This window comes from Rhipicephalus microplus, chromosome 8, assembly GCF_043290135.1.
Source record: "Rhipicephalus microplus isolate Deutch F79 chromosome 8, USDA_Rmic, whole genome shotgun sequence".
NCBI lineage: Eukaryota > Metazoa > Arthropoda > Arachnida > Ixodida > Ixodidae > Rhipicephalus > Rhipicephalus microplus.
In genome coordinates this window covers 18,579,802-18,702,086 of record NC_134707.1, presented here as the reverse complement: position 1 = coordinate 18,702,086, position 122,285 = coordinate 18,579,802, and the positions used below count along the sequence as shown (strand labels likewise).

The window sequence follows — 122,285 nt, the reverse complement described above, 5'->3', positions numbered from 1 at the left end:
TACGGAAACTTTTTTTGTCAATACACGTATTGTTTAGCTATTGCCTGATTAGACAAATAACAACCCTAGTGTGAACTCTGAAAACTACGTATATTTTTACAACTTTTTGCAAAAACTGACTAAACAATTAACAACATATGTGGCTAACCTGGATATATAGCTTTAGTTACACAAAAATAGCTTGATGTAGAAAGTAGTAATAACACAAATGCGAAACATTATTCATTAAAAATTATGCGCGTGCGGTGTAAAATAAAACACTTAAAGTTAAAAAAGTAGGCAGTACACAAAAGTTTTTTAAGCCAACACAAAAAAAAAAATAGGCGTGGTTCCTGACAGCTTACGACGCGTTGTGGACTGGGGTAATAAACACGTGGACATATGAATGTAGCACTTACCACTCAACATATGTTTTTTATGCCTGTCCAGCAGGGACAGAAATTGTGCAGCGCGTGTCGACGTAGTGTATCAACAACGGGGCACGCTTTTCTGTGACCGATTGGCTACAAATTGCAGGACAGTAATCTAGTCATTTTTCTTAGAATTGTGCCCGCAGTAGCGATGCAAAATAATGTCCTCATTACGCAAAATTGTTCGTCAATACAAATAACTTTTATCTACTGCCTAGTCAGGTTGGTAGCGCCTCTAGTGAAAATTTTACATACTACTAAGCTTTTTTTAACTTTTTGCAAAAGGTGATTATTTATAACCACCTTTCCTTCCTCCGTGATTATAACAGTATAGATGGCTAAAGCTGGATATATGATGAATATGAACGTTAAACAAAAAGACTTGATGCAGAGGGTAGCAACAAATAAGCGCAAAAAGTATCAAATAAAAAAGTACGCGTGTGCAGGTTAAATTTACACACTAAAAAATAGGCAGCGTACAAGTTTTTCAAAATTAATTTTGTCTGTAGTTTTAGTAGCAGCATAAAGGTCGCTACAAGAAACTGTTATGTAACAATAATTGACAACGTTAAGAAATTGCACGGTGTGTCTTTTACAATAAGCAGTTTATTGCGAACTCTTTAGCAAGACCTCGCTCATGCATTCGCATTTCATCGTCACAGACAGCACGTTTATTAAGATGGCCGCGCCCATAGCAGTTCAATGTGCTTACTAAAATGCCGCACGGACTGACCAGATCGTGCTGCGTTTTCAGCAAAAGCAGGCCGAGACCATGCTTTCGGACTTGCATTCGAAACAGCGGCAAGATATCGTACAGCGGCACCGTGCTGTTGCCCAAGACAGGCTTTCCCCAGCGAATCACGGGCGCGAAAAGGTCCGAGAATGACGAGAAGATCGCGAAAGTGAGTTTCGGTTCTAGCTACGACTCCGTTTAGCTGCGAACTGCCGTTGGTTTACAGCGAGCGCAATAAAAGTGGACCATATTTCGCGCGATGCGTTGTTCCGATCACGACGTCTTACGTGTCTTGTGCAAAAGAGATGCGTACTTACGGTTTCCAGTGAACAGTCATTTGGCATGTTTGTACTTCGTAAAACCACTTCGACCCCCGCTACGCATGTTTATAGGACACCGCGTTGAGTGCAGTAGAGCTCAAAGTAAACGACATAGCTTCAAACATGACATATAATAATCGATTGATGAATCTGGTTTGTGTCGTCGCATTTATGGCAATTGGAGTAAAAAGCATTCTGCTTTCCTGACGTATGGTTCAACAACATTTTGCGCGCTGTTGAGCCAAGACTCTTCACTGCTGCAACTAATTGCGAGCGTTATTCAAGAATAAACTTGTCAGCAGAACTGCATTCATAGTAGCGCACGAGCTGTGACGTCCAAAGCTCGATAATTGTTGCGATGATGCGCCAAGTTTTATTTTATCGGTGTCGTTTCAACTTTTTAAATCTGTATATAAATAAAGAAGGGGGGGGGGGGGGGCAAGAAAGTTGATCCTGCTAGCTTCCGGTGTCCTAGCTGCGCTGTTATTTTGCAAACTGAGCGACGGTTGTAGACGAAGTCGGTCATGCTTACTGGAATATTTGTGTCGTTGGTGTAGTCCCGAGAAATCGAGAGGGGGGGGGGGGGGGTGAAGGTTGAGCAGCCTGTTTCCCACAATTTTCAATTTGTAGGTATGCGCCTTTTCATCGACCGACGGCTCCGTGGTTGTGCTGTTGTAAATATACGTGAACTCCCAAAAATGCACTGTTGTGACAGAGACGTCAGCCTCAGTATTTTTATGTAACAGTCCAGTAAGGAGGTGTTCCATCAATCTGTCAACCTTTTCAATATAGAAGCTGAGCACTTCCTTTTTAGAAACTGTTTCATGAACTACTTAAAGCTGACGTCACTGCTTCGGCAGTGCATTTCTGAGGGGCCATGCATATTTGCTACAGTCTAGAGGGCATTATTTATGGCAGCACCCAGGGAGCGTTCGTTAAAAAACATGCACATGCAGATGGCGGAGGGGTGCACCCTACCACCCCACTTGAAATATAATACGCCCCTGATTTGTGGAGCAGTTGGCAAGCGGGATGCTTTGATGAAAACGTATTCACTACTGCTTCAAAGCAGCTTCAATATATATGCATCAAGGAAGCTTCAAAAAAGATGTCAGGGAGCGTAACACGGCCAATTTGAATCCTGGGGTTGCACTTCAAATTCGAGATCAGGTTAGACGAGGAAAAGGTGGGCAAGTAGTCGCTGCACTCATCGGAAACACAAGATTTTACGTGGCTCGAAGCAACATCGTTCTTGAATGTTATCATCTCGTAACATAGCCCCAGGTCATAAAAATGAGGATGGCGTTCGGGGAAGCAGTCCCTCATCATGTGACGGGTGAATGGTAATATCTAAGAGCCAAGCGCGCGAGAGTAGGGAAGAAAGGTGGTGGTGAGGGGCAGTCCTGACACGGGCTTCACTAAGAGGTACCACAAACCGAACAGTAACCTCAAACCCGTCGTAACCACAGATCGCACCATATTTCCAACAGTCAACATTCATATTGGTGTCGAAGAAGTGTGGTGGCATCAGGGAAGGTTGACTTTTGAAGTTATCTGCCTTGCATCATGTTTTGTGATGTCTTTTTTTTTTGTAACTTTCCTCCATATACAGCGCGTACACATCGAAACAAATCTACACTCACGGACGATTCAAATGTTAACAAGTTAAGGTTTACTAGAACGTGTTATTTCGTATTTGTTTTCACTGCCACACTTAATGTTGGCCTAATTTCGCCTCACACAATTACTGTGGGGCCCAAAAAGTCTTTTGCAACCATGTAATCACCGATGCGAGCTTCTACTCTCAAGTTGTAACTTGTGAAAGCTGTTATAGTGTATTCTGTCTTAGTCCTGTTTTGTTTTTTCATGACTATACTTTCCTTTCTTTACGCTTGCAGCATGCATGTTTTGAAGACCACTATGCATGGCAACGAGAAAACAATACGGGACCCGACTTCATCCTTCATGATGGGCCTCCGTACGCAAACGGAGACACGCATTTGGGTCATGCTGTCAACAAGGTGACTTCCGCTGGCGGTGCTCTTTCCTACCCTAACTGCCTGAGCATTGTTTAGATGAGATGACAACAACCTAAACCAAAGAACTTGGGAGACCGAGATTAAGGGTAGAGTGTTCCCCAAAAGCACAGTCACAAAAGGAGCTAAACTAAAAAAAGCTGAATGCAACATTACTGTCCGGATGCTTACATTGTTAGCTGGATAAAGTACGCATCCAAAAGAAGATAAAAACGTAGTCAATTCACATAGAAGTTCTGGGGCTTAATGAATTGGCAAACCTTTGCAAGGTGAGCTCTAGCAAGACGCACCAAAAGTGGTGGTCCTTGAACAAAGAAGAGTCAGTCTAGCAAAAATGATAAAATTAGTCGTCAAGATATAAGAACGTCTGTACACAACCAGATGTGTCCGAAATTTACACTCATTAGACCAAGATGTCGGATTATAAGCTCTTATTATTTCATTTTAGTTATATCTGTTTTATGGCAAGCCCTGCCCCTAAAATTCAAGCAAAGAAAATGAAAGTTTAGTCATTACATCTGGTTAGGTACCCAGGGAATTCACCGAGTGTGTAGACCTTCGTAAACGGCTTTGTTGTCACCGATGTGTCGGTGGAAAAATATGCTCACATATGTGAATTTCGGCAGATTCTGAAGGACATCACCATCAGGTATCGGTCCCTAAAAGGCGACCGCGTGCACTTTGTGCCGGGCTGGGACTGTCACGGCCTTCCGATTGAGACGAAAGCCCTGACCACAGCCGAGAGCCAAGGATCGCCAACCGATGTTCGGTCCAAAGGTAGCCAAACTCAATGACGTATTTTTTTGTTTCACTTGAAAGGGATGAACCAGTGCTTAAATTTAGGTGCACAGTAAGAAATTCCCGGTTGTCTAAATTAATTGAGAGTTGTACACAAGCGCATGCGTCATGATCCTACCATGGCTAGGTACGTAAAACTGTAGGCTTTAATGATTTAATGCTGTCGGATACATTTCCTGGCTGCACACGTTAATTAAAGGTGTTGTGTGGATTGGAAAGTGGTGTATCACCGAAAGAACATTTGTTGTTTGTCCTCACAGTGAGGATCATTAAACTTACTCCAACCAGTCAATCACAGTGAGGATGAAATATTTATAGAGGTGAAGTAAGGTATATAGATTACCATATAACTATAATCAAAACAAGATGTAATGAAACAAAACTGCAATCAAAACTACAATCAAACGAACCGAGCACTTCATCTTTTTTTCTTTCCTTTTCAGTAGTCCTAACAGCCACAGACAAGACTGCTTTTGTTGTCCATTACTGCTACTAGCCTGCTAATTTCAAATTTATATCTAAAGGTTTCTTTCTGGCATTCTTGTTAAACGAAAATGATGGGTAATTTAATTTTAGTGCCATATCAAACTCCTGCAGTCGAAACTGAAACGTATTGTACCTTAAAGTTGTGTCAGATAAATTCCGTCTCTGCCAAGACTGCTTTGTCTGGGTGTACGACTACTCCTTCATACAACTAAATAATCAAAACATAATTTCTTTCCAGTTGATCTTCGCGTCATTGTAAGTTTGAGACCGTATGAACAGAACTGGTCAGAATACACTTACTGCTAAAACTACATGCTCAATTGTTTTTTTCCCCCTTTCAACGAACTCGACGTGAACCACGAAAGCGCGCAGCTTTGCGGCAGCCACTATTCAGAAGCAGATGAACTCCTTCAGGCACTGGGGTGTCATGGCCGACTGGACGAAACCGTACAAGACGTACGACGTCAACTACGTCACCAAGCAGATTGAGGCCTTTTACGATCTCTATGAGAAGGCAAGTCCTTATGAAGTCAAGATTCTTCTGAGATGCCTTCCTGTCTTTGCTGATTGTAAGTGTTATCAGGATAAGTAGCTGACACATCGGAAGTAAAATATAGTAGACTCTTGAAAAATACAAATCTCGCAAATGGAATAGCTGCTTTCAGCAGCTTAATTAGAACAACTGCCTCTTGTATGGTTGGTTGAAGGCTTGTATTCTGCGCCCATATTCATCTCTCAGAAAACGGAGCACCCGTTAAACGGGTGGTCCCTTCAGGCTCCTTTTAATGGGTGTCTGTAGTTCTACTTCCAATGTTGGAATCAAAGTTCAGCATATGAATTTAATCTGGCATCAACAAGATGATAACAGTGGTGTTGATGTTTTTGCTGATTTTTCTTATGCCAGCAAAGAAACATTACAACCCGTCTTATATTACAATCAGGGCAATGTAAAGTGACAACTGCCTCCTTTTTTTAAAAAAAAATATTACAGGGCTATGTTTTTCGAGACTTCAAGCCTGTCTACTGGTCGCCATCTAACCGGTACGCTTCAGTTTATGTCTCACCGTTAGCTACCTAAAGTGCATTCTTTAAAAATTGCATATAGAAGTCTCTTCCTTAGTTTCAAAATTTTCAAACTAAGGAGGCTCACATATGACCCATCTAAAAATAAGCACCTATCAAATCATGTTACAGTGTGCAATAATTGCCCAAAATGTCGTGAAGATTGTCGCACTAAACAAAAGACATATAAACGTATAAATTTCTTTGTAATTACCCTTAGGTTAGGTATGGTTAAAAGCAAGTAGTGTCGCACTTAAAATTTTTTTTTTCGCTTGCAGAACTGCACTTGCAGAAGCCGAACTCGAGTACAATGCCAATCATGTCAGGTAAGAAATTTGTAAAGAATTCATCACATGTATTGCGACTTCCCTATTGCAGCTGTGTCAGTTCTGTCTTTCATAATTTTTTATTTTAATTTTTATTCCTTTCAGCAAGTCTGTATACATTGCCTTCCCAATAGCACAAGTTCCTGATGCCGTGCAAAGTGTCTTGTGTAAGTGGACGTTGCTTTTATTATCGACAGTCCTTGTCAATGAGCATGCATTCTCGTCTAGTTAGCTTAATATAGCAGTTAGTCAATTGGTGAAACAATCAGTTATTTAGCCGAAAATCAGCAGTGGTCTGTCCAATGTGGCTGCACTTTCCAATGATGCTGATTATGTACATTTTGATTGATTGGTTGATTGATTGGTTGCTTAATCAATTTTCTCTCATTTCGTTTCTGATGCAAGGTTTGCAAATGAGTGGATCAATAAGCGGACAACAGTTTCAGTCTATAGAAATAATTTTGTTTTTAATTTTAAGCCATTTACAGTGCAAAAAATCTAAGCAGGGCTTTTGACTAATTATACTCTCAGTAAATAATATTGTACCAGTGGAGCATGCAGACAGTAGTACCAAATTTCATTACAGTAGTTTTAGCAAATTGGTATTGAGCAGTAATTTCAGCTTTATGCTTTATGATATGTACTGTGCTTGTGCCTTTTCCTTACTTTTGAAAACTGTGCCCGTGATAAAAAACTGTGCTTTGGTGGATGCTAATAAAAGCATAGGAACCCATAAAATTATGCATTCGTCATCCTTCAGGTCAGAGTCATAGCTTTAAAGAAGTTATTAAAGTTGCCGTTTTGAATCAGCTGCACTTTAATCCGTGTGAATTTGTAGGTCTTGAGTGAAAGCAACGATGAGTTGGTTTCGAGGGCACTTATGTGACGCTGATATGTAAGTATCAAATTGAGAAGCATATGCTTAATTGCAGCAAATTATACTCTTGGAGCACAGCGCCAATGTTTTCTTAATGTTTACTTTGGCTTTTACAATCAAGGTACTGTACTAGCCATGTGATGTATTTGTTGTTAATTTTGAGTGATACAAATCACAGCGAAGGACACCAAATTGTCAGCGCTGATCTGGACAACCACACCCTGGACCTTGCCAGCAAACCAGGCCATCTGCTTCTCACCAAATCACCAGTGAGTGGGCTTGCCTTCTTCCTAGTGTCGATTCCTCAATGTAACCTTGTCAATCACCTGAATTTTTTTTTTCATAAAATCTAAGAAATTGTACTTATTAAAAACAGTCAAGTTTTACAGCAAACAATTGCCATGCATGACTATCTGTGCATGGCTCTATACATATGAATTCACATACGTGAATAGACTTTCGGCATTGGCATACATGGCTATAGGCATATGTGTTTAGGTATGTCAATACACTGTTGGAATAGACGTAAGTGACCATCCGCATACGTGAATAGGCTATTGGAATGTACGTATGTGTGCGACGCAGTTGCTTCGGAGATATTTTAAGAACTGCTTGATTGAGTGTGTGCATGCCCTAAGACGTGCGAGCCTGTGAATGACTGCGATGTCCGAAAACTCGCAGGTACAGCATCGTTCGAACAAGCACCACTCGAAGACACTTAGTTGTGGCTTCTGACTTGATCGCTCATCTTCATCAAAAGCTCAGAGAAGAACTGCAGGTCATTGCATCTTTCTCAGGTACTTACAGCCTTTTGCTGCGGCCATGCTAGGCTCTGTTTAAAGTGTGTAAAATTTTTTTTTGTGTGTATATGGATAATCTGAACCTCACAAATGCCATTCCTTAGAATGCCCATCTGGTAAGTAATGTCTGGCCCTGCTGTGCCTAAAATGACACATATTACTGTACACCTGTAGTGCCATCTGCACTACAGGTGTACAGTAATTTTTTAATTAGTTAAATTTAGCGGTTGGTCATCTCTTCATAAAACGCAAGAAGCAATGCTTATCGACAGACGTTGTTGGGCATCTTTTTCATGGGCACAAAATATGCATATGTACATATATGTAATGATGCATAAGTTCTATAAATTTTCACAAACCATGCTAGGAGGACTTCGATCGTAATTGGTGCAAGGTGTCTTTGAGAGCAATGTTTCTTTGAGGAGCAGTAAAATGCTGAAATGCCCTAATTTTTGTGGGAATCATAAGATTCAAGGATTTGCAAAATGTTCCGCGACATACCCCAATTAAATTGCACTTAAGATAAACACTTGTTAATGTGTTGTTCACACAGCACTTAAAAACTGTCGCACCTGCTGCCCAATTCGTTCCTTCCTACCCTGTCATTGTTGACTTGTTTACCTGTACTGCTATTGATCTCTAATTCAGCCTGTCTCGATCATTAGAAACCAAATTATAACTTTATGCTGGTTGCCCCCAGTTTACATTTAGCGCACTCTTAGGGCAATGCTATTGGCAGAGAGAGTGACGGAAGCTTAAATTTGAATAAACTCGTAGAGTATCTCGTGCACTCACCTAAGACGACTCGAAGCTAGAAACCATCTTTTTTTTTCTTCTTAGCCGATGTGTAAGGGAGCAAGAAACACAAGCCATCGTTCCACGTGCCACTCCCAAGTGCAGTCTTCATTTTCTTCTCTTGAGGTCGTGTGCTCTCTATTTTCATTTGCTGCCCAAACGAGGCTGCTACAACAACATCATGTAGCATCATGTCACGGGATGCCATGCCAGAATTTTGTGATGGCATAATAACGCCGCAATTTTTTGCAATCTGTGATGTCGTATGGTGATGTCGTCATGCGATGATTTTGAGGGCCGAAGCTCCTTAAGCTGTGGGTCCTGCGTCCTCGATGGAAGAAGAAAAGGAAGAGGAAGAAGAAGAAGAGGAAGAAGAAGAAGAGGAAAAAGAAGAAGAGGAAGAAGAAGAAGAGGAGGAGGAAGAAGAAGAAGAAAAGGAGGAGGAAGAAGAAGAAGAAAAGGAAGAAGAATAAGAAGAAAAAGGAGGAGGAGGAGGTAGCCACCTCTCGTTTAGTCCTAGGAATGTCTGCTGGATGGTAGTACTTGTATATGATGAATATATGATGAAAAGATGCGAGATGACAGTACTTGCAGTTTTCACTAGATGGACAGACAGACAGACGCAAAGATGGAATGACAAAATGATGCGAGATGGCGGTACCACTAGATGGGCGGATGGACAGACATACAGACAGATGGACATACGGGTAGATGGACCGACGGATAGACAGACGGACGCACAGACGGGACATACGGATGCAGGGACGGACACTTCGACAGACACACAGACGAATGCATGAATAGAAGTATGGATGGACGCATAGACAGACGGATGCTACACCCCACTAATCATCATTCACACTGTGGATATGCTGCGACATTTTTTTGCACCACTCATCCCTGACGCCATTAGACGTCAAATTTTTCAATTGAAGAGGTGTCTAAGGTGTTTGCCTCAGAAAAAGCAATCATCCCTTCCGGTGCTTAAAACGAAGCTGACACATGCAGAATATTTGAAGTAAAGATCTCTCTGCTTTTTTTTTTTTCAAAGTGTAAAATTGTTTATAGCGACACAATTTTCATAATTTATTCGCAGGAAGTGACATACTGTCCAACTCATCTTACACACATCCTCTGTATCCGGACAAAGAACTGAGGTTTCTGCCGGCAGGCTTCGTAACGATGGACAAGGGCACAGGATTGGTCCATTCGGCTCCCAGCCATGGCTTTGAGGACTACCAGAATGCTCTGAAGCATGGCATAGCTATGGAGGTATCCTCACCCATTTCCCTGACTGATGCGCTCTCCTTATTGGAAGATTATTTTCAAGGACGAGATGATGTTTTTCTAACCCTTTGAGATGCTATGTACACAACAGCGTACACCACTCGTTTTTGCTGTTCGCATCAAGTAGAGGCTGTGAAAGAGCAAGATATATTGTTCTTTAATAAATTTAACCTCCTGCATAATAAATTTGTCTTCATTTAACTTCATTTTTATAATAAATTTGTCTTCATTGAACTTCATTTTGCAGTGTACTGACACATATGATCACTTTTCTGAAGGTAGTACCACATTTCACAAGTCGCTTGCTGCTGGCAAGGTGAAAAAAAAATTTTTGTGCTCAAAATGGACAAGAATAAAATGAATTTGTGCTATATTCCTTGCCTGAAATTTTTGCCAAAAATAAGTATCTATGACTTTAGGGTAAAGAGATATTTAATTACAACCTAATTAGGATTAGTTACCATAACATTCATAAATTAAAGAATTATCTCATTGCTCTTGTTGCAATAGAATACTGAGTGCCTTGAAGTCACGTTGTAGTGATATGACACAGATGGCTTTTTGTGGGTGGCATCTGAAAAGAAACTAACATTCAGTAATTTGTCAGAATAACGACTGAATAATGATTTTCCAGTAGCACAATTTTCATCTGTAATTGAGACTTTGTATGTTAGTTTTTTTTCTTTCTTTCAACACACTCCAGGACTGTCTAGTAGACGAGGAGGGACGTTTTGCGTCGAGCTGCAGACCAGAGTTGCGCGGTCTCCCGGTGCTCACCGAGGGGTCCGACGCCGTCACAAAGCTGCTGGCCAATCACGTGGTCCGGACCGGCAGCTACACCCACAGCTATCCCTATGACTGGCGCAGCAAACAGCCCGTCATTGTCAGGTCCTCTCGACAGTGGTTCATCAACCTCGACGACAACATGAGGCAGCGAGCATTGGTAATAGACACGCTATGAGCTGTATTCTCCTTTGCATCACTTTGAATTAGGCCTAACGTCATTAAGCATTGTGGCTTTGTGATGTACATTTCAGCTCATGTGTCAAACAGTTGTAAAAGATATCATTCAAATTTATTGCAATATGCTATAAATATACTAAAGTCCTGTTTAATTTCACATTAAATATATGAAATGCTATGCCATGATGTATCCCTAAAATGCCCTTTTTTCCTATGTGGGAATAGTAACTTCGTTTTTGGCACTGTTTCTATGTGAATAATGTCATACCAACTCGTCCAAGCAACCATTTTAGCTAATAGTATCTTGCTCCATTATTGTTAGTATTCATGTCAAATGAAGTTAAACTGTTCGAATTGAATTATGTTGTTCAATACTAGAATAAAGAACAAAAGCAGAGCTTCTGAGGATATGGACGATAGGTGTAGCAAGGATTTCATCAACACCCTGTAATGACGAATTCGCTTGAGTACACTTCACCGCATCGTACACTATTGTAATGCGGTGAAGAATGCTAATCGCGTAGTACAGTAAGCGTCGTGCGGTGAAGCATGCCACCTGTGGTGTTCCTTATCGGGAAGGGGACCGCCACAGCGGCTTTCACAACGTTAAGGCCGCCCCAGTCTGATGTAGATGTTCTGAAAAAAAGGTGTCGGTGAAAAGTAAGTATACTTTTATGCATTCGGAGTGGCCTTGGAGAAATAAGTTGGCGAATTCCCGTGTTTCACTATATTAAAAAAAATAAACGTTTCCAGGCATTGAAAATTCACAGATTGGTGATATGTTCCACCTCAAGTTCATATTACAAAGCGTTATAAAGCTCGCTTCAAAATTGTTGCATCTGGGTTTGGCAGTACTCTATTTGCTAAAAGATTGTTTTGCCTATTTAATGACATTTTTTTTCTCATTGCAACAGAATTGCCTCAAAAAAGTACAGATTTTACCGGAATCCGCGCGCACCATGTTTGAGAACCAATTGGCACAGCGACCCCACTGGTGCATTTCCAGGCAACGGTTCTGGGGCGTACCGATACCGGTGGTCTTTGAGGACGAAAGGCCACTCACCTCAAGGTGACTGCATGTTTTTGTTCACTGGAAAGTGTTGGTTTCCTAAATCTGAAGCCGAGATTTTGATGACAGATGCCTGGTTGTTAGTGACCGTGGCACAAGTGAAAGACAGGAACTCTGACTGCAGTAAAAACTAAAGGGCTGAAAAATAAAAAACAACAGTAGAAAACTGCTAAATAAGAAACTGAAGATGTATTCTTTTGCCTGTGAGAACCAGATTAGATGACATCATAACCTTCAGCAGTGACAGCGACGAGTTGTAAAAAATGCCTGTAGATCTAAAAAACAAAATGTGAAAGAAGGGTTGACGATAAATATGCAGAAGACAAAGATAATACTAGGCGGTCCGGCAAAAGACTGAGGATTTGTAATAAATGACTATACCCTGGAATCAGTGGAAGAGTATGTACACTCGAACATCGACATAACAAACCCGGATGTAGCGAAATATTGGTTATAGCAAAGTAAATTAAGAACACACTTGCAATAAATGTAGTGTGGGGAATATACTTTTATGACGTATTTCTAGATACAACGAACTAATTTTGTGTTATAATGCGGCTTGAGTGTATATCTAAGTCAAATGCTAATAGGGAAGCCTACTTTTGTTAAGTAAATTCAGCAAAAAATAAGGCATGCATAAGGTAGGCATTTCCAACTGATGATCAGCGACTTGACACTGTTGCTATAGCAGAAAGTGTGTAACGACTGTATTTTTCTTGCTTGTGGCACGATGGTAGTGCCCTATATTGTATCACAATCTGTCGTATGATATATTGTAGCTCGTGCATTTTAAGTTGATAAGATGATACCTCTGTCATGGGAGTCATGTGAAATCCTGTACGGTTTCAGTGCAATAGCAGAGTATACACTATGGCACTATGGGCCTGCGTTTGTCTGATTTTAAGTCTCAAATTACAGAGAATTTGTCAGACACGTCTGCAAGCTTATGAATGCAAGAGGACCGGATATCTGGTGGACGGCCACAGACAAGGAGCTTCTGCCGGATGAAGTCCGCAAACAGGTCAGGAGCAGCTGAATTACTTCCTGTTTGTTGCTGTACTGTTTTGGTGAATTGAAACATGAACAGGGTGTTGAGAGAGGAACGCCGGAAAGAAAGTGTTCGATTGAGGCACGTGACAACGCATGTCAAGTCCATGGCAAAAGGAGAATCATGGCACAAAGTTTTGTTTTGTAGCCTTTCTTATGCCGATGTGCTGCGGTAGCAAACCTGAGTTATAAAACGTGGCCGATTATTCTTATCATCTTGCCAAGTGCATTCGCTCTTGTAAGATTTTTACTGGAACTCAGTTTAACTATGGGTGTTTTTTGTGTCAGCTTGGAGTCTGCAAAGAAGCTGCATTGACACGAGGCCAGGACATTATGGACATCTGGCTCGACAGTGGGCTCAGCTGGAAGATGGTTCTTCCAGGCAAGTTCAACAAACAAAAAATTATTCAACCTATTTCAACTGTTAAAACAATATGGAAGCGTTGATGCCTCGCTATAGTCTCTGTAGTGTCGAACCTCAAATGTGACCAATTCATATACAAAATCTCAAGGCATAACGATGCTGTGGTGCTATTGTTTCAGAACCCTTCCAAGCAGATGTCTACCTGGAAGGTTTCGACCAAGTCCGTGGCTGGTTCCAGTCTTCGCTGCTCACGAGTGTAGCTCTTACAGGAAAAGCACCTTATAGGTAATCATACCTGTGATAGTTTATAGACATTCCAACCTCGATATAGTGAACCCAGATATAACGAAACATTGGTTATAATGAAGTAAATGAAGAACAATCTTGCAATAGCTATAATGTTGAGAATATCCCTTTATAACAAATTTTTGTATATAACAAACTTATTTTCGTGTAAGGTACAAGTTTGTTACCATAAGGTATGAGTGTAAATGTGCAAGTTTCGTTAGTTTTGCTGATTTTTGTTCAGTATTATTTCAACACTGAAGCAAATGACTGCTATCTGAATGCTAGCTTAGTCGCTGAAAAAATGAACTTTGGCAGTTCTCTAGGTCATCTCGTGGAAAGCGTTTTCATCAGAAACACTGCTGCGCTATGACAGCAGATTAAGTTTGCCTGTTATGCTGAGTGATTTTCATTCTACTTTTTCTGAGTGCTGCTTTTTTTCCAAATGGTTCTCGGGGGACTTCCCAGAAAATTGTACATGCATGGCTTCACTCTGGATGCTGAGGGTCGCAAGATGTCCAAGTCCCTGGGGAACGTCGTCGACCCCGAGACGATAACGAAGGGTGGAAAGGTGAGAGTTTGCTGTGGACCTGGCTCATAGATAACTTGAACTGTGACCACCTTGTAATACTTTCAGGCCTCGATATAACGAAATATCAGTTATAGGGAAGTAAAAGAAAAATAGTCTTGCGATACATATAGTGTTAGACATAAACCTTTATAACGAATTTTTGGATATAACAAACTTATTTTTGTGTAAGATGCAATTTTGTTATAGGTATAGGCTGTTATAGGTTTGATAGGTAGAGGTTTGTGTGTAGCTTGAACACTTCTGGTTCAGTTGATACAGGATGAGCTATTTAGCAAATGCATTGGCGACATACACAAGCACAAACATCTATGAAAACCAGACGAGCAAAGCGACTGTGCTAGCAAAGCTCATCGGTGACGCTAAAGGGACACTGAACGAAGATTGGGAAAACTTACAGAACTTTGAAATTCGACCCAGAAAATGCCACTATTCCGATAAAGGAAGTTAATTTCCCGTACTTTTGTACAGCTGGTTGTATTTTTGATGGATTGTCAGCGTCCGGTGCATGCTCGGGAGTGCGAGCCGTGACTAGACGTCACACTTACCGAGGAGCATGCAGGGTGCACGTGTTCTTGTCCTCCTCTTCTTTTTCTTTGCCTCTCCTTTCATCCCACTCTTTCCCGTCCACAAAAGTTGTTGCTGTTCGTACCGGTTTTGGGAACCAAAGTGGGTGTTGAAAGGGTCGAGCGACGACTGGCATTGGCCACTTCCCTGTTTTGGGTGTGCGTGTGTGTGGGCGCCTGTTTCGGGCGTGTGTCGCTAAGCATCAACTTCTGTAGTTCACGGCGCGGCCGCTAGACGCAGCAGTTTGTGAAAAATGGACCCAATTCATTATTTTGCCGTAGTTTCTGCCTGGAACGAAGGTTGTCTCTATCAATTTCATGGCCCAATCTGTCAATTTGGCTGCAAATATTGGCGGCAAAAATTCTGTTCGGTATCCCTTTAATGACAACATTATGGAAGAGACAATGCTCAGAATTACATGGGCACCTTCTCTTCTAAACGGCTTAGTTTTTTGTGGCTGTGTAGCTAAGAAAGTTAAAATCTTAAAGTTGAATGAGTGCCCCAATGTAACTTTCTGCAAGACAAAAAGAAAAACAAATTATGCAATTACGACACTGTACATATACCAAGTCCTTTGCAAATGCAAGAAGTAGAACAGTAATAAATTAAAAATTGATTACCAGAATAATATTAAACTAATGTAAACTTTTTATGTAAATAAAGATTCAATTCGAATTCATTTTTGTGAATGTAGCGCACTAGCCAACCAAGCTTCAGTACATGTAGAGGTAATTATTTATGAAATCAACTGGATAGGTGAAATACTTATTGTTTTCCACTTACATTGAGGGCTGTCGTTTTCATTGCCCGTTTTCAGGATCTCAAAAAGGACCCTGCCTTTGGTGTTGACGTCCTTCGGTGGTGGGTTGCCGCTCACACGAGCAACCACGAAAACGTTCCCGTCGCCAAGCACGTCCTAGCAGAGTGCCAAGAAAACGTCGCCAAGGTATGAATCAAAACACCAGAAATTGTGCTACTTGTCTGGCACACCATGTTTTCACTTTCCTGCCCTTTCTTTTTTCTGCGACGAGAGGTAAAAAGACACCTTGAAATCATTGCGAAGCACTCTGTTACGGATGTCAAAGTGAAAGCGAACGCTTCCATTAAATGAAGCTTCGATAGTATTGTACATAAACCATGAAAAAAGGAAGATAGAAGCTTGCAATGAAAAGTTTTATAAAGAGGCGTTGTGTGCTCAAAATGTCAGCTGAAGCACACAACCCACGTTAACAGATTTTTTTCATTACTATAGCGCAGAGCACACAAGGGAAGTATGTCTGCTAGCTCTCTCTTATGCAGAAGTTTGATGAACAGCTTGCTTTTTGTCATTGCTTCATAGGGTTAGTACATTATCAGCCATTTAGAACAATTGAAGGTGCAAAAAGCTAATGGCGTTGCGAGTTACTTCAAGCGTCGCACACACAAAATAAAAGAATAACGCAAATGTTAACCATCAGGCGAAAAGTCACACTGTGGTGGAAAAGGAATGTATAAAATTGTCTGTGCCGCTTCAAAAGGAGGCAGTGGTGAAAATAGTTGTCTGGACATTCAGAAAATACAGTTCAACAACAGAACCAGCACAATGAAGTACTGGTTTTAACTAACCCAACAAAACTTGTTCTTGCCATTAAAATGGTGTCACAGGTATAAGCTTATCGGGATTTATTGATTATAACAATGCTATTTTCATGCCAGAAGGACACTATCATTACGAGATTCGTCTTTACAACAGCTTACGTGTGGCAATCGCAGAGCAAGATAGTTGAGGGAAAATGATGCATGTCCTACTGTATCATGTGCCGAGCATAAACGTTCGTCCACAGGTCAAACAGCACCTGTTCTTTCACTGAATGGCAGAGGTTGTAAAGCAGACTCCTCCGTAATTTTCAGACAGCACAGTTTTGCTCACGCCTGTGAGTTAAGAAATTCACCTTGTCGTTAAGACTTAGCATGCCATTAATGGCGGCAGCGCACGCCCAAGTCTACCCGTGATGATTCTGTATAAAGGAAGGTCTTCATGCATAGATTGTTATTTCTTGCAAAGTGTCTGTGCATTTCTCAGAACAACGAATTGGTTTCTGCTTTTACTAAGGCATTTGCATCTTCTTTTCTGCTATTTTATGAACTTCCAGTAACGTACTGTGGCCAGTACGCTTATGCTATGGTAGTGGACATTCACCCCCATTTACTTATGCATCTTTTCGCATCGACAGATAAGGGGCACTCTGAGGTTCTGCCTGGGTGCCCTATCCGACTTTGATCACACGCATCACGTCTTGGGGTACCGAGAAATGCTCCCGTTGGACCGGTTCGTGCTCCACCTCCTACACGGATTTCACGCTCGTGTAAGGCTTTGCATGCTTTGCTCGTTTTGCGACTTCCGTTTTCTCCCAGTTACGGCTACATAACGAAATTGAAATGCCTGAAACGATGTCTTGTTTGTGCCCTCTATGCTTGGTCTCTCGGGTGGTGCATTTGTCGCAACTTGTGAAATGCTGATCCGTAAGAAGCGAAGCATCAATATAGCGACTCCCTTATTTTGTATTAAATTAGTGTTTAATGACGTTTCCTGTCTCAGTCACTACCCGCTGTACTGTTCTCGAGCTGCACCCAAACTTGCGCGATGTTAATGTTGTTTTATGTTAAGTAAACTCCCACCACAAATGCTTCAATCTGTTTCTTCATCCAAGAAAATTCAACGATGATGTTGACATATTTAACTCCCATGTGGAAAGCATAGCACATAATACTGCCATTCTCATTTTATTTGTGTGTTAAATAGTACTATTTTACAATCCAAAGCGAAGACAGGTACATTTTATTCCGGTCAAGAGTGAACCATGGTGTCTATACGCGAGTGACCTTGCACGTTACTGCTCCAAAGAGAGCGCATGTAATTCACGGCACAAACTTTGCTGTGTCTTCTTTTGAAGGTCGCATCACTCTATGATGAAATGAGGTACCACCATGCCTGTTCCGCAGTGCTGAACTTTGTCGTGAACGAAACATCGTCTTTCTACTTCCAAGCTTTAAAGGACAGGTAAGCGTCACTTGACATTAAGAAAACGTCAAAATGGTCGAGTGGCGTGATGACCTTGGCCGTGCACGATCTTTTACCTCTCCACCGTGCATGAGAGACGCAACCGTAATTCCTACTCCGACTTTCTGTGGCTGCCATTCTGCATGAACAGGCTTTACTGCGATGCGGAGGATTCCACGAGTCGTAGGTCCTGCCAGACAGCTTTGAGTCACGTCCTTGACGTGCTGGTGAATGTTACCGCTCCGGTCGTTCCGCACCTCGCGGAAGAAATCTTCTACCACCATGGAGACCCTGGCAAATGCAAGTCCTCATAACATTTCATACATTCAAGGTGCCTATGCTCCGTTTCATACATCAGGTGCAGTGCTGTGGAAGCTAGCAAGACTTCTTGAATTAGACACATTGGAGCAAAGAAATAGTTTAATGAGTTTACCTACTGTAATTTACTTCTTTTTTTTTTTGTTCTTAGGCTGAGTATTAAATGAATATGCTTTGCACCTTGGAAATAGCAAAACCTGATTATTTATACAGCTGTCAATGCCTTATTCTCGATTGCGTAGTGTCTTGCACTGTGGCCTCCTTGACTTGTGCATTTAAAAATAAATTTTTTCCTTATTTTCACTTCATATGTTACCTGCTTTAAAATTGTTTACTTGTATTTGTATTGCTTGAGCTAATTTACTATTCCCCTGCAGTCCCAGCATAGGGCAGCAGAGCAGTGTCTGTAAATATTTGAAACAAATAAACGGCTTCATTTGTTGTTACTGTTCAGAACATTGCAACTGGCCGAGCAAATGGTTTTGTCATTTATATTGTGAAATTCAGCATCACCTTCTGCCTCATCTCTCGCTTTCTACACTAGCTTTGGCTGTAGTAGCTTATCTAAAACGTTGAGGCATCTGTGTGAAAGTATACAATTTTCCTCTTCCTGCTTATTTTTGCCTCCCTTCCGAGCAGACGACACTGGCGTTTTCCGGCGTGCGTGGCAACCACCTCCACACGACTGGGAAAGGCCGGAGTTTGCCCAGCTAGAGAAGCCGCTCGCGAGGCTGAGGGAAGCCGTGAACAAAGCCGCCGCCAAGTCCCGGCCATTGTTGCACGACGTCACGATCATCTCTACCAGTGGGGACAGCCGCTTTGGCTGCTGCCTCAGAGTGAGTTCTCTCTCAAGTCCTGCAGTTATAGTGAACTAGAGTTTTAGTGTGCTTGTACTGCTGTGATAATCGTCTATAATCCCACATTTTTGATGCAGGCGGAAATGCTCGATGCTTGTGTACATGCACACTACTCATAGATTCAAATGCGACATAAAGTTTTTTTTTTAGCGTGATGACCGGTGTGCACACTTGCTCGAGCTAACCACGTCATGTTGCGATGAAGCTTGTTTCTGAAGTCAACCTTGGCTCTAATATACGCGTTCGAGTTGTGAAATCTCGCTGATATGACCCAAAGTGAAGATGGCAGTAACAAAAGTATGTGCATAACTTAACCCTAAATTGTCCTGTTTCAGTGCATGAGTACTTTACTCAGATTAAGGCACACATCAAAGAAATCCAGGTGGTCGAGTCTTCAGAGGCCATCCACTAGGGTGTCTCATAATCTTTTCGTGGTTTTGAGACGTTAAACCTCAACAATAATTAATATCGGATTATCAGACTATAACCAACTTATTTGAACACTGGAATTTTTTACTCGGAGATGTATGTGCATCACTATTGCATGACTTCCATATATATCATGCATCGATGCATGATACCCACTTTTGCAGCAGCCCTAGTGCGGTTGCAGTAAACAAACGAGTTATTAGGTCAAACCCTTTTATAAGAGAAACTCATATAAGAGACACCAGTATTTCTATGGTAAAATACAGGGTTATAAGAAAATAGATACGAGGTTCCCTGCTTATAAGAGATATCTAGAATAAAAGACCAGAATTGCTGCATAGAGCATGCTTCTTATAATGGGGTTCAACTGTACCTTTGTTCAGAAAATTACATACATAGATGCTTAACACCAGCACTGAACGTTTCTGCCTGTTGAAGTAAATGCTTCCTCCGTGCCTCAACAGTGCTTCTGCAGTTGTTGTCACAAACTTCACAGCCGGAAGTGACTGATGTCGGGTGCACTGTACTTTATCTCTCCAATGCTGTTCGCCTAAAATAGTGAAAGCACAGTTGTTCGGAAAACAAACAAACAAAAAAATCCACGAGTTTACCACACTGCTTGTTCACTGCAGCTTCTTCAGCCAGAAGACTCGTCCATTCACTCCGGGCTCACCGATGTGCTGCAAGTGGCTTCGGTCACTTTCGAACAAGCCGATGACTTGATGGTGCAAGCGGGTTCCGACAGGGCTGTGATCTTAGAAACAGGTTAGCCTATCGACAACCATTGCTTATTGACAGTTTCATATCCATATGCTGGTGTTGCAGTTGTCTGTGGTCATTCAAGTTACTAAAGCACACTCCACGAAGCATTATTTTGAAGAGCAGAGCTTTCCTAAGTGAGAAGATGTGGACATCAGACAAACCTTGAACCTTATCATGAAAATGAATACTAACTAGTCATCACTAGTGATTCAGTAGTATTTGAGTACTGACACACCTGTGATTGACTTGTCAATCACTAGTGATCACTTTCAGAGATACAACTATTTTGCAAGACCCAATGCAACTCGGCACCTTACAGGAACATGTGACACATGGCATTCTTGGTACTGTTTGGCTGCCATGTTTGTAACCATCACTACAATGTGACGTTATCTATTTTGTTACTTTTCACAGAGGATGAAAAGGTGCTGATCGCGCTTGAACCCACAAAGATGGCCGCCTGCGAGCGGTGTCGACGCAACATCTCCAGTGAGCAAGGCCGCCTGTGCAAGAGGTGCGAGGACGTTTACCAGCGTTTGCACTTCAAGTGGGATGCCCTCAAAGGCAATGCCAATGCAGAAGGTAAGCACACTTTGTTCATAAAAATGGCAGTTCGAAAAATGTGCATTGCTATAATGGGCACTATATACTGAAAACAAGCATTACTGTCACTTAACAGGGACGTTGGTAAAAATGAATTAGTAATTTGGCACAAACTGTTGCACCAGCGATAGCACAAACTGTAGCACCAGCTTCAACATCTCACTCAGTGAGAAGACGTTGGATCTAGTGCTGTAAGAGAACTGGAATACAGAAAGCTATTTTACAGAACAGATTAAATCACAAACTTGCAGACTTTTTTTCTTGCCAATAATGCATGACTAAACCAAAGGTGAATGTATTAAAAGCACCTTTGACTTGGTTGTAATAAAGTTTGATTGTGATTGATGTGTATGTATAAATTCAAAAACCACTTTGTACATTTATTTTTCTTTACAGAACAAGAAGACAAAATCCAGACCAAGTCACGGACATAGACAAAGAAATGGCCCTAGGCTTTTGTAATTACAAACAAACTCTGTGTGCGTGCAAGAGAATAAAAATTGTTTCCCTTCCAAAATAGTTGTGCATTCTGAGCAAAAAAAAAAAGTCAGCTCACTTTAGCTGTGTGTACGCTTTACCATAAATAATTCTGCTTTTGCAAATGAATTCCTGAAAATTAAAATCAATGTACAGTGTAAAGAGACACTAAATGCTAAGTCAATATTATGGCCATCAAATGCTGTACAGTTTTTGTTAAAAGTTTATAAAGCCACTGTGGAACTCCAGACGCTCCAAACATGAGGCTAACAAGGTCAAAGCACTAGACTCTAAAATGTTCTCTAAACTTTTGACAAAGACTGCTCATCTTCAAAACAACCTTCTATACACAATGTGATAGACTAGACACTAGTCTGTTCCTACAGAGTTTTTTTTTTTAGATGGCACCTGTCGAGAAGAACAATGCGTGAATGACTTAAAACATGCTCTCTTGCAAAGCATGAAACATACATTAGTGCTATGTATAAACTTGCTGCTGACACAAAAATAACAATCCAAAAGCTGTGCAGAATTTTCAAATGAGAAACCACAAGCTGACAATCAGTTTCAACAACACCAAGTGCGAACGTAGTGCAATATATCTTTGTAGACAAATTGAAAGAAGGTTCAGCAGCACCCTTAGAGGGTGAAAATAATGTGGAAAAAAAACAGACACCCCGCTACCATTATGAGTTCTTTTGGCATTGGCAATGCAAACTTATCAATTCGAACTACAAGGAGACAGAAATTTGGTAGAACTGAATGTAGTTTCCCTGTGCAGTACTGCATGTGTAGATGTTTACACATGCACAGGTATTCATCACTTATTAATTAGCAGCTTGAACAGAGGCGGGGTTCCATGCCCTGACCCTCACTCTTCGAGTTACAGCGATGGCGTCAACATGTATGGTAGATGCCACCAGTGACCGGTACACATACTGCTCGGAGGGTGCACATGGTCTGCACATACTGCTCGAGTCGCATGCACAGGTATGCGACCTGAGCAGTGTGTACAGACCATGTCTGCAAGATGTGGAGTACTGCATGTATTGACTGGGGCACTTGCACGGGTATGCAGCCCGAGCAGCGTGTGCACACCAGGTCTGCAACATGTGTGGTACTGCATGTGTAGACCTGAGCACATGCACAGGTATGCAGCACGAGCAGTCTGTGCAGACCAGGTCTGCCACATGCACGGAACTGCATGTGTAGACATGAGCACATACACAGGTATGCAGCCCAAGCAGTGAGTGCAGACCAGGCCTGCAACATTTGCGGTACTGCATGTGTTGACTGGGGCACTTGCACGGGTATGCAGCCCGAGCAGCGTGTGCACACCAGGTCTGCAACATGTGTGGTACTGCATGTGTAGACCTGAGCACATGCACAGGTATGCAGCACGAGCAGTCTGTGCAGACCAGGTCTGCCACATGCACGGAACTGCATGTGTAGACATGAGCACATACACAGGTATGCAGCCCAAGCAGTGAGTGCAGACTAGGCCTGCAACATTTGCGGTACTGCATGTGTAGACCCGAGCACATGCACAGGTATGCAGCCCGAGCAGTCTGTGCAGACCAGGCCTGCCACATGCACGGAACTGCATGTGTAGACATGAGCACATACACAGGTATGCAGCCCAAGCAGTGAGTGCAGACCAGGCCTGCAACATTTGCGGTACTGCATGTGTAGACCCGAGCACATGCACAGGTATACTGCCTGAGCAATCTGTGCAGACCAGATCTGCCACATGCACCGAACTGCATGTGTAGACCCGAGTACATGCACAGGTATGCAGCCCGAGCAGTGTGTGCAGACCAGGTCTGCAACATGTGTGCTACTGCATGGATAGACCTTAGCACAAACACAGGTATGCAGCCTGAGCAGTGTGTGCAGACCATGTCTCCAAAATGTACGGTACTGCATGTGTAGACCTGAACGCATGCACAGGTATGCAGCCCGAGCAATGTGAGCAGACCCATGCACATGCAGAGGCCTGCAATTTGTGCAGTAGTGCATGTTAATATAAGCCTAATTACATATTTGTGAATGCAGAAAAAAAAACAGACACCCTGTTACTTCATTAAAAGTGCTTCTGACCTTGCCATTATGGGTAAATTGCAAGCTAAAATAAAGCCTATAATTGTTTGCAACCTTGAGAATATTTATAAGCTTCACCCACAGTCACCGCCACACCACGCAAGAAAAATGTGTATGTTCATATCAAATAGTAAACAACTAAGAGTGCTGTGTAGGCTACTATAGGCGAGTGCTAAGACGTTCCAACAAATGATAAACTTTTCCACACTTCTCCACAAGTTGATGAAATTACATTCATGCATTTCTGCGAACTCAAGCACTTCTGCATGCCTGGATGCTCGAACTTTTGCCAAATGAATACTTACTTGTGCCACTGTTCCTAAACAGAAATCTCGAATATCCTGAATTTTGGCAGAGATTCTGAAATCCATACTCAGTTAAAAATAATATTTCAGTCAGAAAAAAACAAATACGCATACCTTGTTGCATGAGCATGCAAAAACTCTTTTACATAGTCTTTCATGCAGATTAAAGACCTATAATGAAGAGGTACTGCCTCGCAGACACGTGGCACCAACTATTTATTTTAGTGTTTTTCTTATGAATGCACTGCTGAAAGGGCGATGCTAGCTTTCAAAAGAGAATCAGCCAAAATGAAATTGAGAGTTTCAGCATATGAAGTCTCGGTGTTCCTCCTCGACCACTCGAGTTGTTGCTTTTTGTGTGACCTCGGACAACGCCTCCTCTATTTTAACAATGCCAGCCATATGCGACCGATCAGCCATTCACTGCCTGCTCCTCTAGCCCTTTTCTGCTCTCGCCCATAGCCTAGCCTTCGCGTTTGTTTTGCTGTCATGGGGTAGAGAACCCCCTCATGCAGTGCCTCACAGCTAAAATCATGTGAAGTACTTTTTTCTTTAGTTATGTACAGATCCGTGTGGCGGCGTCTTGCATTCTTGTGTTCAGCATATTGGCGATTCATCTGGCTCTGTAAAAAATATGGCGTTTTGAAGTAGTGTGTCGGTGTTCGTGGCGCTATGCGGAGAACCAATGGGGAAGCGTCACTGCAATGCTACCGCATGCGCTGCGCTCTCAAGCGGTGGTGGCATCACTTCTAGCCAGAAAGGAGGAGCACGAAGGAAGAAATATGACAGACGTATGATATTGGAGTGGGAAACACATCTATTGCATCTCCAGGGCAGAACGCTCAGACGCACGTGTGATGCAAGCAGCGTGATCCATCATGTAGCGTCGCATCACGACCACTCCCTGAAATAAGGGACCGACGGCTCGCGTTGAGAAGTGTGTGTTTGCACTGGCCTCAAAAAAAATTAGGGAGGCATATCCAGAGCTATTTGGTCATTGGCATCACCATACATGTAACGGCGCTACGCTTCTTGCACTCATGCATGCGACGCACTAAACGTCGTCATGTGGTATTTCCTACCCGTTTGACCTGTTTACGATTGTACAAGAGAAGATAAGCTTTAAAGGGTTAATAACTCTTTTTATGACATGATAAATTTATTTTTACAATGAGTATAAGTGACAGAACAAGAAACATTTGCCTATTTCTTTCATCAATTCATAATCACTGGTGCGCACTTGTTTTCAGGCTACTCTTTTACGGCAAGAAAATTAATAGATGACCTCTGTTTTTAGAAAAGACCACTTCTGAAACATGAATATCACTTTGTTATGTGTCTGCATGCAAAACTCTTTTTCGAAAAAGGTGTTCTTTCTTAAAGTGCTTCCAAGTGCTCGTGTGACAGTGGTATTACTTTTCAATGTGCTAACATATTTGCAGCAAGACACTCCTCGTGCTTCTAATGAGCACTCGTTGGTACAACTTTCAAATGAAGATGACCGCTGAACTGCTATTTTATGGGTGAAGCTTATAGCAACTGCAAAGTAAAACAGAAAATTAATTCAAATCGAACCATCAGTAGATATCGAGTTGCACTTTCCCTGTATTTTCCTGTTCAAAAGCTTTCAACTTTGCAAAGACCAGCTGTACAGTGTGAATTATCGATCAATTCAGGTGAAGAGATTTTAATGTTGTAAAACCCACATGTTCACCAAATCAATGTATATTTCCTTCAGTAGCTATTCGCACTTAAACTTCCACACTCTGTTTCGGCTCTTAAAGACAGCCAAAAAAAATTGTTTCATGCGCACGACAAAACTTCGTGTTTGGACGTTATGACATCGCGCTATGACTCGTTACAATCTCTGTTCCCTGTTTTGCAAGCAGACCAAAGCTAGGCATGGGAGAGACTAGGAGGGTACATATCACTGGTTCTGAAAAAATCATGCCGACGAGCAGTGACTTAGCACATAAGCCATGATACGACTATCGTGGCACCCTGGCATGTAAAATGAAGCTTCGTTGCCGTCAACACGAGCATTGTCAAAAGCACTTATCGACCCGAAGGTGTATGTACATATGCCACATCATGCATTGAAGTAGGCTAGTGCAAGTTCTTAGATGACAACACATTGGTCGAGGCAGCTGACTATAAACGAGCGCCACGACAAGATAAGTCGTAACTAAGGCAGGACTAAAATGTAGCAGCCACTTGTAAGGTGGTAACAGTGATAACAAAAAAAGATATGATCTTGATCTGATAACAAAGGCTATCGAGGATTCTCAGATGCTGTTTGAAAAAAAAAAAGAAAAAGAGATACGGATCAGCGCACGTGAGCTATGGCCTTTAGCTTCATTTTGACGTACAGGCCGCTTGAAATGAGGAGAAGTCGAACTAGGAATGTCGCTGAAGCCAACTTTTTGACAAGGGTACTTCTCTTCGTCAGGGTAGCGACTGCTTTTAGGTGATTCACATTTTGAAGCAACACTCGTTAACTGAAACACTATAGGCGACAAATTTATACATTTTATAGAATAAGATGTAAGCTTTTATACAGTTGAACCTAGACCCATTGAACCCGGTAATGTGTTGAATAGCTGGGCATATAGAAGAGATGAAGACACCTCCTAGAAAATTTCGTCCAAAAGTCAAGCACTCTGATACGTTCATTCATTTGTGACAAGTGCTGGTGCGCCTTCCACTGTATTTCCTAATAAGACTATGGTTCTTTATTAGTGGAAGTGTTAAACATTGATATAACAAAACAAAGGCCAAAAGTATTGTAGCTTGCACAAAGGATGCGCAAAGCTTGACACGACAAAGCCGGATGGTTCTGAAGACTAATCTGATTGCTTCTAGTTTTCTTTCGCACAACCCAAGGCATAAAAGACTTGGGTTGTGCCAACACCCAGAATAAAATCGTGTATAGAACGTCTGCGATTCACTCTTCCTTCCCTCCTAAATTCGTACGCACATAACAGTTCTGATCTCTTCAGTTCGTCAAGCAGTGCTTAGCATGTTATGTACATTACCATGTAGATATTTTTCGCAGCCATACTTGTGTGCATCAAATGTGAACATTATCTATACTATACTGTATAGCCTATTTTGTTTGTTTTTATTTACTGATTATTCTATATTTGTCATTACACTATGCCGATACTGATATTTAACAAGCCTTGCCGTGAAGGCCAAGGAAAAGTGTGCTGTGGCTTTGTCAAGCTGTTTCTGACTGCTTTCTCTGTGCCTCCACTCTCCGTACCACTGTAAGGCAGAAAATAAAGAATTTTAATTTGTTTCTTGCCCTTAGCTGGGTGATGAGAGTGGTTTCCAGATTGCTTCTAGGTCGTTGCTAACTTTTAGCTAAGTGATTCTTGGTTATTTCAATGTTGATCTTCAACTCTGAGAGGTTCGAGATAAACCAGAGGAAGTCTTAGACCCCGCACTGAAACTAAGTGTGATTACGTCTCGTAGATCTACAAGCATGTTGTCTCTGGTGTAGGCCTTCTATCGATTAAGAGTCCTCCATCGCCTTTCCCGTTCCCTAGTGTAGGGCTAACTCGTCTTCTTTCTTTTTAGCAGATCAGTGAGGAGTAGGGGCATTTACCCGATTTCTGTGGCACATACCCAATTGGTATTTGCCACACCCTTACCCGACACCCAACAGGATGCCCTCACCCGGTAGGATCTTAATCGATAGCTCACACATGGCAGGCCACACGGCATTGGATGCACAAATTACGGCTGCCTTAAAGGGGTCACGGCATAAAATTTTCGGTCATAATTCACCTTGTGCGGGTTAATCGTTGTGCATTCACAAATAAGCTGGCAAAATTTCATCGCAATTGGTTGAGCACCTAATTTATAATCGAATATTTTCGTAAACACTGAGAGCCACTCTCGTGTTTTTTGGCCTGTTTGGCCAAACAGACCAGACAGAAAGTTCCACACTCCCTCTAAAGGCAACAGGTGGCACTGAATGACGCTCACATGTTTAAACGCACATACGTACCCCATAAAGTGGACAGGGGGATGACCGGCACTGTAGCTCAGTGGCTCAATGGGTTGTGTTATTCGGAGGTCGCAGGTTGCGCCGATTGAGAGTTATATTTTCGCCCACTTTTCTTTCCTCACATTCATATTACAAGTACTTCTAATAACAACCCCGTATAGTTTCCCTGGTATTATTGTCTGTTAGTTCTCATTATTATTGTGTCTAGCAAAGAAAATGAGCCCTTAAATTTACACTTTCATTTACTAGAAAATGCATAGACACGCAACTCTGAAGGTCCTAGTGCGTTTTACTGTGCGCTCAAAACGAGACGCTATGCACGAAAAAGCCCTTTGTCGGCGATACGATGCTGCCGCTTGGCAGGACGAAAATGGTACAAGAACAGCATCATGGGTGGCTGCGGATGGGACCAGGACTCATGTAGCATGGCCGGCAGAAGACTATAGTCTTTCGACGACATTTGCAGCGAAGCGAGCTGATACGCGGCCAATTTTTTTAATTTTAAAAGCTTGTTACACTAGCTTACATGCTCCAAGTGTAATAAACTTTAAAACCTAGTGAGCTTTACTGGTTATAACTTGCATTATACTGAAGGTCAAATACCGTTACTGTTCAACATTGCTTCCACTTCCTTTAAACCAAAAAAAAAATAACATTTTCACATGCCTTGTTTCAATTTTAAAAAAAATTGTGCTGGTTAGTTGGATCATGACAAATATGCTATTTTTTTCTTTATAATATGTAATGCATGCTATTTCAGTTCGATTTGAAATTATTCATACCAAATCGCTATTCCCTTCGATTTTGCTACAAACCTAAAATTCACTATTTGCACAAGCCCACACCAAACATAAAAAATGTGCCTAATGTACTGCATTTATTTGCTGAAATGCTCATTTTAACCATGGCTATCATCACCATTACGTCTGGACGTAATGCTACGGTCTCACACACGCAAAAAATAAGTCACAACTTTCAATATCCCTTCAGTACGAATGTGCCTCTCATAATAAAATACTGAAGTCGCTTTTTTCGTCACAGAAAATCCTTGAAGCCATGATAACGAACCGTTCGGTAGATGCTGTGAGACAAGACATTAAATCTGAAGAAAGTTGCAAGGCAAGGTGGAGAAATGAGCACACATAAATCTCATATTAGAGATGGCTTGTACAAAAGAGCTCTTATTGATAATTGCTTAATATGCTTCAGAGCGGTAAGAACATCTATGCACTGAAGCGTACAACATACAGCATTTTTACATCTAATTGGATTACCAACACAAAGACCTAGCTAGAAATTTCCTTCGAGTTCGCAGTATCATAGTTCAGCTGTACAAAACTTTAAGAGGTGCATTTATGTGTGCTGAAAGTAACACAGGATTTAACAAACACGCATTGCTTTCAGACAGCCGTTGTCAAAGCAGACAACTTAATCAGTGATGCACGTTGAGGGCAAAGCTGTCGAAAATAATGCTGAATAAGTCACCTATCAGGAATCCACCTTCCGGAATTTCAGTCATCAAAAGCGCCGTGCGTGAGCTTTCAGGTCAGTCAGCCATCACTGCGTTGAGTCACAGTGCCGCAACTCAACCTCAGTTTCGTCAAGGAACCATCTGAATGTTGAGACACGTGCATTTGTTTTCACGTCAATCAGCCATCACTGCATGGAGTCACAGCGCTGCGACTCGACCTCAGTTTCGTAGAGGAAGCATTTGAACATTGAGCCGTTCACACTGAGTTGAGTCACAATGCTGGGACTCAACTTCAATTTCGCAGAGGAACCATCTGAACGGTGAGGCGGCCACAAAAGTGTGAACCCATATCACAAATGTTGTTCCTAGGCATCCTCGGACAGAGGCTAGGATGGTTCGGGCAGGGATTCCAAGACATCTAACAGGGACAACGCCAGTCGGTGCTCGGAGTGGTCTTCGGGAAGCATGCTGACAATGTTCTGAAGGAGGTTCACTGTTTGCACCATTGGCGGATTGCAGCAACGCAGATTGCTTGGGTCCTGAAAATGAACATGCCAATCGAAGGTTAAAACTTGGAAAATCTCAAAAATGGATGATAACATATCGCATTTATCTAATGCAATACCAGTTTTTTTATGGATCTTCGCTATCTAAAGCCGACCATCGCATTACAGCTGAATACCAAAATAACAATGTTTCCTCGCTGGACTAAGTCATAAATCAGCTCTCGCATTACAATAAATGCAGTACAGTCTTTACACTCACACCGTTGCTATTTGTGCACTTGTACTTTTTATATGACATCAGCATTTTATATCACAAGAGTCCGCACCAAGACCGTATCTTCTTATAATAAAGGCACACTAAACTGAAACAATAAACTAGTTTAGACTTATAAATTACGCTCTGAAAACTTCTGTGTTGCTAATTTGAGCACCATAAGCTTATTGAAGGGCCAGGCAACACTTTTTGAGCATGGTCGGAAAATGCTGCAGATTGGTATTCAAGACTGCCGAGAGCGCGCGACTGAAATATTGTAGCGCAGCGAGCGGACTGGAATTCACTATAAATTCTCAGTCAGCACAAAATTAATTTCACTTTTCTCGACAAGTGACGGAACAAGCTCAGAAATCACTCGTCGCAGCCGTTGTATCAGTTAGTGGCCGATTGGAGCATGGCGCGCACGATCGTTGCTCGGCCCGCCATGGGAGGCCGCGACTTGTTCACATGGGCACGCGTGATTGCACTGACAAGGCGCACATTTGAAGAAAGAAAAAAAAAGAGAGAAAGTTCTCAAGGTCACGAGGCAGGCGTGACGCATTTTCTTTTCTCGTGCCATCCCTCCCAGCTTAGCTTCGAGCGCTTTCCTCGGGACGAGAGAAGAGAGAATGCAATTGCAGAGTGTGACAAATGTTTGCGACTCCGTTCGTACAGGACGAATTACGAAAATTTTTGCGGTGGTGAATTCGCGAGGCAATAAGCTCCTTTACTGAATCCATTTCATGGCTACTTGGAAAAGTGTTTGACTTCCAAAACTCCCATTCCAACTATCCAACGGTGATGTCGTTGATTTCAAAGCGTTCTTTCATATTTTGGCCATATTGGCTTACTGAAATTTCCTGAAACTAGGTACGTCACTCAGAAATAAATGCACCTCATTTTAACCGATTAAGAATTTTGATGGATAGTAGAAGCCATCAGAATTTAAGAATTCATGTTAACTGGTGCGAAACCTTCAACGCAGTGTGGCCACCAGCATTTCTCGTTTGTGTGTTTTCTTGCTTACCAGGCACCTTTTTACAGCAAACATGCCTTTAAGTATTGCGAGAGAGTAATTTACTAATACGAGAAAGCTGGTTTTCTCTCTGGTGTCCATTTAATACATTAATGATGTAGCCAATGTCAATGCGTCTGCGAGGTACATGATTGACTTCCACTCTTTCATACACTTGCTGGAGTCAAGAATGTGCTACCACGCTGACATCGAAGTCAAGAATTCTCAATGACCAGTTTCTGGTCTACCAGGTGTCATGAACGCATCACCAAAATTGATATCTTGTAGAGGTTTTATAACCTTGCCCTTAACTGCTAAACATGAACATATGCAAAGTATCACTCTTCTGGTTTGTACACTAAAAGCATGTTAATTTGAATTTTATAAGATTGGAAAAACAGTTCAAATAAACCAAATGACAAATTATCAAAATTATCAAGAAAATTATGAATAAATGTCTATTTCATCAATGCACCTTCATTTTTTTTGGAAGGATTAGTAAATGCGGTCATTATTTTGCACAAGAGCAGGGCAAAAGTCCCAATTTTCCTCCTTGGTGACGACTACATTATGTAAATGTGGTCAATCCAAAACACGCTCTAAGCCAATCCCTTGCTCCCATGACTTTCTTAAAGCCTGCAGCCATTTCGGCATTGGGTGAATGTCGCTTTACAATCTTTGCATCATGTATTTGCAGTGCTTCGTGCTCAGCGCGCTTCAAGGGACGTTTGAATTTACCAAGTTACGTCCGAATACGATCGAATGAAAAGTTTTGACGTCATTAAACAACGCATGCGTGGGCGAGATCAGAGAACCCGTTCGAATCATCTGGTTTTTCAAATTAACGAGTGTTTGCATAGATGCGCCGTTACTGTACGGGCCCAGTTATTTCAGTTCCTTGGCTGCGCCTTTCTCGCGAGCACTGATGTCTCGCACAAAGCTGCAATGATCGCCGGTGACCAGGCGACCATGGGACGCACCAGGGACAGAATCCAAGTGCTGACGTGGGGAGACAGCAGTGCCATCTGGCTGGGTCGGTGGGCATCGTTCATGAAGAGCAGGTGGTGCATGCGCTGCCCAGCGATCACCAGGAGGCAGGAGGCTAGCTGGGTCTTGTCTTTGACCGCCAGGGACACCTGGAAGGTGAATAAGAGCGCACGAATCTCTAAAGTTCTCGGTTAATAGGCTGAAGATGTGCTGACTGTCTCGAACTCGGCTTAGCTAGTCAAGAAATTCAATTTGGAACAGCAAAAGTTGGAGCGAAAGCAAGGTGGGATGGAAGGATTTGAACGAAGTACGTGAGAAAGGCTAGGCCTTTCCTATGCATCATAAACGGGCTATTTCAGAAGGAGATTATACGTCAGAGGATACAAAGAACATATCTGCACTGATGTACAGAATGACTAAAATTTAGACTCCGATTCTGTAACAGAAGTTTCGTTCCACTGCATGGGCAGCCTCACCAAAGCAATGCTTCAGGTCTGTCACGGATGCGTGGCATGCCCGAACCAAGCATTGTTAGTCACAACAAGTGAGAAAATAATGCAGGTCCAGTTTAGCAAAGTCACAGAGGTTCAGCAATGAAGTCGTAAAAAATGCGGGGCAAAGACAGTCATGCGTGGGCATATGCCGCAACTGCAAGGTTGTGCACAGCAGTTACGGTACAGTAGTTACAGTGCTTGGCAGCCCACCCAAAAGACTCTAGTTCGATCCCGGATGTGGCGGTAACATTTCCATGAAGGCAAAATGCGAGAAGCCTGTGTACTGTGTGATGTCCCCAACGTGGTCAAAATGAAGTAATTTGTGTCACCCCTAAAGGCCCTCACAGGCATAGTTTCCTAATATTGTCACGGGGTCGTGACGTGGCCGAAGACAGGAGACTTCGTGTTGGGATTTAACTGTGTATTTGGGCGAACCTGTGCCCGGTAAACGGAAAGTCCAATTACAGCAGCAGTCACGCACAGATAGCTGTCTCGGACTGATAGCAGCGAACGGAGCATCGGCCTTCGATCAACAACTGACAAGCGGCGAAGCACGTCGCCATTTATACTCTTGCCGTCGAATGTTCTAGTGTTATCGCTGGCGATGACGTAGGTTCCAGAACAATCTGTACCGTTCGCACAGTGGGCGTGATCTTATCGAAATGATCTACTACAGTCCGGAACCTTCTCAAAAACTGCAGGCGCGGTTTGCGCTGAGAATTGTGTGGTGTTTTGGGACGATAACAAAAAATTGGAAAATGGAACGTGGCATTGCCCCCCTCTGAAAAAGGCATCGTCCCGATGCTTTAACTAAAGATGAAGGTACAATAATAATGCAAGAAAGTACAATGAATAAATTACGATACAACAATAATACAAAAAGGTTCCAGAACAATCTGTACCGTTCACACAGTGGGCGTGATCTTATCGAAATGATCTACTACAGTCCGGAACTTTCTCGAAAACTGCAGGCGCGGTTTGCGCTGAGAATCGTGTGGTGTTTTGGGACGATAACAAAAAATTGGGAAATGGAACGTGGCAATATACACTAGAGGGAACTCTGGCGCTGGTGTCTATGGGAGCTGCAACGCACGGCGCTTCAGCGAGCATGGGAATGATGGGTAGTACACGTATTTGTCTGATCTTTATACTTCTGGCCTGCTTCTGGCTCCGCGTGTGTTTCTGCGGCTTGGAGCTGTTTTCTCACGAAAAAAAAAAAAAAATCAGCAAATGTTCAGTGGTTGCGCTTCACCACCTTATTATTTTAGGCTTACCATTTTGAATCGAGTCACAATGTTCGAAAGCGTTCATTCTTTCCTTCAAGATGAAACGAAAACCAGCGATAAATGAAGCTGTAAGTGCGATTCACCACCCGTAAGTACGAAGACTAGGCAAATCCGTGTACTACCCATGATTCCTACGGCCGCTGAAGGATCGAAGCACCAGAGTACCTTCAAGTTAATTTTAGGAAACTCTATCCTCATAGAAGAAAGTCATCTAGAGCTCTTCACTACAGCATCTCTCATAGCTTTCAATTCAATTAAATGCATACATTTATCATTGAGCAATAAAAATAAATAAAAACGCTTTAAGATAAATGTAGGGTCTAACATGCCCAGGAATTTTTTGGGACAGCACACTTTAAAAACGCACCAACCAGATTGGTTTACATTGAACAATGTGTCATAACTAGGCTTGTGCGAATAGTGAATTTTAGGTTCGAAGCAAATTCGAAGCGAATAATAATTTTGATCGAATAATTTTGATTCGAATTCGCATGGTATGTATAACATATAATAAAAAAAAGGAATATTATAATATAATAAAAAAAGGAATATTAATCATGACCTAGTAACCTGCACAATACTTCTTTTGAATTGAAATAGGGGCTCTAAGCAAATGCCATTTTTTTTTTCGTTCAAAGGAAGTCAAAACAACCTTCAGTAGTAGTTTCGGTAGGATTGCCAGTGATAACTTGAAAGATATCTAACGTTTTAAAATTTATTATACTTGAAGCACATAAGCCGTCATAACAAGCTTAATAAAATGAATTGATTTGAGGGTAACATGCTCCTTTAAAGGGGCCTTGCAACACTTTTTCAAGAAGCCATGGAGCCAGTAAACATGCTTATTGCCTCGCGAATTTACCGCCGCAAGGTTTCTAGAATCAGTCCAGTACGAGCGGAGTTCCAAAAATCTGTCATACACTGCAATTGCATTCTCTCTTCTCGTCCAGACGAAACAGCTGGAAGTTAAACAGAGAGGGATGTCAGGGCGAAAGAAAATACGTCATAAGTACCTCGTGACCTTGAGCACCTTTTCTCTTTTTTTTTTTCTTCGAATACGTGGCTTTTCAGTGTGATCACGCACGCACTCGTGGACAAGCGCGGCCTCCCGCGGTGGCCCTGGTAACGACGAGCGCGTCATGCTCATATCAGCCAATGGCCGTGACAAGCGATTTTTGAGCTTGTAGTGTCATTTGCCGAGAGAAGAAAGCTATTTTTGGCTTTCAAAATTTATTGTGAATTACAGGCCATGTGCTGCGCTATAATATTTGCCTCGCGTATTCTCGGTAGCCTCGACTACAAATCTGCAGCGTTTTCTGGCCATGTTTAATAAGTGTTGCAGAGACCATTTAAAATTTATAGGGGGCTTCGCGGCAAACCAAATTTTTCCTAAACAGGTGTTTTCACGGTTTAGCACTCCTACACTGCAGTGAAACCACTCTTACAGGTGGTGACATGCCGACATATACTATACACCTATTCGTTCATTGCGAATACTTCGAAAATATTTGCTAATTTAAATTCGCATCAAAGCCAATTCGAATACTCAACTATTCGTTCGAATATTCGAAGCATTCGAATATTCACACAAGCCTAGCCATAACGATCATTCATGTCAATCAATATTGGTGTTGCTTCTAAGCACATAACCACCATCCTCTGCGAGTACTGAGCTATGACTACTAGGCAGGGACTGAGCTATGAGGCATAAGTTAAGTGAACGAAGAACGCTATGCACCTCCTGAGCAAGGATGTCATGGCCGGCCGAGTAGAGCTCGCAGACGCAGTGCCTCCGCACCAGGTCTCGGTCCTCTCCCCAACTGCAGGCCAAATCGAGCAGCCGGTTCATCCAGCCGAAAGTCGAGCCGAGCACGCTGTTGTCCGGATTGTCTGGCAGGGACTGCATCACAGCCGAAGCGGCACGCAGAAGAAAGCTCTGCTGCGGTGATGACGTAAGCGATGAAGAAATCCGGGCGCTTGGTGCCAGCAGCGGCGCGTGCAGGTCCTGAAAGAATGCCTTGCGCACCTGCGCACGCAGACAAGCACACGTTAGATGCAGCGATACAATCCTCCCGCTGGAGGCGGATAAGTTGACTGGTGCGCAAATGGTGCGTGCATGTTTTACGTACGCACCATGTACGTTGCAAGACGAATCATGGATTCTCAAGTCTTAGCTTCTAGTGATTAGATTCAGTATAGTGATTACTTTTGAGGGGCCCACTACTATACAGTGAAAAAACTATACCTTTACCTTGCAATGTAATGGCTCAGTAAAGTTATGACTCACCACCTGCACCCCCTTCATATGAAGTAACAGACAATGAACACATGGGTATTTACAATGCTTGAATCCTACTGACCAGTCTTTCTCGCTCAAAGTGTTATGCCTGGTTGGGTGTCAGGACTTCAGTGGCAGGTGTAAAAAACAAGTACATGAAAGCTATAATGAGAACAGCTGAATTGCGTTTTTGAAATTCTTTTTGTAAAAGTCCTTGAAACATTGCAAAAGGGACAATTTTTTATTTCTTTGGTATGCAAGGTTAACACTCTCCACACACCGATGCCAGGAAACACCTAGGAAATATTTTAGTTTGAAGTTTTTGTCGCCAAGTATCCGCAAGCCAGCCCCACCGCAACGGACATTATCGCGACAAGTCAACACAGTTCCCCAAGCTTGTAAACCTTGCATGCAGCCTAGGTTGCCAAAATAGCTGTTGCACTTGCTGGATGACAATTATGAATTTTATTGTATGACTATCATGCGTGATCAACTCATTTCACTTCATTTTGCGCGTTTACGACAGCGCAGGTGGGCGTAACAATGTGTTGCCTGGCAGGCTCAATTCTGAATGCTGACAGCGGATGACAGAGTTGCCGTCGTCCCTACGTGACTTTCACCTACGTCAGACTTTCGACGCATCACTGTGAGACAACCCCCTTAATAACGATACCGTAAGTACCGTAAGTTTTCTTTTTTTTAGGTACTGATATTAAAAACGTATTCAATACATTCCAAGGCACCATGTCTTTCTTTCGAGAGTCCTCACCACCAGTGTTCTTACTTAGAGTAACAATATGAAGATTTGTATGAGTCATGCCAGTACTTCTACTATAAAGTAATGTCTGCACAACCTCAAAACAAGTCAAAATCCCAGGCTCGGCAGGTAATTCAGAAGACTCGGCAGGGACGGGTGTTAGAATGCACGCCATACTGCAAGCACTCACCGTCGGTGTGAACAGGGACAGGGGCCGCACCGAGCGCATGCTGAACATCACTACGACCTGGACCACGGTGGCCAAGAGCTGGTGGTGCCGCACCGACGCCAGGTTGGGCGGGCGCTGGCCGAGCGCGTGCGCCACGAGCGGCTGTGGCCGCGAGGCGTCCTGCGGAACCCCTTCCCACAGGGGCTCCCCCTGCGGCAGCACCGGCAGAGTCTCGGCCTCTGGGCCTAGCGAGGCCTGCGGTGCGAAGACGACAGCTGTCTCAGCAAGTCACAAAAAATGCGGTGTAACACTTTGCATGGCATTATAGATCACTGATGAAACACGCACAAAAACCTATATATAAATGTATAATCGTTAAAGTGCCCCTAGGCAACCTCTGGAAATACGAACAACCAGCGTGTTATTCTTTCTTGGTGGTGGCTGTCTTTCTAGTGCAACTCATGATGCCAGCAGTTTGTTAACACTACATCGTAAAGAAGCAAGTTTTCGAATAGTCCATATACGAGAGACATCAGCTGCGAATCGCCGCCTACCCTGCTTTGACGTGCAGTTGCACGCCCATTATGCATTGTCTCGCATGAAATTCATATATGATCAACTTGTTTCCAACTGCACAAATAGAGATAACGGATGTAGCAGAAAAGCACTAAATCTTTATAGGCTTGAAACTCAGTGCTGGCATTGTTTACATGTTTTATGAAAAAATCGAATACGTTATGAAATTTTTTGTGTTATTTCATTCGTTCATTACCAGTGTTTTTTTTTTCTTTGTGAACTTTTATAAGTGTTTGTGCTAAATTGCTTTACAAATTTGTGTGTGCTAAATTGTTCCTATTTTTAAAATGTATAACAACTCTGTTAAGATGCAGGAAGACATAGCAGTATCGTTGAATAAATAAACAAATAAAAAAATATGTGGCAAAGAGTAGATGGCACTAGTAGTAAGGGTCGTGATTGCAATAAACAAACAACTCTCTTGCCTTTGAGCAAGGAGTTGTTTAGGGGCCCTTGACACATTCACTACGGCGCGGGTAGCCGGCGGGGTTCACGGCTTGTGCTCTTTCTATGTGGCCACGATGTTACGAGCGTGCATCTGCTTCCTGATGCGATACTAACTTCACCACGCACGAACGCAAAAGCGCGAATCTTGTTGCAAAAGCTTATAAATAAACGGAAGAATTCTGTCCAGTGCTAGATATTGTGACCTACTAGTGACCCACAAGTGGATCAATGCGCACCTGAAAGACTTGCCGAGTGGCCCATTGGTGGGTCACATCGCGCGTTAAACGAGACCTCAAAAAGGCATGCCGCAGCAAACATGGTCAATTTTTCCAGTGTTTACTGCTTCTGGGACATGTACAGTCTATCAGTTCCTGCATGGACTTTATTGATGTTATTCCATGTCCTGTTAATTCACTTGGCATATTTGGATTTGTATAGTCAATCCATTCCTGTGCTCACTAAGCTTCCTTTGTCCAATTCTGATAGGAAGCCTTCCAACAGCTCTTGCTTTAGGGCTACCCCCTGAATATTCTTTACATTCTTATACGTACAGTACCTTGTGATGATTATGTTAACTTACTTGAATATGGATGAACCTAACATGTACGGCTTCTGTCGTCCTCATTCCCAAGCCTGGTAAGCCTCTCGGGCTCGGCACGCTCCGACCGATCTCGCTCACGTCTTGCGTGGGTAAGGTCGCGGAACATGCAATCCTTAACCGAATCTCCCATCACATTGAACAAAACGAGCTCTTCCCTTTCAATCTCATTGGCTTTCGTCCCGCGCTCTCTACGCAGGACGTTATGAAAATGATTAAACATCAAATTCTCGACATAGACACCAGAGATGTCCGAGGGATTCTTGCACTCGATCTGGAGAAAGCTTTCGATAATATCTCACATCCTCACATACTGGATTCGATCTCTGAGTTGGGATTGGGGGCCCGCTTTTACGGGTTCGTCCGCTCTTTTCTCAGGGATCGCGTTGCCACCATTCGGCTCGGGGACCTCTGCTCCAAGGAATTTCACCTTGGACCTAGGGGAACCCCTCAAGGATCGGTCATTTCGCCGCTAATTTTTAATATCGCGATGAGGAAACTCTCGCTCGAACTCTCTCGTATCGACCGCATCGGACATGCGCTGTATGCGGACGATATTACTATATGGTGCACTGGGGGTAGGGACGGAGACGTTGAGGAGTCCCTCCAGCAGGCCCTCAGGTGCACGGAGGAGTTCTTGGATAGCACGGGGCTGCACTTGTCGACCGCCAAGTCGGAGCTCCTCCTGTACACACAGCCGGAGAAACGCAAGTTCACCACTATTCCATTTCCGCCGGAAGAGATCAGGATCAAAATTCACACACGGTCAGGGCAGGCCATCCCCCGTGTCGATAAAATTCGGATATTAGGCATGTTCCTGGAGGAGCACGGAAGTAACTCTCATACTCTGACTCGTATTGCGGCAAAGGCGGAGAGCATGGTCAAGCTTATACTTCGGGTGTCTAACAGGCGTGGAGGGCTTTGTGAGGCCAACCTCATGAGGCTTTTCCATGCCTTTCTTATGAGTCACATTAATTACATTGCCGCAGCGCATAGGTGGGAAAGGAAAGAACAAGGGAAACTGGATGCGATTATTCGAAAGTGCATTAAGAGGGTCTTGGGCCTTCCAAACAACACAAATGAGGAAAAGCTCAAGACTCTTGGTATGCATAATACATTTAGTGAGATTGCAGAAGCGCAACAAACAGCACAAGCTGCACGACTGTCCTCTTCCAAAGCTGGGAGACGCATCCTGGAGTTTCTGGGCTGCGAACCAACTATGGTAGCAGACAAAAAGATACAGCTTCCACCCAAATTGAGGGAGCAGATTACGGTCTCACAAATTCCTAGAAATGTTCACCCTCTCTACAATGTCGGCCGCCGGGCCGCTAGGGCTAGGTCGCTCCTCAGTTCCGCCGCTGCCACCCCTGAACGTGTGGCGTTCGTTGGCGCAGCACAGTATCCCGGCACATCCAATTTCGTGGCTGTGGTCACTGACCTTCGCGGTAAAATCCTCACAGCAGCATCTCTTCGAGATACCACGCCGGCTAGGGCAGAGCAGGCTGCTATAGCAATGGCCGTGGCGATTCCCTTGCGCACGCGCATTTTCACTGATTCTCGAGCTGCTGCACGAGCGTTCATGACCGGGTCAGTCTGTGAGCAGGCGGCCCATCTTCTTACCAAAAGACCACATTGCACGGAAATCGACGGCCACATCACCTGGTTTCCCGCCCACATGGGCACGGATGTCCACCCTGTTATCCCCAATGCCAATGAGCTTGCCCATGCCCGAGCACGCGAACTGTCCCACCGTGACGGGCAATCGGCATCTAATTTTGGGGATGGCATCCGGCAGCTTGATTCGCTCCTCACCTTTAACGAAATTTGCAAAAATTATCAATTGGCCAGGCGTAGCTTTCCGCTCCCGCACCCGCAACTCTCTAGGGCCCAGTCAGTCACTTTAAGAATGCTGCAAACGGGTACTTACCCGTCGCCTTTAGTGTACAGCAAGTTTATCGACAGCATAAAGCCGCAATGCCCTCATTGCGAAGAGAGACGTTGCACGTTACCCCACATGCTCTGGCAATGCGCGGCGCTGCGCGATGGCGAGCCTCTCAGCACAGAAGCTGCCTGGAGGACGGCAATTACCAGCTCGGACCGAGAGGTCCAAATCCGGGCTGTCCAGAGGGCCCGCAATTTGGCGGAGGGGCTCGCTCTTCCTGTCCCCACGTGGGTGCGGCCCGCAGCCGACCCTCCCCCTTGAGGGGAATCGGCTCCTCAGGACAATTTGTAAATAAAGTTCATTGACTGACTGACTGACCTAACATGTGGGTGGTATAGCTATGTGGTTCATATTCGCAAAACAACAAAAAAAGTTCTCAGCCCCTGACTAGGATTAAAAAATGAAATCCCCTTTCAAGAATGGTCATTATATTGCAATATTAATTTGCAACTGATAAAGCAATGCATACAAATAGGCACTCCTAGATTGCCTCCACAATCCGGGGTAGTGTGTGCTGCATTAAAACAAAAATCTCGGAAGCTCGTGTCTGTACCAGTGTGTTTTTGAAAGAATGTGTAAAGTTTATAGCCGCTGTTGGCTTCCAATATCTGTGGTGCAGTATGTTGGCTTATAATAGAGATCTCAGAAGTCCATGTCTATGCTAGATGTCAGAGTGATGCTGGATTTCAGATAATCTGTCTGCAGTGAAATTTCGGTAGAACAAACCCCACATTAACGAACTTTTCAGATTAACAAACTTTTAAACAATCCCGCACCTAATGCTAATAGTTTCAATGTACAATTATTTCACTACCACATACCTCAAAATACCAAACTTTTCAGAATAACGAGCACTAATTTAGTTTCGTGTTATATTAACAATGCCTCAGTACTACGAACTATTGTTCTGAAATCCGTCGCGACCACCAGAGCGGTACGTGAGCAGACGACAAAGCGAACGGACGCCTTGCTTCTCGGAAGACAGGCGTCGGTGCGGAGTGGGAAAAAAAACGAAATTCAACTTTTTTTTCTTTCTTTTTGTTGAAACGCCGACGCTGCAGGTTTACAAGCGCAAAGGTGAGGGGCGAGGGCAACACAGGAGGCCACGGTCAGCGAGGCAGAGTGGGAGTTCCGGAGCAGTAAGCATGGGTGCGGAAAACTTGAGACATCGAGGGAGCAGAAAATAAAACTTTCTTTTTTGCGAATTTTTTTTTCTCCGGAAGAGGCAATGACAGCCACGACGCTTCGGGTTTTTCTTTCTTTGTCACTTCTACATGCACTCTAGGAGGCCTTGTTTGTCAGTCGTGCTCATCTCTTTTTGGTGATTACTTATCGCTTCCGCAAAGCATGTCAGCGTTTGTGCTGCGGTGATACTACAAATGAGTTCATCTTTGCTTGGGACGAAGAAGCGGAAGCAGTTTTTGGTAAGCGAGAAAGTGGATATTCTTTGGCAACTGGAAGGCAAAAAGCAGGCTGTTGTGACCAAAGAACTGAATCGCACCACGGGAATGTGGATGAGCTGGAGGCTTTCGTGCTACAAAGTTTGTGCTGCAGGCGGGAAAAAAAAAAAAAAAAAAACAGACTTCTTTAATGTAAACGTGCACATTTTTTAGTGTTCACTTGTTCTTTTTTTTTTTTCTCGTAAAAAACGAGTTCAAGGACTCACTGTTGTAAAGGTAAGTCGTCTTTGTCGGTGAAAAATGAGAATTTGTGGTTAATTTCTGGGCTTTCACTATAACGACCTATCAAAATAACGAATGAATTGCCGCGGCCCCCTGAAGTTTGTTATATTGAGATTTAACTGTAAAGGGTGTTCAGCAGCAGCTAAACATTGGCTTTGCAGCTAAACATCAGAAGCAGTGGCTTTTCCTACAAACAAAAAAGGAAGGTGTAGGGAGAATCGCTTTACTGATTTGTGTCATACAGCATTATCTTCATACACGAAAATGTGCAGTGAACAGATTCGGTCATATGCAGGAAAGAAAATCTGTGTGAACTTACGTCGACTATCGCATCCAAAACTTCCGTGCAAAACCGCACGAACGGCTCCAGGTGAATGTCACTGATCTCTACATCCTGGGACAAACGAAATAATGCAGCCGGTGAATCGATCATCACGGTGGTGGGACGTGCTTTGCACATGCTGTAACCAGTACTCACCCTCCGACAGATGCGGTCTTTGGGTGTCTTTCCCATCTGAAAGGCAAGCATGTTCAGCCAAGCAAAACCAAGCCACTGTCATGAAAGAAGTCACAACCAAAATAAAACTAGCACTTGCCTCCGAGTCCACCAACCTAAATATACGATCAATGATTCACATCAGAATAAAAATCAGAATGGAGTAACTGTGCACATAACTCAAAATCGTGCATTAGTCTGAACCAAAAATATTAAGGGCACTCTGATAAGGGTATTGTACTGCACAAGAGGGGGCAGGGAAGGGCTGATACAAATACTAATCAGTGATTGGTAATCACAGATTGACATAGATAAAGACTGTAGAGGTGAGCTTCGGAAAATCTGTAGATCTACAGGCAATGGAAGACTTTTGAAGCCGTGCAAGACAAATTCACTTCTATCTTCAATCTCGGGCTGTATTGGGCCATAACGTTTGCTATTGGGCACTTTTGCACCATCTCAGCTTTGATATAGAATTCTAGAATTCAACACAATTGCACGAGAATGCAGCAGTATAAACTGTGCAAGAACAAAGAACATCTCAAGAACAGGTCAGCCTCAGCACTTGATGCCAGAAACCAACGCTGCACAGTTACAAGAACAATGGCAACGACGACGACAACGACAACAGTGTGCCTACCTTTTCCATCAGTAGAACTAATGCCTCAAATCGTTTTTGCAAGAACGTCTTCCATATGATTAGGCCCACACCTGCAAAGGATAAAGGCAAAAATACAGTGCTACATTGCACACATGGCCACAAGGCATTACCATTTTTTTCGCAAAATTAAAAGTCTCTTGGCTTCGACCAGAGGAAACTTGGGATAGGCAAAAGTCGGATGTATGCACTAAGGGACAAAGAAGGCAAAATAACTACCAATATGGATAGGATAGTTAATATAGCGGAGGAGTTTTACAGAGATCTGTACAGTAGCCGAGGCAACCACGACCTTAATACTATAAGAACTAGCAGTAACCCAGATTACACCCCACCAGTAATGATAGAAGAAGTCAGAAAAGCTTTGGAGAGCATGCAAAGGGGCAAGGCTGCTGGTGAGGATCAGGTAACATCAGATCTGCTGAAAGATGGAGGACAGATTGTGTTAGAAAAACTAGCCACCCTGTTTACGAGGTGTCTCCTGACGGGAAGAGTACCAGAGTCTTGGAAGAACGCTAACATCATCTTAATACATAAGAAAGGAGATGACAAAGACTTGAAGAATTACAGGCCGATCAGCTTGCTCTCTGTAGTATATAAGCTATTTACAAAGGTAATTGCTAACAGAGTAAAGAAAACATTAGAATTCAATCAACCAAAGGAACAAGCAGGATTTCGAACAGGCTACTCAACAATTGACCACATTCATACTATCAATCAGGTAATAGAGAAATGCTCAGAGTATAACCAACCCCTATACATAGCCTTCATAGATTACGAGAAGGCGTTTGATTCAGTAGAAATATCAGCCGTCATGCAAACACTGCGGAATCAGGGCGTGGATGAAGTATATATAAACATTCTGGAAGAAATCTACAGGGGATCAACTGCTACCATAGTGCTTTATAAAGAAAGCAACAGAATACCAATCAAGAAGGGTGTAAGGCAGGGGGACACAATTTCCCCAATGCTATTTACCGCGTGCTTACAGGAGGTTTTCAGAAGCCTAGAATGGGAACCGTTAGGGCTAAGAGTCAATGGAGAATACCTTAGTAACCTGCACTTCGCCGATGCATTGCTGAGTAACTCGGGGGACAAATTGCAACTCATGATTACGGAGTTAGACAAGGAGAGCAGAAAGATGGGTCTTAAAGAAAACGAAAGTAATGTACAACAACCTCGGCAAGGAGCAGCGCTTCGAGATAGGTAATAGTGCACTTGAAGTTGTGAAAGACTATGTCTACTTAGGGCAGGTAATAACCGCAGAGCCGAACCACGAGATTGAAGTAACTAGAAGAATAAGAATGGGGTGGAGCACATTCGGCAAGCACTCTCAAATTATGACAGGTAGTTTGCCACTATCCCTCAAGAGGAAGGTATATAACAGCTGTATCTTGCCGGTACTTAGCTACGGAGCAGAAACCTGGAGACTTACAAAGAGGGTTCAGCTTAAATTGAGGACGACGCAGCGAGCAATGGAAAGAAAAATGGTAGGTGTAACCTTAAGAGACAAGAAGAGAGCAGAGTGGATTAGGGAACAAACGGGGGTTAAGGATATCATAGCTGAAATCAAGAAGAAGAAATGGACATGGGCAGGGCATGTAGCGCGTAGACAGGATAACCGCTGGTCATTAAGGGTAACTGACTGGATTCCCAGAGAAGGGAAGCGGGTTAGGGGGAGACAGAAGGTTAGGTGGGCAGATGAGATTAAGAAGTTTGCGGGTATAAATTGGCAGCAGCAAGCACAGGACCGGGTTAACTGGCGGAACATGGGAGAGGCCTGCAGTGGACGTAGTCAGGCTGCTGCTGCTGCTGCTGCTGCTGCTTGCTGTGCTGCTGCTGCTGCTGCTGCTGCTGATGATGATGATGGCTTCGACCTCAATCTGCTCCCAAGTATCAAACTTAAAAGATCATATGAGAAGGTTCATGCTAGGAATAGCAGGATGCTTTTTTTTAACAAGAATTCTTTGCACAGCAACTGGCCTCTGGCAGTTGATTCAAAGTTCTCTTTTTCAGCCTGTATTTTTCAGATAAAGTGAAATTGTTGAAAAATTTGCCAGTGAATATTTCACACGTTCTCTACAGTTTAAACTGAACTCTAGTCCCTACACTGCAGCGAATATCACTTTTTAGGAGTTTGCTCGGCAAGCTTATTATGCTTGTGCCCTGTCCCGCGATGGCATCTGGTGTGTACACCAGTGTTGCCGGTGTACACTTCTCTGGTCACCACTCCGGTCACCTTTTCAAAATTTTGAGCACTTCAACTTATGTCGAAGCAAATTCGAATTTGATACTATGAGAACATCTGAAGGGCTGAAACACTAACAAACACCTACTAGTTATAGTTGATAGGGTCATAGCTGTACAGGTCATTTAGGCCACAAATGGAACCCTAGCAGTAGGTCATGATACGTGACAATGACAAGGGAACTGCACTGACCATTCTTGAGTATGCTACTGGAAACGGCCGAGAGGAAAGCAGAGGCCTTGGACAGCCGGTCTATCTGGTCCCGGTCCCGGTCCCACCGCACGAGCTGCTCCGAGGCACAGTTGACTAGCAGCGAGTCGAGCTCCAAGGATCGAGCGAATCGTCGTCTCACCCGCACAAAATGCACTGCGTCAATTGGGAAACATGAAGTTCACTGATGCAGAAGAAATAACCACGACTGCACGGTTTGCTATCTTTATGACAATATGCATATGAATCAGATAGTTGAATTTAAAAAAAAAATGAAAAGATCCAACAGGAGCTCTCGTTAACAATAAAATTGAATTATGTGCTTGGGTCGGCCATGGGAGTACCAAATCATGGGTGATGAGAACCACCCAAACAAATTAAAAATCAACGAAGGCATTTCACAAACCCAAACCACAGCCCGATCAAGAGTTTAAGCATGCTAATCCACATGAAGTACACCATGATAGCAACAATAAAGAGCACGAAGGTTGATTGCATTTTCAAGTTAAGAGAAATAAAAAAATCTAGAGAAGGATTAAAAAAAAAGCTGGAGAGGCACCTAAGTCTCTTTACTTCCATTTAATTGAAAAGCATGGCGTGTCTCGGTATGATGACTACGACGACATAACTGCTATTTTGAAATCCACTTCGCCCGAAATCATGATGTGGTGTTTTCATGACATCATTGTGTTCTGCAGTGACGTTTCACAATATTATTACCAGGCCACATGAGTGTTCTTGCCATTAAGTGGCAACAGCACTGGCTGGATAGACAACTTATCTTTTACCTGGTTAGGCGTATATTAATGCTTTCTGATTAAAACTTACAATCGATACCATCTTCCTGAGACTCGGACGCAGCGGGAAACTGGAGCTTGGTCAGTCGTCGCAGGTCGTCAGGCGTCATTTCGAGGTCACAGGCCCAAGCAGACACCAGTTCGGTAATGACGCCTGCGTGATCATGGAAACTTGACTACAACGAAAAATTTGTGACTTCACTGCACACTGTGATGCTTCGTCTCCACAGCTCAGTGTGTGAGACTGTTATAGTATTCCAATACTTCAGCAGGCCAAACAGTCTGGCTTTCCACATATTTGCACAAAGCTTTTGCCCACTAACCGCTACAACCACCAGTACTAGCAAGAGCTATTACTGCTATAACCACTACAATTACTGCTGATACCTCCATGAACTTGTGTTATCAAGTTGTCATGTTGACTGTACCTGCTGCTGCTACTATAGTCAAATCTCGATAATTCGAACTCGAAGGGGCCCAAAAGTTTGTTCGTATTAACAAAAGTTAGAATTAATGAAGGCCAAGTAAACAGAGGGCTCCCCATGCAGTGGCGCATGTGCATTGAGCTAACACACGAGGGGGAAGTTTCAAAAGGCTTACATTTATTCACAAATCACGGAACATCCGTCATTAATTCAAGTAATCGGTGATGCGCGTCTGCACACGTTTGCCTTGCAGTGAATCAATCAATTTCGCATGCAGCTTGCAAAGCATGTCTACTTTGGCTTCAGCATTCTCCTGGCAAGAGAAGTTGCGCGCGGCAATGTGCAGTGCCGACACTCTCTAAAGACGACAACAACAACTGCACCTTCGCTACTACTCTCTGCGCCAAAGCCGCAGCTTGGCCAGCGGGTGACAAGAAAGGAGGAGCGTCTTTATGCGGAGAGAAGCAGATCAGCATTTGAGATAAACCAACACTCCACGGCAGCTTTTTTTTTTTTTTTTTTGCTCTCTTCGCGCTCGTTGAAAGGAGAAGGGTTGCGTGGCAGGGACGAGAAAGGGGGAAGCGTGGCACAGGCGTGTGAGAGAGAGCCACACTCTGCGACAGCTTTTTTTTTTCTCTCTCTCTTTGCGCACGGCGTTAGAAGGAAAAGGATCTTTACGTGGCAGGGGCAGAAAAGGGAGAAGTGCGGCAAAGGTGCATCGCAGATCGGCATTTGAGAGAGAGCGAAAATACCACCGCAGCTTTTTCTTTCCTTTTTTTTTCCCTTTTTCCCACAGCGTTTAGGCGTCGGACGTGCCGCCGCGGGATCGGGCGGGGTGCTGAGAGCATTTTCCGAGCGTGGTACGTTCGAATTAACCATCGCAAGTGCTTGCACGTTCGAATTACCAAGCGTTTTCGCCCATTAAAATACACACAACTTTGATGGGACCTTATCGTGAGTTCGAATTAACCGGAAGTTCGAATTTAGTGTGTTCGAATTATTGAGATTCGACTGTACCACTAGCAGTCATGGTCATATTACCATCACTCGTAATGATGCTGTGCTGCTGATCTTTTTTGAGGTATTCATATACTATAGACACTGCTAACAATTACTACTAGCACTAGCACTGCCGCTAACTGCTCCTAGTGTTACTGCTCACTGCTGCTGCCAATTGCATTACTGCAGTTGCTGCTACTAATACTTTTGCTACTGCCAAGAGCTGCTAATGTTACTAATGATTGCTGCTGTTGATTGTTCTACCTACTACTAACTATTTAATCCCACAACTGCTATAACAGGACACCTATTGATGCTCCTGATTCTACAACTACTAGGCCTATGACTGCTGACGCTTCTGCTGCTGCTAAATCCTCCAGTGTTACTAATAACAGCTGCAGTTGATTCTACCACTAGTTCTACATGTACTACTGCTACTAGCACCAGCGCACTGTTGCAAACCTTACCCTGGCCTCGGGCGAACAGCGAGGTGAGAGAGACTTCACGGTGCTCGGGGTACAGCTGACGTCTTTCGCAAGAGCGCTTCAGTAGTGATGCCAGCACCAGCACGTCCCCCAGTTTGCTCAGCAGCGACTCCCAGTGGTCACACTCGATGACCACGGGCTCCCAGGTGTCCTCCTCAATTTCGCCGTCATCGTTGATGATGACCGGGTCATCTCGGTCACCAGTGGGAGGACGCTGCAGTGCCGATGGTTTTTCCAAAGGCTTCTCTTCATTTTCCTCTGTTGTCTGAGGCTGCAGAAGAGAAGCAAGAAGGATGGAACTTCGGATACCTGTGCCGCAACTATTCTCTTGAAATAGTTGCACCTTTAAAGCGTACTTTCGTTGCTCATCAGAAATAATCTTGCATGCCTTTCCCTCCCTTAATGTCCTGCGTCCAGTACTTTTATGGCATAAATTTCACCATCCCATAGCATTCTTAACAGGAAACTATCGTGTATAGTTTTCTATGAAGGAACCACAAGAAATTCAGATCATGAACGTTCGAGCACTGGTTTGACGGCTAAAGATGAAAGCGAACTTACTTCATTTTCTGAGGTATCGGCACCGTGGTCGTCTTTCTGTGGGCTTGGAAACCGCACAAAGCTTCGCGCCACGTAGCTCACGATGGCAGCTCCTACGTAGGCGGCCGGAAGGTTTGCGGAGCCGGCTAGCACCGTTCGGATGCCTCGCCACCACGGCGACATCGTCATTGACGCCGTAAAGTGAGCTTCTTCTCCTGAAATGCCATGATGCACGTAAATTAGGCATGTGCGAACCTTTGAGTCCTTCGAAGATTCGGACTATTACAGTGTTTGAATTGACCTCGACACGAATGTAAATTATTCGAAAGAAACGAATAAACAACGTTTAACTCTAAGTAAACGTGGTTTCACTGCAGTAGAAGGATGCTGCCATACTGTGAATACACTTATTCAGGGTAAGTGAGCACTGCCACAAAGCCACATTTTAAGGCTAAATTTTACCCACACATCGATTCATCATTCTTTAAGTTTCAAGAAGCTTGGTATACTAGCTTATATGATCTAAGTACAGTAAATTTTAATATGTAACGTATTCTACAGGTTATCAAAAGAAGTGTGCAAATATTCCAATGTTTTTCAAATAGTGTTTGTTATTTTTTTCGCACTAGAGTATTACTATTCGAACTTTCCAAAGAGAAATACAGTGGTCTAATTAAAATAACCCCTTTGAATTTGCGATATGCTGTTGCAAGCTGCCTTTCAAGCTCCACTACTGTCGAAAATGTTCTTAAGATGACACTGGTTTTCACATAAAGATGACAGATGTGGCAGAGGTAAAGGATCGTTTTGGACCTAAAATTCGGGCAGGAAGTCTGAAAATTCAGGCGCGGAAAATGTTTAGAATGGGAAATTTCATATGTTCTTACATACTGATGTCTACCAGGCAGATTTGGAACTCCGGGCTCAATGGGAGCACACCATTGTCTGCCACATCACTTTGGTTTTCAAAAGAAGTTGAATTTGTAGGAGACGAGGGTGAGAAAATAGCATCTTTGACTTTCTCGTGTAAAATGTTGTCAGCAATAGCCACACTTTGGTTTCATCAAATTATGTACATAAATACATTTTGACCTCTGCATTGCCTCACTCTTGATAAGACCCCTCAGAAACACTACCCTGCCGGCACTTCATCAACCTAGCCAAAAGAAACACTTTCATGTTGCTATCTCATCAAAATATGCTTGTTTTCGCTGCAATGAAATCACCTTCAAAGGGGCTCACATGCCTGTATGTTCATTTTGCACACTTTGAAATTCCGAGTAATTCAAATTCGTGTTGAAGCAGGTTCAAATACATGCCAACTTTTAACGACTGCTGAATATGACGGCATTATTTCTGCATTCAACGCTGCTTCGTTACAACAAGCTTTAACCTCATTTAGACAGACATTTTTCCGGTGTAAAGCGTTTCAACAAGCCCATAGCAATATCCCACCTGCCATCTCCACGAGTGACTTCAGCAAACAGCTGAACAAGCACCAGCTTCTTCTGTTGGTCACAGCCCAACTGGATGACAGCCATTCGTGAAGCAGGCATTGCTGCACGAGACACAATCAAGATGGTCAAGCTAACTTGCTTCATTCTTTTTCGCAGTGAAGCTGTCAGCCACGACCAATACAGACCGAATGTGGTCAGATCGAAACATCAATGTGCTGTTGCTGTACGAAACTCATACAATCAAGGGGATCTTTCTTATATCAAGCATGAGCAGAAAAGTGCGGGAAAGTTTAGTTAGTCCTCTGGCCGAATTCGTAAAAACTGAAACCTGGGTAAGTTCGGTGTGGCTCCTAACAACACGCGTTCACTAAAAACCATGCGCGACAAGAACAAAGACGAAAAACAAATAGTGACGAGGTCACAGCGCTCTCATTATCAAAGAAAATTAATGTAGTTTATAAGGTTAACGCAATGCATCTTCATTATCTCATGCAGTGCTGATAACTATATGAGATCTCTACATTTTAAAATTTTAGCCGATGTGACTGCATAATTTTCTATTCACACACGAGCCCTTGCGTCAATATAAATATTCTTAGCAGTGGCAATGCTGCGTCGCTGTTGTTCTATACTCTTGTCCTAGAAACATCCGCATGTTTTTTTATAACCACTTCTTGATAACAGCTTCTCGCAATTGTGAAAAGTTGCTGCACTCACCACAAGCGAGGATGGTGCGATTCCGGACTTCCTCAGAGCTTCCAGGAGCAACGGATGACAACCACAGGACCCAAGTGCTCTCGAAAACAGGAGGTGTCCTGCAAAAGCAGGGAAAAAAATATCAATAAATCAACGAATCACTGTTTTTGATATATATAATGATATCCTGCCTCCACACAAGCAGGACCCCAGAACACCTTCAAGTGTTATGGCAAGCGTTCACTTTTTATTTTGTTAGAATTGAATCACAAGGCAAACACCATAGAGGAAGAATTACAAATAATTAGAAATAATCCCTTAAATGACTGGCCTATGGCACCAATCAACATGGCAATTGGGGACCAGAGAGTGGATTATTGCTTGTGCCCACCTGTTACACTTATCTTGAGCAGGATTAGCTTTGGCAGAGCCTTTGGAACATGCAGCCTGGCGATTGCAATGACGTGAACTTTAAGGCAGCCTGCCTGCTCACTTCGTTCGAAGTGTCCCTTTCGACATTTTTTGTAATTTGCTGCATATTGTTCCTCAAATGCACCAGCTGCAAATGCAAAAACATTGCTGAAACATTGCGAATGTTACCTTAACATGGCACATGTTGCTTTAATAGTGCGGCAACAATGCATGCCGCTAGGGTTCGTACGACTGTACACAGCAAGGTACAGCTACTATTAACACCAGGAATGAGTCAACCAACACAAAAAGTGTGTCTACGTACTTAGCAGCACAACAGTACCCTTGCTACAGGCAACAACGACAATCACAAAGTCTTACCCAGGCAACAATGGAATTTGGCAACAAGAAATAACCAGCAACCTGGGTTGCAGATCAGATTGTCATAACAAAAGCAGCTGGTCACCAGCAAGCCCCCCGATTGAGAGAGCATCAATTTACGGAAAAAAGCATGTAGCAAATTATAGAAAACAGCGCAAATGACCGGCGCAACTTCGAGGGCCACACTTCTTTGTGCTCACCAGCACCAAAATATTTGCGCAAGACACTGCCACGAACACAGAGTCTCGTAACCAAATGGGACTTCGGAGATGTGATTGTGCAGCCATAATGTGAGTGATGGGTAATACACAAATTTACCTTGTCTTCATGCTTGCGGGCTTCGAATGCACTTTGTGGGCTTCGACTGTTTTGGCCTGCCTAAAAAATGAGAGTGATGAAGCGCAGCTGCTAAACGTTTGCCAATTGTCGTCTCGTGACAAAGCGGCTCCAGTGCATGCGGAGCCAGACAGAGCCAGAAGAACAACGACTAGAGAAATTTGTGTACTACCCAACATTCCCATGTCTACTGAAGCGCCGTGTGTTGCAGCTTCCATAGACACTAGCGCCAGAGTTCCCCCTAGTGTAATTATAGAAAACTCTACGGCCACCGAAATCTGCAAGCCATAACAAGCTTTGCTTGAAAAAGGACGCTTCCTGACCCAGCTGCTTGCAGTCCGCGTCCGGCTTGGTCGTCACGGGCAGGGGAGCTTCTTCGTTCTGATCTCTTGCCAAGTGACTGTCGCCAACGTCGAAGTAGCCGAGAAACACGGGCAGGGCGACGGGGTTCTCATCGCCAAAGGTCACCCGTTTGCTGGAGCTGGATGTCCAGAGGGGCTGGTAACGCGAGACATGCGTCAACACGCGGGACACCTTATTTGGTGGCATAGACAGCTCGTCGGCTAGCTCCTGCACGAAAAACGAGAAGGGCCGGTCGCCAGAAGTAAGACAAGATGATGCAGCTACGCCACAAAACAAGATATCACTGTCAAATTAATTGCATAAAAATTATTTGTCCAAACAAAATTAGAATATGCCATAGCCATCTAGAATTCTCATCAAGCACACATCATCAATGCGCTCGAATCACTTTAGAATTGTGCCACAAGATTCATCCATTCTTCATATTCATATAATATCAGCATTTCCCTTTTAAAGAGTGAATTAGACTTGCATTTCCTCGTTTTTCGTCGTCGTGTTCCCACACTCTCCTTCTTTCACAAATTCTTTCACAGCTCGCTGAACCACCCACCTCACATCATGCAATCGTCGTCACGCACGTCATTCCGCACCAGCCATCAGCTTCAAGTAACCCACCCAAGAACACGAACAGCAACATTTCAAGCCTCATTTTTTCCTCGAGCTACCAAGACTGGAACGACCTGCCTCATCATGCTGCCAACATAAAAAGTCATACTGAACTTTTCATCACGTTGCCCACATGTATCACACCGTAACACCTGCTTTTATTGTGCTATTATATTAAGCACCTCTTATGTAATTGATACCTCTAAATGAGGTCTTTAGGGTAATAAAATGAAAATGAAAACATTCACGGCTCTGTAAGCCATTTTGTAGAGCACAGCGTCGAATCTTATACATGGAGACAAAGTGAAAAGGAAACGTGAGATGACCACTCTCAATCAACTCTAAGTTTATGGGAATAAGCAGCATTTATACATAAAAATTACTTGCAACTGCTCATGCACATATATTAGCACGTGTCTGGTCCCCTCACATAATCAAAGACAACTATTGCACGTGCATCTGGTAACATATCATCAGTTATCAAGGTACACAAGTTAATGCACTGTCGTCAATATACCACTTCTAGACAAGACCAGCGTTCTATATAAAAACAAGAGCAAGTTTTGCTGAGAAATAATAGAAGCACACAACAAGTTTGGAAAGGAATGCATCAGCTAAACTTAAATATCTTTTCATAAGAAAGAGCTTTCGTATCTCTATAGCTGCCAATATGTCCCGACATGCACATGCAACTGTTGTCTGTGATTATGAGTGCTCTGGACACACGATAATACCTATACACGAACGAGCAGTTCAAGCAGTTTTCATATGTAGATGTTACTCATTCCAATGAACTTTCGCTTCATAATCAGTGCTCGTTTTGTATTTTTTAACTTTGTTTAATCTTTGTTTAAAGTTCTCTGCTGTTTCTCGACACCCTGATTGATCATCAACTTGTCTATATGTGCGCTACTCAGCTCTGTGAATATCCAATGAGTGGTCTACAGGGTCGATACGTTCCGCATCACATATGTACGCGTGAACGTGGCACATTGGTACATGAAAGGCTGAACTGCGCTGTCAGTGCTGGCAAAAACAATATCATACGTTGTTTGCTATCTGCATCTGAACCTGGGAACAAAACAGACCTCGAAGGATGGCACAGGTGAGAACTTGCTCGCTTTTTCATGTGCGAATTTAACACGCTCAACGACTCGGCATGTCGTATCAAAAAACTAACCCTTGAACATTGACCAGCAAATGTGACTGCACCTACTCATCAGTAGATGTCTTTTTCCACACTGGTGCCATGAAATTACATCCTTCGTTTGGCAATTAATCAGTTTCCAAACTCAGACTGTTTCACCCTATTGAAGCTACATTACGCTTAACTTGGCATCTTGTTTCATTAGCAGTGTTTCACATAACATAATATGCAATTGCCATCGTACACATAAGCCTTCCACATAACACGGCATAAAAACTGCAAATAATGTATCAGTGCTTTTGGCGTTTTCTTTGCAGGGGACAGTGCAGCAATATCTGTCAAGTATATACAGATTAATTTGAGAAAGTTCCGCATGAGCTGTGTTACCTCAAAACGTTCTTGCGAAGCATTTCTCAACTACGGCACTATTATAAACATTGGCTTATGCTCTGAGGCGCTATGCTTAGCTTCTCCTTGAACATTACAAATTTACAGTATTCCCGCGTGAACACATTCCAGGCCTTGCAAAGAACTACTTGGCGTTGTTCTGCCTCAACCAAACTAGATGCACGAGTGTTAAATGTGGTGCATGGAACGCTGCAGCAAAGCCGCACATCACTTTTACACAGGGGACAACTGTGAAAGCAGCAATTATTGTACTTTCTATTGCCTAACTTTACAGAAATCTACAGAAATTTAGGATCAAGGTTGAGGTGAGTAATGTACGTTCATTTTGGTGCGTGAGTCGGCTTTATCGTAATGCGAGGAAGGCAGTTTCACAATACCATGCACGGTTTCTTTTTTTTTCGCAATTTCCATTTTTCCACAGATCATAGTGAGGGGGCAGGTTCTACATTCAAATCTCATTATAACGAAGTTGCATCTTAAACAAAAATAAGTTTGTTATATCCGAAAATTTATTATAAAGGTGTATTCGTAACACTATATCTCTTGCAATGCTATTCTTCATTGACTTTGTTATAACCTATACTACGTTATATCTGGATTCATTAATCGAAATTTGAGTGTATGCAGAGGTAGGCGGGTTAAACGCCCAAAAATATTACCATAAAATTACTTGCCCATGGACTTAATGTTGCAATAAAAGCATGAATGTGATGAAAATAAAAAGAAAAAAATTCATAATCATTTTAATTCCTTTTGTATCCTGTGTTTGTGATGCTCTGCTTTTCTAAAGCCTGCATTTTACACTAACTTAACGCCTTCTATGTTGGTCGGGCGAAACGTCCGGGGGCGAGACAGAACGGCATAGATTGCACTTGCCTCAAGCGAGACTTCTTCCGAAGACGGCTCATAAACATCATCGACTTGCGACTTGTCTACAGCCTTGTGGAGGTGGCATAGCTGCCGCAATCGTCGGCAGGTCTTGTGCAACAGCTCGGTGTCAAAGTCGCAGTTGGCTCCTTCATCTTCCGATGCTGGTCAGAAAGATAAGTAACCGCAACGTAGACTGTAAGTATCAAGTGAAAAATGTCTCTTTTTTCTTGTCGTCTTAAGAATTCCGAACCTTGCAAGCCAGGTTTAGTGACCTACAAGACGTCATCATTGCCATCGCAACACTATGCACACAATAAAGAACAGTATTAAAAGAAATGCCTACACTATGAAAAAAAAAAAGAGGCATGTAACTTGGGAGTTTAAGCTGTGCCTGACAATAAATGTCCTTTGTCTTGAGTACTTTTCCTGTTTTTTTTTGTTGCACAAGTGGCATTTTTAAATCACAAATGGCCAATGTGTTCTCAGCTTGATGTAGAATTTTTTGCAGAGAAGTAGCGGATGGAGTGTTTTCAAGAAAAAAAAACATGAGACAAACGCCGATGACTGTAAACAAGATACACAGCAAAAAGTCTCATAAGCTGTTTAGAGCATATAGTACAATAAAAGCAACTGTTCTGCGACTTCTATATGATACAGGGTCTATATGATACAGGGTCTCCAGGCATAGACATGATAATGCACTCAACAGACCTTCGTGTCCTGACTGCAATCAAGGACAGATGTACCTGCTTTACATTTTTTTAAAGAATGGTTTCGATCGAACGCAATAACTTAACTGTAAATCGGAATTTTTCTAAATGATATTCATTTATATTTTTTATCCTGAGCGAAAGGTAATCTCGTAAATTTCTAATAGCATCAACTTCACTCACCATAACACTAGCATTTTATTATTATTTTTTTCATGAAATCTCATCACATGCCATCCTCTTGATTGCACTTCCTTTCTTTTTGTTACTCATTCTGTTACGCTAAATTGCTAACTGCCTAGGGTAACACCTTTTATTTAATTTTAACTATTACACTGCATTTCCAACGTTTAGTGGTATACACGCATTTAAGATTTTCGCCCCCTCTCAAACAATGCTATGGTGACTAGAAATGAAACAAGCAACATAGTTTCCTGGCTGGAAGTTTTCATTAACCCTGCGCCACAATGGCTGGCATGACACGGCTCACAATGCTTATCGTACCTTGTTGTTCCCGAGACTTCGGTTCGAGCACGCCGAGTATCGTGGAGACGACGAAGTGCGATGCCTTGCTGCTGTGAACGATCTTTTCCAAGGCCTGCATAACAGATCGAGCCAATAGAATTTAAAACTAAAATAATACAATTATTATACCAAAAGCCCCTCAACGCAAATTCAAATTTTGTAACCAATTTCATAAACTAAAATCTTTCTGCCCTTCCTTGCCCATTCACGTAAAGCCACACCCCTATTATTTAAGGAATGGGCAACCCTGTCAAATGAAAAATTTTTCTTCATGTGGTATGTACTATTAAAACAATTCGATTTGAAATTATTCATAAAAATAAATATTTGATTCAAACCTCAAGTTTACTATCTGGCAAGACAAGACAATATGAAGGAAAGGTGGCAAACGAGAGTAGTCAGCAAGACGCAAACTGGAACGGTGAATTCGATAGTATACTAAGATACGAACATAGTAGAAGATGACAGAAGTCGTGCGCATGACGATTATGAAGTGACATCACCTGTTGCTGCACGTTGACGGCCTTCATGTCGCGCAACAGTCGGCCAAGCTTGGCAACCAGCTGGGCTGCAAGGAGGTAGAGAGGGATGTTTGGTTTAGACAAGAGTCGTAACACAATGATGGAAGCACGTAAAAGTGCACAATGTGCTAAATACTGGCTATTTCGAATCCTAAAGCACTCCTTCATTTTCACTGCTTGCCGTTGTTAATGCACTTTCTTCTTTCAGCGGATACATCAGGATCATTCTAATGCACTCGTGCAAATACAACCACGCCTAGGGGTGATTATAGTGCATGTCTGCACACTGGGAATGGCATAATTCAACTGAATTAGTAAGCTGCTAAAATGGCGGCCTGAGGGAAAAAAAAACACCTGAAAAATTAGCTTTGAGGTCTCAATTTACTTGTAGAACAATTCTTCTTTCTTTACCAGTTTAAAGCGTGACTGGAGAAATATCAGAGCACCTAATCTTTGGCAAGGCCTTGTGCTGGAATCGATTACAATCAAAGAAAATGTGAGAATTCTGGGCCCTTACGTGGCAAAACCGTGGCACGATTGGGAGACATGCCGCAGTGTACGAGCACAGATTAATTTTTGACGGCCTCTGGCTCTTTAGCACGCAACCAAGTCTATATTTGCGATTCTTTTTGCATTTTGGACTTATCGAAATGTGGCTGACATTGCCAGGGAAACTGAGAACACAACCTCCAGCCTAGCCAGCCAGTGCGACACATTAGCAACTATGTCACGACGATGGGTATACCAGCGTAGTTGTTTTCCAGTGGTCGACGTGATCGGTGAAATAAAAATATATATATCTACACATGCGAAGAAAGGTGCGAAATGGGAACAGTTGCACGAAAAGAAGACAGTACCACAGAAGTGAGAGAGAAAGAAAAACCTAACGTGATCCTAGAGCTATATCGAGCAAATTGTGTGCATATCAGGCGTATGAGAACATTCCGAGATGAAACTTGATTGTCTTATTGCACTGCGCAATCGTCTTTCCGAGAAAAAAATTTACAAATGAAAATTATGAAAGCATCAGAGGCAGAACCAGAGGTGTCAAATTTTCTTGTGGTGTGAAGTCGTCATGATTGGGTTTATAAGAACAAAAAAAAGAGAGAAATAAAAAAAGGCAGCTTTGCAGTAGTGACGCCAAGTCTGAAGGAAATGCCAAGCTGGGCAGCTTTTTTTTTGTTGTTGTTGTTTCCCCTTGGTCTCCCCTCTCTCTCTTGCTCATTTTTTCAGTTTTTATTTTTTGCTTCAGTTTTACTTCTTCCTATTTTTCTCCTATTGTTATACATGGTTTAGCCCGCATTATGCCAAGCGATGACAGCATGCGACAACCTGGGTCCCTAAAGTGCTCTGCACTTAAAAGAGAAGTGATTCAATCATCCAGTGAGTCCTTGGGGTGTATTCAGGCCAGTGGGTTGTTACTATTGTCGCAACTGCACCTTGTCTCGTTGCCCGTGCAGTGGACACACCACAGCTCTGCACTTTCGTTCTAATGTGTAACGAGGAGCCAAGGATGCCCTCTCAATTTAGTTTTTTCGAAGCTGCTGTCGTCTACAGATTACCCCAGGTACACTATCACTGTTATCTCCTCCTTATCTAATCTGTATTTCGCCACCATTTCATTTTTTCCCAACACTATGAAGAGCGTAAATTGATGCTGAAATTGCACAGTTCCTACATGCCAAGGACGAAAAACTCGCCTAATGGTTGAGGCCTGCCATATTGATGAGAATAGAACTGTTCGCGTGAGCCAGCCTTCAATTAAATTAACATAAATAAAATGCTCAAACCATTATCTCTCACATAAGCGCCTAAGTGTGCCCGATTGATAGATGGTGTTACCATACACGTGCTTGCGCAGGTAAGTTTTCGTATATACGTTCCCTTCTACAGCAGAGCACCCTTTCAGCTGACAGTCGGCCTTTGTACTGGCTTGTTATCTGCTCTAGTGTTGATGTTTACACGTTCTGCCATCCTTTATAATGAATCTTTACCAACGAGGTCCGCTTACTGTCGTTCTAAGTCATTAGCTCATAAGAAAGAACAATTTTAGCTGTTGCTTCCTAGCATTGCTAAAGCATCCATGGGAACTTTCGAGCGAGCACGTCTTGCACACAGTTGAGGTTTTTAGCAATAACGTCAGGGACATCCAAGTTTGGCTAGGCCACCCCTTCTTCTGCTAGCCGTCGTCTTCGTGCATAGCATTGTATTGTGATCACAGCGTAAGAAACACTAGGGTCTTTATAATTACGTATTTATGTATTTTCCAGTAAAATAACACGCCATTTAATACGCACGTATTGATGTTGCACCTCAGGTACATGTAATATTTGCTTTTTGATCGACAATGTTCGCAAGTATGAAAGTAGCCACCAGTTCAAGACGGCTCGGCATTGCTTAAACTTTGGCAACGTGGCTGAATCGTGTGACACACACACAGACAGACAAAGAGACCAAAATATCTGCATTCAAGTATGCCAAGAAAGACTATCGTCTTTAAAAATGCCAATTTATTCTTCTGACAAACTGGCCTTGCTGAAGGTAGAACAAAAGAGCGACAGGATAGTCTGAGATTGTTAGTGAGAAAGAGGAAAGAGGAAGCGGTTGTTAGTACTGACCTTGCTCAGACCAGCACTCACCCTCGTCGGGGGGCGGATCGGCTTCCTTCAGGAGCACCTGCACCTCGTTGAGAAGCTGCCAGTCTCTCGCACGGCTGCGCTCACTGCAGCAGACGAGACGAAAGGCACTTTGTCAATTCCAGCAATTTCTGACATTCGTTAAAGAAATTCGATTCTGAGCTTTTTTTTGCCCCTAAATGCATGGCATGATAATGAAGCATAGCATGGCAGTGGACTTCAGGTCAACACTCCTCGCTAACACGTAGAGTTTGACAGTGTTACGAGGTGTACTCTAATGATGTGCATGCCTGCGCCTGTTCAATGGCTGGGTGCATCAATAGTCACTTGCTATTACGTAGCATATTCTTGTTTTCATCTATGTAATAGCATTATGCTTACACTGAAGCTACCTTTTTGCCTTGGAATGGTTACTGTAATAAATATAGATACCATACATACATTTTCAAACTTTCCTTAGCGCAATATGCCTGCTGTAGTCTGTGGTGCTTTTACACTAAACAGATAATAAATGAATAAATAAACAAATAATATAATATATTATAATAGATATACATTAAATGAATTCAAAACACTTGTGGTTCTCGCCTTATAGCCCCATTGAAATGAGGCCACCAAGGCCACGGGCTGAACCCCTGCCCTCACGCTTTGCAGCGAAATGCCACAGCTACTGAGCCAGCACGTTTAGTAACACAACCTTTCCATAAGCTCCCCGATTGCGCACATCGTGGCTTGACTACGCATTCATGGATGTTGCAGTTGTACCTTAATGTAGGTCACGTTAATATACATTGATGTACTGCACTTTCATGTACAGTCAACTGCAAAACTTTACGGATCACATGAGCTCATGCTAAACTGCCTGTCCACACCACCCATTTTGACCACAGAGTTGGTTTAGAAATAGGTTTTCTCTTTAATCATGGCATATCAATTTTCTACTGCTGCGCAGCACATTGCTAGTTGATTGCTTTCACGCAAAACGTTTATCTTCAATGAGGCCGTCACACTACTACGTCAATAGCATAATCACAGCTATCTTGGCTGCCTGGTACAGTGTGCCATTGGGTAGATATCATTTCGTGCGAAATATTCGCAGGTGATAGCAGTTATGCTGACGGACTGCTCTCGCAACAGCAGCTCCGATGGCTGCCGAAGAGCGCGTCACATTAGATAGTGAAAGACGAAAAATAATTGTACCCAGTGATAAAACAGCTAGGCCAACAATTAAGGGGAATGCGTCTTGAGTGTAGCACTGCTGTTGATTGCTGTTGACATTGTGGAAATGTTGCAAAGAGGCTCTCGGTTACGAGCTAGCGTGGTCCGTAAACTTCTGCGGTTGATTGTATGTTAGACGTTAAACATAGATTGCGAAAGCATTTTACAAAATAGGAAGTACCTGAGGACACGATGGAAAGGAACGGCCACCGCGTACAGCTTCCCCTTGGACGTCATGTAGCAGCACTGGTAGGTGTTGGGCCGCACGATCTTCACCAGGACATTGTTGAGACCCATGAGGGTGTAATTGTTGTACAGGAGCCTTTAAATAGCATGGAAATAGATAATATCCTGTGTACGCTTTGTGCAGTATACTTTCTTTAGCTAAGGTTTATGTCAGTAGCACATGTAGACTACGCCTTACAAGGCAGACTCAAACTGTTTGATTTGTGAGGTCCGACATCTTAAAGTAAGATTATATAATGCCACAGAGGGAGACTCCAGATCAATATTGATCCCTAGAGTGTTCGAACATACACTTAAATTTTAGTACTGCGTGAACATTTTTTTGGTTTACCTATTACCATGCCATCATAATAACTGGCCATAAACTCTACAACTACTAAACAAAGTTTCTATGCTTCAACTGACCAGAACTACTCATCAACAAGTGTTTTTAAGTATGACGATATTGAAGAACAATTCGAAACTTTTTTTATTTAGTTCTGTATGATGCATTTATGCAGTGCATGTTGGCAGTGCCTGAACTAATTATTAATAGACTTCTGCTGCTTATGCATGTTTTCTGTTCATCGATTACGCGTCGTACCACTGATGATCAAGTGCTCCAACATTCATGTGATCACGAGCTATGACATTATAAAACTTTGTATTTGTCGTAGCTCCTCATGCTTGTGCCTAAGTAGAGGCCTGCAGCATTTATAAATAAGTAAATAAATAAGGGGCCTAAATAGTGGTTTGCGGCATTAATAAATAAATAAAAAAAATTAAAAGTGGTTCATTAACAAAACGTGAAACAAAATATTTAGGTAATTAACAAGACACGAAAGCATAAACTGCCCACCTTACTTTACTTAATCCATATTGTTTGGTATGTGACAGACATAGCAGTTTGTCCATATACTGCCCTCATCTCCACTAATTTATGTTCTCAAGCTGAAAAATACCAAACAAAAGTCTTAATTTTCAGCCACCGATAGTGCCAGTCATCAAGATTTGAATGGCAACAATAGTTGATTGTTTGCAGATGGAGAAGTGAAGGCCACTGAAAAATGTTTGCCGTACCTGCCACCCTTGCTGACTTCAAACGCAGCCACCCTTGATGATTGGTGAGGACACCATACCTGAGGTTAGAAATGTCATAATTTGTTACAATGTTTTGTAATTTCTAGACTATGGAAAGTGTTATAAAAGTTGATTCAAATTTTCTTTTAGATGCTAGTGGTTGTATGCCAAGTGGTCCACATATTCACTCAAATGCCTAATAATCTGCTTCGCTTACCTATTTAGAAGCTTCGGCTACTAAATGGTTGCTTTTATTATTTGTCAAACTGACAGAGAAGACGCAATGGACCCAAACATTACTGACCTCAATAAGACCCCATCGAGTTGCATAGACAATGAGAAACTGCGTTCTCCTCGGCACTCCGTTGATCGCCGTATCCGGTGAGCTGTCTTCAACCTCAACCCAACCACACTCAGCGTCCCGGTAACCTGGCAATTAAAAAAAGAAAGCATTGCCCGACTAAAAAGAAACAACAATTTAAGCTCCGTTCTGACCATTTTTTCAGAAATAGTCAGAAAAAAAAAAGATTTCCTGAAATAATACACCTTTTTTGCTAGTACTGAATAAATGCTAACAAAAAAAAACGTTATTGATTATACACTGAGCCTGGTTCACTACAGTATTCGGCTTTAATCTGGCTCGATTTCAAAAACATATATTTATACACCTTCAATAAGCATTATTACCATATTTCTTTTTGTGTGTGTATAACTAACGTTTATGAAACACACACTCAAGATTGATTTTTCTGGAAAAAAAAATATATCCAAGTGTACAGCTGACAGAACACAACACACGCCGCAACATTCATCATTCCCGTTATACTGATATTGCTACAACAGAGCTCCTTGCAAGTCTCCGCACCTTTCCAGATGCGTGTGGCGGTGTTCTGAAAGACGTTGAACAAGACGATCCTGCCGACGCTGTCGGTGACGGCGGCCATCTGTTTGCTCGGAGACAGGAAGACTCGCATGCCATTGCGGTGCTTGTCGAAGATGCCGCACCTGAGAGAGACGACGGAAACTTCCATCAGCATCAAATGACGAAGGCTACGAGGGCGGCAATGTCAGAATGAATCAGATTATGGGGCTTGTAAAAAAAAAAAAAGAGAGAGAGAGACAGCAAAGCATGAACAAACTCACTCGTGAGTGAACAAAATAGAATTCGGACTGACGAGTGCAAGATCACGTGAGGCATGCGAAGTAGAATGCTGACGAATCAGAGACTGAATGAGCCTGGCTGATTAGTATTTAGTAAATCTGCTGGATGCCTAATAATACTTTTGTGAGTGAGATTAAAAAAGCCTGCCAAGTTCATTCTGTACCGCTCAGTCAAGCTGCGTCAAATTTGACAGAGCCCTAAGCAAAATGTATAATGTGCGAGTTAGTATAGGTGCGTCATGTTTATTCTGTAAGACCTGTGCACACCAGCTCTAAAATATGCCACACATCAGGAAGAAGGGGTCTCACGATTACTTTAAACAATCACGATTTTTTAGTATGGCCAATGTGGGTGGCTATCGAACCAATTACATGTATTCCAGTAAAGATCACACGTCCTCGCTAATCTCACATATTTAAAACTAGTACCGATTTTAAGAGTTTGAAGAAGTACTCAAAAAAAAAAAAAAAACCCTCAACCAAGCTTGAGCATCAAGCAAGCATTCGTTTATTTAGGAAAAGCTTGCGTGAATGACAAGACATGAATGCCTAGGACTGTAAAAATCCATTGTATGAGCCGCCGTGACGCAACATGTCCCACATACAGGCGCTATATTGTAATCATTTAATAATAGATGGTATGAAAGGTGTATTGCATTTCAATGAAATGCTACTGACAACTTAACGCAGCCGATGTCCAAGCTGTCAAGCTGTTCGAAGTGCCTTAGTGCCTCACTGTGCTGCCAGCATCAGCTGCCAAGTAAACATAGGCGGTCATCACAATTTGCAACGTTTCGCAGACATGTGCGCTTGGTAATCTTCAGAATGGAGAACACGTTGATCTTAACCTGCTGCTGTTCTTAACATGTATCGTGTTCCTTAAAGTGAAATGACCATTTAGGGCACAATATGCAGGCACTCTTGAACTCTGCCTCTTATCCAAATGAACAAGGTGGTGAGCAAAGTCATTGTGCAGAGTATTAAAATGACACAGCCACTGATTGATCGATTGATCAATCAATCAATTGATCAATCAATCACTTTTAATGCAGAAGCCTTAGATGCTTCCTTAAAACACGAAATGTAACCATTGGTGTCAGCCCTACGTCAACATGAGATGTTAAAAAAACCTTATTGCATGGTGCCGTCGGGACATGACTTCATCAAATAGTCACAGACTGCCGAAATTCGTGACGTCATTGTGACAAAACAACGACATCAGATAATGAGACGTCATCACATGAAACCGTTGGTTGGTGACAGGATGTTTTTGTGCAGGCAAGAACCCAGAACCCTTACAAAGGTTCTGGCGGGAGTCCATTTTCGAACAGAAGTGGTCACTAACTTACAACAATAATAACAACAACAAAAATGTTACAATAACTTTTAAACAAATCTGCGCAAAGAGTTTTTTTTTTTTTAATCAAAAGCAGGCCCTGTCATAACTCACCGCATCGGTACCGCAGTGGCCGGCTCGACGGGTGGGGCTTTGACTTCCTCCTGCTGCGTCTTTGTGAGCTTTCCCAGGAGTGAGCTGAAGTGGAGCATAGAACATAAATTACAACAATAGCAAACTACCACTTAACTTGAGAACGCGCATGAAGAGTGAAGGAATGAAGCTGCCACAAACGGGGCTTACTCGGTGAGAAAGGTCTTGACACGCGATGCCACCGCGACAGCAACATCCGCGAGGTGGGGCTGCACAAAGCCCTGCAAGGCATGAGAAAAAAAATCGAAGTGTTATTTCTTTATGTGTCCTCTATACCGGCCACAATAAGCTGTTAAGGAAGTGCTGACTCCAATTTTCCAAGGTGAGTCTCGCTCTGGCACACAAATATCCTGCATACAGATACAGCTATACTCAAACGTCATCATAACAAAATTGCATATTACACAAAATTAAGTTTGTTATATCCAAACATTCATTATAAACATATTTTTAACACTAACCTATTGCGAGACTATTTTTCATTTTTTTCTTTATAGCCAATTTTTCGTGCTATCCGAGTTCGTTATATCAAGGTTTGAGCGTATGTGCATGTGTGATGCTCGGTAAGTGCTGATAAGAAGTTATTTCGACAGAGTAGATTTTCGACACAGCCCACCTACTGACATTAGCACTACCATGACATGGGGCTAGAGTGTGAATTCTGGTGAGTTCATGCACCAGTTTGGCTAGTCGTGATAGTGTGAGGTGCCGAAACATTCGAAATGGCCACTTTTGTGTCGCCGATGAAGCCATAGTGCGGTGTGATCGTGGGAACATCACAATATATACTGAGCGGGCATGTGACGTCACGCTACAGTTGTAAGTGGAACTAGCTTTTAAACTGTGTATCAACTGTGTATTGGTAGAAATAAAACATTATTATCAAAAACACAATGTAAATATATGTAACTACCGTAACTGAATTGTAAGTCGTATTAAAGAAAACACAATGAAAAGTTAACCCCCGTCTTATAAACCGTTCATTGGCAGAAAAAAGTGTAGAAGTCTTACAACAATGGGCCACTCAAGTCGATAGCCTCCATTGCCACCCATCGTGAGCATCAGCAGTGGTGCCACCGACCAAGGCTAGGCAAGGCCTACGCTCTTCTGGCAACGCCATTTTACCTCAGTTATCTGCTGTCAGTATGCTGTTTTTCTTTTTCTATTTCCCTTAGAAATGAGTCGTAGTCGACGGCAGTTTCCGAGAGGCCTTAAGAAAAAAATATCAAGTATGCCGAAAGGCACAGCAACTTGGTGCCACAACGAGTGCATTAGAGAAAAGGTTCAGAAACTGGAGAAGCAAAAAACAGTGCACTACATCTCACAGCAACCCAAAAGAAAACATCGTTTCATGAACGGACTGCAGTGCACCCCAAACTGGAAATGTTACACACCAAATTTGTTCGGGAGGCGCGTGCAAGGTCCCTACCCGTAACAGCAGAGTGCATCCGCAAGAAAGCTTTCGACATAGCGCGAAACTTTGGGCTCACAAGGGTGCAATTCAAAAAATTGCTATTTTCGGTGCACCGATTTGTGAAGCGGAAGGGCTTTGCGCTGAGGCGGCGTACTTCCGTCTTTCCGCAAATGCTGCATCATTAGATGGAACGAAAGACGATGCACTCTGGGACGTTACTAGTGAAAAACAGTCGTCAGACTCAAGTTCGGACGAGTCCGAGTGACAACACTTCGTGGCCTTCAGGCGTTTAATTGCATAAGATTAGTGTCCAAATAAAAAGAAATGTCACCACAGTGCAGCTGGTTGTGTCCCATATTTACCAAGGTAAGGATAGGCTACGATACTTACGATTTTTAAAAATTTCTTTTTCGGAGATTTGTTGTTTAGAGGGTCGACCTATATTCAGTCCGACCTATATTCCGGTTTTAGTGCATGTTCACAGCAGCACATTTACAAGGATCTCAAAGACTTAAGACCTTAGTTTGACGCAAAAAAGATGACAGACGCAAATTCTCACGTCAGGACAGCTGGTACCTGCAAATCTCCGTTTGCAACCAGTTGGTCACACTTTGTGTAGATATTGCTGGTAACCGCTACAAATGCTGTGCCAATAAAATGTCATTAACTAAGCAAAGCAAAGGATAAGAACAAACAAACTGGTGACCTCCTTGGCGTAGTAGAAGCCGACAAATGGATCCGATCCCGTCACGCACATGAGGCTCGATGCGGCAGCCGAGAATCGCACCGTGCCACCATGAGCCTTGCGGATTGACTCTGTGACCATCTGATCAAAGAGGCGCGGGGCCACCGTACCTGCAAGAACACCGGGCACTGAGTATACTTGCATTCACTCGCAACTGATTACACCAGCTATAGACTGCATTAACGAATATTAGAGAATGCTAATGCTTACGAATATCAGTATAGTAGTGTGACTCACCAACAGCTTCGCAGTCTCGCACGTGACGCATGTCCTGGGGTCCCCACTTTTTGTAGCTCAACGGCGGGGGCGTAACTGCGGGAGCCTGATTGCCCGTGCCACCTGTTACGCCGAATACGAGGGGGTAGTGTATCAGCAGGTGAAGCGGTGTGATTGCGCAGGAGTCTCAAAGCGTACGTGAGAACTCAGTCAAATTTGCACATATTCGATTGGTGCACAATCAAGCCTGTGAATACAGTGGCAATTTTGGTGCCACATGCATGGGCTGGGCATTGATTGTGTTGTCTGACCAGAAGACGAGTTTTTAGGTGGCTTTTATGCTTAGAAGAAGGACAGCCACAGCGAATCAGACGACAGAAGAAGAAGCCCACAAGCTACAGCAGAGCCTTCAGTGTACGAACACTTATGCGAATTCATATGCAATGAAACACAGACACAAGTACATATGCATAGATACATGTTAAGTTGTTAAGATAATGGCAGAGATATAAACAGATTTTTTTCGAGATGCAAACAAACAAAAAGAAATATTTTGAGAGGCCCCGTTTTGACCCAGCACAATTCTATGAAATCAACCAATAACAAAACCAACAAAACCACAGGGTGTTTACAGTGTTTAAGTGAGCTGATCATGACGTGCAGGGAAATGAAAGTAAACAGAAGTCAACCATTTTAAATTGACGGTTTTGCAATCAATGATGACCAATCCTAGACCACCAAATCACAAAGGCTTTTTGTGATGCAAGGTTAGTAGCCTCTGCAGTGATTCCTTGATGCGTGCGCTACAGCATGCACGCTGTGGACCGTCTGCGCTACAGCATATACGCTCTGTGGCTTCCGCGCTCTGCAGCAACTGCACTGTATCATGTCTACCATGTAGCATATAGCACACTGTAGCTCCAGAAAATGTACTCTGTAGCATGTACCTAACACCCTGGACGCACGGTCCTCTGCATCAACCACTCCTAAATTTTATACAGGAAACTGAACTTTTCCTTTTTTTTACTTAACTTATGCCATAGAGCATACTGACACCAAAAAAAAAAAAATGCTACAGCATGTGCCCCTTTGTAGAGTGCCTGCTGTAGCATGCATGTGCTATAGCAATCGTGCGCTGTAGCCTGTAGCTATGCATTTTACGCAGCCCTGCAAGACAGAAGCCTCAAATCACACAAGATAACACTTGCCTCGGGCCAGCTGATTCCGACATGCCCGAAGTGTCTGGAACAAGCCGAAGCCCTCCAGGCAAACGACGGCGTGAGGGTACGTGACCCTCACTTCGTCTTGCTGTTGGCAGAAATGCAAAGAGACGGAAAATCAGACAAGAAGCAGTGTGGTACGTTGAACATATGTGAGCAACATCACTGCTGTGCATCAGCTCAATTCAAAGCGTTCAACTACCGTAACTCTTATTCGAATGGGTCTGTAACGTCCAATCCTGTTCTATTGCATGCAATTCTCAGTCAAGATTACTCAGATACACCAGCTAACTTCGCAGCTATCTCAATTTAGCGAAAATCTAGCTTCCACAAAGGAACATAAAATTTTATTTATTTATTTATTTATTTATTTATTTATTTATTGTTACTGTAGTCTTAAGCAGAGACTATAGCAGGTGCGATACTTTGTTACATGCTATCAAAAAAAAGGGCACAATAGTTCTCAAAGAAAACACATGAAGTGAAAAATACAATGCAAACATAAAACAATAAGGTTAGAAAAATGAACAAGAACACAACGGAATTCTACATCAAGTAGTAACTGTAAAAGGCAAGAGTACAAGAACAAGCTCAATAAACACAAAAAAGAATATAACTTCAAGGAGAAAATTTATCAAATTGAACAGGATAATTCAATAAATTGGAATGCATAATAAAAAGAAGCATATAAAACGGTGCTAACGAGCTACTGCGAACATTTTTCAAACAAAGAAAGCGAGGATTGTGTTACAATATTGTCGGGGAGATTATTCCAATTAACAATAGTTCTAGAGAAAAATGAGCATTTAAATGTGTGGTACTTTAAAAAAAAACACGCATTGGATTTCAAAAGTAAGTATATATCTAAAATTCATGTATAAATATGCACAAGATCATAAAGTTTCTGTGAAACTAACCAAGGATTTTAAAAATTTACATAATTTCATGTCGGAACAATACAAATCTGTAATGTACAGCAGGTCAAGCCAGCAAGCTATGGTGCTTACACTAGGAGGCAAGAGAGTTCAATAATAAATAATATGTGGGGTTCAACATCCTAAAACCACCATATGATTATGAGAGACGCCTTAGTGGAGGGCTCTGGAAATTTCTAACACTCGGGGTTTTTTAACGTGCCCTCAAATTTGAGCCTATGGGCCTACAGCATTTGTGCCTCCATCGAAAATGCTGCCGCCGCAGCCGGGATTCGATCCCGTGGCCTGCAGATCAGCAGCCAACTACCTTAGCTAGTGGCAAAAGAGTTCCTTCAATTCATTGGGTAGGCTTGGTTTGTCCAGTGTCAAAGCACTGTTCCGACAAATGCTGAGGTGATGCTGACTAAAGTGAACAATTAATTTGCTGATGGCATTGTGCAGGCATATAAATAGCATGATTATGATCTCTATTTCCAAGATGAGGTCCCCTATATTAATATTATTAATTGTTGGTGTTTAACAACATGATCACGAGAGGTGCCGTGGTGGAGGACTCTAGAAATTTTAACCACCTGGGGTTTGATTATATGCACCTAAATATAAGTACATGGGGCTTGAGCGATTTTGCCTCCTTAGAAAATGCGGCCGCGGCAGCCAGGATTCAATAACACAACTTCCGGGTCAGCCATCGCGTGCCTCAACCACCGTGGTGTGTCACATATTGATAGTTCTTTCCAACCATACGTATATTTATTATACTCACTGTCTCAGACACTGAATTGATGACAAACAGAGGTCTGTTATAACCCGAGTATAAATTGCACAGCGGACATAACAACCACAAATAATTGGCACATTGGTATGCACAGAGATAACAACCAGCCCAATACAAGAACAGCATGTTTCTGGACAAGGGACATTTCTGAAACAGTTCCTGGCTTATGACGAACAAGAAAACCGCACGGCTTTAGATGCAAAGCATCTCATGGTAGAGTTCAATCTGGCGTGCGGCGTGACCGCGCTTGTTGCGCATGCACAACAGCTGACTCAAGAACACTACCAGAACGCGCTGCCATGCTAGAGTTTTCTGGCCTGTTTAACAGGCTGTGAAAGACGCTTCTGACTCTCCGGAGACCCTTAGACACTTTCAGCCATCATTTGATGGCATCAGGGAACGAGATTCTGCAGATGCACAATTAACCAATGCGTTGTATCCTAGTCAGAACACGTTGGCACGTGTTACGCATTCGGGCTTGCGTAAGTGGTAAGTGGCTGTGCAGAAGATTGTGGCCTCTCCCCCTTACTCTCTCTCAGCAATCACGTGATGGTGCCGACGAACGAGATTCCGCAGACGTGCGATGAATGCACGTGCTCCCACGTCGCGTGGCGATGAACCCGCGTGGTGCTCCGACAAGCGCTCGGGATGAGTAACAGTAACAGAACCTAGTGAATTCATGGTGTGCTGCACTTGCAAGGACGCGCTAACACCGGGCCAGGTGGCCGTAAATAATGAAACTTTAAGTCAACCCATGCGATCCTTTGCATGCTACTCATGGTTCTCGTTAGTGGGACATGGTGTAATTTTTTGAAAAATCTGATCAATCTCCGAGTGTCAGTGGCCAGAAACCATTGTTCTTCTACTAACACGCTATTTTTTGTATTGAACATTCATCAAATTCATCCAAATTGGAACATTTGTTACCAATAGTACTGGCAGGAGTGTGACACCTCATAATGCTCGTGCAATAAATGAACACGTAACAGGGGCCCACTGTAAGTGCACTGCTGTTACAAACTGATGACAAAGCAGGCTCGGCCTAGACCTCTGCCAACTCACCTGCTCCCCGAAACCACTGAAACGACGCGGCACATAAGTCTGGCACTTCAACGACAGCACAGGTTCTTCGTGAAGTATCTGGTTCAGCAGCAGACGACCATCCTGAAAAGATGACTTGACGTCAGCCCCGCAATTGCAGGAGGCAGCGTATCGTTACGTTGCAGTACAGAAAACTGCGCTAGCCAACGTCGATAGACAAGCTGTTGATAGACCATCCACACCTGACAGTGTTTCATTGCTTGCAGATGTCAGACCCACTTGCGTGATATGTGTGTAGTGAAACCTTTATATATCTAACTCGAATAAAGCAAATCACCGTTTATAAAGTATTGCTGGCTATAACGGGCTAGACAAGGAATTGTGTTACCGTTATTACAGTGTCATAAATTTTTGTTTAGAACAAATTTTTAGATGTAGCGACGTCATTGTTTATGACGTTTACTGTAGGCATATTTGAGTGTCATTGTTCACTACCATTGTTCGGGTGCGACAGGGAACACGGACATGCGTTTCATTTATGTAGCCACGATGTCAATCAGATTCTGTACTGCTCTCAAACCTCGATATAACGAATTCAAATATAAAAAATTATTGGTTGTAACGAAGTAAGCAACCACTAGCTTCGCCATAAATACAGTGCTACAAATAATCATTTATAACAAATTTTCAGAGATAACAAAGTATTTTCGTGGCAGATGCGACTTTGTTACAATGAGGTTTGAGTCACCTTTGTATAACTCAGTTACAGCTCATGCTTGCATGGCTTAGTTACGGAATAAAAACTGACACTGAATGCAACAAACAGGTTTTGTTTCAGAGTCATCAGTGAGATAAAGACATGGGTTTGGATTCTATGGCTGCTACCATTGGCGATGATGACGCGTTTTCTCTGCCTTGCTGCTTCTTATCTGTAGAGTCGAATTCAAAATATGGCAGCGTGCGTTACGCCTTGTAACAACATACATGACCATGTTCCAGCTTAACTTTTACATGCTGTTTCGGAATCTAAACAATAAACATGTACCAATTTGCCTCAATCAACATAAGCCACGACACCAAGGTGCTAAGCCTGTGTTCTAACTATAGAATCGCATTTACCTCTGTGTACATGTGGACGTAGCCAGATTTGAAGCCGACCACAATACAGGTCCAATCAGGTCCTCCCTGGTAGCTCCTCATGTTAGGGAAAAGAAAGCCACGCATGCAAAGTCGTGAACAAGCCGATGCAAGCCAGAGCACTTGAAACAGCGCAGAAGCACTATTATTTCTACAGTGCAGATGAACTAGTACTACTAATGAAAAAATGAACAAGTAAGAGCCAGCGAGCGCTTCCTTGCTAATTTTTACCCTTACCCACTTCGTCTCATGTCTGCATGATTTCGATTTGTGGACACATGTGGATACAAATGGTCAACGAAACTCTATGACCAATAATCAGCATTTTTAAGACAATGACTTCACTGGCACCTTGCAGCCACTTTCTCATAATAATAATAATAATAATAATAATAATAATAATAATAATAATAATAATAATAATAATAATAATAATAATAATAATAATATCAGAAGCTTCAGAAGCCAGAACCAAGATATGATTATAAAGCATACTACAATTTGGAACACAGGATTCATTTTGCTCTCCAGGGGTTCATTAACATGCTTCTAAGTACACAAATGTCGCATTTCACCTACAACAAAATGCCGCCACTAAGAAAGATCATTGAACCCGCAAGTCAGAGTTGGTGAGCACAACACATTGCTTGCCAAGGTACCACAACGGGGCACTGACTTTACGTTACAAGCTATGACAGCGTGGTCACCAATAAGTTCTTACTGAATTCAACTACCATGCTTTCCTGCATACTAGTGCCGCCAGTAATGCCCAAGTGTTACATAATGATGGCTTTGCACAGTTAAAACAGCAACACTGACTTTTTAAAAATTTTAATTCACTGGTTTACTCCCCCATCAACCTTTTTATGGTCAGTTAAATCAGTGTTTATGACATAAAACTCGCGATTGCGTAGTAACAAGAGGTTTCCCCTTTTCAAGCGCTCACCTCTTCTGGGAGCTCATTGGCAAGCACAGCATGGACGTCACCGCATCACTGAAATCGGGGACAAAAACATTTCAAGGAACGTTTATAGCAACATTATCTTTAAAAACATATACACTTGTTTGCTCGTTTTTGTTTACTTGCATACTTTGTTCCTTCTCTTAAAAATACCACAGAAAATAAATTTAACCTCCCATAAACTTATCGGTACTCGAGCGTGGGACAGGCGAGAAGTACCGTACCTGTTCGACGAGCGCAGTTCGCTGTGGAATGACACCTCGTACTTCCAGTCGCTCTTTTCGGATATGCCATGCTTGGCTGTGAAAAGAAAGCAAAATGAGAAACACTCATTGAAAGTCATGGTCAAGTACTAATAGAAATGGAAAAACTGAGCAGGGTCGACGCGTGCAGTTGTACTGAAAGAGATTCCTTTTGTGCGGAACTAGTGGCGCCAAGCCTGAAACAGGACAAGTAGGGAAAGGTGTTGTCGCCCCAATAATGCCGCCGGAAAACTGCGTCCAAAAGCAGCTTAACCAAAGTTTTTTCTTTCTGCATGCCCAGTTTCAGTTTCCTACGGGATGTATACAGACGGTTTCAAGACTGCGATAGTAGCTAGCAGCAAGCGTTGTACCCCAGAAAAGTTCCGGTCACCTCATGTACCAGCTCCTAACGTCGAAACTGAAAGCATGTTTTCGTTTTTTTCAGGGTAAGAAAAGTCTATCTTTAGTTTTTCAAATAAAAGGAATGTGCGCATATTACAAGGAAACTTGTTATAATTTTATGTAGCTCACAAAAATATTTAATTGAATATATTTTGCCAAATAAGGAAAGAAAAGTGTAGGAAATCAGCCAGCTATTTTCTACAGCTCTCCTTGCCTACAGATGCTATTAAGGCACATCGGTGGACGAAACCAGATGTCATCAAGGGCTCATGTTTATAAACAGTGAAAGGGTCTATAGGAAATTGAGTTGCTACTCCACTAATGTTGTCAACTATTTGTTGGGCTAGCTGTTGATTTCTTGCGTTTCGTGGAACGGGAACGAGTGATGAGATTTACCCATCCTGGCGCATACCTGTTCTGATGATGGACCATGACTGCATGACGCATTGTGACGACAGGAGGCGCAGACAAGCCTAGACCCAGAGGTGCTTGGCCCGTAATGCACTCAAACCTCGATATAATGAACTTGGATGTAACAAAATACCGGTTACAATGAAGTAAAGAAAAAATGGTCTTGCAAAAGATGGAGCGTTAGGAATAAATCTTTAAAACGAAATTTTGGATATAACAAACTTATTTTCGTGTGAGAGGGAACTTTATTATAACGAGGTTTGAGTGTAGAAACTAGCTCAAATAGTAAGCGAAGCCTAGTCCCTAACCACGGGAAGGCCTGCTTAGGTGGAGCACTGCTGCAAACCGGACTATATTAAATGTGAAACGTCAGAAGGACAAGCTGTTCCTTGTTGTGATGAACTCGTCAGAAGTAATGGGACGGCTTGTGATTTTTTTTTAATTGCAGCATAGACACGTATTTATAGCATAAATTTTTGCATGTATATATGTATCAGAGGTGTGCCGTTTGACCGGTATTGTGTAATAAGTGAATCAGTGCTTAGTGGAATTTGTTATCGTGTATCTAAAGCTAATACCTGGTCATTTTACCATAGCAAAGGCCAGTTTGTGAGTAGGCAGTGGTGAAAAGAGAGAGTTTGTTCTTTGGTTGATGTAATTAGCAAAGATCTGGATAAATTGCACAGCACAGTCAAATCCACTCAATTGGCTGCTCTAAGATCCACAAAGCTTGACTCAGTCGTCCGAAGGGCGTCACTTACAAACTGTGGCAGAACGGATGAATTTGTAAAAACTCTTTCTTGCTTGAAGTTGCCTATAATGTTTTTTCTGTGTGTCTCCCTCTTTAAGACTGTCTCAGATGGTAGGCAGTCATCAAAAGTTCCGAACTGCTGACGTGTTCAAAAAGAAGCGAGAAGGGGGTCCAAGTGCCCAGCATTTCACCAGTGAGACCCGTTGCCGCCTAGAACAGGGAAGAACCTGGCTGTGCGTATGCTATCACTAACGCAGCGCAATATTGTGGTTCCTTGCAAGCGAATCCCAGGGTGTTTGTATAGAGCAAGCAGTCAAAAAATCAGTACAAAGTGGGCTGCTGTATGTGTTAATGTGTAAGCATGAGACAAGACAAGCTGAAATCATGTTTTGAATCAGACTTCAAACAGCCTGGCATCAGTGTGAATTCAGAGCTCTATGAAAACCCACCTGTAAGGAACACAACGACATTTTCCCTCGCCAGAGCCAAAACATCGGCTGTCGACGACAGCGCGACAACACAGTCTTGAAGCCACTTGTCTTCTTCCTTGGCTGGTTTGGCTTCAGTCGGCTGTTCATTTTCCAAAGGCCAATCCCAAGCGTCGACGACCGGCCTTGACGCTGCGTCATCTGTTTAGTGAATAGATAGTGTGAAGAATGAGACGGTTGTAGATGCGTTCAATTGACACATGCTTGAACTTCTGGAAGGTTTATTTGAATGGTCCGGCACGTATCGCTGGCAAACTTTTACAGCAATAATGCACAAAAAAAAAGGAGTTCCTTCAAATATAAAGACCTCACTTTGAATAAATTGAAGGAAATTTTGAGGGGTCGTTTTTTTGTTTGACACAACCATAATGAAAATTAACAGATAGACCAACACAGTGCTTTGATGAAGACAAGTACACCTCAGACTTTTAAAAGGCTCTATCTACAGATGGATCACTGAACCAGCAGTCTTTCCTGCTCGGAACACTTTATGGTTCGATAATTTAGCTGGAGGTGGATGAATATCGTTTAGTAGCGTTGTCAGTTTCCTGCGGGAATTCAGCCGTACTCCAGTTGGACATTCACGTACTTTGAGCTGAATTATTGCACGAGAAATCTTCCCAGCTCGAAAGGTTCAATAATCCAGCTAAAAATATAACTACAGTGACATTCCCTGCAGCGATGTTTCAGCACATTCGCCTTTGTCTTATGTATTCATTACCGTGGTCACCAATCATTACTCAGGGGCAGATCTAGCAAATCATTTAGGGGGGGGGGGGGGAGAGGCAATCACTAAGAGTAACACCAGAGAGGAGGGCGTGTTCATTATTTTTTTTGTTTTTACTAGCACAAAAATTCTATCATAGCACAAGTACAGTTAATGTGTGCTCAAAGGGAGCCCACTCATTTGTCCTAAAGGGTGATAGCAGGTGGAGGGCAAGCACCGAAGAGAGGCGGAGGGGGTGCTCATTGGCTTGGGGGGGGGGGGGGGGGAGTGCGATCTTTCCTACCCCCCCCCCCCCCCTCCGGATCCGCCACTGCCATCACTTCTGAGTTATAATTATTCAAACTTCGTCGATACACTTTGTGGAAGTTCCAGCCCCCATGGTATGAATAAAGTACATTCTATAGTTCATCTATGGGTGTTTCAGAAACTAAATCGAGCCCTCGTTTAGCTACGCTTTTAGATTAACGAAGCATGGCAGCTGTCAAGAGAAGGCTGTAAGCAGAAACGGTGGGTTTATGCAACGCAAAATATTTGATCCACCTGTCAAACATGAAGAAAAAAAAAAACGCGCCCCTTTGAACATAGCGGAGAAAAAGAAAGAAAGGTGGCAAGTGTTATGCGCGTGGTCTAAAATTTATCGAAACATCAAAGTTCAATAAGAAATTTCAAGCGCGCCGATCATAACAGTTTTATGAAGCAGTCAACGACGGTTGGTATCACGATATCGTGTTAAGCGACGTCCGAAAACAACACTTTCTGAGAAAGCCGTGACATCAGCGAATGCAAGTAGACCGCCCTAAGTGCGGTCGCGGATCACGAACTACGCAACTAACGACGAGTTCACTCAACTACATGCGAAAAATTCGTGATGATGAAGAGCCATAATTTATGCATTGTCACTTACATCGAATTTATATGCGCACCACGGCGGCATAGACATGCACTTTAGTCCACAACTGAAGCAATTGCATCGGCTCAAGACAAGAAATAGCTGGAACTTCCTAAACGCAGATGCTTATTCTGAACAAGCAAGTTGTGGTCGACAGTGGTTTGAACACGGTTGCTGACAACTAACAACAGGACACTTAACTAGAAGCAGTTCTCTGGATGTGGCGACGACTCTTAGGAGAGACGCGACGCAAGAGATTTGAGCGATGCAAGTTGAATACCCGATAATAACATGGACAGCGATAGCAGCTAACGCCAAAACATGCGCCATCGGGTGTAGGACAGTGTTTTGAAACCGAATTCCTCACCCTGATGGTCTTGACTGGCTGGAAACAGATAGGACTTGACTTTGGCGACGTTGCTAATTGCTGCTATCTTCACCAGCTGACACGACATAGCGTTATTCACGGCAGTTTTCGACTCGGGTTTCTGAACATCACTCTCGTTCGCCACCGAAACCGAGAAAACCTGCAGAGCCAATCTGGCTAAACTTGGCTTGATCTTGTGTGGCTTGATCTTGGGTACAAAATTGAAAAATGAGCCAAGCGCGTGAAACTCGTGACAACAGTGGCAGCCCAATCGATGTAAATATCATTCTAGCTATTGCATAGAGTTTTCTAATTAACACCGCTAGTGTTTGTTTGCAATGTTCGTGACTCGTCTAGAGTCTACGTGCATGATCGTTAACGAATGAGTCGGGATATTTTCTCGAAATAGACGTTTTTGAAGTAGTGACTGCCAGTAATCGCGGAAACGTTCCCAGTAGGAGTGTTTACAAGGCGACGCATAAGGCTCACGCGAGTTCCAAGTGAAACTGCCGTATCACAAGGCCGGTGCCCAAGTCTTCTTCTTTCTCTATGCCCAAGCCCTGTTCCGAAAGGTTTGCTTCGTATCGGCTTGGTACCATCAACCATCGCAGTCGTGTTTATTGATCGATACCCTTGTTGTCCGAACGAGAAAGCACCGCTAGCACCATGAATGCCCCTCCAGAAATCAAGAAGACCAAGGAAGAAGCCCCAGCTGAACTTGAAAGTCAGATCATCTTGCGACTTCCGGGACAGGCCGCCGCCGCGCTGCGGGCAGCCGTGCGCTCGGGCGTCATGAACCTCAAAGACAGGTTGACCATCCAGCTCGAACCGGACAATCGACACGGCACGGTCCGCTTCGACCGCTGGACCCTCTCCGCTCGCGTCGTCGACCTGCCGTCGATCATCGAGTCTCACAAGACGTTGGACCGCAAGACCTTCTACAAGACGGCCGACGTGGCGCAGCTGATGATCTGCAAAGAAGAGGACGGCACCGAGGAAGAAGAGGCCAAGAAGGCGGCCGCTGCCGAGGACGAGGAAGCGTTGCGCCGCAAAGAACGCAAGGACGCCAAGGACAAGAAGTACCAGTACCCGCACGGCATCACGCCGTCCCTGAAGAATGTGCGCAAGCGTCGGTTCCGCAAGGTGCTGAAGAAGAAGTACGTCGACTTCCCGGAGATTGAGAAAGAAGTGAGTGCTGCCTTCCGATTCACCGCTGCGGTGCAGATAAAAAAAAAAAAAAAAAACTCCGATGTCGTTCTTGTGTACGCCCGGGTGTAGTTATACAGCCTGCGCTAATGTAGTTCCTGTATAGGCGCTGGTGTAGTTCTAAATCCTGCGTTTAATGTAGCTTCACCGCCGTGAAACCTTAGCGAGTACGTAGCACGGGCAACCCGGCGATTCCCTTGGCAATCGGGCGCTTGCTGAAGCGGTGGCGCCCTCTCTCGCACAGCTGTACGCCGGATGTTCTCATTAGCAAGATGCGTTTTTCTCTATTTGAAGTAAATTATTGCGATTAATTCTTAGTTATTCCTTTAGTTTATTTTAACTTACACCATGTTAGTTTATTTTTCTCAGGTTTCGAGCATTGTTAAATTTGTCCTAGTGCTGTATTGACCAATGTGCGAGGATGTGAGGTGAGACTGCGGATGAATGACAAGCCGACCCCCTAAAGTGCTCGTCTGCTGACACGAAGGTTGTGGTATCGAATTATGGCTGTGTAGGTTGCATTTCAGAGGAGGCAGAATGCTAGAATCCCATGTGCTTAGATTTGGGTGCGCAATAAAGAACCCTCGGTGGTTGAAATCCTTGAAACCTTACACTACGGCACCTCTCATAATCATATAACAGTTATAGGATGTAAAACTCCAGCAAATATTGTTATGCAACTGCAAAATCTCATTAAACGCAAGACCTTTGCAGATTGTTGTATGTCAGAAAAAAACGTCAAAATATTTAAGATTAACAGAACCGACAAAGCCTACTAGAAACCATTGTGATGGTTACCTGCGAGGGACTGGCGCTAACGTATTTTAACAGTGACGAACAAATTAGCCAAGTATGCTGATTGATATGTGGGGTTTAACATCCCAAAACCACGATAATATTATGGGAGACGCCATAGTGGAGTGCTGCAGAAATTTCGACCACCTGGGGTTCTTTAGCGTGCACCCAAATCTGAGCACAAGGGCCTACAGCATTTCCGCCTCCATCAGAAATGCAGCCCTCGCAGCCGGGATTCCATCCCGCGACCTTTTGGTCAGCAGCCGAGTACCTTAGCCACTAGACCACCGCAGCGGGGCTTAGCCAAGTATGCCACCTTTTCAATTCAGCCTGACGAGTGATGGTCTGAATATGTGTATTTAAAAATCCTAATCATTCCAGCCACCTAAACCAACTACGACATTATCAAACAGTCAAGATCGCATCAATACTCAGTGCATCATATAGATACGTAGATACGTAGGTGGCCCCGCCGCGGTGGTCTAGTGGCTAAGGTGCTCGGCTGCTGATCCGCAGGTCGCGGGATCGAATCCCGGCTGCGGCGGCTGCATTTTCGATAGAGGTGGAAATGTTGTAGGCCCGTGTGCTCAGATTTGGGTGCACGTTAAAGAACCCCAGGTGGTCGAAATTTCCGGAGCCCTCCACTACGGCGTCTCTCATAATCATATGGTGGTCTTGGGACTTTAAACCATACATATAGATCGATATCGATAGATACGTAGGTGTAATGTGGCATCAGCACGTGGTCTGCGGCGCCAGGCTCAACATTCTTTTAGTGAAGAATGTTGAGCCTGTTGTAGATATAGGTAACTGTTATCATTATTGTGCTAAGTTTTTACTGTACTTGCATGCATTAACAAGTTAACACTTATTAGTATCGGCTTTAAAGTTCTAGTTGCTCGAAAACACTGATTGCCGACTGTCATGTAACTGAAGAAAACAGTGGCGTTTTATTTTGGAAATGCAACTGTTATGCAGAGATGTCTAGTCAGGTTCAATAGTACCTCTGTACACGATGAATGAAACTTGCCTGACAGCTAAAAGGTGAGCCGCGTTGATGCGAGTTAATTTACCTCGTCGTGTAGAGTAAGAACTTGTTTGATGACACTGTACTCACAGAATTGAATGCTACGTTGTATTTTTTTAGTATAACAGCTGTTATGATCCATTGCTTTTTATAACCCCGTCAAGTCATTGCAAATCTGACTGTTAAAGGTAATGTTGGTTGTAATGTTGACAATCAGGTCAAGTATATGCCTACATGACAGGAACTGTTGGTGCTGGAAGTGAAAGTGTGTGCATTATATAGCCATAAATTTTTGTGTTTCAATTCATAAGTACTGTAAATTTTGACATCCTGTGTGCAAGGCACTTTCAATGTCAGTTGATAAAGCAATAGTCATAAAATTAAAAGCTGACTTGAAAGTACTTATATCTATTTAGTATGTACATAAGTGGTACGTAACTCGTGTAATGACACATTTGCGATAAGACATTGTTCTGCTTAATTTGCAGGTGAAGCGACTGTTCCGTACTGACAATGAGGCTGTTTCAATCCGCTATGAGGTGGTCAATGCCGACGACGACAAGGGCGGAGACGGCAAAGGTGACGGAACCGAGGTGGCCAACGGTGGCTCCGGCGAGCCCCACGTGAGCGGTGGCTTCGGCTCACCCTCTGTAAGCGCGCTGCTCAACAGCAACTCGCAGAGCATGGACGTCGGCGAGCACGACCTCTTTGGGGAAGCTTTGAGCAGCTCCGACGAGGACGACGTCAACATCGTTGACTCAGGCGGCGAGGAAGACCTCTTGCCACGGCCCCCGAAGCAGAGGCACCCATTGTCTTCAGGCAAACAGGATGGCGGCTCTTCGCCAGACATGGTGACGGACTTCCGACGAGGCATGCTGGCTGCCACTGACAAGATGGCGTCCAGTGCAAGCGCGGCAGCGACGGCAGCTGCAACCAGTTCTCTGGTTGAGGAGTACGTGGACGACCCAGACTACGGAGAGGACAAGGAAGTTATCGATTTTGCCACCAAGAAGCAAGGAGACGACGATGCCGATGAGCCGGAGCAGGATAACTCTGCGCTCCTGAACCGGTTGTCTGAGCTGGAACGAGAGATCGCTCAGCTGCAAGAGCGAAGGCAGGCACAGGAGCTGGAGATAGCATCCATAGAGAACCAGGCTCTCAAGCAGCGGTTCCAGAACATTGTCAACTCTCTGAAGATCGAAGAGAGCGATAAGCAGAGGGAATATGACGAAATTGTGTCTCGACTTCACCAGTGATTGCACTGCTTTGTGAGCAGTGTGTACATACTTTCTTGCCAATGTAGTGATAAATGTTTCGATAAATATTTATACCTACCTTCAGCCCTGCCTGTAAGATGACAACCTAGTCGCAGTCACCCGAGAAATGAATTTTCATTGTTTAAGGGGCCACAGCGTTTCATTTTCAGATGTGGTGACTGTTTCAAGGTGTTGCTAGTGGCTGTTATGCATACCATATTTTCTTTCTGGTTGTTACTTTTTTGTGTGAGTCATGCTACGCATTATACCAAAAATAATGAAGATCGCCATGTGCACAAGTATGAAGTGTAAATACTAGTCTGATGGGAAAATAGGGATACGAATAAACACTCTCCAGCCACGTTTAGTCTTCAGTTTTTAACATTGAAAACGGGCCCGTGTATCGAGACCCGTGCGGTCTCTTCTTCAGGGGGTGACGTGCCGGCAGGTTCTGAAGCTTCGATCGCGACCAGGGTCGACCCGGATCGTGAGCCGCTGCACGATTAATCGCAATTAGGCCCGATCGGTATCAGTCAAGACGACCGCGGTCTAAGCATCGCGATTTGACGTCTGCGCCAAACTTGATCGCGACAAGTTTGAAATGCGTAGCGTTGACTGTTGTTGATCATGATCAAGAATGCCGATCCGGATCGGCCCTGGTCGTAATCGAATGTGCCCGCCTTACCCCGAGATCTGTGCCACGAGGTGGTTTACATACGAAAAAATCGGTAAGTATTCAAGTACGGCATGATGGCTGAAGTTAAGTCGAACAGGGCGCGACAAAGCGAGATTCGCCACCGTGTTAATTCAGCTGCCGGTGTACCATCGAACAGTGGAGCCATGTACGGTGGTGGAGCATTGCTACTGCGGAAGGTTGGATTCTTTTCTGCGGCAATCATTTTCAGAGATTGGGGGCTGCACCACTGCTGAATGCATCAATTTCTTGAGATTTACAAGCTCGGCACAGAACATCGGCGATAGGACCGCTAGTGATCGCACCAAAACGACCACGACGTGTAAAAACGTTTAATATAATTTTTGTCTGATTACATCTTCTCAAAACGCCACAGCATCTCGTCCCGTCGATAGCTCAGTTGGTAGAGCGGTGGACTGTAGAGGAATGCTCAATGCTGATATCCATAGGTCGCTGGTTCGAATCCGGCTCGACGGAGTTTTTTTTTTTCTCTCTTTTTTTTGGTTAAGAATGTCTGTACGCTAAGGTTTAATGGCGTGAGCGTGAAACCCCTTGAGAAAACTTTGGCCTGAGTTTCCGAACCCTTGTGAAGGCGTAAATGAGGGCTTTCTCTTATAACATCTAAGGTACTGATCAGGGACATGACCAGAATTTTTCTCCGGGGGTGGGGGGTCAACGTTTGTATGTGTGCGTAAGCAAAAGTGAAAAAAAAATTCGGGGGGAGGGCCCTCTTTGCATACCGCTTCGGCCCCCAGCGTCATGTGCCCTTGAAGTGCCCGAGCACGCGATCTGTATATTGTAACTTAGAAGTGTGGCAGCTTGGGCTAGTTGGTATGGCATGACGATTGTATTGTGTATTGATCCGGCGTTCTGTTTCGTTTATTGCTTGTGACAGGTCTAGGGGTGGGGGGTCGTTATTTTTTTCTTTAGTGAAAGGGGACCATCATGGTTTTTTGTGATGTCGAATATTGTTGTTGTTGTTGTTCTCCTATCGTTATCTGCTGAACATTCGTATTCATTTTCCTCTGCGAATGATGGTGATGGTGCCCCTATGACGAAAGAAATACAATCATCAGTAAATAAGCGAAATCTTCGCACTGCCTTTATGCCGCCCTGAAATGTACAACGCTTTTTTTTGCGTCAACTTTTTTGAAAGTGTAGAGCACACAATTCGGCTCTTCCTCGTCGGGGGTGTAGCTCAGATGGTAGAGCGCTCGCTTAGCATGCGAGAGGTACGGGGATCGATACCCCGCACCTCCAGTGACATTTTTTTTCCTTTCGAAAGAAAGGAGGGTGGACAATAGTTATTTTTTTTTTTCAGTAGCAAATTTTCTTAAGGGAACAGTCAGCGTTACGTGATGTGCTCCATTATTAAATAAAAAAAAAAAATCTCCGGACGATTCATGTGTGGATCGTAACGAGTGGGCGAAGCACGTGGAGATCATTCGGTATTTCCAGACAGGCTAGAACTCCAGTGCCCCGAGGAATATACAGGGAGAAGAGCGAAGTCTCTCCGGCAGGGTGGTGCCCCTATTCCAGGGCCCCACTGGCGCGAGCCATCCGTTCAGCTCTGTGGATCAGTCGCAGCTGATCCACCAGGGCTGTGCTAGACAGCAGCGCCTCGATATAGTTCAAATCAAGAAGAAATAGACATTCATGGGCCGGCACAGGATAACTGCTGGTTTTTAAGGTTAACTGACTGGATTCCCAGAGAAGGCAAATGCACGAAGGGGAGACAGAGTTGGATAGGCTTCAGCGCGATTTAGACGAAGACAAATGTAGACACACAGAACACAGACAGCACTCGTCTGTGTTCTGTGTGTTTCCATTTGTCTTCGTCTAAGTTGCGCTGAAGCCTATCCAATTATGTACCGACTCGCCTAAGTCAATGTGCTTTTTAAGACAGAGTTAGGTGGGTCGATGCGATTGAAAAGTTTGCGGGTATCACGTGGCAACAGAAAGCACAAGCTCGGGTTCATTGGCAGATCATAGGAGCGGCCATTGCCCAGCAGCGGACGTAGTTAGGCTGATGACGAGTTCGGTAACAATTTCAACAGGTGTATATAAAGAGCTACATGACAAACATGATTCAAGTACGCCCAGTTCTAAAAGACAGATGCTTTTAGGGGCCAAAGCTTATCATTATCCCAAGTCAAAGCACAGGTGCGAAACATCCAGAGAGCGTATATAGCGCACATATATGGTTTTCGAAGCAGGCATGAGCTCGAAAGCTGCTCAAAAACAAGCGCATCGATCAACGTCGGCATAACGTGCTCAAAAAGTCCACAGCCCAGACAACACTCGATGTCCTAAGGCCGTCCTCGTATGGTAAAATCCTCCTCGCACAGTTCTCATTGACCTTGGTACTTACTGAGGACGACACAAGCTGGTTTGACCCGGAAACATCTTTTCCAGTGCTTTCTGAGGACAACAGTTTATCCTGAAAAAGTAGTTTTAAGGGCGTTTTGGAGGTGACAAAAGCAATGCACTAGCGCCGGCTCAAACGTCTATTCGAGTGGTTTCTGGGGACAACAATTGGTCCTGAAAAGGTCCTGGCAAGGACCTTTTGGGGATGACAAAAGCATTGCACTGAGCACACATATATAATTCTTCAAGACCTTTGCGCACGAAGTAGATGCATTTCATACGTGAAAACTTTCTCCGCACGTTTGTTTCATACAGTGATGAAGTTATTGTGTATTTTCACCTTGTTTGTTTATTTTTTGGCAAAAAAATTCAAATTATGCGTCCCGCCTAATGAAACACGCGTAATCAATTGGCTTAGGTATCGAACCTGGTATTGCGAAATCTACGTTTGAAACAGCGTGTTCCTTAATGTCACAGCCAAAAAGTATCGAGTAACGTTGGTCACAGCCGCTGTAGCACGCAATAATGAACTAGCAGCTGGCAACCATTGACTTTGTGGCACCATTCTGGACAGTCAAGTAGCCAAGCCACATCAAGTCGACTGACTGTCAAAATGGCAGCGGCGGCCCTGTCAGAAAAAGCGCAGTGTACTAGTGAAAGTTCATGTCCTTTGTTGTTTGTGCGCATGGTTAAAAGTGAGAAATGTGTGAGAGTGTAAGTCGTAGGTGATGGCGGGAGGTAAACTGCCGTATTGATAGGTGCACTGGGCTGCTCAACGTTCAGACTGATCCTGGATGCATTGTCACCAGTCGACCGCGGCGAGGTGTGGTTCGAAGCAGCCCGGAACACCAGCCAATCGCGATCAATTGTGCTTCGAAGCAGCCTGGTCCCTACGTGAAAGGATCGACTTCTGCGTCTGACACATGGCCCGACCTCGGGCAAGTCGAGACAACGCCCGTGTCGAGTGTACTGATAGACTGTCGGAACGGAGCCTCTACTACACTACTGAGTGCGATGGGCGCGATGCACGTGGGGATGACATTGTGTCAAACTTTCGAGGAAGATTACAAACGTAGTTGATTGAGCTGTGTTGACTGCCTTGATACTGCTTTTCTTTTTTCAGACTATACGTGGACTCGAATGCCTGAACAAAGCTGTCAGTTGTGATTAATTACTGTTAAATAAATTTCAGTCAACAAGCTTTGTTTTTGTTTTTTTGTAATACTGCAGCACCTCTGTTGGTTGATGCACTATATATGCTCGAGACCTCGCAGGTGTTTTTCTTTTGATGTATGGAAATATGAAAAGAAGTAAATCCTAAGTAGTATCATTGCCCACAGTACCGAACCGGCCACGCTATCGTTCGGAAAAAAATACTGAAAAAGCCCTGATGTGTTGTTTTGAGGATGTGCTGAGGGTATGTGTATGGACAAGGGGACATGATTAGTGCCACTCTAGTACCATAAGAGGACATTCTGAGGGCGTCACATCGTCCTCACGGAGGCATACTGAGGACGTCCTGAGGTTGTGTTGTCTGGGAGGCTAGCTGTCACAAACAGACTTATATGGCTATAAATTTACTGTTTTTGGGCGCGTTGACGCTCCTACGCAGCTTCGAAACATCCGCGTGGCTGGATCAGTTGCTGCTTCAGCATCACTATATGGACGAGAGCGCACACAAAGCACCATATATATGACGTAGATGAGCGGCAACGGCGCGACACTAATCTCGAACTTGGAGCTTGAGAAGATGCATGCAGCAAAGCGGTAACAGCGCGACTCAGACCCGCAGCTGAGAGCGCGAAAAGGATTTAGGAGCAGAGGCCCCATGTCAGGCTACATAGCCTTTAGCCTCTGCTCCCGATCCTGTTAGAATTTCAGGACAAATAAACTTCAATTCAATTCAAAAGCGGACATTCGACGCCAACAGCAAGTTGGTTCAGAGTGGTCTAAACGGGAGCCACAACGGCAACGCCGTCAAGATGCCACGAGTCCGAGGTCATTTGCAATTTGATAAATCGCGATGATGTATTGTGCTTATTCACCCCATGCACTTTGAGAGTACTTAATTGCACTACAAGCGACCATCGTAGCATATGTGTGGGCCTATCACTTTGAATACCTACTGCAACACAGCAGAGGCGTCTATTCGAAGCAACAAGACTGAATCTTGATCTTCGGTTGTATATTTGTTCCCTGAACAACAGTATTGTGCATTGTATCATTAGAAGTTAGAGTAGGTAGATAAAGTGACACTTCTCCACAATGCACACGCTTATGACTGGGAGGACCACAGCAGCATCCCATGTTGTATATTTCTCTTGGAGCCTCCATTCCCTGGAACTTTCCGATTTCCATCTCGTGAATGTGTCGTTTAATTTCAGCAATGCGTCGTTCCACTGTACGACAAACTATTTCATTAACGACTCCCTCACAAAAAGAGATGCCGTGCGTGACTTTGACAGGTACAGCAACCACGATTCAACTGGTTCAACCATGTTCAACTGGTTTGGCACATCTCTGCACAAGAGAGCAGTAAAATAAGACATAACACATACGGTAAATTTTATTTGAGCAAATTACAGCAACCTTTATTTTTTTTGGAACAAAGAAATGCACTCGATCACAATGCCACAAGTCATTTGACAAAGAATGCAGTTCGGAGTGCTGTAGATTAGCATGTTCAGGACACAAATGTGACATGTATACATCGTAATTGAAACGTCACTGAGCAATGACTACATGTGGTAGTACTATCGATTATAAAGGGCAGTATATTGCACACAGACAAATACTCGCAATCGACCAAACCTCGCCGCAACAATGTCTTAGCGAAAGGAAGAGAAAGATGCCGTACAGTAGAGGCCTAAAAGTGTGTTGTTACTCAAGCAATACTAGGAAGGATCCACGCATAACAGCACATGTGCCAAGCGGCAAATAAGCAATACGGACGCGCAATATTTTTAAACATTCATTTTTTTTAATGTAATGCCATTGCACCAATGAAGGTTTCTAATAAAACTAACATAATAGAATGATGGATACAACCCAAGACTTCACCAGCATGTCTTCAAAGACAGATCCAAACAAGCCTGCGCTACTGGGCGTTTTCACTGCAGACAGCAGTCAAGAACCGGACGGCCAGAGACTGCCTTTTTTGTTTTCGAGAATATTGCCGGGTACACGAGCAAGACTTAAAACACCTGTACAGTCACCAAGGTGACCAGCCGCAGTTCTGTTATCTGTGTAGGGCTTGTCAAGTTTTTTAAAAATGTATGAAATAAAAGGGATTAACACATTCAAGATAACAATCGATTCACTGAAGTTATATTGATTGCATTAATACATTGGTGGACATGTACAGTTTTGAAGAAACTAATCTGGCTAAACAGCATGCAGTGGCTATTCGCTTATTAACAGTATCAACAGTCTGGCAGCATATGGCACACTGGCTTAATTTAATCAACGATATGGATCTAACATATTTGACAGTTCATGAAAACGCTAAACTCGCTCAGTGATGGTTGGACACCATAGCATTTTGAAGTGCAATTGGTTCTGTAAGCCTTGCGGCCATTCTCTGAACAGCTCTGTACAATAGGCGATAGATCACCGACGTGAAGGTGTTGCGCAGCATTTCACGGCAATGCGAGATGCAGCGAGTGGTCACAGTGGAGCGATGACTAGCATTAATGCCAAGCAGTCTTCACTAGGATTGAATACAGAAGGGAAGGTCACAGCAATGGCTTTTCTTCCGTGATGCACTCCCCATAAGGCAAGCAAGAGGCAGGAATTCTTGCGACTGCAGTGGCTGCAGGACCCTGGGTGCCTGGAGGATTCTCTTTCCCACAGAAGAGGCACAGGCCGGAGACAGAAGGCAATGCAGGTTTACATGTAGCAACCATCGATGAGGCCAAAGAGCTGAAATAAAACCAAAATGCAAGTCGATGGGTGGGGAGTGGGACAATACTTGAGCATTGCGAATTTCTGCTAAGCCTAGGAATATACGATGGAACGGGTTAGCTCATTCTCTATATTTCGTCCATTTCACTGCGTCAATTTTTTTTTTAAGTTTGGTTGCAATCGAAAAAAAGAAGCCTCTGAGAAATGCCACGTTTCAATGAAAGCAAGGGCCTCACCAAGCAAAGTTGATACCGCAAGCTAGTATACAAGGGTGTATTATTTAGCAGCAGTCTCACTGCATAGGTCACCTGTCATCCTCCAGTTAAGAGAGGCACTCACAACCTGCACTACAGGTGCACAGGTTTGGCCAGCCCCTCGCGAAACTGCATCGACATGCTTCACAGTCTGGACACAAGCGTACCATAACCATCGAGTGCAAGTGCCATTAAAAGCCAGTATGTTTCAGCAGTGCGCAATGCGAACCAAGATTATCATTCTGCCACGTTTTCAGAAACGTTTCCCATGGTCTCAAAAAAGCAGGTACACTGATCAAGCGATTCGTGGTTTTCAGCAACGATAGAAGTAGAGGGTCTATATTGCATGTAAATATATGAAGATTGGATAGCAAAAATGTTTTAGTGCAAAATAAGCCCTAAAGTGGCCAGAAAAACCTCTATGCCACCGGCTACTGCTCTTTTATTATGGCTTGGAAAAGGTATGTCTCGCACAGAGCACACTTCTGGGAAAGTTTAGCTGCTGTAGTGTTCCGGCACCTTCAATAAAAGGTTTGTGGTGCAAACGAAACAGTGGACACCAGAGTGTCTAGTTGCATCTGTTCTTGTCCTTGGTTGTCACCACAAATCTTGTTAAGTTATGCAACGCAGTCTGCCCGGCATTACACTTGGCTAAAGCACATCCCCGCCGTTATTTGCCGTATTGCTCGAAGTGCTAAAGACTTACGCGGATAGTGTTGAGACAATGTCAACCAGGGAGACCTGTTGAGTGCCAGCATGGAAATGATACGGGGGGGGGGGGGGGTAGGCAGATGTCTCCTTTCCTAGTGTAAACGAAGACTGTAGTAGGTTGCACAGGTTCAGGATCTGCAATGACAGAAGCCAGTTGGTTGTGGCCAATATGCACCGTGTAGTACGACAGAGAACACATGAGCATGCTGTGAATAGTCTTGAAACCCTATTGAACATAATCGGATAGCCTTATAAAAAAGAAAGTGGGAAGGACGACGTTTTTTTTTTTTCGCAAATTGTCACTACAAGTTCATATCCACAGTTCGTGAAGTCTAGGCTTTTGCAAATATTCAAATGCTTTGAATGTCCAAACGAATAATGCAGTGTTCGACTTAATTGAAAACTAAATTTAGATATTTGAATCATTCCGAACGAACAAATAATGTACACAAATCCGCAACTACCATCCTGTAAAGGTTGTTTCAGTGCAGTAGGAGAATGCCAAGCTGTGAAAGCACTTTTCTAAGTGTATAATACGCATGCAATTTGTAGAAGTGTCACTGCAGTGAAGTACTGTACGATAAAAACATGTGCAAGGAAAATAGGCAATGCCGTGAAAGCCTCACTTCAAGGTTAAGTGAGGAAGCTTGTCATACTGACTGAAGTTGCATACATTGCAGGCTATCACTTGCACTCTACCGAAAGTAAAATCCTGCCAATATTCGAAGTTGTCTGCTCTCTTTGATGTGAAAAATGACATTTGCACAAGCCTTGTTTTAATTGTTTAAAACTATTGTTCAGGTTAGCTGGGTCATGATAGATACTCATTTTTCCTTATGGTGCGCTATTTACATACTATTCGAATGAACTATTCGAATTGAACTAGGCGCTGCAGTGCTGGTGCTGCGAGTGTAGATTTTTTTTGTCGCATGCACACAGAAGAGAGTTGTTGAGCAGCACGTTTGACAGAGTTATTGAGAGCACACCGACATTTTCCGATTGGTATACTTGCCATAGACTCGCAAGTGACCATGGGGTGTCAGGACGGGGGAGGGGCAAAATAGGCACTCCTCTTTTAAGAGCTCCCCAGCAATTGCCCTCTACCAAACTACACTGGTGCTCCTCGCCTCCCTCACCGATGATGCAATGCTGATTTGCACACATTAAGAGAAAATCCTGCCGACGACCGTGCAAGAGGGCCATGATATGGAATGAGCTGCAGTTTTTTCTCGGCGACAGAGGCGAGGGTGCTGCCGCTTACTGGAATTGCAGCCCCCATTTTAATGTGTTTATAACAGTGGCCCTCACGAATCGGCATACATCTTATTTCAAGAGTTCCACACACTCTGTTTCTACTTGCACTGTTCCCGTTAGCACTTCTGTTAATATAGGTGTACAGCACACACTCTATGAAGATGAGGTTGCTAAGCAGCTTATGAATGAGGTCTTGCCTGAACAGGATGGCATCTCCTTACAGCAGGCAAACCCGCTCCGGGACTTGTATGAACCCACGCATGAATGACATGGCAGCCACCTGGAATTGAGAAAACCAACATGATCACCAGAAACTCAAAGACGCACGAGGGGAACTTGTGGATTAAGAAAAGTGGAAGAAACATGGTCTATGCACACCACGTACCAATTCACACTGCAAGTCCCACAGGTGATCCATGCGCGATCTTGAAGGTCAGGATCATTGCAGAGCAGGCTCGAAGACCAAAACCGCAGGGCAAGCGTGGCCATAGTAGTGGAATGTGGAAGGACAGACATGCAAAACAGTAAAAGTAACTCGTTAAGAGTAGACCTCGCTTCGACACTACCGACTAGGCTGCCGATACGAGCCTATCGAGGTAAAGTAACAAGACAATAATTAAGCAGAGCAACTCTGAACACAGTCTTGCATCCGAAACGGACGAAGCGCCACTGCATACGGAGTTGACCCTCCTTCTGATGAAAGCTCCAGGGGACTGCTAACCGCTATAAACTGCCGAGTGCTAAAGATCCCCTTACCACACGACTTGTGCGGCGAGAGTGGCCACAGCAGGACTTAGTGTGTGGACATTTGTGAAGACTGGCAGCAGCAGAGCACTACCCACAAAATCCGGTGAAGTAACGCCCACCTATGTTGGCCTTTACAGTGCCGTGCCAGTCTACCCAGAACATCCTGTTCGCGCGTTTGTGCATGTTGTGTGGCTTGTCCTTGCGCTGCGGCCACGACCTGTCACTGAAGACGCATACAACTGCGGGTTTGTGAAACCCGAAGCTATAAACGCCGCCCCTCCCAGTCAGTCCCCTTTCACTTTCTTCAAGAAGAAGGCCTGCTGTGGCAACAATTGTGCCAATGCATGGCTGCTAGTGCCCTGCACCTTAATATTCAATGGTGGAATAAAACGGAGTAGTAGTAACATAGCATTCTGACGAACCTTGTTAGTCTCGCCACACCAGTTGGTCCTTGTGCATCTTCCTCGGTCCCCACTTGTCCTCCTTTGGATCTAGCAAAGCAAAACATTCGTTTAGCCACAGTGGCACACATAATTTGTTACTTTAATCGAATGTATTATTGGGTACTATAGTCATAACATCCTTGCAACTGCTTGAAGAATGGTGCACAAAAATTTATGTACAGTATCCCCGAATTCAGAAACTTTACGGTTAAGCGATGCCAGCACTTATTTTCCCAGGATTCACAAGGTGTCAGCAGCTCGATTTCAACTAAAACTTGCACAATTGCTATAGTTAGCATTATTGTTATTCAGAGAGCAGTTGTATATAGCCAACGTATTATTCATAGCAGTAGTTAAAAAAATACGTCACGTTTCAAACTACTCTGTACAGTGGAGTTGCTGCAGGTCACTTGTATCAAAATGCCGAGTTTGTGGCCAGGAATCCAACCAGTGTGCTCAAGCTTACAAGCATAATACAGTGCAACATGTTTGCCGCTAAGCAACCATGATCGGTACTAGCTACGACTAGATTTAGAGACAAGATTCGCGACAACCTTACATCACGGTTTCAGCCAGTACTGTACATGGATCGCATGAAGCGCACGTCTTGTACTTACGAGAGGTATCGTCCAGCTGATAGGACGCTCCACCTGGGCCCGGAAGAACGCCTCATCAACTTTCGCCAGGAGCGAAAGTTGACAAGCTGAAACGACACAAGGACAGCTCATTAGTCTTGACAGCTCGCGAGGCAAGAGAAGTGCCGTTAAACTTACCTGATCCGGTGTGGAGCAAGCCTGGCAAGGAGTCGTGCACAATGTGGCAGGTGTCCTGCAACATTGCGCATGACCGTTGTGCAAGATGCAGTGTTCTTCATACACCTCATTCACGTGAGCAAATGAGATGATAAAGGACACCGAATCTTGCAACCTGAAACAGATGGGGGTGGTCATTAGAAGACGAGCGCACAGAGAAAGCACGACAGAAATGGGGTGGTGGGGCATAGGATAACTTAGGGCCGAGTTAAGACAAGCTGGTTTACATAATGTTCAAGTCGTATCAATATGACTACGACGTGAATGAATAGGTCAGAGTCAACATTGTCCTTGAAGACCAGATTCACGACAACCTTAAATCACAATTTTAGCCAGTTGCCCACACCAGTCGCCTCATTTGAATCTTGCGAATACTGTACATGGATTGCATGAAGCGTATGACTTTTACTTACAGGAGCAATCGTCCAGCCTACAGCACGCTCCACCTGGGCCCGGAAGAACGCCTAATCAACTTTCGCCAGGAGTGAAAGTTGACAAGCTAAAACGACACAGGAACAGCTCATTAGTCTTGACAGCTCGCGAGGCAAGAGAAGTGCCGTTAAACTTACCCGATCCGGTGTGGAGCAAGCCTGGCAAGGAGTCGTGCACAATGGGGCAGGTATCCTGCAACATTGCGCATGACCGTTGCGCAAGACGCAGTGTTCTTCATACATCTCATTCACGTGAGCAAATGAGATGATAAAGGACACCGAATCTTGCAACCTGAAACAGATGGGGGTGGTCATTAGAAGACGAGCGCACAGAGAAAGCACGACAGAAATGGGGTGGTGGGGCATAGGATAACTTAGGGCCGAGTTAAGACAAGCTGGTTTACATAATGTTCAAGTCGTATCAATATGACTACGACGTGAATGAATAGGTCAGAGTCAACATTGTCCTTGAAGACCAGATTCACGACAACCTTAAATCACAATTTTAGCCAGTTGCCCACACCAGTCGCCTCATTTGAATCTTGCGAATACTGTACATGGATTGCATGAAGCGTATGACTTTTACTTACAGGAGCAATCGTCCAGCCTACAGCACGCTCCACCTGGGCCCGGAAGAACGCCTAATCAACTTTCGCCAGGAGTGAAAGTTGACAAGCTAAAACGACACAGGAACAGCTCATTAGTCTTGACAGCTCGCGAGGCAAGAGAAGTGCCGTTAAACTTACCCGATCCGGTGTGGAGCAAGCCTGGCAAGGAGTCGTGCACAATGGGGCAGGTATCCTGCAACATTGCGCATGACCGTTGCGCAAGACGCAGTGTTCTTCATACATCTCATTCACGTGAGCAAATGAGATGATAAAGGACACCGAATCTTGCAACCTGAAACAGATGGGGGTGGTCATTAGAAGACGAGCGCATAGATAAAGCACGACTTTATGCACCTGGATGAGAAAAACGAGCAAGAGTAAACATTGCAGTGGCACACAAACTGAAAGGACAACTTCCATAAAGCGTGCAGTGAGAAACAGACATTCGATATTTTAATTACAAAAGTCAGTGGGAGGCAGCAGACTAAAACGAGCAATGCTCGACGATGGTCGCGCTCCTTCACCAGTTTTGTAACGGGCACTAAAAGGTAACTGGATATAGCAATCCAGCTAGATGTAGCATTAAGAAACGCTAACAGAAAGACATGACAGACGAATACAGAAGTGCACAAGAGAGATGAAAATAGAAGCCATACCTGAACCCGATTGCAGCACGGTCATAATGTGCCCAATGAACTCGACCAAAATGATTGGAACGACGTTTCGATCCGGGAGGGAAACCGGCACGCGACTGGTGCTGAGAGTGCAACAGCATTCTGGATGGGTTTCACCCCCACGACAGAAAGCTACCGGCGTGCCAAGCGTGTGCTAGGCATGAAACCTGAAAGTGAAACTTGAACTTCATTAGCGGGTTTACCTGAAATTGAAGCCGATGTTGAAGCTTGCAGCAATGATCACTAGGGCTTCCCGTTCGCAGTGGCCGACCCCAGAAGTGGCCAGAGTCCTTGGAACTGCAACAAGATTAAATACAGTGGTTGCCAGTGTCAAAACATGTTTAAAAGGTAAACATGTTTGAGACAAAGGTAAACATGTTTGAGAGGCAACACACTGCAGCTAAATACCAATAGGTTAATACTGAAACCGTGAAACACAAATGCGCTTCACCTTCCCTTCTGGATGCGAGATTGCAAGCTAACCAATTTGGAAGCTTTTGTTAACACGTAAGCGAGTACAACGGGATTGTTTAACGGACGCCGGAAAAGGTGTGAACAACTGAACTCCCCTGTTGATTGGAACTGGCTTTTTACGGGCATACAGCGCAACACTGGAGAGTACAACAGAAAAGCAATTTACACTGTGCTGAGAGTGCCTTGTCCATTTCTTTTGTCATTACCTAGTGTTGCACTGCAAGCAGGTTAAATATGAAGTCTACTGTGGTGCAAGATTGTCTGGCATAATTTAAAAGTGAAAGAGCAACGATAAAACTGACATGAAATGTGAACTAAATATCCGACATAATCATAATGCTCGCTGAAAGTAATACGAGTTCACACCGATTTGTTTTATTTAGAGCATTCTCGTTAACTTCATCAATATCAAAAGAGAAGGATGAAATGCAAATCTGGTAAAATTGCACAGGGGGGGGGGGTCAAAAGTGAGCATGCCACTATCGCATGCATTCATGTGGGAGTGTGGCCTGGGAACTTTTGACTCCCATGTAGATTAGCTAGTTATAATGCAAAGGCACACATTCCAAGTCACATTTGAATAACTCGAGAACCAAGTACTCATTTTATGCTTGAGCTCCCCCCCCCCCTCGTTCTTCAAGAGAAGAATGACCTGAAGCAAACAGATGCATCGGAGATTTCGTTATGTGCCGCACTGTAAATGGCTGCACTATCAACGACGATTCATGTGCAGCCAGTATTACTCATGAGCAGCCAGCAGCGAGTAGCGAATGAAAGGTTGAAATTGGTAAGCAGTGGTCTGCCAAGCGCATGCTTGCGCAAACCTTGCGTCAATAGCAATCCATGATGTGAAATTCATGCTGAGCGACAGATTAGATGACGAGTCAGCATACAACAGATGATAACCGAATAAAGCAATGTTTTAATCAAAGTTTGCCCTGAAGTGCTTGAATCGAGGCATAAACGCACATGCGGTTATTTCAAGACCCTTTGTTTGGACAACACAGAAAATGAATGCTAGATTATAATGAGATGGGGTAGCCTAGAAACCTGAACCACTAAAGTTATGAAATAACTGTTGCAAGCACACAGCTACTGCTAATATGACAATAGGCATTCTACATCTAGCAATTTTTACAAATTGCTGCCGGACACGGGGGAAACCCAGCATGGCATTGGCAAAGGCACTTATCTACCACAAAAATCGGAGAATGGTGTTGCAATAATTGGCTTCGGATTAGAATTTTACCAACTATCGGTCGGTTAATTACCGTGATACACAAGCATCTCAATGACGTGGTCAGGTAAGAAAGCAGAGTCGAGCCCAATAAGAGTCCCATGGCAAGGTGACATGGCAAGACGACATTGTCCATGGCAAGGTGACGTCAATCAGGCAATGCAAGAAAAAAAAAACTTTAGGGGAACAGTTCGGATTACTGGTATTTCATGAAGCAATGTAATGAAAATTGCAAGGTTACCACGCTTCGAAGATTCCCGTTTTAGTCTTTGCTAAAGTTACACAGGACAACTTTTTGCATACCTACCCTGCTTCTTCAGAAGAGCAGCCCTCATTGCTAACGAGAGAAGCCGAGAAGTTACAGGCATCTGTTGACTGCACGTCTGGTACGCGAAGCATTGGCGATAAAAAAAATTTCCTTTTAGGAAGTACGTTACTCGAAGCTTAAGAGCTTGATGAAGTCCCGACACCAGTACTAGAGGGCAAAGCAGCAGTAGGACAGACATTCGGACACCGTACGAGAAGCACGGCATCAAGTATTATAAAAGTGGGGAAAGAAAGTGTCACCAAGAAAGCGAGGGAATGCACATGCCATTAGGCTTGTGCGAACAGCAAATATGAAGTGAACAGCGAGTTTGGTCATCATGTGCAATCGAATTTGAATAGTGTATAACAGTACAAAAGAAAATGGGCCTACATTTGTCGTTGCCAAACGAACTTGCATAATATATTATAAAAATTGAAACAAAACCAGTGCAAATGCAATTCGTCTTGGTTAAATATTCCGAATATTTCGAGATTGTTTACAGTTTAAATTGGAATTGAAGCGAATTCAGATATCGTAATATTCACACGAGTCTAATATGCACAGTTTTGAGATGGCATGAGCATGAAGAAGCCAGACTCGATGAGGACACCAACAAAAACTCAAGACATGTATTATTCGGGAAAGTAAATGAGGCGGGTGAACTGTTCAACGTAACAATTTTCATTGAACGAAGGATCAGAATCTGCATGGTTTAAGAAGTCTAGTGGGGTAGGTAGCCTTTAAAATAAGGTTAATCTCAAACAGCCCTGGGGCCATATACAGTCGAAATTTTTGTGCAAAGATCATGCAGAGGGCAAGAGATGCTGGGCAGTATGGAGAGAAAGAAAAAAAAAAAAGAATAAGCCTACTTGTGCAAAAGTTCACGAAAGGATGGGCTGGTAGGCATATGAAAGGCTTTAGGAACTCATGACCGGCATATTACCGCTATCCCTGAAACTATAGAAGTGAAGACTTTCGATTTGCTAGTTCCAACTTGAAATACACAAAGGAAGAGACTAGCGAAGGAAGTCCTGAAGTGACGTGCCACGAAATTTACGATAAAACGCTGCAGCTGAGGAAGACAGCGTGCGAGTTGCGACAGATATGGGGGATAGGAAAATGCAGAGAAGGTCCCCTGCCTATAAAAGGACATCTCATAAAAGACAAGAAATACTGCCCGGAGCATGCTTTTGATGAAAAGTTAAGTGTATTTAGTTGCTGTCCCATTACTACAAAAGTGGTAATGAAATGAAAAGTGGTAATGAAAGCTAGGAAGTCCTCTGAGAAGTACAGTAACAGACTATCACAGACACACACAGAACAAACAATGTATTTTAAAAAGGACCACAGTCGCAGGTGTCAAGTATGTTAAGAACCACCCAAGTGGCCGGCAGACGTAGCCAGAAATTTGGGGGGGGGGGGGGCACCATCTTAAAGTGGCCATTTTCTGTTCTCTATGTCATGGCAAAAAAATTTCGGGGGGGAGGACACATGCCAGGTGTGCCACCCCCCGGCGACGCCCCTCGTTCCCGCACGGGCTTCAATTGCAAATTATAGCTGCCACGCTTAAACAATGAATACGACGGGACGAAGAATACACGACAGGGCGCTGGCTATTGATTTCTCTATTGGAAAAGCAGAGAGCGTCCACGCGCTTAAATGGCAAAACGAGCTAGAGCGCGCGCCGATATTCAAATAAGCACCAAGCAGCAACTGCGCACTCAAATGCTATGAACGAAATACACTCGCCTAACATGGGCCCTAGCGGTTACCGTTATGCTATACCATTGGCTAGATCCGATAGCAGAAGTGCTAGCTAATCAATGCAACGAGTAAGACGCCAAGTCACCATCGCCCTCCAAGCACCCGTCCACATTCCGATGAACCCGTATTAACCCTCTCGGAGAACGATGGCTGCGCCCAACAGAGCTTCAATGAAGCAAGGTAGCCCTTCGCGTTTAATGTATGCACTGTCCTACCAATGTAAACACGAGAATCGTATGCTTACTCGATGCAGTGCCGGTAGCAGTTCCACCACCAAGGCTCCGTCGGATTTAGAGTGGAAAATACGCCAGAGTGGCGCGGGGCGCGTCAGTACGTACTACGGCAGGGCTCCTGGAACGAAAGCAAGACTTGTTAGTACAATGGAAGCGTGTGTAAAAAAAAGAAAGAAAATAAAAAATAAACGTAGGCTTACTGATAACGTTTGAGCGCATAGCCACGGTTTGTTCATGTGAGAAGTCTAGGCTGAAAGAAAAAAAGGCAAACGTTAACACGGCAAAAGAAACACTCAAGACGCGCGAGCGGTTACCTGCTGTCCGCCCGTAGCAGGTCCCCGACGCGACGCGATGTGCAGACTTGAGGTCTAGATGTGGCCAGGTTCTTGAACATCCGCGGCTACAAGCCGGCGAAGCGAGCACCGGGACGGCGTGTTGCAGCACGCTAAAGACCACATTACGTACCAGAAAAAAAGACTGGCACGAAACGATCGAAGGTCGCGTGCGCTCCACTGCCATCCGGTTCGACGGGTGAACCTCGCGTGGACACAGCCCTAACCGCGAGATCAGTAACGAGAACCAAACGGAGCAGCACAACACTCGAGACCCGACGGCTGTGTCACGCGAAGTATCGACCCGAAGTGGAAGCATAGTTCAAGGAACCCGCCCACCGGTCACGCACAACCTAGCCTTAAAACCCCATTCAACTGCAAGGCTACACAGTGAGTGGTGTTCGGTGAACATAGCCCCACTCCCCGCCGGCCTGTCACATTTGGGGACTTACCACTTCGATGCCGAAGACGAAGCTTGCAGAGGTCCTCGACGAGTTCCAGGCGACGTGGTTCCTTGTAGGTATAGTTCCGCAGGTGTAGGTAAAGTCCGTACACACGAGAAAAAAGTTGAAACGCGACTTTTACGTACTGTAACGTCGCGCGCCCCGCGCCCGGACGTCACGGTGAGCCATGTCATGACGCCGAATATCTGCCGTCTACAAAAATCGCAGCATGAGTAGCTGATAGAAAATGAGGTCACGCACCCGCATGCAGCTCTATTTCACGGCCACGTATGGTCATCTGCGCATGCGTCGTTGGAGCGCCATATCTGATCGCGCCGTTACGTCACGATATCTGACATCGGTCGTTTTATCGGCGAGATAGGCCCGCGGTGTGATGCGGAGGAAAGAAATCGAAGAAAAATGTGCGCAAAGGCGAACTCCAAGGATGGCACATGTGACGCTCGGAATGTTCCAGAAGCGCCCGAACTGCAGAGCTGAAGCGGTCCGCATATCTCTTCCATGCGGTCGCCTTTTCGCATTTTAATTGTGACCCAAATACCGGCATGACTTGCAATTACGCGACTAATGGGAGGACATAATGAAACCAGCTTACTTTTCAGTCAGTACTTTAATTGCGTTCTTTCTGTCCACTTCATTTGTTTTTTTCTGTGTTGGTCCGAGATTTGCGAACTTTGCCCGCATGAAGTGATACACCGCACACTCGCCCAACAGGAAGTTCTAAGATACTTTACTGTTATCACGCCGTCTTTTTCTTTCTTGAATCTGTTGCAGCGAGAAACCGCATTCTGTTTCTTTTAATCGTATATACCTTGTGTCCGCCATTGTGGATCATGTCTACGGCGCCCTGTTGATGTCCCGTAGGTCGCTGGTTCGATCCCGGCCGAGACAGCAGGGGCGTAACCAGAATTTTTTTCGAGAGGGCGGGGCACCTTTTTAATTTCGGGGAGGGGCGTACCCTTTTGAAATGGTAGTTTTTTCGCTCCCTACGAAATGGCGAAAAAAATTGGGGGGGGGGGGGGCATGGGCATGGCGTGGTTACATCCCTGCGTGACGGTCGCGTTTAAGACGGAGGCGGAATGCCAGAGGTGACGTCATTGCGTGACGTCATTGCGCTTCAAACACCAAGCAATGGTTCGATTTTCGGAGCCCTCGACAAAGGCGTGTTTCATAATTCCTGTCATCGTTTTGGCTCGTACAACCAAGGATATTTATATTTTGATTCGTCCTTCGGCTCCCAAAAACATATTACTCGCGGGGTGAACAAGAAAATATAAAGAAAGGAGGGGGCAGAGTTTTATAGTTAGCATGGTTTCGATAGAGCTCCTTTGAACGTAGTTGTAGGATACATGGCCATGGCCTATGCATACAAAGCGGCCGTGGCATGATGATTCGGGTGATAAGGTCGTTGTATTTTTGTGCTGAATTTATTTATTTAGTTCAGAAATTCTGCCAGACTCACACATGAGGCCTTATAGGCAGGCGTGGGTGATACATAAAAAGTAACGTGTAGAAATGCAACTCATTGATTGATATGTGGGGTTTAACGTCCCAAAGCCACCATATGATTATGAGAGACGCCGTAGTGGAGGGCTCCGGGAATTTCGACCACCTGGGGTTCTTTAACGTGCACCCAAATCTGAGCACACGGGCCTACAACATTTTCGCCTCCATCGGAAATGCAGCCGCCGCAGGCGGGATTCAATCCCGCGACCTGCGGGTCAGCAGCCAAGTACCTTAGCCACTAGACCACCGCAGCGGGGCTAGAAAAGCAACACAAAGAAAAAGGAAAACATACCACGCGTAGATGCACCATCGAGAACTAGCGCATCAAATTGGAACGCCGGAACTTACAACAATTTTAGGAATTTTCGCACACACGCACTAAAAAAAAGTATCGAAAGAAAAAAGCAACATGAAAGCAATGACGGCAGGCATCTGCTGGCACAAAACCAAAACAAAGGAACCGTCATATAACGGGACAAAAATCAGCAACGTTTCAGAATACAATGCATTGATCACAAGCATGTCATGATAATATTCAAGTATACGAAAAAGTTCTAGAGGGTGAAACGTGAGTTTAAGCCTGTGCCGGGTGCATGGCGAAACAAAAGGGAGAGGAGAAAAGAAATATGAAAGTCAGGTGGTCGACGCGGTCGACAACAGGCCGGCGGCTACACAGAGGGACCTTCTCTTTTCTGCACGGCAGCACACTCAAGTCTTCAAAGCACTTCTTCGTTTCCTTGAAGACACTGGACTAGACAACCGGATGTAGAAGCTGCCCGCCACGTCATCGGTCATGGACGCCATTTCTCTTCTTCTTCACTCTTCTTCACATCTCTAATGCCATCTTCCCCTCCTTCCCTACAGGCGCTGAACCGTGCTCCCAATCAGGGCTGCAGAAGTTGCATCTTTTCCTTTCCTGAACCTCTCTCTCGACAGCGGTGCCATGTCCGATGGGATAAAGCTGAATAGGAAAAAAATAACATTTTGTTGGGGCCTCCAGGGGTGGTGGGTATTGAGCTTCCCCCCACGCAGGGACCAAGACGCCAAGCACGGTGGTGGCGCTGCATGCTTGATGGCCTCTGCCCGGAGTTGGTTGACCCGGTGTGGATTGCGCATTGCAGCCACCCATCTGGCTGAGACAGTATCGAGGTTGATGCTCGTGCACCTCGTCTCGCACTCAAGGAGCACACGTGTTTGAGTGTAGCGTTGCTTTCGGGGGCGCATGTCGTCGGGTAATTTAGGTGTCCGCGGATATATGTCTGATAATAATTGATTGATTGATTGATTGAACGTTTATTATCATTTGTCACATGAGGTTTACAAACACTGATTGGACCCATAGCCTGAGGCTAGTGTAGGGTCCAATGAGAAAAGTAATGGACAGAAGCGGGAAATATCAATTACACATAATACATATGTAGCTATACAGACACTGTAAATATACACATATACAGAGTAGAGAAGTCTTTCTCTTTCTGGTCCCACCTAACAAAACTGCATGTGCGCATACAAAAAGTTATGACATAACTTCGTGGAAACACCCAAAACCATCAGTTAAAATACATAAAGAACATCAAACTATCACAAGTTTTAGTTAGAAGGAAAAAAAATGCTAGGTTTACAAGATTCACCAGCGTATATTTATACAAATGTAAGTGCTTACCACCAAAGAGAAAAAGAAACATTTACAGCTTGCTCAAGAATTGATTTTTTTAGTTTTGCCGCAGCATTGTGTGATGTCTTCAATTCAGTGGGCAAACTATTCCAGATCTTTATCCCTGTGAATAGCATTACTCTCTCACCATAAACGTTATTTGATAGGGCTTAACGTCCCGAAACCACGCTATGATTATGAGAGACGCCGTGGTGGAGGGCTCCGGAAATTTCGACCACCTGGGGTTCTTTAACGCAAACTGACATTGCTCAGTGCATATGGGCCTCTAGCACATCGCTTCCATCAAAAATGAAGCCGCCGCAGCCGGGGTCGAACCCGTGACCTTCGAGGTCAGCAGCTGAGCAGCCTACCTAACAAAGCGCTTCTTTTTTTCACTTTTTTGTCTTTTTCATTGAACATTGTCATGGGTGTCAAGGGCCCAGGGTTACACCCTGCCAATTTATCTCTAAGGGCGGGGCGTGTTGAACAGCCAATTTTCGTAACTGGTGGTTCCTTCGAAGGCGTCTAAATATTCTGGTGTGACGCAAAAAGTAACGAAAACTTTTCGGCGAGAAGAAAGTCATAACATCCCTTATTCCCCCCTTTATAACGGGCCTCGTAAGGAGCCTCTACTTTTTCCACTGCCCATGGGCGTTTGTCGCGGTGAAGCCAACGCTTCGGGGGAATTTTCTTATCGTAAAGAACGCGCATGTAAAGAAAAATTAATCTAAACAAAACAAGCGATACACGCGGTACAATCACAGTGGCGATCACACTCGGTGGCCGTCGGCTGTCTGGTTTTGCGCGGATGGCGTTTTTTTTTTGTAGTACTGCATCAGCGATCCCACTTGCCGGTTTTATCGCTGGTTCTCGCACATGCGCTCGTACAAGCCCGACTAGTCGCGTCCTGCGCAGAATATTCAATAATAGCTCACGTTTTACGAGACAAGTCACGATATAGATATAAAGACACCGCCGTAAAGGGTTACGGAAATATTGACCAACCGCTGACACCACGTAGTACACGGATTTCTATCATTTGGTCTTCATCAAAATGCTACCACAGTAGCTGGGATTGAATCCGCGTCATTCGGGTACGCGAATTTCTAAAGGAACCGTCTGAAGCGATTGTGAAGCTTCCCAGACACTGCTGAACCTCTTGCACCGAGTGGTGTTAGCTGTTTTCTTTCTTTCTTTTTCTCTCTGTGTATGGCTGCAGGAGAGTTTTACATTGGGCAACTCCGAAATAAAGCAATAAGGGCACGGAGGAATATGAAATGGCAGACTGCATCCTGAAAAAAAAAAAAACAACTTAAGATATCTGACTGTAAGATGAAGAAAAAAGTATCGTGATGGTTTGCGGGAGGGCTTGGAGTTTTGTCCCGAAAGTCAATAGCGTATTTTGAGTTAATCCGTAAGCAGAGGTTGTGTCCAGCCGACGCTTTGGGAAGCGGACTTGTCTTCCTCAAGGCTAGAACAGAACTAATCTAGCCTTAACAATTGTTCAGTTCTGTTGCCTTGAGAAAGATCAGTCCGCCTGTCCAAACGTCGGCTTGACAAAACCCCTGTTTACGAATTCTTTGATCGCAAGCTTCACTCCTAAATATACTGCTGTTTGTTTTTTGTATCTCGAGTTAGTTGCTTGCAGGATGTCCGAACAAATTTTTTAGTGTTTTGCTTTTACTCTCGTTCCATCATTAAAAGTTTCCTTCCGTTTGTGTTCAGGAACGAAAAAAATTTGTTCCGTCACGGTTCATAGCGGTTTTTGTTTGTATGCGGCATTTGAAGTTAAAGTAACGATATAGAAAACCTCTTATAAAAGAAAGACAGATGTAAGGCACGTTCTTTTCATGTTCTTCAGAAGAGCGCAAGTCACACGTGCTAGCAATTCTTACACAACTATCGTGATGGGGTACCCTCCTATTGCACAGTAGTTTTCTCAAAAGTGAATTTCGACTTTTTTTTCGAGCAGGCTTAGTGCTTTGCGTTAAGGGAGTGAGACTGCTGCTCCAATAAAAAAATAAAAATAATAGCTTCAGTGCGTTGAGTGCCATCTCCACGCTGGCCAGCGGGACAGGCACTTGGAAGTATGCTTGCGTAAGCATCTCAGGTTGCCATGGCTTTCGTTTGTCGCACAGTTCAAGCTTACCCAAGTTCAAGAAATCCTGCCTGAGATGCGCGCTATTACTCTATTCTGAGACACGCAATGACATTGGTAGTTTAGTACGACAAAGTTTTTCCGTGAACTGAAAAACGAATGAGAAAAGTTCGATATCACTACACTCCTGAACGAAATAATGCATAACGTTTCGGTTAAGTTTTCGCACCAATAAAAAATATTGTTTTAACCCCCCTCTTTTCGTTTACGTTTGGTTTCGACACACTGAACTTGCTGGTTTCTTCAAAAGGAAAATAATAGTGCACACACTACGAAGACTGACACAAGTATACCACGATGGACAGGCGCTGACTAAAAGTGAAAGTATACTGCTTGTAAAGCGGGGTAAATGTACAACAGAGTACTCACCGATCGAAACCTGGCAATCTATAGGGCAAAGTAACGCAGATACCGTCACTTTCATCGTCTTCAGTTCGGGTAATATCGACGTGATTCCGACTTGCACGCGTAGATGAGAGGCAGCAGCTCTAGAGACCATATTTGTCCCGACATGACATGGGTATCTCGAGCGATTGCGCATTATCAGTCGTCATGCTAAAAGATGTCATCGCGTTTTAAAAAAAGGCCTCTAAAGAACCTCTAAAAATACGAAGAACGAGCGCGCGCTATTCTCACCCGCGGCGGCCCCCGTCTTTGCGGCACAGTTCCTGACGCCAGGAGCTTGTTCTCGTGACGTCAGAACGAAATAAGCTCGCGATTGGTCGATGTGAGAGACATCTGCCGTGATGTTCCTGCTACCCTGTTTTGCCATGCTGGAGTGTACAAGCCATGCAGGGACTTGGCCGTTCTCGCTTGTCTTGCGTTACTGTCGTGCGCTATAAACTGATTTCACTTTGCTTTGGGCGATTGCGATTGCGCAGCAGAATGTAGACGAAAATTGCGAAAACATGACTAGCCTAACGCTTTGTGCTCACAGCGCTTGTAGGATGGTATGGTAGAGGCAAGAAAGAAACTTTTGTTTCCCCTTTTACACTTGGTGAAGTTTATAGACACCTTTAATCTGTGATACGTTGATACGTGAGGTTGAACGTCCCAAAATCGGCATATGATCATAAGAGATGCCGTAGTTGGAGGGCTCCGGAAATTTCTACCACCTGGGATTCTTTAACGTGTACCCAAATCTGACCAGACGGGCGTACAGAATTTTCGCCTCCATCAAAAATGCAGCCACTGCTGCAGGGATTCGATCCCGCGACCTGCTGGTCAGCAGCCAAGTAACCACTAGACCACCGCGGCGGGGCAATTTGTTATACAGGACACAATATGAAAACATAGAGTAGAACTTGGCGTCTTTCTCCCCCACGACAATAATCGTCATCTGCTCGAGAAGTACTCTGTCTCTCTGTCTTCATTTTCCCGTGTCGTTGCACTACCCTTTCAAAATTTGAGAATCGTCATCTATCTTGCGTTCTTTTCCTCCCTTTAACGCCGCGTTCCCGGTACTTTGAGATCACGAACGACATGCGTGTTATCAGCGTGGCATAGCATTCTTGATAGAAAAGCGGCCAACGCGGAGTTTCCAAAAAAAGGAAGCACAGGCAAGCCAGATGACGATTATTGTTTGCAGACAAAAACACACCTTTTCACTTGATCTTTTTTCTTTCTCTCTTTTTTGAGAGTGCAGGCATGAACAAGTACAAAAGAACAACTAAATCAGCAAGGCCTCGAGAACTTAAGAAAGAAAAAACGTGCTAGTCGCCGATGGAGCGGACCCATCTCTTCCCGTCTTCCAAGAGCAATTAATTTGCCAACAATTTTCGGTCATTAATTTTACGGGTTTTACAACAACGTGTGCGGGAAGTCGCCAGAAATCCAGTGACACTGAAATTCAAGGTTGGAAATTTGGTTTTTTTTACCACCATAGATGATATTCCCTAGATATTCCCCAAGTGACGGAATAATTATTTTTTGTTCATCAAAATTTAAAATTCCCTTTTCCCATTACAATAACCCCCGTAGTGGGCACGAGTCAAGGCATATAGGAACAAGCAAGCAAGTATTACCACCACCACCACCATCCATCATCAAGGGCAGCAGCAACACCAAACTCGTATCTTAATTCAACCAATACTTTTAATATACAAATGAGAATAGGATATATGTTGAATTACCCAAAAATGCTATTCCGCATGAAAATTTAGTGTTTTATAGCACTTTTGCACTTGGCAACTAAGCTTAGGATTGTTGAAAAAGTAGTTTAGGTGTTCCACTTCGTATGACTTTCGACTATATACCTCAACAATAAAGACTGACCCCGAGAAGCCGACATGGTGTTCGGCAAAGACATTTTGTAGATGCAATAAATTATATATGTTCATCAATTTTTGCATTAAGGCAATATTGAAAATACTAACAGGCGTTGCGATCGCGCCAGTGCGACAAAATTGAAATTCGTAACGGCGTAGTGTGCCGTTCAAGGAAAACCGGTTGGCACATCGCTTCTTGTATCGTCATTGAGTTCGACCTAGTTTTCGTTATTCGTTTATTAATTATTTTGTGGAAAGCCGGTTGTGCTGAAATATAGCCTTTAAAAGATGAAGTTCCGTCGGGGGTGTAGCTCAGATGGTAGAGCGCTCGCTTAGCATGCGAGAGGTACTGGGATCGATACCCAGCACCTCCACTAAGCTTTTACAATTTTTCACTATATTTTTTTGCTTCTTTTAAATGCACCATTCCGTTTGCCACTTTAGTCGCCGTGACACGGTAGCGGAAACCATAGCAAACTGCTCACGCATGTGGAACTTCACAGACACACGCAACTATAAAACATGACAACCTTAACAAAGATCCACTACGAAGTGTGTTTTATTTCAGTTCTTCCACAAAACCACCCGGAGAGCCAACAAAGCAGGGACCGAAGACGCACACAAAGCAACAGCTTTCCAAATGTGTACCACAAGTAGAATATATCCAACACAAGGTGAAGAAACATGCACATGGTGTTCAGACACACCCACGCTCAGCCACATAACAAGGGAGTGCACCAAGAGGCGCACACACATTGACAGCCCCACACGTTATTCACCAACCACACGTGCTACCCAGGCAGTCGAAGGCATGGCTTGCGGACGAGGCCGAGTTGAGCCGCAGAGCTTTGCTTGACCAGGCCCAGCGAGCCACTCGTACCAGCGGAGCCCTGGACTGAAGGCCTGACTACAACTTCCTGCAGTTGCCTTTTTTTTAAAACACGAAAGTGCTTGATGCCGGGGTCCACCGCGGCTACGCTGACGTATTTCTGTCACGGAAGTGACGTTGTAAAATATATCCCAATATATTGTAAAGAAAAAAAATAAGGAAGACGGGATTCTGTCACGCGGAATCGAACCAGCAACCTCTCTATTCGCAGCGCGTGGCGTTAACTACTACGCCAATCATCAAATCAATACTACGCCCAATCAATAAAATCATATCAACCCTGCTTCGGTAAGGGAGGGCATTACCGGCAGCTGGTCGCACCAGTGAGGTCGCATCCCAGACCTCGTCGTTTTTTTTTTCTTAAATGATTCCTACATACCGAGTTTTAAGTAAATGTACAATCGGGAATGGTCCAGCATCTGAATTAGAACCAAAATTTCGTGCTATGCTGTTGCGCTATCACTAAGCAGAGAGTTCCGTTGCACTTGTTTAGCGGTGTAGAATACCACCCGACAGCCTCTCAGCTCTCAATTGCACTTGATTCATAGCTCGCCTGGCCTAACTTTCCTAACTATTCGAAAGTCCAAATTTTCTTAAAAAATAAACAGAAAAAAACACCAAGTGTGGTTTCGAACTTCTGACCTTGCGACATTAGGCTCAATGCCTTGGATGACCTTCCTTTTCACGAGTTTATTACCGCAAGGGGAAGGGGGGGGGGTCCCTGAAGTAACATCGGAGAGAGTGGCGTGGTTGAGTGGCGTGGTTATGACATTTTTGATTTTACTAGAAGAAAAGGCCCCTCATAGCATGATTACTGTTCATTTTTGATCACACTGTTTCCATTAATTTGTAATAACTAGTAATAGGAGGTGGACTACGAGCACTAAATTAAGGGGGGTGCTTACACGGACTTTGGGGATCGGGGAAGGGATGACCCCCCCCCCCCCCCCTCTGAAACCGCCACTGGTTGAGCGTACGTGTCGCGGGTCATAGAGTTTCTCAATATACACTAGAGGGAACTCTGGCGCTAGTGTCTATGGGAGCTGCAACGCACGGCGCTTCAGCGAGCATAGGAATGATGGGTAGTACACACATTCGTCTAAACTTCATACTTATGGCCTGCTTTTGGCTCGTGCGTTTGTGTGGCTTGAAGCTGTTTTTTCACGAAACAAAAATCAGCAAATGTTCAGCGGTTGCACTTCACCATTATATTTTATTTTTAGACTCACTTTCCAAATCGACTCACGAGGTTCAAAAGGGTTCGTTCTTTCTTTGAAAACAACACCGTAACCAGCAATAAATGAAGCCGCAAGTACGATTCTCCGCTCGCAAGTACGAAGACTAGGCAAATGTGTCTACTACCCACACGGAGGAAGGAAAAAGGTAAGGAGAGGGCATGCCCAGCCGGCGCAGGGCGTAAAAAATGTGGTGGAAATGACATCATGGCGGCCATATTCAGTAGGCGCAATGGCGGCGTTGTTATGGTTACGTGTTGCGCAGTGAAGCTGGTCTAGCAGTGAGCGGCCGCGGCTGGCGGCGGAATGTGTGCCTCCGCCGGTCTCGTGCTGAGCCGTGGCGGACAATATCTGTGCTCGGCGCCGCGTTATTGGTTACGCAGTGTTCGTCTGGCTGTTACATTACTCTTAGCAACGTTTACAAATCTCTTTGTCCATCACGGGTTTTCAACAGTGCGTAGAACAAGTGCATATCCATGTGTCGTGCGGCGGATGACGCGGATGAAGCAGTTAGTGTTCAGCGAAATGGCGTTGGGCACCATGACGAAGCTGAATGACGACGAACGCCTTGCAGGTCAGCGACGGTTGAGCAGTGCTCCTGCTTGTGACAACGGACGACGCTGTTGAGCCCAGCAAGACGCCGTGAGGACCATGTGCACATACGTAGTTTCGTGTTGTGTGTGTACAGTAACAACTTGCATGTGCGTATTAAAACACCTTTTCTGTTCCGCTTGGTACACTCTCCACCAGCATTGCATGTAATCTCAACGTAACAGCAACCTCGTTCAACTGTCACTAGCACCGTGCTCAAAGTCACCACGGTCGCAGAATGCTGACGCAGGTGAGTTTCACGCGAAACACGGACACAGTGGCAGGACGCTGCGTCGGCCGCGGGGCGGAATGCAACCGTAGAAGGCGCACGACCGATCGTGTTGTCTGTACAGTTGCTCAATTAATGACGTGAAAGCACTCGCCGTTGTCAGTGCATCTAGCGTGCGTTCTTTCGTAGTTGCTTCGTTGTCAGCGAGCTGTTACTCTTTGTTATTACTCGGACGAAGCGATTTCGCTGAAGGTGTCCCGCTGGCTCTGAGTGATGAGCCCAGTTCCATTAGTTTCGGATCGTCACGACACACGCGCTGCGCAGCCCACGTGCTTTCCGAGCCGGAGAGGGAGTCGCGCCTTCTGCTTCGCATTCATATGTAAACAAGAGAGGAGAATTTGCCTACTCAATATGGCCGACTTCCGGCTTCATCGCGGCTTCACAACGAGTGACGTCAGGGCCTCTCCTTACCTTTTCCTTCCTCCGTGACTACCCATCATTCCCATGGTCGCTGAACGATCGCAGCGCCAGAGTGCCCTCTAGTTAATTTTAAGAAACTCTATGGTGACCCCCCCCCCCCCCCCCCCTAAACCACCACTGGTTGAGCGTACGTGTCGCGGGTGGTTGGAGTGCATGAAAATTAAATGCGAAACGTTTCTAACTGTTGAAGAATAGTCAGTCGGTGCCTTTAAGACTGTCTCTTGTTTTGTTAGTGCTCATGAGTAGTAATAAAACTCTTGAAAATAGATATAAAATTAGACAGTGGCCCTCAGTCGTGAGTCAAATATACGTACTAGTAATTACACCCACGGTTAGGGTAATAACGTAAAATAGTGGAAGAAAAGGTATGGGGTGAATTATTTCTAGTTCAAGAAAGAAGCGGAAGGCGGGAAACTTCGTACGAAAGTAATGACGTGCTTGCATCGCTCATCACAAAGCGTAAGCTCGACTTGCTAGACCGTGAGGGCTCTCAGCACCACACACATACAAAACAATAAGTCCACGTGACACGTTCAGCTCGTAAGTATTTCTAGGTATTGTCCTACGTTTGGAGAACACAACTGGTGTGGGTGGGCGCCTGTGCTTTAGGATAATTATTTCATATTTGCCTATTTGTTTAGACTAAACACTGGACAATTATATTAGGTGCTGGATGTAACGTAGCGTAGGGCGTCTACTCAAATACTACAATAATATGTTATGTCTACTAAGCCTAATATCACCTCTTTAAACAGGTGCATGGCAAAAAGTTAGTAACAGTGCGCAAAAGAACCGTTGCAACCTTTAAGTGTCGGCAAGCTTACGTCAGGTCACAAAAGTTAGTAAGTACCCAAGAAAGTTTGTAACAGCTCCTGCTACTAACTTGGTGCTTGTGGTTACAAGCTTTCTACTATTTTGAAGCGTTAGCTACACTGGCCTCACTGAGCCAATTTCGCGTGGCACTGGTCTGCGCATGAACAATGATACTCCGCCGCCGCCGCGCGCGGCTCGCCGCCGGTGTGCGCGCAATTCGATGCGCTGCGCAGACGATCAGTGGTGTCACGCACCGGAGCCGGCACCTGCCTCGCACTCGGCCGCGGCCGCGCGCGACTCGCCGCCGCCGGTGTGCGCTTTCCAGAGGAGTGCCGTCATAGCCTTGGTAGACACATCGACGCCGACGCGCGCGCCTTCCCTGTGCAGTCGCCATCTGACACTGCGCTGGAGCCGCTTGATAGCGCCTCTGCCTGGCGTTTGCCACTGTGGTATAGCCATGGAGAAGGAGAGTGCAAATGCTGCTCAACGGTGCAGTAGAGCGGAGAAGCTTAACTCATCGGATCCCGAAGTAGTTGCCCGGCAAAATAAATATACATGTGCCACATAATACGTATACCGTGTGTGTGTCATTGGAACAGCTGTAAGCATGATATCTGGAAAGCTAAGAATAATCAGCTGAACCTTTGCTAACGCTACGTATATTCTGGCATAGCTGAGCTAAGGCACAGCCATTTTCTTTAGAGTGCGCACTTATTCACACAGTCGCATTGAAAGAAAGCATTCAAACGTTAATAGTATATTTTCGGGTCACAATAAAACAAAAAGATAATATTTGCTATTGGCATATCATTCGAGTTATACGTCAAGGGTTCGGCGATCCGTAATAGGCGGGACCCTGCTGCTTGTGTTTGGAGTACTCATCCGTCACCCAGGCCACGTTGGAGTTGAAACGCCTGAACATGTGGGCATCTCCGGGTCTGTTTCGGATTCCTGGCGACGAATGAGCGCCCCTCGGTGGTACGAAGAGCTCCTCGTCGTGCACCCTTCGGCTCAAGGACTGCCCACCGGAGGGCGCTGCGTGTCTGCCCCAGTGCGCCGCCTGGTAGCCGCGTTGTGGTGGCGGCGCTACGTTGAAACCGAGATGCTCGTACCTCTCATCTCTGAGGCCAAGCGGCGACTGCCAGGCAGCGGGGCGCCGCGGGCTCGTGTGACCGGATCCGACGCGAAGTGCAATGGAACGATACGACTCGTCGGAGGGGTCACTTTCGGCGGCGTCGCGGAGACCGCGGGTGACGACACGTGTGGCGTCATTGCCTCGGCTTCGCTCATTGTGCGCGACGCGCCGACGGTGGTCTTCGGGTGACGGATAATATACTGGCACTCTGCAGGGCGATCTTGGTGGTGCAATTGGACGGCTCGGCCTTCCGTTCAGCTTCGTCGGTGTTTTGATTGCCGGGGACGTAATTGGCGCGAAGGCTCCGGCTTTTCGAGAAGCACGTGGCGGCGATCGGTTTGGAGATCGCCCCATCGCCGGCGGGTTCAGTGGCGTACCGACGGCAAATAGCGACTTCTGAAACGTGGCACGGTTCGCGTTCGTGACGTCCTGCGTCCGGCTGCCTGCGACGCAGTGTCAAACGGGAATCGAATGTAAAGCCAGTCAGATCCAATTTACAGGGCTGCAAATCAATGCGCAACGAAGCACTCCTAGAGCAAGGAAAGTGGATGAAAAAATAACCAGCCGTGAGCAGGAATCGAACCTACGACCTTCGAATAACGCGTCATTCGAAGGTCGATTCCACTAGGTTCGATTCCTGCTCACGGCTGGTTATTTTTTCATCCAATTTTCTTTCTTCTTATTTACATTCCATTGGTTCTTATAAGTTCCCCTGTGTACAATACTTGGCATTACTGTCTGTTAGATCTCATATATATATATATATATATATATATATATATATATATATATATATATATATATATATATATATATATATATATATATATATATATATATATATATATATATATATATATATATACTTTTCTTCAAACACATTTTTGCTCATTAGACCAACCATCTCTTGTGTGTTTTCTTTTGCGTGCTGTCCAATTATGGTAATGCTTTTGACTGTGGACGCTATGGTTAAGGTATCGAATCCCAGCCGTCGTGGCTGTATTTCGAAGTAGGCAAAAGACAAGAGGCCCGCCTGTTTGTATCTTAGTTGAGAGTAAATGAACTCAAGATGGTCAATATTTCGAGAGCACTCCACTGCAGCGTTCCTTCTCTTCGGGTGAGTCTCATTAGTCCATCTTCACGATACGAAAATCGATCATCATGTACACAAACCGAAGAGCTCAAAGTTCTGCACTTGTCCATGATAAACCCCCACTATGAAGAGTACTAAGGCGATAGCTCACCGTGATGCCTCGGCTGCGGAGTGTTCTTGCGCTTGTCCAGCCGCTCGGCAATCTTTTTAGTCTTGTCCTGGAGCTCCTTGATCATAGGCATCGGCTCAGTCGGTGCCGATACCTTGGACGCCTCCGCGACGTGTCTCTTCTCCTGGTATGCGGATGAAACGGCTGCATAGTAAAGTTAGAGTCAGTTATTGACGTAGTGTGTTTATGTCACCACGAAAGTAAATTCGGATGGATAGATCGATCGACAGACAGACAGACAGACAGACAGACAGACAGACAGACAGACAGACAGACAGACAGACAGACAGACAGACAGACAGACAGACAGACAGACAGACAGACAGATAGATAGATAGATAGATAGATAGATAGATAGATAGATAGACAGACAGACAGACAGACAGATAGATAGATACATAGATAGATACTTAGATAGATACATAGATAGATACATAGATAGATACATAGATAGATAGATACATAGATAGATAGATACATAGATAGATACATAGATAGATAGATACATAGATAGATACATAGATAGATACATAGATAGATAGATACATAGATATATAGATACATAGATAGATAGATAGATAGATAGATAGATAGACAGACAGACAGATAGGTTTCATCTTTCACACATACTGCACTTTGTGCTATTACACAGAATGTTGTAAATATTTTGACGGCTGCATATTTCCCTGCTTTCATTAATCCACCAATTACACGTGTAACCACTGCAATGCGCGTGCCTCACAGGGACGTATAGAATGATTCACGAATAATCCAGGTTATGATAAGATGACCGTACAACGCGAACAGTAAAAGTTGTCCTGGAACCACGGTGCCTGCAACTGATGCCGCCAACATGAGGCTGGAGTCTTCGATGCCACATGTGAAAAAGCCGATGCTCTTTTCCGTTAATCAGAATAACGATGACCAATGGCTGTTATTGCCGTTGTCTGCACACAGGATGCGCTGCTGATGCTTTTTTCATTACCTGGGCAATAGTGGGCCAGTAAAAAGTTACGTCCTCAACATCCCAACTGTTCCCATCTCATTGTCGCGAGTAAGTGACATGTTTGATTTTCTGGCGATATTTTGCTGTCATGAAAGCTGCACGTGTGGGGATGAAGGTACTTATTCCGACTAAGATTGATTGATATGTGGGGTTTAACGTCCTAAAACCACCACACGATTATGAGAGACGCCGGAATGAAGGGCTCCGGAAATTTCGACCACCCAAGGTTCTTTAACGTGCACCCGAATCTGAGTACACGGGCCTACAACATTTCCGCCTCCACTTCCGACAAAGAGAAGAAGAAGAACGATAATGATATTGTCACGAGGTTGTGATACACGCAGCACTTGAGAGGAAGCACGCAGGAGTCAAAGCGGTGTCAGGCGAACTGTTTATTGGGCGAACTTGTGCCCAGCAAAACAGGGCCAAACACAACTCACAGCAACAGTGGCGTGAACAGTCGTCGGCCAACGGAAAAAAAAAGACCCCCAGTGGCGCACTGCGCCGGCTTTTTATACACGCGTCGTAACGCGTTCCAAAGTGGCATACAAGATAAACGCGGCCTGCGTTGCGCTTAACAGAAAGTGATAGCGTCTTCCTTCGCAAACGAAAAGAACCGCACGTGTCAGTTTTTTATACACGCGTCGTAACGCGTTCCAGAGTGGCATACAAGATAAACGCGGCCTGCGTTGCGCTTAACAGAAAGTGATAGCGTCTTCCTTCGCAAACGAAAAGAACCGCACGTGTCAGTTTTTTATACACGCGTCGTAACGCGTTCCAGAGTGGCATACAAGATAAACGCGGCCTGCGTTGCGCTTAACAGAAAGTGATAGCGTCTTCCTTCGTAAACCAAAAGAACCGCACGTGTCACTACCCCCCTCTGAAAAAGTATCGTCCCGATGCTAAAGACAGAACATAAGAGAGAGTACATGCAATAAATTACATTAACAATGCGTCACAGCTAATCAGCGCGCGTAATAAGGTTTAAGTCGCACCACGTGTACGACTTCGGGTCGTGCACGGCGTCGTTGGGATGACGTTAAGCCATCGGGCACGACCTCATAGTCCAGTTCACCACGACGTCGGACTACCTTGTAGGGTCCAAAGTAGCGTCGCAGGAGCTTCTCAGACAATCCCCGTCGTCGTATCGGCGTCCAGACCCAGACAAGGTCACCTGGTTGGTATTCGGTGTGGTGTCGTCGAAGGTTGTAGTGGCGCCTGTCGACCGTCTGTTGGCTCTTGATACGCAGGCGGGCTAGCTGTCGAGCTTCTTCAGCGCGATCCAGGTAGCTGGCGACGTCGAGGTCTTCTTCGTCGGTGCCGACCGGTAGCATGGCGTCAAGCGTCGTTGTTGGGCTCCGTCCGTAGACGAGCTTGTATGGAGCAAACTGCGTCGTTTCCTGCACGGCCGTGTTGTATGCGAAGGTTACATACGGGAGTATGGCGTCCCACGTCTTGTGCTCGACGTCCACGTACATGGCCAGCATGTCGGCGATGGTCTTATTTAGACGCTCGGTGAGGCCATTCGTCTGTGGGTGGTACGCGGTGGTTCGGCGGTGGCTTGTCTGACTGTACCTCAAGATCGCTTGCGTTAGGTCTGCCGTAAAGGCCGTACCTCTGTCGGTGATGAGGACCTCGGGGGCTCCGTGGCGGAGGACGATGTTCTCAATGAAGAACATGGCGACCTCGGCGGCAGTGCCCTTGGGCAAGGCCCTTGTTTCGGCATAGCGGGTGAGGTAGTCAGTCGCTACGACAATCCATTTGTCTCCAGAAGTTGACGTCGGGAACGGCCCCAGTAAGTCCATGCCGATTTGTTGGAATGGCCGTTGAGGTGGTTCGACGGGTTGCAGAAGTCCGGCTGGCCTAGTTGTCGGCGTCTTGCGTCGCTGACAGTCTCTGCATGTTTTTACGTAGTGGGCGACGTCGGCAGCGAGGCGAGGCCAATAGTACTTCTCTTGTATTCGTGACAGTGTGCGGGAAACACCAAGATGTCCGGCTGTCGGGTCGTCGTGTAATGCTTCCAGAACCTCTGGACGTAACGCTGAAGGTACCACGAGGAGGTGGTCGGCGCGGAGCGGCGAGAAGTTTTTCTTCAGGAGGACGTTGTTTCGCAGGAAAAACGAAGCCAGTCCTCGGCGGAATACCTTCGGCACGTCGGCGGTCTTGCCTTGCAGGTAGTCCATGAGGATCTTGAGCTCCGGGTCAGCTCGTTGGCGTTCCGCGTAGTCGTCGGTACTTATGGGTCCCAGGAAAGAGTCGTCGTCCTGGTCATCCTGGGGCGGCGGATCGACAGGGGCGCGAGACAAGCAGTCGGCGTCGGAGTGCTTTCGTCCGCTCTTGTAGACGACGGTGATGTCAAATTCTTGTAGTCTGAGACTCCACCGTGCGAGGCGCCCTGATGGATCCTTCAAGTTAGCTAGCCAACACAAGGCGTGGTGGTCACTCACGACTTTGAAAGGCCTGCCGTACAGGTAGGGGCGGAACTTTGATGTAGCCCAGATGATGGCAAGGCATTCCTTTTCTGTCGTGGAATAATTGGCTTCTGCCTTCGAAAGTGACCGGCTAGCGTAACTGATGACCCTTTCAAGTCCGTCGGTCCTCTGCACGATCACGGCGCCGAGCCCTGTGCTGCTTGCGTCCGTGTGAATTTCGGTGTCAGCTTCTTCGTCGAAGTGCGCCAGTATTGGCGGCGTTTGCAGGCGTCGCTTTAATTCTTGAAATGCCTCGACTTGCGGCGTTTCCCATTTGAAGTCGACGTCGGCCTTCGTGAGGTACGTCAGTGGCTCGGCGATCCGCGAAAAGTTCTTCACGAAGCGCCTGTAATAAGCGCAGAGGCCAAGAAATCGGCGTACTGCTTTCTTGTCGGTGGGTGCAGGAAAGTCGGCGATCGCAGCTGTTTTCTGTGGATCAGGGAGCACTCCCGACTTGCTGATAACGTGGCCAAGGAACAATAGTTCCTCGTAGGCGAAGCGGCACTTTTCTGGCTTCAGGGTAAGTCCCGAGGCTTTGATTACCCGAAGAACAGCTTCAAGGCGCCGGAGGTGCTCGTCGAAGTTGGAAGAAAATACGACTACGTCGTCCAAGTAGACGAGGCAAGTCTGCCACTTCAAGCCTGCGAGTACTGTGTCCATAACCCGTTGGAACGTCGCAGGCGCCGAGCAAAGACCAAAGGGCATGACCTTAAACTCGAATAGGCCGTCTGGTGTTATGAAGGCAGTCTTCTCTCGGTCTATCTCGTCTACTTCGATTTGCCAGTAGCCGGTTTTGAGATCCATCGACGAAAAATACTTGGCGTTGTAGAGTCTGTCCAGAGCATCGTCTATCCGTGGGAGGGGATACACGTCTTTCTTCGTGATGTTGTTCAGGCGACGATAATCGACGCAAAAACGTAGGGTTCCGTCCTTCTTCTTCACCAACACCACGGGTGATGCCCACGGACTCGTAGACGGCTGAATGATGTCGTCACGCAGCATTTCGTCGACTTGTTGCTTGATGGCCTCGCGTTCCCGTGCAGAAACTCGGTAGGGGCTCTGACGGAGCGGACGGGCATATTCGTCGGTTATGACGCGATGTTTCGCGAGAGGGGTCTGACGAAGCCTCGACGACGACGAGAAGCAGTCCTTGTATTGGTGGAGTAAGGCTTTGAGCTCCTTTTGTTGCTGCCTGGAAAGGCTTTGATTGACGTCGAAGGCGGGCGCGGATACTGCTGTCGACGTTGCGGCTCCCTGAGAATCAGTGAGGGCGAAGGCATTGCTCGCTTCCACAAATTCGCTTAGATGTGCTACCGTCGTGCCCCTATTTAAGTGCCTATATTCGTTGCTGAAGTTCGTCACCATTACCTTGGCTTCGCCGTTATGAAGCTTGGCTATGCCTCTTGCAACGCACATCTGACGGTTTAGGAGCAGGTGCTGGTCGCCTTCGATGACACCTTGTAAGTTGGTAGACGCTTTGGTGCCGACGGAAATGATGACGCTCGACAGTGGCGGGATGGTTACCTGCTCTTCTGTCACATTCAAGGCATTGTGAGCGACGTTGCAGTCTGACGCCGTTGCATTATCCGTGGACAGCGTGATTGACCTGGATCTTAGGTCGATTACTGCGCCTTGCTGGTCCAGGAAATCCATGCCTAAAATGACGTCTCGCGAGCATTGCTGCAGGACCACAAAATTCACAGAATACGTCTGGCTGTGAATCGTGACTCTTGCCGTGCAGGTTCCAGTCGGTGTTATAAGGTGGCCCCCTGCTGTTCGGATATCCGGTCCTTCCCATGCAGTCTTTACCTTCTTGAGCTTAGCGGCGAAGAGACCACTGATGATAGAGTAGTCGGCGCCGGTATCGACTAGGGCGGTGACGCTGTGGCCGTCGATGATCACGTCGAGGTCGGTGGTTCGTCGTCTGGCGTTCCGGTTAGGTCGGGGCGTCGGATCACGGCTGCGTCGGCTTGGTCCGGTGCTGCTATGTCGCGTCGGCGGCGAGGCTTTGTCGTAAAGACTCTGCTCAGGCGGCGTACTGCGACTACGTCGGGAAAGTTCGTGCGTCGTGGTCGTCGTCATCGGCAGCGGCGGCGGCGGCGGAGGAGGATCTTCGGCATTGCGTCGTGCAGCAACCGCACCTCCATCAGTTGCTGCCTTTAGTTTCCCGGGTAGGGGCTTGGGGATCGGCCCCGGTTAGGGCCGGTGTACTGGCGGCGATCCGGGGAGACGTAGCGGCCAGGCGAAGGTGAACGGGATGGTCGTCGTTGTTGCCACTGCGATCCGGCGATGTAGTCGGCGATGTCGCGAGGTCGCTCACCTGGGCGCGGACGCGGCGCGTTCACGTCGAAGCCACGCAGTCCCATCTCACGGTACTGGCAGTAGCGGTAGGTGTGCCCGGCTTCGCCGCAGTGGTAGCATAGTGGGCGGTGGTTCGGGGTGCGCCAAACGTCAGTTTTCCTCGGCGAGCGCTGGATTACTGGCGAGCGGGAAGGCGTCGGGGGTGGCGGCGGTGGCTGGCGACGAAACTGCGGAGACGTTCGGTCCTGGTGTTGGCGAGGAGCGGCGACAGGTCGTCGTGCAGTAGCGGCGTAGGTCATCGCCTCCGGTTGGGGCTGTGGCCGTTCAGGAACGCTCAGTGAGCGCTGTAGTTCCTCGCGGACTACGTCTTCGAGAGAGGCGACTTGGGGCAGAGACGATGGCAACATGCGGCGCAGTTCTTCACGAACAATAGCGCGTATGGTCTCGCGCAGGTCGTCGGGGCAGAGTCCTCGGACTTCTGCGACGTCTGGCGACATGCGCCGATCGTATTGGCTGGTCCGCATTTCAAGAGTCTTCTCGATGGTGGTAGCCTCGGAGAGGAACTCTTGTACCGTCTTTGGCGGGGTTCTGATCAGTCCGGCGAAGAGCTCCTGCTTCACTCCTCGCATAAGCAGGCGAACCTTCTTGTCCTCAGACATGTCGGCGTCGGCGTGGCGGAAAAGTCGCGTCATCTCCTCCGTGAAGATCGTTACGTTTTCGTTGGGGAGCTGCACCCGAGTTTCAAGCAGTGATGCGGCTCTTTCCTTCCGCACGACGCTTGCAAAGGTGCGCAGGAAAGCAACGCGGAAGTCGTCCCAGGTTCGAAGCGTTGACTCGCGGTTCTCGAACCAAGTCCTTGCGGCGTCTTCCAGGTAAAAATACACATGACGCAGCTTGTCGTCCGGGTCCCACTTATTGAGGGCTGCGACGCGGTCGTAAATGTCAAGCCAGCTTTCCGGGTCTTCGTAGGTCGATCCGCGGAAGGTAGGCGGCTCTTTGGGCTGGTTGACGACCACGGTTGCCGAAGACCTTGCTTCCGTCATCGTGGATGCCGGCTTCGTAGCAGCCTTTGTTTTCTTGTCCTTGTCGGGGAGCGGCAGGTATTCGGGCGGTAGTCCTTGTTGTCTTCGGCTCACTCGAACGACCGGGTCGGCGTCGTCCTCTTGGCGGCTTGGGCTTGGCTCACGGCTGGACGGGGGCGTACGGTACATGGACAGAGAAGCACCTCCACCAGATGTCACGAGGTTGTGATACACGCAGCACTTGAGAGGAAGCACGCAGGAGTCAGGGCGGTGTCAGGCGAACTGTTTATTGGGCGAACTTGTGCCCAGCAAAACAGGGCCAAACACAACTCACAGCAACAGCGGCGTGAACAGTCGTCGGCCGACGGAAAAAAAAAAAGACCCCCAGTGGCGCACTGCGCCGGCTTTTTATACACGCGTCGTAACGCGTTCCAAAGTGGCATACAAGATAAACGCGGCCTGCGTTGCGCTTAACAGAAAGTGATAGCGTCTTCCTTCGCAAACGAAAAGAACCGCACGTGTCAGTTTTTTATACACGCGTCGTAACGCGTTCCAGAGTGGCATACAAGATAAACGCGGCCTGCGTTGCGCTTAACAGAAAGTGATAGCGTCTTCCTTCGTAAACCGAAAGAACCGCACGTGTCAATATTCTCATCCAGTTTCTCTCTAGTCCACTGATTTGTCATCGTGTTTCTCACATAATGGCAGATGTACTGTAAACAATTGTCAGTGTTTAGTCCCACTCATCAAAAAAATAATCGCATAAATGCTGACAAAAAATCATTGGAGGTGCTGGGTATCGATCCCAGTACCTCTCGCATGCTAAGCGAGCGCTCTACCATCTGAGCTACACCCCCGACGAGCGACGTACTTGACGAAACACCAATTCATTGCCAAGCATGCCATCTCAATCTGGGTCACGTGTATACGATGGCAACGGAATGCAACGCTGGCAGCGCAACCGACTTCTGCGACCAGCCTCGCCTCGCTTTGCTTTGCATTCTAATGAGCACATGGCTTACTTGTTTTACTCCACGCGATTACGAGAGCGGGACTGTTGTTTGCACTGAATGAATCTTGAAGTTTCAAAGTATTGCGATCTTTCTTGAGATTCATGCATGCTTAGTACACATGAACAACAGCATTCACTGTTAAAGGGAACGCAACGATGAGCACTTCCTCTATCCCAGGCCTCATAACGGCAAGCAGACGCAGAAACATTGTTTGTGCACGCCACTAGTTTGCCAAAAGAAGTCATAACAGTCATCCAGCGATA

The 122,285-nt window shown here is 44.7% G+C and overlaps 4 protein-coding genes, 1 long non-coding RNA gene and 4 other non-coding genes across 11 annotated transcripts; 6 read left to right on the top strand and 3 right to left on the bottom strand.

Annotated features, from left to right (window-relative positions):
- The first annotated feature begins 1,086 nt into the window (after positions 1-1,086).
- IleRS-m (Isoleucyl-tRNA synthetase, mitochondrial) lies at positions 1,087-21,340 on the top strand. Its single transcript, XM_037416340.2, has 24 exons — positions 1,087-1,312; positions 3,362-3,484; positions 4,126-4,276; positions 5,149-5,297; positions 5,775-5,824; positions 6,124-6,171; positions 6,277-6,338; positions 7,227-7,317; positions 7,730-7,845; positions 9,740-9,915; positions 10,634-10,873; positions 11,808-11,962; positions 12,881-12,983; positions 13,298-13,391; positions 13,553-13,658; positions 14,127-14,229; positions 15,632-15,760; positions 17,028-17,159; positions 17,748-17,854; positions 18,006-18,154; positions 18,812-19,008; positions 20,091-20,223; positions 20,635-20,802; positions 21,220-21,340. The coding sequence occupies exons 1-24, from the start codon at positions 1,127-1,129 to the stop codon at positions 21,255-21,257; spliced, it is 3,006 nt and encodes a 1,001-aa protein (XP_037272237.2). The 5' UTR covers positions 1,087-1,126; the 3' UTR covers positions 21,258-21,340.
- On the bottom strand, positions 21,179-78,194 carry Rab3-GAP (Rab3 GTPase activating protein). Of its 3 annotated transcripts, none has more exons than XM_075871209.1 (33): positions 78,001-78,194; positions 75,979-76,158; positions 73,948-74,023; positions 73,709-73,756; positions 72,745-72,820; positions 71,647-71,748; positions 68,863-68,962; positions 67,676-67,777; positions 67,400-67,548; positions 65,430-65,500; positions 65,241-65,324; positions 63,495-63,634; positions 62,934-63,058; positions 62,630-62,688; positions 61,506-61,646; positions 60,089-60,192; positions 57,453-57,517; positions 56,929-57,022; positions 55,721-55,875; positions 52,644-52,890; positions 51,214-51,311; positions 50,495-50,597; positions 49,061-49,254; positions 48,482-48,770; positions 46,622-46,744; positions 45,776-45,949; positions 43,318-43,388; positions 42,660-42,695; positions 42,501-42,575; positions 36,958-37,191; positions 35,471-35,758; positions 31,946-32,101; positions 21,179-29,730 (listed from the first exon to the last, which is right to left on the bottom strand). In XM_075871209.1, exons 1-33 carry the CDS (start codon positions 78,086-78,088, stop codon positions 29,578-29,580), a joined length of 4,200 nt encoding a protein of 1,399 aa, XP_075727324.1. In that variant the 5' UTR covers positions 78,089-78,194; the 3' UTR covers positions 21,179-29,577. The 3 variants fall into 3 exon arrangements, with proteins under 3 accessions (XP_075727324.1, XP_037272235.2, XP_075727325.1); XM_037416338.2 differs by having other exon boundaries at positions 60,110-60,192; XM_075871210.1 differs by having other exon boundaries at positions 72,745-72,817.
- Positions 62,591-63,640, top strand: LOC119164204 (uncharacterized). Its single transcript, XR_005108811.2, has 3 exons — positions 62,591-62,693; positions 62,903-63,010; positions 63,503-63,640. It is a non-coding gene; the product is annotated as an uncharacterized LOC119164204 (long non-coding RNA).
- Positions 78,195-78,275: 81 nt separating the features above from the next.
- Taf7 (TATA-box binding protein associated factor 7) lies at positions 78,276-82,645 on the top strand. The gene is made up of 2 exons (XM_037416337.2): positions 78,276-79,188; positions 81,517-82,645. The coding sequence occupies exons 1-2, from the start codon at positions 78,667-78,669 to the stop codon at positions 82,282-82,284; spliced, it is 1,290 nt and encodes a 429-aa protein (XP_037272234.2). The 5' UTR covers positions 78,276-78,666; the 3' UTR covers positions 82,285-82,645.
- A 718-nt stretch (positions 82,646-83,363) lies between these two features.
- On the top strand, positions 83,364-83,455 carry TRNAY-GUA (transfer RNA tyrosine (anticodon GUA)). The gene is given in 2 exon segments: positions 83,364-83,400; positions 83,420-83,455. It is a non-coding gene; the product is annotated as a tRNA-Tyr (tRNA).
- A 710-nt stretch (positions 83,456-84,165) lies between these two features.
- Positions 84,166-84,238, top strand: TRNAA-AGC (transfer RNA alanine (anticodon AGC)). Its single transcript has one exon. It is a non-coding gene; the product is annotated as a tRNA-Ala (tRNA).
- A 3,667-nt stretch (positions 84,239-87,905) lies between these two features.
- LOC142768840 (uncharacterized) lies at positions 87,906-94,191 on the bottom strand. The gene is made up of 7 exons (XM_075871208.1): positions 94,039-94,191; positions 93,431-93,968; positions 93,275-93,360; positions 91,853-92,705; positions 91,665-91,747; positions 90,209-90,348; positions 87,906-89,266 (listed from the first exon to the last, which is right to left on the bottom strand). The coding sequence occupies exons 2-4, from the start codon at positions 93,492-93,494 to the stop codon at positions 92,499-92,501; spliced, it is 357 nt and encodes a 118-aa protein (XP_075727323.1). The 5' UTR covers positions 93,495-93,968; positions 94,039-94,191; the 3' UTR covers positions 87,906-89,266; positions 90,209-90,348; positions 91,665-91,747; positions 91,853-92,498.
- A 13,685-nt stretch (positions 94,192-107,876) lies between these two features.
- Positions 107,877-107,949, top strand: TRNAA-AGC (transfer RNA alanine (anticodon AGC)). The gene has a single exon. It is a non-coding gene; the product is annotated as a tRNA-Ala (tRNA).
- A 13,844-nt stretch (positions 107,950-121,793) lies between these two features.
- Positions 121,794-121,866, bottom strand: TRNAA-AGC (transfer RNA alanine (anticodon AGC)). Its single transcript has one exon. It is a non-coding gene; the product is annotated as a tRNA-Ala (tRNA).
- Positions 121,867-122,285: the final 419 nt, after the last annotated feature.

Excerpts from the sequence above, each read along its gene's own strand:
- IleRS-m (XM_037416340.2), top strand. The coding sequence starts at position 1,127 with ATGCCGCACGGACTGACCAGATCGTGCTGCGTTTTCAGCAAAAGCAGG. Across the intron at positions 7,846-9,739 it reads GGTCATTGCATCTTTCTCAG|GAAGTGACATACTGTCCAAC; the intron begins GTACTTACAGCC and ends ATTTATTCGCAG. Across the intron at positions 18,155-18,811 it reads CCATGGAGACCCTGGCAAAT|ACGACACTGGCGTTTTCCGG; the intron begins GCAAGTCCTCAT and ends CCTTCCGAGCAG.
- LOC142768840 (XM_075871208.1), bottom strand. The coding sequence starts at position 93,494 with ATGTTGCAGGACACCTGCCACATTGTGCACGACTCCTTGCCAGGCTTG. Across the intron at positions 93,361-93,430 it reads CTTGCTCCACACCGGATCAG|CTTGTCAACTTTCGCTCCTG; the intron begins GTAAGTTTAACG and ends GTGTCGTTTCAG. Across the intron at positions 92,706-93,274 it reads TCAGCTGGACGATACCTCTC|ATCCAAAGGAGGACAAGTGG; the intron begins GTAAGTACAAGA and ends TTGCTTTGCTAG.
- Taf7 (XM_037416337.2), top strand. The coding sequence starts at position 78,667 with ATGAATGCCCCTCCAGAAATCAAGAAGACCAAGGAAGAAGCCCCAGCT. Across the intron at positions 79,189-81,516 it reads TCCCGGAGATTGAGAAAGAA|GTGAAGCGACTGTTCCGTAC; the intron begins GTGAGTGCTGCC and ends CTTAATTTGCAG.
- Rab3-GAP (XM_075871209.1), bottom strand. The coding sequence starts at position 78,088 with ATGTCGTGTCAGCTGGTGAAGATAGCAGCAATTAGCAACGTCGCCAAA. Across the intron at positions 43,389-45,775 it reads CAGTAGCATACTCAAGAATG|GTGTGGGCCTAATCATATGG; the intron begins GTCAGTGCAGTT and ends TATCCTTTGCAG. Across the intron at positions 32,102-35,470 it reads ATGACATCCTTGCTCAGGAG|GTGTCCCTGGCGGTCAAAGA; the intron begins GTGCATAGCGTT and ends TTCACCTTCCAG.